The sequence below is a fragment of the Heptranchias perlo genome, chromosome 25 (genome assembly GCF_035084215.1).
Source record: "Heptranchias perlo isolate sHepPer1 chromosome 25, sHepPer1.hap1, whole genome shotgun sequence".
NCBI classification, from domain to species: Eukaryota; Metazoa; Chordata; class Chondrichthyes; order Hexanchiformes; family Hexanchidae; genus Heptranchias; species Heptranchias perlo.
Window position 1 is genome coordinate 35,161,909 of NC_090349.1, and position 121,896 is coordinate 35,283,804.

A 121,896-nucleotide genomic window follows, 5' to 3' on the forward strand; every position below is an offset into this window, starting at 1 on the left:
AGAGGAGGGGAAAGAAAGCTTCTTCCATTTTATCCTTTACCAACTGTGATTCCACTCCTAATTATCTTTTCTAACAGGCTTTCTGGAAGAGTACTTACACCAAAAAAAAACTACCCTGCCCCCACTAAGAGTGACATTCCTGTTTAAAGTACATAAGCCATTCAAAACATCCTCTTAAACACTAAGGCATTGATAACGAGATATAATTAATGATGAGAATTTCTTCTCATTTGCAACATGTTAATGTGTAGTGACAAATTTGCTGTTGATGTGTTTACCAAATAGTTTGATGTTATAACAGGTTCAGTGGATAACACTGGTTTAGTCAACATTTAGTGAACAAGATAGGAGGATATGTTGTAAATATCCCTGCCCAGTTATCAGAACTTGTCAGAATTTGCTGATTAAAACAAAATGGTTCACCAACGCCTCAAATTTAAAATTATCATCCTTGTGCTCAAGTCCCTCCATGGCCTTGCCCCTCCCTATCTGCAACCCTCAGAGAACTCTACATTCCTCCAATTCTGGCCTCTAGTGCATCCCTGACTTCCTTCACCCCACCATTGGTAGCCGTGCCTTCAGCTGTCTAGGCCCCAAGCTCTGGAATTCCCACTCGAAAGCTTCACCTCTCCTCCTCCTTTATGACCCTCCTTAAAACCCACCTCTTTAACCAAACTTTCAGTCACCCTTCCTAATATTTCCTTCTTTGGCTCTGCATTGATCTTTGTTTGATTACGTCCCTCTGAAGCACCTTGGGATGTTTTTTGACCGTAAAAGGTACTATATAAATGCAAGTTGTTGTATTGTTGTTGTTATCAAGTGAGCTACAGAAAGTTCCTTAACTATGCCTGGTGCCTCCTTTGAGAACTTGGCTTGGATTGGGAACCTACTGGGTCTCAAAGCCATGGTCAGTCACTCGCAGCATATCAGTACATCAACCCACTGCATCCCCGTGGGCTTTTGACCTCCATTTCAGCTCTGTTGCACTGCATGTGAAAATTGACAGTAATTGTTCACGGTATCGGCACCAATGAGGTTAATGGCAGAACCAGTGCACTCCCCAAAACTTGCCTGGATTGGCACCCACCCTTCAGAAGATGTCAGCTCCCTGTCACAACAACTGGCTCCTGTCAATAACATCGCCTGCTGTTTAAACACCAACATCAAAGACATTCTTTCTACATTAAAAGTTTCCCATCACCAGTGTTTTCAGTTTCTCCCCACCCTCAAACCATCTGCTCTTTATCCGGCTGCTCAAGGACCCTTTCCCCAAGCGGTTCCTTACGACCTTCCTTTGTAACTAGTTTTAAATGTTTATTTTGCACATAGATATACAACATATTCCAGGATAAAAGATAAATCGTGGCGCTTTAAACTGAAGGGAATGGAGGGGGGCCCCGCTCCCGAGTGACCGATCTGATCAGGGGAACATTTTATTTAGGAAGTAGTATTCGTTCCTACCCGGAGCAATCTTTGAGTTTTCTCCAACAGTCCATTTCCCGCATCTCACACTGTGACACGGGATACCAGGAACAGAAGCAGAGAACCGGATCAGTTTAACCTTCAGGTTGTCAAACAGCAAACTTTGCCAGAATCCTGTGATATCTATTGTTTCCAGCCTTTGAATCTGGACTGACTTCGATTTAAATCGATAATAAAATCAACACCTGCCCCTCCCCCATAATTGATCGCTGTCTTTTTCTTTCTAAAGCCGTTTAATTATCTTGTTGTCTTGAATTACCAGAACTTATTTTATATAAGTAGTTTTTAAAAAATAAATTTTAATTAAAAAAATTACATTTAAAATAAGAAAAAAAATGGAACGTTCTGACATTGAGATGTTTTTCTCTGACAAAAATAAGTGAGCAAAAAATAGAAAACGACACTTCAGCGAAAAGTCTGTTTTTCTAATATAAAAATCTCTGGAGAAATGGTTAATTAATTAAAACGCGTTTGAAATTCTACCTCGGGACTGAAGAGGAAGCAGCTTGCTGCCTATCTTCCTTTAATAAGCTTTGCCTTTTCCCCCCCAACATGTACTTTTGATGATGTGAGATGGATATTGTGTGTGTAGGAAATGACCTTAAGGTCTCCGTGAGGTATTATCAGAGAGGCAGGGCAGCCGGTTAACCCCCGGAGTGCCGGAGTATTGCTGCAATCCATCAGCACGAACTGCAGCGTATCAACCACTGACGGAAAGAACATAAACTGACTGGGTAAAAAGGTTTTCTTTTCACGGAATCATAAACAGTGTGAAGGGGAAAATAAATACAATAATCCACTCGAAAAACACCAAAGGAAGAAATATCCTCTCTTTTACACTATGTTTTGGGAGTCTGTCACATCAGAATAATCCTTATGCTGTATATAGTGAAGGACTGCTTGTAACTTTTCAAGAAAGAATTTATTTGCAATGCTTTTCTGTCCTCAATTCTTCTACCCTTTAATTTTTTTTCAGTTTTCTCTCCTCTCTGGAAGGCTCCACCGGTAATGGAGCTTCCTGGAATCTTACCCATGTAACCGTTCTTCATCTGGGCGCCCAGCCCTGATGTGTATTCACAGTGATCACAGCTGCGCTCAAACCTATCTACGCCCCTTATTTACACACAAACACTTCCCAACAGGCGTCACTGGATAGCGATCAGGACCCCAAACCCTGGCTGACTTTTAAGCCCAAGACACAGAAACCAGTTGTAGCGTCCTAATCTACGTGGGCTAGAAATTCGTTGACCCCCGAGCCCATTTTAGACGCATATAACGGGCGCCTAAGCGTCCAATATGGCGGGCAGCGTGCGCAACACCCGCTGAAAGTATAGGTGTCATGGGCCCACCGGGAAACAGGCGTTAGTCCCTTTTGCAGATGCAAATAGGAGACCTAACGCCTGTTTCAGGACCCCTTCCCAAAATTGGGCTGCCCTGAACGCAGCTGGGGCCAGGTCTACATGCGGCCTAACCAGAGGTCCTAAAAGGGATCGGACCTTTGGGGGCTTGCACCAAAAAGGTAAGTTTTAAAAAAGAAAATACCTTTATGCGAGTGCTCCTCCGGGCTCCACATCAGTCCCAAAAACCGTTACCAGCCCCTACTCAGCCCCCTCCCAATCATTTCCCCCACCCTCCCAGCACCTACCTGTGGGCCACTGCCAGCAACGTAGCGGCCCGACATTTAAATCTGTTTCACCAGCGAGCTGCCTGGGGGGAGCGCAGCGGGCGACCGCAGCTCGCTGATCGGATTTAAATGAGGCTCGAGGCCCAATATCAAGTGTGCCGCGGGCCTACCCCAGCACAGGGATCGCTTCCTATGCTTAAAGAAAGACTTGCATTTATAGGACGCTCCAAAGCATTTTACAGCCAATGAATTTCTTTTCAAGCTTAGTCACCGTTGTAATGTAGGAAATGTGGCAGCCAATTTGTGCACAGCAAGGTCCCAAAAACAGCAATGTGACAATGACCAGATAATCTGTTTTAGTGATGTTTGTTGAGGGATAAATATTGGCCAGGACACCGGGGCAGAACTCCCCTGCTCTTCCTCCAATAGTGTGCTGACACTATCCAAGCGTTATTGTGAGATGAGCCAATATAAATTTAAAACTAGGTAGGCAAATGGGATTGAAAAACCCTAGTGAGCAATGTGAGGATTATGGAACAATTCAGTAGATTGTACTTTCCATTAAATGTAGTTTGCAACATCCACACCCTATGATGACTATTGGAACCGTTAATCTATTCTTGTGCATTGCTGTTATACGGTGTAAATATAATTCTCCGCCTCCCTAAACTGGCCTACCAGGATTATTGCCAGTATTTTCCGAAATAAACTAGTTTTTGATGATCTCATAAACAGTGAGGACCTGCGGGGGAGAATTCCGTATAGATTAACGCCACTTTTTTGGGGTACAAAAATTTCTTCTGAAATCTGATCGCGTGAGTGATCATTCCTAACTAAAAAAATACCACATTTGGAAAATTCCCCCTGTGGATTGAGTTTTTGGAAAGAAACAAATCATCCCCCCCCCCCCCACCCCCGCAAAGATCCCGTCTCCGCCCAGTTTAGCTGAAGGCGTTAAATTATCAGAGGAACTGACCGGTCTCAAGAGCAAATTAGACCGCAAGACAGGATTGTGGCCTTAAAGGGGACTTGTACCCATTGATAGACTTGAAATTATTTGGGTTTTGAATTTGTAACATCTTTTTCAATGCGTCAATCAAATGTTCCTTGAATCCCGTGATATAAAAAGGGAACTAGCTGAAATCCTAAAACAAACGGACCAAGCACTTATCCTGTGATTTTTCACACTTAATCTCTCAGACCCACAGTCTTTCTCACCCCCTGAGAATCACCATTCAGATTCTGTTTTTATTCACTGTCTATATTCCAATCTCTTATTATCACACGTTGTTACCGATTCACCACAAGTAAAACTCTCGGTGCCATGCACTAGTTTTCTATTTGAGAGTGCGAAAATTGAGCAGCTGACTATTTACCAGGCGCTGTCTGGAGATCTGTTTGTGGCTTGCTTTAGGGAGGGAGGGGTCTGTGTTCATTGGGTGCTGTATAGGGGTCTCTATATTTTGGATTTCTGTCTGGGATGTCTCTCTGTGTTCACTGAGTGCTGTCCGAGGGCCTCTGTGTTCATTGGGTGCTGTCCGAGGGTCTCTGTGTTCATTGGGTGCCGTCTGTGGCTCTCTGTGTTCATTGGGTGCTGTTTGGGGGGTCTCTGTGTTCATTGGGTACTGTCTGGGTGGGGGGTCTCCATATTCATTGGGTGCCGTCTGGGGGGGGGTGTCTCTGTGTTCATGGGGTGCCGTCTGGGGGTCCCTGTGTTCATTGGGTGCTGTCTGGGGGAGGGGTGTCTCTGTGTTCGTTGGGTGCTGTTTGGGGGTCTCTGTGTTCATTGGGTGCTGTTTGGGGGGGGGTTTCTGTGTTCATTGGGTGCTGTTTGGGGGGTCTCTGTGTTCATTGGGTGTCGTCTGGGGGGTCCCTGTGTTCATTGGATGCCGTCTGGGAGTCCCTGTGTTCATTGGGTGCTGTTTGTGGCGGGGGGGGGGGTGTCTCTGTGTTCATTGGGTGCTGTTTGGGGGGTCTCTATGTTCATTGGGTGCTGTTTGGGGCGGGGGGGATGTCTCTGTGTTAATTGGGTGCTGTCTGGGGGGGGTCTCTATTTTCATTGGGTGCCGTCTGGGGGTCTCTGTGTTCATTGGGTGCTGTCTGGGGTTCTCTGTGTTCATTGGGTACTGTCTGGTGGGGTCTCTGTGTGCATTGGGTACTGTCTGGGGGTCTCTGTGTTCATTGGGCGCTGTCTGGGGGTCTCTGTGTTCATTGGGTACTGTCTGGTGGGGTCTCTGTATTCATTGGGTACTGTCTGGGGGTCTCTGTGTTCATTGGGCGCTATCTGGGGGTCTCTGTGTTCATTGGGTGCTGTCTGGGGGGTCTCTGTGTTCATTGGGTACTGTCTGGGGGTCTCTGTGTTCATTGGGTACTGTCTGGGGGGTCTCTGTGTTCATTGGGTACTGTCTGGGGGTCTCTGTGTTAATTGGGTACTATCTGGGGGTCTCTGTGTTCATTGGGTGCTGTCTGGGGGTCTCTGTGTTCATTGGGTGCTGTCTGGGGGGTCTCTGTGTTCATTGGGTACTGTCTGGGGGTCTCTGTGTTCATTGGGTACTGTCTGGGGGTCTCTGTGTTCATTGGGTACTGTCTGGGGGTCTCTGTGTTAATTGGGTGCTATCTGGGGGTCTCTGTGTTCATTGGGTGCTGTCTGGGGGTCTCTGTGTTCATTGGGTGCTGTCTGGGGGTCTCTGTTCATTGGGTGCCGTCTGGGGGTCTCTGTGTTTGTGGGGTTGGGCCAGGATAAACAGTGCCCGCGAACTCGCCAGGTCTCAGCACAGTAGACGCAGAGTCAGTGTGACAGATTAAGTTCGTGGAGAGAAAATACTTCCCATTGCAAATCGATTTTCTTAAGGAAATTCGGATTATTCTGAAACTTTCCGTTGTAAGAGTTGTCGCTCCCAGATTCTGGATTCTCGCAAATTCCAGACCGCAGAGCCTGACACAGTTTTTGAAAATATGACAAAGTTCAACTTAATTCGGGTTTAGCGCTACAAAAACACATTTAGCATTCTGATTTGTGAAAGACCCATTTTAATTCGGAATGATTTTACAAATTTCATGAGCGGACAACATTATTAAGGAGAAAATAAGTGCCACGGGAGGGGCGGGGGCTTGTTTGTAAACTAACCATGTGACTGTCTCTTTAAGTTATGTTGGTGAGTGGTGTGTAATTGGATCTGTCCCTTTAAGAGCTGCTGATTGGTGTTGAGATGGGGGCTCCTATGCACGGGGCGGGCCCCTGGGGTATATCAGCTCTAACAGCGATTTCAAACCCGCAGTAACTTCTATACTTTGAGAAGCTGCTCTCAATGGATGTCATTATGATTCAGCTAGAGGAGGAAAACGGCAGCGACCTGATGAACGATTCCTATTACAATGATCCCGATGGGCTGCAGTGTGATTACACCGACTGGGAGCATTCCTCCTCGGTGGTCCCCGTCCTCTACATGCTCGTCTTCGTCTTCGGACTGTCCGGGAATGCAGTGGTCATCTGCACAGTGTGGAGGTCCCGCACCAAGAGGAGATCTGCAGACACTTACATCGGGAACCTGGCTCTGGCTGACCTGGCTTTCGTGGTGACCTTACCTCTCTGGGCTGTCTACGCGGCCCTGGACTATCACTGGCCCTTCGGCTGGTTTCTCTGTAAAGTCAGCAGCTATCTGGTCATGATCAACATGTACGCCAGCGTCTTCTGCCTGACCTGCCTGAGCTTTGACCGCTACCTGGCCATTGTCCACTCTCTGTCTAGCAACAAACTGCGCTCCAGGAGGACCACGCTCCTCTCCTTGGCCTTCATCTGGTTCCTGGCCGGCGTCTTGGCTCTTCCAGCCTTAATTCTGCGCCAGGCGCATGAAAAAGAGAATCTGACCACCTGTGCGATGGACTTCTCCTGGGTGGCGAGTGAGAGCACCGAGCATTTCTGGGTCGCGGGGCTGAGTCTGTTCGCCAGCACCATGGGCTTCCTCCTACCCTTCATCCTGATGTCTACCTTCTACTGTGCCATCGCCAACACGGTCACCAGGCACTTCCAGAACGTCAAGAAGGAAGAGCAGAAGAAAAAACGCCTTCTAAAGATCATCACCACCTTGGTCCTGGTCTTTGCCATCTGCTGGCTACCTTTCCACATTATCAAGACAGCCGATGCCCTGATCTGGCTGGATCTCATCTACGTCCCTTGTTCCTTCGATGAATTCCTCTACTTGGCCCACCCGTACACCACCTGCGTCGCCTACATCAACAGCTGCCTCAACCCGTTCCTCTATGCCTTCTTTGACCAGCGTTTCCGATCCCAGTGCCTGTGTGTGCTGCGCTGTTCCAGGTTAAAGAAAGCCCTCCACGCCCCGATCACATCAATCTCCTCCAGCATGAGCAACCCGACCAAGTCCGAGGCCCCCTCCTCTGCCACCAAGGTCTAGGATCCCTGGGAGAGAGAGAGAGAGAGAGAGAGACTCCATATAACCCCAAGTACTTTCCGCTCGTTCTCGTCTCTGTGAGTCCAACCACCGCCCCCCACCTCCCTCCCCCCGGACAGACAAACTCTTGACTCGGACCAACTCCCTCGGGGCTCTGCCTGTTGCACCGAATGAGGTGAGACTGAAGCCCGGTTCTTTAGCGACCGTTCGGGACTCGGAGCTGAGCTTTGAGCCGGGGCAGGGGGTGCGGTGGGGCAGCTGCCCTTTCAGGGGAGGGCAATGATTCTCCTATTCTCGGGGACCATTCCCCCGCCGGAGGGCTGAACCGGGGGCTCCCGAGCGCCTGGGAGTATTTCTGTCTTTAGGCTCAGTCCTGGAGTTGCTTCTTTTTAAAAAAAACTTTACTGATTTTTATATCTGGGGGGAGGGCGTTCGCTCAGAGACAGAAGCCGGTTTCTTCTGTTCATTTCTCCCAGCGCTGTTCTCTCTGCTCTTTTCTCGGTTTCTTTCTGTTCTTTTTTTTTTCTCGCTCTGCTTTTTTAAAATCTCCCATTCTCCCTCTTCCCCTTCACTCTCTCTCCTCCCCTTCTTTCATGCTTTTTAAATCTCTCGGGTTTCCCGTTCCCTCTCGTCTTCTCCTCCCACTCCCCTCTCCTCTTCCACCCCCCATTCCTCTCCTCTCTTCTCCCTCTCCACCCTTCCCCTCCCTCTCTCCACCCTTCCCCTCTTCTCCCCCCCCCCCATTCCTCTCCTCTCTCCACCCTTCCCCTCCCTCTCCTTTTCTTTCCACCCCCATTCCTCACCTCTTCTCCCTCTCCACCCTTCCCCTCCCTCTCCCCTCTTCTTTCCACCCCCCCATTCCTCTCCTCTCTTCTCCCCTTTCGTCTTCCACCTCCCATTCCTCCCTCTCTCACCCCCCATTCCTCCCCTCTCTTCTCCCTTCCCCTCCCTCTCCCCTCTTCTTCCCATCCCCCCATTCCTCTCCTCTCTTCTCCCATTTCGTCTTCCACCTCCCATTCCTCCCTCTCTCCTCTTCCACCCCCCATTCCTCTCTCTCTTCTCCCTCTCCCCTCTGCTCTTCCCACCCCCCCCATGCCTCTCTTCTCTTCTCCCTTCCCCTCTCCGCTCCCTCTCTGAGTCCGGTCGGACTGAGCTCTCACTGACTGACCTGAAAACAGAGCGGTAGTAACCACGGGTAAGTGGGCGCGATCTATAACTGGATAGATGCTCTTTCACAGCCGAACCCTGCCGCTGTTCCCGCTCGGACCTGAGTGATGTGGGACGGGAGTGCTGGCTCTCGGGCTTTACCCGCAAACTCCCGAGCGGTTCACACCACGACAGTACACCTGGGCGGAGAGTTACTGCACCCACCGGGCAAGATTTAAGGGAATGGTAGTGGGGATCTCATCGTTTTACTGAAGGAGCGAATATTGTAGGTAAATATGTAAATATTTTTGCTTTTGGCGCCGCGTCAGCTTTTGCTGAAACACCCGATAGGAAGCTGAGATTTATTTTATAAATATAACCCGCTGTTTTTACTAGTTTTCCCATTTAAAAAAATCCTTTTATGGTAACAACATAATTGCTGGGAGAAACACTGTAAACCTCAGAATTTATTTCACTCTGTTTATTTTTGACCCCTTTAATGGCAAATCAGGGATTCTAATTTAAAAGGCACCAAGACGATCAGGTTTTAATCTCGTATCTACCATTAACATCATGGAGAATTACTCACCATCGCTCTCTTTTACTGGCGGGCAATTCTCTTCCACAAGCACTTTTTACAGTTCAAGCAACTTTGCAACACGTCCAGTCTTTGATTTTATGTTAATAGTGTCTCCAGTGCCGTTTCCAGCCTGTTGACAAACTGAATGTTTGATTCAAATTACAGTAGTGACGAGCTGGCACCAATTGACATTAAAAATAGATCACCTGTGAATTAAAAAAAAGTTCTAAAATTAATCAGAATGTGCCACTTTTAATATCAAATTCTGAATTTTCTGGATACAGTCCTGCCAATATGGACTCTGGGAAGGGGCATCATGTGGAATGAATGTGTACAATGTTACATTTGCTGCCTGTGGTTCTGAATACAGATGCCAGGTTGCACCGTGCCCACACAGGCAGTAACCGTGATGCAAATCATACCATTTTATAGTGTATTAAACCTAACAAAAGAGAAAACGCTAGCTTTAGCATTTAAATGTTAGGGCATTTCTATACTTCATCTCTTTTTCAATTCCCGCCCCTCCTTTCCTCAGGATGCTGCATCTGGCAGAGAGACAGCTCCACGGCCAACCCTCTAGTACCTCACCCGAGTGACCATTCTTCAAGTGATGGGGTGGAGCACCAGTTTTACACCCCGCCCACTATTACTTCATCGATTTCAATGGAGAGTAAAATCGGATGGGGTGTAAAACCAGCACTGCACTCGATCCAGTCAGTTTGCCGACGGGCGGGTTAGGTTAAAATCGCCCCGAGTGTTAGCAGGTTATTTGAGCACGGAGAATGTAGCCAAGCCTGACCTCGCTCTTACCCGATGTGTACACACTTGCAGTTTTTTGTAGCAGTGTTACTGGCTAGCAATCAGGAGTAGGAGCCATAGATGAATCCCCCCACCCCCCCAATCCCCGTCCTCCATTACCTAACCCAAGGGAATTGGAGCCAATTGCAAAACACCAATTTCAACCTAAACTGAGATCAGATAATTCAGCGCAGACTAGGGATTAAATCTGGAAATCTGTGTGTGGCCTGAGAGAAAGCAAAGAGAAAATGAGGCTCATGAACATTTCTGCATATCAGCAGTCAGATATGCTCACCACTATTACAAAGAGGCAGCTGGAGAGCTTGTGATTCAAACCAACCAAAAAAAAAGGTAAATGGGAGGAGAACCAAGCTGAACAAACACTTTGGAGTTTTGCAGCAATAATTAAAAGGATTAAAAAAACTTTTAACTTTAAGCAATCCCATGGTCTGTCTGTCTCTTAACCATTTTTTAAAAAACTATTTTTAGAAACCTATTGTTTTTAATATTTGTTCAGCTGTTAGGTGACAGATGATAAGATGTGAGTTTTGAATGTTTGGAAGCTGTAAGAGTTAGATGTGAGAATGCTGTAAGGATAAAAAGGAAAAAAAGCAGTAAATGCAAGGAATCTGAAATAAAAACAGAAATGCTGGAAATGCAAGACTGGTAGCAGAAGAAAGAAAGAGATTGGTTAATACTTTGGGTAGGGACATCATCAAAGAAAGGGAAAGCAGACAAGTCCCTTTGTAGGAGTGACTGAAAGAAAGAGTAAGAAAGAACAGATAAAGGTCAGCAGTCAGATATGCTCACCACTATTACAAAGAGGCAGCTAATTAGTTTACAATTTATTCACATGCACCTTACTGAACCCATGAAATTTAAACAGCTTTAAGTGCATGCTAGTACAACTGGCTCCCAACACATATGTTCCTTGCAACCAGTTGTTGTTCTAAGCAAACCTGCCGAGTTTCTCCTGCATCGGGAGCCGGTGGCACCAGCACAGGTCTCACTCAAGATAAAAGCAGCTTTAGCTGTTGCCAATTTGCACCTAAATTCCCTGGACTTAGATAAATGAGCATGTCCTTGGTTGGAGAGAGTGTGTACTCTGTGCTGGGAAAATAGAAACTTTACCTGTGTACGTTTCTCAGTAGCTTGGTTTGGAGACTCTAAGTATTGCAATAGCTTTCTGCACATATCAGACATCCAGCTAACCAAAAAGAAATACACCATTAACTGTCCATTTGTAATAGTCGTTACACTGCTCTCCCCTCTGCTCTTTGTTTTGGTAAGACCTATAAAGGTATTCTCATGCCTTCCCTCGTTCTTGTTTTGACAAAAAGTTAACCGTATCTTTTTGGAGACAGCGTTGGAGCTTCTGTTTATTGCTAATATGTTCTATTATTGCTGAGTGCTGAGGAGAATAACTGAAATAAGAATGGGTTAATTGTGGGTGCACTATAAGGATTATTGAACTGTGTAAGGGTAAACTGCAAGTGCTGTAATTGGATGTGAGTTGGTGCATTAATTTGTGATATGCACCATTTAGACACTGGAGATTGTTAATCATTATTTGCCATACTATCTGATGTGGCTGTACTACCTTGTATTTTGCATTGTATTTGTTTAATTTGAATTGTTTACCAACTACTGTCTGACTGTGGATCAGTTTGACTTCCTATATCATTTATTACAGTATCAGTCTGTATTTTTTATTGTATTATTTTGTAATGCGAACTTACGTCTTCCTGTGAAACTTTCTGTAAAAGTGTCCAATTGGAGAGTAAAGCTTCAAACATGGTCTGGGTTGTGTTTTTTTTATTGTGATTGTAATATAATTAAAACAGGAATGTGGAGGCTCCCTTCACATCAGCCTCTGTCTCCATTTGGTCTCTTTAATCCACATTTATGCACTGTCTGTCTCTTGCGCTCTGCCATTCTCTGTCTGTCTCACATGGTTTCACCTATTCATCCACTTTGTCTATTTTTCTATCACATGCTGTTTTTATGTCTGTGACACATGGCATTTCATATTTTTCTCTACACTGTCTACTGCTCACTTCCATACTTTCACCACTGTCTCAATCACCAGCTGTTTTTCTCTTTTTCTCACTCACTCTCGTCCACTCTTTCTGTATTGTCTCACACAAGCTGCCTTTTGCAGTTTCAAGAAGGAAAGAACTTACATTTATACAGCGTCTTTCACAAAATCAGGACGTCCCAAAGTGCTTTACTGTCAATGAAGTACTTTTGAAGTGTAGTCACTGTTGTAATTTAGTTAACACAGCAGCCAATTTGTGCACAGCAAGGCCCAACAAACAGCAATGTGATAATGACCAGATAATCTGCTTTTTTTAGTGGTGTTGGTTAAGGGATAAATATTGACCAGGATACCAGGGAGAACCTCCTGCTGTTCTTCAAAATTGTCCCGTGGGATCTTTTATGTCCACCTGAGAGGGAAGATGGGGCCTCAGTTTAACGTCTGAAACGAAAGACGGCACCTCCGTCAATGCAACACTCCCTCAGTACTGCACTAGGAGTGTTAGCCTGGATTATGGGATCAAGTCTCTGGAGTAGGGCTTGAACCCACAACCTTCTGAATCAGAGTGGGGGAGTGCTACCACTGAGCCACTGCTGAGACTACAGCCATGTTTTCCTCTCGGTCTCTTGATTTTCACACTTTCTTTTTCACTCATGCACCCGCATTCTGTCTGTTACACACACAGTTCTCCTGTATACCTCCTTTGTTCTCACACACTCTTAGTTTTACTCGCTTGCTACATTTACCAACCTTGGTTCAATAAGGAGTGTAGAAGAGCATGCCGAGAGCAGCACCAGGCGTGCCTGCAACTTAGGTGCCGACCTGGTGAAGCTACAATACAGGACCATATGCATGCTAAACAGCAAAAGTATCATGCTATAGACAAAGCTAAGTGATCTCATGACCAACGGATCAGGTCAGAACTCTGAAACTCTACCACACCCAGTCGTGAATGGCGGTGGATCATTAAGCAACTAACGGGACGAGGAATCTCTATGAACAACCCCATCCTCAAAGGTGGCGAAGCCCAGCTTGTGAGTGCAAAAGACAAGGCTGAAGCATTCGCAATCATCTTTAGGTAGAAGTGCTGAGCGGATGATCCTCCTCGGTCTCCTCCTGAGGTCCCCACCATCACAGATGCCAGTCTTCAGCCAATTCGATTCACTCCATGTGATATCAAGAAACGGCCGAGTCCACTGGATACAGCAACATCCCGGCTGTAGTGCTGAGGACTTGTGCTCCAGAACTAGCTGCGCCCCTTGCTAAGCTGTTCCAGTATAGCTACAACACTGACATCTACCCGACAATGTGGAAAATTGCCCAGGTATGCCCTGTCCACAAAAAGCAGGACAAATCCAACCCGGCCAATTACTACTCCATCAGCCTATTCCCAATTATCGGCAAAGTGATGGAAGGAGTCGTCAACAGTGCTATCCAGCAGCACTTACTCACCGATAATCTGCTCACCACTTCTCAGGGCAACGTGGCTCCAGACTTCATTAAGCCTTGGTCCACACATTGACACAAGAGCTGAATTCCAGAGGTGAGGTGAGAGTGACTGCCCTTGATATTAAGGCAGCATTCGACCAAATTTGTCACCAAGGAGCCCTAGTTAAACTGAAGTCCATGGAGATCAGGGGGAAAACTCTCCAGTAACTGGAGTACCTAGCACAAAGGAAGATGGTAGTGGTTGTTGGAGGCCAATCATCTCAGCCCCAGGATACTGCTGCAGGAGTTCCTCAGGGCAGCGTCCATCTTCAGCTGCTTCATCAACGAATTTCCTTCCAGAAGTGGGGCTCTTCACCGATGATTGCACAACGTTCAGCTCTATTCACAATTCCTCAGAAATGAAGCAGTCTATGTCTGCATGTAGCAAGATCTGGGCATCATCCGGGCTGAAAAGTGGCAAGTTACATTCACGCCACACAAGTGCCAGGCAATGACCACAAGAAAACGTAACCACCTCCTCTTGACATTTAATGGTATAACCATTACTGAGTTCCCCACCATCAACATCCTGGGCCACCACTGATCAGAAGCTCAACTAGAAAAGCCACATAAATGCCGTGGCTACTCGAGCAGGTCAGAGGATGGGTATTCTGTGGTGAGTAGCTCATCTCCTGACTCCCCAAAACCTTTCCACTACCTACAAGACACAAGTCAGGAGTGTGATGGAATACTCTCCACTTGCCTGGATGGGTGCAGCTCTAACGACACTCAAGAAGCTTGACACCATGCAGGATAAAGCAGTCCGCTTGATCAGCACTCCATCTACTAGCTTAAACATGCACTCTCTCTACCACTGGCGTACCGTGGCTACAGTGTATCCTATCTACAGGTCGTACTGCAGCAATTCGCCAAGGCTTCTTTGGCAGCATCTCCCAAGCCCATGACCTCCACCACCTAGAAGAAGGGCAGCAGGTGCATGGGAATACCATCACCTCCAAGTTCCCCTCCAAGTCACACCCCTGACTTGGACATATATCTTCATTGTCGCTGGGTCAAAATCCTTGAACTCCTTACTTAATGATGTGGAGATGCCGGTGATGGACTGGGGTTGACAATTGTAAACAATTTTACAACACCAAGTTATAGTCCAGCAATTTTATTTTAAATTCACAAGCTTTCGGAGGCTTTCTCCTTCCTCAGGTGAACGATGTGGAAATGAAATCCTCGAAATGAAATCGCATTTATAATTCACAGAACAATGCTTGGTGATTACAGACAGTTTTTTTAACTGCCCGTTGCCAAGGCAATCAGTGTGCAGACAGACAGGTGTTACCTGCAAGGTCTCAGAATATACAAATCACCAAAAAAAACAACAAACAAAAAAAAACAGAGATAGAGAGGTAGAAACATAGAAAAGACAGCAACTGACCCGTTATATTAAAAACAGATAACATTTGTTCGCTGGTGGGGTAACGTGTAGCGTGACATGAACCCAAGATCCCGGTTGATTAAAAAAATTATATTACAAAGCTGCCTCTGGAGTGCCACCTCATGAGTATGCCATTGGCTCTGGCTACAAACAAAGGTTGAGTTCTCAACTCACTTATACAGACCAGCTAATGGGTTTTACATTGTTGACTTTCCCCTGACATCAGAGAAGCTCTGCAGCCAAAAATATATCAAGTTCTGATTGCAACTTTGGAACAACTAAACAAGTGCAATCTTGCACAATGTGCCGTTGTGTCAATGGTGCCCTGAATCCATCCCACAATCAGTGGGCAAGCAACCAGGGCAATTGTTCAGTCCCCAGTCCATGGGGGAGCTCCACTAGGCTAAGTTAGGTCATATCAACGGAATAGTTGAAAATGAGGAGGGGCCTACATCATAGCGGATCTCGCGGGGGTGGGGGGGCTCACGAGTCTAATGCTGCCCAAAATGTAAATGTAGACAAATTGAGAACACAGCCTGAAAACATTGTGAGACGAAACGTGCTATCATCTTCTCCCTGCAAACCAAACAGGAGGTGGGGGACTTACCCAATCCTTTCCCACCCAGATCTGACCCACTGCAAGAGGCGGGGTCCTCTTTAAATATGCAGATCGGGTTCCGATGATGTAATCGGGGCCCGACCTGTGATTCTAACCTGAGGACTGAGCGAGGGAGCAGTGCTGGCTTCCCCGCCAGGTCAAACCTGTCGGGATCCAAATTGAAGGCCAGAAGAGGTCATTTGTTAATTAATTTTTTTCTGTTTCCTTGTTACCTGACAAAAATGTATTGATCTCAGTCTTGAAAATTTCAGAATCAACAGACTTTTAGGGGAGTGAGTTCCATATTTACACTACTCTTTCTGTGAAAAAATGCTCCTGATTTCACTCCTAAATGGCCTAGCTCTAATTATAAGATTACGCCTCCTGTTCTGGATTCCCCCACCAGCGGAAATAGTTTCTCTATCAAATCCTTTTATCATTTTAAAGACCTCCATTAGATCACCTCTCACTTTATGCAGGATGGCCATTGCAGCATCGTGAATCAGACATTCAATTATAAGGGCTGAGGGCACTTTTATCAACAGACTGAGATTGGACAGGGAGATATAAGGCACTGGTAACACAATTAATATTAAATCAAAGACTGATTTTGTTGCAAATTTGTTTGAAGAATTAAAAAGTTCCTATAGGAGGAAAATGCCTGGACAGCAAACGGGAAAGAGAAAAGTGGGGGGGGGGGGGAACTAAATTTCTGTTACACTAATGGCAGTTATGGGATTAAAACCTATTGATTTCGATGCCTTTAAAGTTTGAATTGATGCATTTAAGGGAAAGCTGGATAAACACGTGAGGGTGAAAGGAATAGAAGGTTTTGCTGATAGGGTTAGATGAAGAGGGGTGGGAGAAGGCTCGTGTGGAGCATAAACTCCAGCATATCCAGTTGGGCCGAATGGCCTGTTTCTGTGCTGTACATTCTATATAATTCTATGCTTCCCTAATTGGCCATTAAAAGGTCAAAAATAAACATATAAAGTGAAATAAATTCTGAGGTTTTGCTGTGTTTCTCCCTAGCAATTATGCTATTACCACAAAAGGAATTTTCAAAACTGGAAAAGTAGCAAACAGCATCTTATTTAAAAAATTTTTTTTAACAGGAAATAAGATACATGCGGGATTCCAATGCAGCATTTGTTTCTCGTTAAATTTTAAAACTTCTTTCCCTCAGTAGCAGAAGATGTGGGAAAGACTTTTTTAAAATTTAAAATCCCTGTATGACAACATGGGGATTCAAATCCCAGCACTTTGTGTCCACGAGGTTTCAGTCCCTTATCAGCTGTTGCAGCACATGCTGGTTTCCTGGTCCAAGAGAGAAAGAAAAGTGGACGTATTTATGTATAATGCAGATCCCTGGCCATCCTGGCTCTTTTACAACTTCACCTTTAGATATCATTCACATATCACCCAGTTTTTGCTTCCAAGCTGCAGTATTTCACACATCTGTATTTCATTGTGAGACGAAACGTGCTATCATCTTCTCCCTGCAAACCAAACAGGAGGTGGGGGACTTACCCAATCCTTTCCCACCCAGATCTGACCCACTGCAAGAGGCGGGGTCCTATTTAAATATGCAGATCGGGTTCCGATGATGTAATCGGGGCCCGATCTGTGATTCTAACCTGAGGCCTGAGCGAGGGAGCAGTGCTGTATTTCATCTGCCATTATAGTATTAGAACGATGAAATAAGTTTGTAATCATACAATCTTACAGCACAGAAGGAGGTCATTCGGCCCATCGTGCCTGTGCCGGCTCTTTGAAAGAGCTATCCAATTAGTCCCACTCCCCTGCTCTTTCTCCATAGCCCTGCAATTTTTTCCTTTTCAAGTATTTGTCCAATTCCCTTTTTAAAGTTACTATTGAATCTGCTTCCACCACCCTTTCAGGGAGTGCATTCCAGATCTTCTTCACCATTTGCTGTCAACAGCAAATTTTGAGATTGTTTCAGTTCCTAATTCTAGATAATTTATGCACATAGTTATAGGAGCAGCACAAGACCCCTGTGAAATGTCACTCACCAATCCTTCTGTTCTCAAAATTCCTCTTAACTCTACCCTTTGCTTTCTGCCCTTCAACCATCTTTCTATACACATGGCCTCATTTCCCCTCAATTCCATGTACCTTTGCCATAAGTCTCTTATGTGGTACTTCGTGAAATGCTTTATGAAAATCCATATAAATCAAATCCACTGCATTTCTTTTATCTATCCTCTCTGTTCTTCACAAATTCTGTAAGATAGATGGGGCAGATTATTCCAATACTAATTGGATAGCTCTTTCAAAGAGCCGGCACAGGCACGATGGGCCGAATGGCATCGTTCTGTGCTATAAGATTCTATGATTACAAACTTATTCCATTATTCATCCAATGTGTAAAGTGTAACTAAGGCAGGAGCACAGCTAAGTGGAGGAAACCTGCACCATACGACAGGGTCAGGATTAACAGAGTTTTGTGCTTGGAGCTGTTGAAATGATTAACCGCCTTTTTTTGGTACTGGTTACAAGGTCATTGGAATGGACAGCACATTTCACAGAGTGGGTCTGTGGGATATGGTGAGAAGGTGAGTATGTGAGGTTGGTTTTCAGGAAGGGAACTTAATGGACTTTCTCTATTCCTAAAAATCCCTTCTGTATTCTGTGCAAAATGTGAATGATCTGCTGCTGCTGACCAAGTGATTGCAGTTAATAAATAGCTTGTGGTCACCTCTATCAAGTGAGCCATCCGAATCTAGGGAAAGGGTGGTAAGGAAAATTAAAATTAAGCATGTGACGTAAACCACAGTAGAATCCCTATGGATGGAGACAGGCGATATTACAGAGGTGGAAGTAAGCGGTTTTGGTGATGGAGAAGCTCAGCTCGGGGTCAAATAGGACGCCAAGGTTGCGAACCATCTGATTAAGCCTCAGACAGTAGCCAGGAAAGGGGGATGGAATTGATGGCTAGGGAATGGAGTTTGTGACGGGGACCGAAAATAATAGCTTCAGCCTGCCCAATATTTAATTGGAGGACATTTTTACTCATCCAATCCTCAATGTCGGACAGGCTGTGTGACAAATCAGATCAGTGGAGGGGTCAAGAGAAGTGGTGGTGAGGTAGAGCTAAGTACATGTGGAATTTGATGTTATGTTTTCGGTTGATGTCGCTGAGGGGCAGCATGTAGATGAGAAATAGGAGGGAGCAAAACGGGGCACTCCAGAGGTATCAGTGCGGGAGCGGGAAGAGAAGCCATTGCAGGAGATTCTCTGGCTACGACTGGATAGGTAAGAATGGAACTAGGCCAGAGTGGTCCCGCCCAGCTGGACAATGGAGGAGAGGCGTTGGAGGGGGTGGTGTGGTCAACCCTGTCAATGCAGACAGGCCGAGAAGGATGAGGTGGGATAGTTTACCACAGTCACAGTTACATAGGATGTTATTTGTGACTTTCATAAGGACCATTTCAGTGCTGTGGCAGGGGCGGAAACCTGAGGTTCAAACATGGAGAAGCAGGAAAGATGGGTACGGATTTGGGAGGCGACAACATGTTCAAGGACCTAGTAGAGGAAAGGGAGGTTGGAGAATTGAATTTAAGATCTTCTTTGTCGTGTTTGGATGAATATGACACCAGGTGGGGCTCTATTTTTCTTGGGTCAGGGCAGTGATATTTTTCATCAACCCAATGCCAAGGAACAATCTCTACAAGTTCCCTCCACTGGATGAGGAAACCACCAAAAGGGTACAAGTGACTCAGCAACTAAAAATGTGCGTGTGTATTGCTATAAATGCTAGTTTAATTCTCATTGTTTAGAAGCAAATTAGGTCATCTGGGCAAGCACTAGGCATTAAATAAGAGGCAAGCAATCAAAGCAACCCTCCCCACTGATCTCACGCATCCTGGACCTGTGGATGCCAGTTTCTGACACCAGGTGGGGCTCTATCCACTAATTATTGGAGGGAGCTTGGTGGAGAAGTCGAGAAGTCATCTTGAGGGCCACCCTCAAGCACCTTCTAGCTATTGGGTCAGGAGCAGCCATTGGCATAGGGCTGGAAGTGGGTCACCCACCTAGCTATGCTCTTAGCTGTGGGAGACGGAGCTGGGGGAACGGGGTGGGGGTGGAATTAAAGGATAACATAAGCTTAAAAAAACACAAATCACTTGAGAAAACGAGGAAACATTTCAAAGGAAAAATTTTGAACACTTTTTTAGGAATATAGGAACAAAAATATTTTCATAATACGAAGCAGATGACTAGCTGTGCAGCTAGTGTGGGCAGGGAAAGCATTGTAGCTGTGTTTTCAATTAGTTCTAATAACACTGGAGGTCTAGGGAACAGAAAATAAGAAAAGCAGAATGTCTGTGTAATTAGCATCTTCGACTGGTAGTGTTTGCGCTGGGGCTCAAAGGTACTTTTATAAATTATTTAAAATTGTTTGTTTGGGGAAGTGTGTGAGGTGTTTCCAGCAATGTCTTGTATAATCAGTAGCCCTTTTAATAAAATGGGAAAGAACAACATAAATCGTGGCCATTTCCTTTCTAGAGACAGATGGTGGAGAAATTGGCCTCTAAACACTCAATTTAACACAAACAGAGTCTGTATTTAGCTCCATTCATAGTCACACGCCTTCAGCAGCCCCTCCACATTCTACCTCAGGCTCATTGAAGTGAGAATAATCGCAGACAAAAGTTCAGCAAAGTTTGTTTAGAAATCTGCTGACTTCTTCCAAAAAAAAAAGCAGGGGCATCTCGTCCGCATTGACAGACGGCTTCCTTTTCCCCTGGGTCGCTCTTCTGACTTGTTGTTGTTGATTCCTCCCAATAAAAGGGGCCTGTGTGTGTGTTGGGTTTTCTCTGTGCCTCCAGGACTCGGCTCCCGGCCACCTTCCTCCTCGTCCTCAGGAAGAGACTGGAATCCAAACAGAATGGAGCGAGATTTGAAAAAAAAAACAGCCAGTTTCACCGCTCACAGATAAAGACTTTTATTCCGAACCGAGCCAGCTGTCTGGGATTTCCTGAGACCCGCGTATCCTTGGCGACACGTTTTTAGGACTTGTTTCGTTCATTTATTCTGGCTTCAGAAGGGAGTTGCAGACAACGTTGACTTGTTCAGCGAGGTTTTTTTCAAAGAGTTTGAACACGCTCCTGTCAAAAGCTATCACTGAAAGAATAGACATTTTCTTTAGAAGCAAATGGGCTCAGACCTATTAAAGAGATATGAGGATTAGTGTGAATGGTGAGGAAGGGGAGGGGGAGGGGTAACAGTGTCTAAAGTTGTGCTCTGTTTATTTTTAAATTGAGAAATCTAAGTAAGATGCCAAGACACATCACCAAGCTTGAAAATAACCCTAACTACTGTTTGTAAACATACAACACCCACCTCATAAAGGAATGCCTCAGAGTACTTTACAAAGGGAGAAGAGGACTCGGAGTAGGAGATAGGAAAGAAAAGCACAGCCAAAGAGAGGAGGCTTTTAAGGAAAGGGTAGAGAGGTAGCATGACAAGCTGCTTTGGGAGAGTGTTCATATTTGAATTCTCACTGCAAATGAGTTCTAACCAACAAAAGACGCCACTTAATTTGAATTTAACCCAATGATCAACATCATTCCTACATTACAACAGTTACATTACACGTTAAAAAGTACTTTTAATTTGCTGAAAAGCGCTATGGGACATCCCGAGGTCTTGAAAAGCGCTATATAAATGCAAGTCTTTTCTTTTCTTTTTATGTATCTAGGTGTGGCAGTCCTCCCTCCCTCCTGAGATCATCAAGAAATAAAGAAAGCTGCAGCAAAGAAATGTAACTTTCCTCCTAACATCCTTTCTACCCATCTGAAAAACAGGGAATCAACACTGATTACCAGCAATACTTTTCCAGCCAAAGGAAGAGAATGTGCCCCTCGGCCTGTTGCAATGTTGAGTCAAGCTTTGTTGAGCTGGTTCAAACAGACCAGAGCCGCTAACATTTATGGGCCATCTGATCTTGCCCTGCTGGAAAAAGTGAATGTACTCGCTGAAGAATCTGGAACGAACCCAGTTTTGGCCACTTCAAAATTGCCTTGTAATCAAATCTAGGCCCACACAAGGAACTTTCCCAAAGAAAGCCGGTTGCATGATATTCCTGAAATCTTATCTTCTTATAAGTCCCAAGACATCTTTAATGTTGATCAAACTGGCTTTTTTTTTTAACAAGCTGCAGAATGCTAACTTTCATCAATGAAAAACGATCAGGTAGGAAAAAAGCTAGGCATGGATTACCATCGTGGTTTGTGCTAACCTAACTGGGGCAAAAAGAAATCTTGGGAATTCCAACCCCCCTCCCCCAATGATTTTTGTGTTGTTGTTACTCTGCAGTAACCTACAGCATCAATATGGAGGCGTTCCTGGTTCCACTTTAGCCCCAAATTCCTGATCTTTGGCCACCCCGGTGCTGGGGTGGGGGTGGGAGGGGGTGTGGGCAAGTCGGAGAACCTTCTTGTGGGTCTGCTCCTGGGCCTGGCCAAGGTGGCCATCTACTGGTCCAGGATGGATGCGGCGCGAGGGGGGGCGGAGGGCACTCTGGCTGCCTGCCTCTTTTCCACAATCTTGCTCATGCCTGGGTGGCCCTGGAGAGGGAGCGTGCGGTGTCTGCCGAGGTCTTCTGAGACACTGCAAAGACTGGAGTGTTTTGTGGATAACCAGGAATATTATAATTTAATTTTATAAGGAACCCTTTTGTTTTGTTCAAAGTTATTAAAGAAAAAGAATAAGAAAATGTTGATGACTGGGGCTCTTTTTGGAGATTGCAATGCAGAAACGTCACCTTGAGAGTTGACAACTGTACAGCACACGTAAAGTGCCTGTGGTCTAAATACGACAAAACTAATATTCTTATTGCTAAACATTATATCTGATCCAGCAAATGGATGCTGATGTGATTTATGAAACAGTGTAAGAAATAATTGGTACAAAGTATTGCTGTCACACATGTTGCTGGTGTGCCATTTACATTGAATCTTTTGCAGGCAATCCTCATGACCCATTGCTGATGGGAATAGCTGAAAGCTGAATCCATTGCCAACTGCTTTCAGCACTGTAGCTTCATCCCACCAGAAGAGGAAGCAGCTGTATCTGACAAGGTGGAAGATCACACACAGGCACCAGGGGCAGTAAACCTCTTTGAGGGCAAGAAGTTCATTGTTGCGACTGCCAGCAAACTTGAGTTGTGAATCCATTGTCAGTGTGGATAAGGAAGCCCTGATGTTGGATTGCTAAGTGACAGTCAGACTGTCTATGCCGTGCTAACGGGAATGAGAGGAAGGTAGAGGCCCAAAGCAGTGGGTTCCTGCGAGAGGACGGAGGTAGAGAACCAGCCCACACCACCGTCACGGCGTCCAAACATAATGCGATTGCTGAGGAAATGGCCGTTGTGATGGAACCTTTCTCTGCGCCAAATATAATTGACAGTTTTGTGGATGAATGTGCTGTCGGCAGGAAGCAAGCCACAATCACTAAGTATTTCGCAAAATGACTGAACACGGCGTTGGGCAACTTCCACAGTGCTCCCATTTCAATCACGTGTGCTTCAATAGTTGCTTTGATGCCTTACTGGCACAGGCTTGATGGGGCGAATGGCCTCCTTCGGTGCTATATGATTCTATGATTTATGCCAGTTTTTTTTAGTGTTCCTGCAGTGTTTAAGTGCGCTGTTTCATTAAAATTGCTTAATTCGCCTTACTGGATAATTAGATTTTTTTTGAAGCAAAAGAACGACTTTGAGTTAAAAGGATAAACTGTAACATGGATTACACGCAGGGTAAAGCTCCCTCAATTGTATCTCAATCTCAGAGTGCCCTCTACTGCCCAGTGTCAATTTTTCAATTTCCTAGATCAGCCATCCTTAACTCAGTGACAATTTCTGGGCAGTTTTGTGGACCCAGGTCCACAGTAGGTTGAAACTGCTGTAATCTTTCTAAATCAAAAGCAAAATACTGCGGATGCTGGAAATTGGAAATAAAAACAGGTCATCTGAAACATTAACTCTGTTTCTTTCTCCACAGATGCTGCCTCACGTGCTGAGCTTTTCCAGCATTTTCTGTAAACTCTTTCTATGTGGGATGTTAATATTGTAATATTTTGCCTATAGTGCCTACTCACATATAATGTGTTCTTTCCACGTTTCTGTAAAAGTTGCTGCATTCGCTGGCTCAGTATGTAAGAAGGACCATTTGGTGTACTGAGCCATATACCAGAAGGTGCCAAGTTCAGTGCCTGGTCTGTGCTGAGTTTGCCAATCACTGACAAGGCAGCAGCTGGGGAGCTTCACCTGGCCTTGAGGCAAAGGAGGACAAAAAATTAGCCATGGCTAATCAAACGAGTCACTGGGGAGGCTTCAACCACCATTGTGTTATGGTGAGCTGCATCCATCTTCTCAGTCCAGGGATAGCTTTCCTGCTATCAGTGTCTCGTTCCTTAAAAACACTGACTTCATGCAATGAGTGTTATGGAGCTTTATTATTGCACTGGGGAGAAATACTAAAGAGAAAGTGTATTCTCTCTGTCACCCTGATTGCTAAACACACCACATGATAATAGTATTGTGCCATACAGTCCAGAAAGGTCCCACGTTCCATTGTTGGTCAGTACTGATTTAACTAATCTCCGTTGGGTTATACTTGGACAGTGCCCCTGGGCTAGAGAGTAGAAAAATCAGCCAGAGTTCCTGTTGTAGATCACTATCCTTTGCTGGAAAGTGCATCTGTGGATGTTGGGGGAGGACAGGATCAGGTAGATGTGATGTCCACCCTGGTGAATAGCCTGGGCTCATAAATGAAGAATGGCCAAGCTGATGTAGGCCGTGGCAGTTGCATTCCAACACCTTCCAGGGACGAGAGAAGATGAGAAAACTACTTAAAAGAAAGAAGGGATTTGTATTCTACTGAATTGCTCCATAAATCTCAGTCTCATTATAAAGGAGGTACTGGTACATTTGCTGATGTGCCTCACCCTACTTTAGAATTGCTGGTTAGAGGCTGTCTGGAAGGCAAACCTTTTGCGTCGAATTCCCCCTTAAGTTCCATTCCAGTTACATCAACAATGGGGGATTGCTGCCCATAATGCATTACCCCCATTCATGATGTCACACAGAGGGGATTCTGTACAATTAAAAGGTCACCTCTAACCTACAATTTTAATGCATAACGATGGATCAAAAGGAGTGATTGAGAGACACCATCAAATATTTAGGTATCTACCTTTAAAATGTCTATGACTAAAGTGATAACTTGCACTCCTGGACAACAGATAAGAATAGTTTGTCTGATAATGATTCCTCTCTTATCTCCAGCCTGCAATTTCTCTCCTTCTTTCTCTATTTTAGTCATTCCACTATAGCCAATGCTCCTCTTGTTCCTCCTAAGTTGCAATATGGCATCCTCTCCTCTTCCTCCTCCCTGCATCATCACTGTGTTGAAATGAAGACCCTTGCACCATCTCCTACTCATTCCCACAACCTCAAAACTGTGGAACCTCTTGCCTTCCTCGGTCTTTCCTTCCTCCTACAATCTTCAGGCATTTAAACCGATTTCACTTTCGTCCATCCTACTCTTTGCAACTTAGTTGGGCTCAGTGCATCATTATTCTTGTTTAATTTGTTATAGTTAAGCTGACTTTTTAAAATTTTCTTTAGTTAGAGAATGCTCTAGTTAATATCCCTGCATTCAGATCGCCTGGGTTTAGGTAATCAAGTTAATCTATTGAAGAAGCAAGGAAGTTTTCCAACAGGCCGTTTATGAAACATGAGAGTTACCACATTAGCCATTGCACAATGTTCGTGCTGTGTCAGACCCTCCTGCCTTGCAAACTTTTTCCAATACTTTTTATCCTCCAATTTTCTTCCCGCCTCTCCTGAAGGGACTGACTGCTGCTGGGGTTCAGTTCCATGGATTCTTCACCCCGCCATACACACATTCTTTTCCAGCGGGAGTCATTGGACAGTGATCAGGATTAGGAATGCTGACTGATCTTTTTTCCTTCCGAGCACAGGGACATTGCGGTCAGTCGTAGCAGTGTGACAAAAATAAAGTATTTTTTTTATTTGTGAAGCGCTTTGGGAAGTTTTACTACGTTAAAGGCGCTATATAAATGCAAGTTATTGTTGTTAGTGGTGGTGGCTGTCCCTTTAAATCCAGTCACAATACATTTATTTCCCAGTTGTGCAGGGCTGGCAGCTATTTTTGAACCTGGCTGTCATTTATTCAAATCCACAACTAGTGGAGGACTATATATATATATATGCCTGAGTTGAGACAATCTATTTGGAACATGCAAGTCAGGCTAGTTCAACCTCTGCAATGGTGAGAAATATAGGGGGGGGGGGGGGGGAGGAGAAGAGAGTCATTGGGTAGACAAATGTTCATTCAGAAGGATAGTAATTAATGTAGAGATTGTGACCATTTTTCTTTCCAGGAGCTGGAGTGTAATTTCTGCTGTAGATTTATATGTATCTTATTTATTTGCTTGTTCATCTTTTGCTTGATAAATTCTTGATACTTTAAGCCTAAAAGGAAGTCTGATTTTGTGATTTACAATTGTTTATTGAAGACAGGTGTAAATCCTGTGGTGGCACGGGTTAATTCGAGTAGCTAAGATCATTATCAGAAAGGATTGACTGTGTGGTCGTATTATTGAAAGTTCATCCAAATCTCAAGGCTACTGAGCATCTCCAGGACCGCCTCAGCTGGGATTAGCTCAATCAACACAGATTGGAAACTGAACCTCAGCTTTCCTCGTCTGGGGGAAGCCTAGCTTGCCCCTTTTAATTATGTTTATATTTGGTAGTAATAGACTCCTCGGCTCTGGTTAACTCAGGACTGAAAATCTCACACCTGGGACCTGCTCAATGTAGAGGGCCCTTGCTCCTTGTGGTTTTATCAGATGACCCCTAGAGTAAATGAAGAGTTGGTACTCACTTTGTGTTCTATTTGCATCACACACTAACTCCTCGGTTCCACATATGTATGATATTGTGGTGATTTGGTGTCTTTGTAAAGAATCTTGGGCAAATGCATGTTGAAAAGGAAATAAAGACTGGTTTCCAAAATTAATCTGGAATTGGTTTAGCATTCTGCTAAATTCTATGTAAATATTTGTGCATTGCCAAGCTCGCTGGTGATAGACTTCCGACTGATCTGAGAGCGACGACACGCTGTTACTAATTAATATACATTGGGCAATTTCCTGTTTGCGAGATTCTGGGACAGTGACTCTCAACCGTAGCCCGAGTTGGAACTATGCGGGGCCACCTTTTAAAATGCTCATTGATTTCCGGCTAGAAATAGAAAGAAATTGAAGTTTCCTCTAGAGCTGTGTTTTTGGAGGTCAGGTTCCTCCGTGGGCATAGTGTGTGTGGTTCCGGGTGAGTGGCCAGAGGCTGCACAGAGGGAGGGAGGGAGGGAGAGGGGGCAGGTGATGTAGTTCTTGGTGTTGTGGTTATTTCCAGGAATTAAGTTGGGACAGAGGGGATTGGGATTGCAGCGCGCGGTCTCGGTGATTGACAGCTCTCACTCAGTTTCCTGGTGCCGAGGGGAACTGCAATGTTGTTTCCGCCGCTGCCGAACTTGTATCTTTTGGCTTTGACAAATCCGACGCTTTAATGCCGAGCTCTAGAACCTGCGAGGCGAGAGAAATCATTGCAGAGCGTACAAGCCATTCTTTTTTCTCTCTGTGAAGTCAAAACTAAGGATGGAGCTCCCTTACCTGGGGGGGAAAAAAGTGTTTTTTTTGAGGTTGAACTTGCCCACTTTAAAAGAAGAAAGGTTTTTTTTTTATATAAAAGGATTATTATGTAGTAAAACCGTATAGAAAAGTAAATCTGAAAGAGTACTTTAAATTACATTGGGATAAGGAGCACAGAATAGCAAAAAGCAAATTTAGAACTAATGTTCTCTTCACACGAAGGGTATTCAACAGGTGAAATGGACTTCTGCTTAGTATAGCGGAGGCGAAACCCCTGGAATCATTTAATAAAGTGGGAGGGAAACGGCAAGTTTTTCCTGGATGGGCTCGAATGGGCTTCCTCAACCTTATCTGCCTTGTAAAGGATGAGTCTCTTTCGTCACAACAAGGTCACACAAAAGTGAACTAATTGATTTACCTCATCATGTTCCAAGTTTTAAAACTTGGAGAAGTTTTACCAAATGCTTTTTCATGAATTTTTTTTTTAGGAAAAAAGTTATTTCAGTAGAAAATAAATATCATTACCAGATGTTTTTTCTTATTAAATTCTATTCTATGGTTATTCATGTTTGAAAGATTTTTAATACTGTAATTACTGGTGGTGTTCTGATAGCCAATGATACTCAGATATGTAATATAACCACCTCAAATCGCGTGACAGTTGAGCATAACCCACAACAATGTGGCTTTATTCCTCATATGCGCGTCCTCTATTTTCTTGATTGTACACCCATAATAGATTTTATTATAATGTTGCATTGCACTGTGCCATGGCATCCATGTTTACACCATAGAACTCCATTATTTTTAGCCAATATTACTATCCAGACATGAGGATTTGGAGCCAAGAATCAATAATCCCCTTAAAGCCATAAATACAACTGGAGCATTGGAAAGTACTAGCTTCCTCCAGTAGGTGAGTTGATAAATCTTCTGCCCAGTCTGGAGGTGAGCTAGATAGATCAGAAGGTTCCAGGTCCCAGGTTGTGCTGCATTAGCTGATAATGAGAATGGCAATTGGGGACCTGCAATTTTCCTCAATTTCCCTGGGCTAGATATGGGAAAGACCGGCCATGGTTCCACGCCCGATTGTTATTCATGAACCCTGTGTTTGGTCGTTAGATGATGCTTAGTCGTGATACTGCCTCATTGTTGAATTTGATCCTCACTAGTTAGGCTGTTACATGAAGAATGGCCACTTGGGTGAGATCTGAGGGCTGTTGACGTCCAGCAAGGGGTGGTACTTTTGGGACAGCAAGGCAGTATGTTGGACCCACAAAAACTAGAGGGCAGCATTTGACAGCTGTATAACTTCAACAACAACTTAGTCTGTGCTTTTTCTTTTTCCTTATCTTCAGGATGAGTGAGAAAATAGGGCCCCGAGGAATCCATGTTGACCAATCCGAACTACTGTGTAAAGATGGCTGTGGTTACTATGGAAACCCGGCCTGGCAGGGCTACTGCTCAAAGTGCTGGAGGGAATGGAACCGTAGGCGGCAGCAGCAGCAACACGATGAGCAGCTGAATAAAGGGTAGGTTTGTATCTGGGCAATGGGCCCACGCAGAACCAGGTGACAGTGACTAAATGCGTGCAGAGGCAAGATTTTATATGCACACGTAATATGGCCTTGTGTTTATTGGGGCCTAGATTGAGATTAAGCCAAACTCATTTTGCACAGCTAGCAAGCAGAGTGGTCCCTCTCCGTCTCAATTGGAGTTAAACTCAGTCTCAGAAGCATGAGGACCAAACTGTCAGCACAGCTCAGCCTCCTCCCTTCCACTGTGAAAGTGGCTTGGTTGAGTTGGATGAAGTTTGCTGAAATAGCTGGCAGCAGGTGTGAGAGAATGGAACATTTTGACAATAGAATGCTTTTATCTGGTGTATTTTATTTCTTTCTTTCCCTTTTTGTCACAGGACACACAATATTATAAAGAAAAAAAGCCACAACTCTCAACAGAAAAAGGCCCAGCCTATTTGATAGATGACAGCACAGAATGTAGAGAGGTTTAGAGAGGTTGTCTATATAAGGCAACCTCTCTACGTTCTGAAGGGACCTGCGATGTAACTGGTAATTCAGTGGCCGATTGCCTGGTCTATTGTATCCCAAACTGCAGTTGCAAACAGATGATGTCCGCAGTAATCAGATGGACCTTTTAAAGAATTTTGATTAGCAGCTCTGAGATGGAGAGACATCAAGGGTTTTAATGCCTTTTTGTTTAGGATTTCTTCAAAGGAATTTGGAGCTATATCTTTGACAGTATTGCAGTTATTTTTGAAGCCAATAATAATGGGCAGGCCAGTAACTATGGGATACCAACAGCCGAGGATGGGGACTGTTTCATGGGTCAATTTTAGCACCGTTTATTTATTTTTTTGTTTTGAGCAAACCAAAATGTCTAACTATTGTAAATCTACCGGCTACATTTAATACTGGTCATTTATCTTGTTTACTATTCAACAAATCCGGTACTTTATAGCCCAAGCCACAGACTGATAGTATTTATTCTTCCAGCTTTCTGAAGTTTAGAAAACCATATGGTAGGACGTAATGTATTAGATATTGGGCGAGTGTACGGCCCAATCTGGGTGTAGGGAGCGCAGACTCACCTATGGGAGTGGTCTGTCACTGAACCTGAGGGAAATATTTACTAAAATATAACGGTGGGTTACATGAGACTGGTGATCAGCTGATTGGCTGTTGAGACTTTAGCACATATCTCAAAAACATGTCCAGTGCATTGTGTATTTTCTTTTGAATTTTTTTTTTTGCAAATATTCTTTTGAGGTTGCCAGTTATTTTTACCACCCTGTAAAGAGGAAGCTTAGGCTGAATGCTGAGGCTGCTCCTTGATGTGACTTTTATGTATCTTTTGAAGATACTATATTAGTTCCTCAAATATGTGACGCAATCTAATGTGATTCAATGACGCAGCTGTGGGGAACCCCATTGCGTGGTTTCACCAGTTTATTAGGCATTGTGTGGACAACAGGTTTTCGGGCTATTTTTTGTGCTTTCGACCACTTGGATGTCTCTCTGGAATTCCCACCGTAAACCCCTCTGCCTCGCTATCTCCCTCTCCTTTAAGACCCTTCTTAATCCAAATCTATGACCAAGCTTTTGGTCGCCCCCTCCTAGTCTCTCCTCTGTGAAGTGTCTTGGGATTTATTCTATGTTAAAAGTGCTTATCACATTTTTGTGTTTTTTTTAATCATTTTTCCCACAGAAAGAAATTGGAAATGAGTTACATTTAAGTAGTGTGTTTTATATTGAAGTGGGTTCACAGGTTTATAATTCTCCATACAGCCTTCAGCTCTAGCTGCTGTAACAGAGGGATTTATATCTTCATGAGCCATGTATTGAAGATGTGTTTACACAATGACCGGGAACGACAGCTAATCTGACATCTTGTCTCAGGTTTCCTTCAAACATCTGCACCTATTATCGTTGGGATGACCCATTCATTTGAGACCAGCACGGGGTGTCTGTTGAAATCCACTCTTGTTGGGAGTGGGGGAAGGAGGAGGTAGCTGGTTTTATTAACAGGCCCACCTGTGAATCATTGATTGGGGAAAGGAGTCGGAGGGACAGCCCACCTACCTCCTGTGGTTAGATGTTACCAAAAAAAACAATCAGAAGCAAAATATTTTGGATGCTGGAAATCTGAAATAAAAACAGAGAATGCTGGAAATACTCTAAGTCAGGCAGCATCTGCGGAGAAAGAAACAGAGTTAACTCTTTCAGATCAAAGCTCCTTCGTCAGTTCTGACAACTACCTCCCTCGACCCCTCCACTGTCTATCATTTGTCACATTGCTTGTCCGATATCCTGTACTGGATGAGCAAAAATTTCCTCCAACTAAATATTGGGAAGACCGAAGCCATTGCCTTTGGTCCCTGCAGCAAACTCCGTTCCCGAGCCACCGACTCCATCCCTCTCCCTGGCCACTGTCTGAGGCTGAACCAGACCGTTTGCAGCCTTGGTGTCCTATTTGATCCTGATATGAGTCTCTGACCACATATCTGCTCCATCACCAAGATCGTCTACTTCCACCTCCATAACATCGCCTGTCTCCACCCCAGCCTCAGCTACTGAAAAACCTCATCTATGCCTTTTGTTACCTCCAGACTGGACTATTCCAATGGTCTCCTGGCTGGCCTCCCATCTTCCACTCTCCATAAACCTGAACTCATCCAAAAGTCTGCGGCCTGTATCCTAACTTGCAACAAGTCCCGTTCTCCCATCACCTCTGTGCTCGCTGACCTACGTTGGCTCCCGGTCTGAGAGCGCCTCGATTTTTAAAATTCTCATCCTTGTTTTCAAATCCCTCCATGGCCTCCCTATCGCTGTAACCTCCTCCAGACCTACAACCTTCCGAGATCTCTGCACTCCTCCAATTCTTGCCTCTTGCGCGTTCCCGATTTTAATCGCTCAACCATTGGCAGCCGTGCCTTCAGCTGCCTAGGCCCTAAGCTCTGGAATTCCCTCCATAAACCTCTCCGCCTCTCTACCAATGTTCCCTCTAATTTTTTTCGGCCATGTGCAGAACAAATTTGGGTTTGTGCACCAATACAAAGGGTGTGTGTGCTACCATAAAAAAAAAATCACAACTCTGAATAGAAGATCTTTTTAGAAAACATTATTCAGGGTAAATAACAAACAGAACAAATGTACAAAATAATGGATAATTGTAACAAGGCGAGCTGTCAAGGATTTTTAATTAAACGAAACTGGTTATAGAAATCTCAGACGTAAACACTGTCACCAGAGGAATGGGGACATCCTGATTGAAACCCAGAGTCTGTAGATGACAGGCCTGATGATGAAGAGGATGGCTGTCTCTGGTTCGGATGTTTTTCTCTTCTGTCTCTCCCTGTCTCTGTGTTTATATATTTTGTCCAAGTTTACTTCTCTACCCCTCATCCTGTGACTGTGCCCCTAGTTCTAGACTCTCCAGCCATGGGAAACGACTTCTCAGCATCTACCCTGTCAAACCCGCTCATAATTTTATATGTTTCAATGAGATCACTTCTCATTCTTCTAAACTCTGGAGAGTATAGGCCCATTCTACTCAACCTTGCCTCATAGGACATCCCAGGAATTAATCTAGTGAACCTTCGCTGTACTGCCTCTAAGGCAAGTAAATCCTTCCTTAGATAAGGAGATCAAAACTGTACACAGTACTCCAGGTGAGGTCTCAAGTCCTGTACAATTGTAGTAAGACTTCCTTACTCTTGTACTCTAACTCCCTTGCAATAAAGGCTAACATTCCATTTGCTTTCATAATTGCTTGCTGTACCTGCATGCTAATGTTTTGTGCTTCTTGTATGAGGACACCCAAGTCTTTCTGAACATCAACATTTAATAGTTTCTCACCATTTTAAAAAAAAATTCTGTTTTTTTTCTATTCTTCCTACCAAAGTGATTAACCTCACATTTCCCCACATTTTAATTTTATTAACTAATTCATTTATCTAGTTTAGGTTATTGATTTAAGCTCTGTTAAACCCCTGCCCTGACTTAGAGGAAAAAAAAGTGACACTCTCCTACCTGCTGACCTGTGACGTTACTTTCAATTTCTGCCTGTGTGAGTTGATGCTCTCGGGCCTTCTGCTGACTGTTCTTTTTATCCTCTCTCTCCACTCTCGGGCCTTCCACTGACCGTGCTTTTTATCCTCCCGCTCTCGGGCCTTCTGCTGACCGTGCTTTTTATCCTGCGATGAGGACACAGTGTCTGCAAAGGGATATTGACAGGTTAAGCGAATGGGCAAAAATCACGAGAAAGTACTAGGTAAACTAATGGGTCTAAAGGCTGACAAGTCCCCTGGACCTGATGGCTTGCATCCGAGGGTCTTAAAGGAAGTGGCTACAGAGATAGCGGATGCATTGGCTGTAATCTTCCAGAATTCACTAGATTCTGGAAAGGTCCCGACGGATTGGAAAACCGCAAATGTAACACCCCTATTCAAGAAGGGAGTGAGACAGAAAGCAGGTAACTAAAGACCAATTAGCCTAACATCTGTCATTGGGAAAATGCTAGAATCCATTATTAAGGAAGTAGTAGCATGACATTTGGAGACCTAACACAATCAAGGAGAGTCAACATGGTTTTATGAAGGGGAAGTTGTGTCTGACATTTATTAGACTTCTTTGAGGAAGTAACGGGCAGGGTAGATAAAGGGGAACCAATGGATGCAGTATATTTGGATTTCCAAAAGGCATTCAATAAGGTGCCACATAAAAGGATTACTGCACAAGATAAGAGCTCATGGTATTGGGGGTAATATACTGGCATGGATAGAGGATTGGCTAACTAACAGAAAACAGAGTCGGGGTAAAAGGGTCATTTTCAAAATGGCAATCTGTAACTAATGGGGTGTCGCAGGGCTCAGTGCTGGGGCCTCAATTATTTACAATATATATCAATGACTTGGATGAAGGAACAGAGTGTCTTGTGGCCAAATTTGCTGATGATACAAAGATAGTTGAAAAAGCAAGTTGCGATGAGGACACAGTGTCTGCAAAGGGATATTGACAGGTTAAGCGAATGGGCAAAAATTTGGCAGATGGAATATAATGTGGGAAAATGTGAAGTCATCCACTTTGGGGGGGAAAAAATAAAAAAGCAAAATATTATTTGAATGGAGAAATACTACAAAATGCTGTGGTACAGAGGGATCTGGGTGTCCTCGTACATGAAACACAAAAAGTCAACATACAGGTGCAGCAGGTAATCCGGAAGGCAAACGGAATATTGGCCTTTATTTCTAGGGGATGGAGTATAAAAGCAGGGAAGTCATGCTACAACTGTACAGGGTGCTGGTGAGACCACACCTGGAGTACTGCGTACAGTTCTGGTGCCCTAATTTAAGGAAGGACATACTTGCATTGGAGACAGTTCAGAGAAGGTTCATTAGGTTGATTCCGGGTATGGAAGGGTTGTCTTATGAGGAAAGATTGAACAGGTTGGGTCTATACTCATTGGAGTTTAGAAGAATGAGAGGGGATCTTATTGAAACATACAAGATTCTGAGGGGACTCGATAGGGTAGATGCTGAGAGGATGTCACCCCTCATGGGGGAATCTAAAACTAGGGGGCATAGTCTCAGAATAAGGGGTCGCCCATTTAAGACGGAAATGAGGAATTTCTTCTCCCAGAGGGTCGTGAATCTTTGGAATTCTTTACCCCAAAAAGCTGTGGAGGCCGAGTCATTGAATACATTCAAGGCTGAGTTAGACAAATTTTTGATCAGCAAGGGAGTCAAAGGATATGGGGAAAAGGCAGGAAAGTGGAGTTGAGATTAAAAAAAACAGATCCGCCATGATCTCATTGAATGGCGGAGCAGGCTCGAGGGGCCGAATGGCCTACTCCTGCTGCTATCTCTTATGGTCTTATCCTCTCGCTCCTCTCCACTCTCGGGCCTTCTGCTGACCGTGCTTTTTATCCTGGCTGTGTGCGGATGGAGTGCCGAAGTGCTCGGAACTCAATGGACTGCTGTGCGGTCGTGTGCGTGCGTAGCTTATAGGGAACGGTGCTCTCTACCTCTCCTCCTTTCAAGATGCTCCTTAAATCTTACCTCTTTGACCTCACTTGTCCTAATACCTCCTTATGTGGCTTGGTGTGAAATTTTGTTTGAATACGCTCCTGTGAAGCGCCTTGGGATGTTTTACTATGTTAAAGGTGCTATATAAATGCAAGTGAAATAAGTGAGTTTTGACTATATCTGTCACTCAATGTTCACTGCTGTCTGTAAAGTAAAGGGCATGTGTGACAGACACACTATTCAGTTCAGATCACGAGGACCTATTTCTATGCCCTGGTTACACTGTCACTCGATTAGATATTGGGCACTGCTGAACACAAGACATAGGGACTACTTACGGGATTGATTCCGACGGGTGTACCAAAGAGAATATCTAAAGCAGATCCTAAATTTGTAGCAGTTTTATTTAAATGTAAATAATTGTTGTACGGTACTGGTTCTGTGGACACCATGTTGTAACAGGCTGCATCAGATTTAGTGACTCATCCTTTTTTTCACAACTCCTTTTAATTTCTGCAGGTAACTTGTCATTATCTGATTGCACTGCATTTAACAGACCTGAGCACTGGTCTCCAACGTGACAAGAGTTTACTACTTATACCAGGCCAGTTTCTCACCGTTTGCACAATTCCTGTGCAACTCCTTGTTTTCTGTGAGGATTTTAGTTTTACTGATTTGCCTGGGTGAGCAAAATTTGGTTTAAAAAATTTAAAATCCCTTCCTGTCCCATCAACATGTGGTTCTCTGGTAGGTTACACGTTGATCGCAGCCTTGATGTCTCCCCTTCCCCCACCCCACAATGTGGGCAACACTTTTACGAGGCTTTTAAAACCTCATTGCCTCCTTGCCCTGACTGTCCCATTATGACTGGCTTTTTTTGGTGGTCTCAACCCAATGTGGCCTATTACAAAGATATCTGCCTACACCATCATCTATTCATGACATAGCTGAATTGATCAGTGCCTACTAACTGGATGGGTAGGACCCTCTGCATCTGTGCTTAACTCCATGATGAATGAGTAACAACAGATGCCTGGTTAGATCTCCCAATGGGCTAAAGAGTTCTTGTGCTTCTTAAGGGTAGTTAGTCACTTTTATAGGAATTGGGCTATTGGTGTTTGAGGAGGGGGTTAAGAACTCTGCACTCTTTGTAACTCAGTTGAATAGAAAAGAAGTAGCTGACGTTCCTGCGAACAGGTTACAGTGCCGATGCTGTGATTTGGGTGGTAAGCTGCACTGCAAATGTCAAGAGTAATAATTACATGGCCAGGCACTGTGCCAATCCCATGGTAACAGCAGTACAACCATGTGATAAATCATCACCGTGGACAGATTAAAAATAGTAGAATCACAAGAAAAGAACCACAGACCCTGTTGGTTTCAAGTTTGCTGTTATTTTTAAAGAGGAAGATAATTCCATTGGTAAGTCCCCTCTCTGATGGATACTTATTCACGTAGTTCCTTCCTGTACCAGTGTGTGCTTTCCCTGAGGTCCTACACTCCCCTTACTGTGCTCAGTGTCAGGAGAGTATCTGGATGTCTGCAGTTTGGGACATTTGGATCAAGTGCAGACCGGTGAGGTTTTGCTCTGAACTTTCCGCACTATCATTTAGGGATTCGAAGTTAGCTGGATCCTGCTGCTGAAATGTCTTTAAGCTGCATTTACTGTGATTGTTTTCTGCCTGTTTTATTATAAAATTGATGAGGTATGTAGGCTAGGCAGGTAAGTAACGGAATAGCAAGAAGTGTGATACAGTACAACTTTCTTTCTAAACTTTCAGCAAAGCCACGAGATCAACGGGTTTACTGTGAGCTGGATTTACACTGAGCTCGACTAGTGGGGCAGGGCGCTGTCCCCATTTGCGTTGCGGTACAGTGGGCTGCTCTCAGCGAGAATCTTGCATTCAATGTGTGAAATTTCTGGGTTGTAATCGAAAACTTCATTATGCGACTAATGCTCTTTTAAAATTATATGCTTTGATTCGGTCGGTGTTTCCTTCACCCAGTGCCTCAGCATCTCAATCTGAGGGATTCTGGTTTCTGTCAGACTGGACTAGATCATGTTTTGTTCTGAGTTCATCTCTTTCCAACTTTTGTAATTTGCAGTTTCATCCAAAAAAAAAGACCTTTTTTTTTTGCTTTGCTTTCAGGGTGAAGAGTGAAGGGCCCACAAGCTCACTATTTGCAGGGGCCACGAGCATGCTGATCACCTTTTCAAAGTTTCAGGAGAAGAAGAGCAGTGAGAAGGGCCGAAGAGTGAGCACAGTGAGGAAACTGTTTAGCTCGAAAATGGCACCGAGACAAGGTATGGACCAGTAACAATAACTTGTATTTATAAAGCACCTTTAACATAGTAAAACGTCCCAAGGCACTTCACAGGAGCGATTTATCAAACAAAATTTGACACTGAGCCGCATGAGATATTAGGTCAGGTGACCCAAAAGCTTGATCAGAGGTAAGTTTTAAGGAGGAGAGAGAGGCGGAGAAGTTTAGGGAGGGAATTCCCGAGCTTAGGGCAAGAAAGTTGTGGAGATTGCCAGGAATTTTTTTATATGCATTACCCGTTACCATCTTCCTCCAATACGGGTCCTTTTCAGCACGCTGTTTCCTTCAGTAAGGAGAATCTGTGAAAGGGGACTCCTAAGATGTGTCTAACTCTGCAAACTTCACCAGTTCTACTCTGCAGTGTGCCTCTCTGTGAGGTATTCTGGTGTCATGCTGCCAGACCTGTTCAACAACTAAAGAAATGCTTCACGTGTCTGGCAAGCTTATGTGCCTCAAACAGCCCTAGGATCTGAGCCATGACCCCTGAAGCAATTCTGCTCACAGCCATAAGGGCGGTGTCTGAAAGCCATTGAATTAATTGTTTTTTTTAAAACTTACTTACACCCCCCACCGGGCCAATTTTCTTTCCTCCTCTCCTGAAGGTGTCAGTTTGGGCTCACTCTCGTCTGAGTCAGCAGGTTGTGTATTCAAGAGACTCGAGCACGTGATCCAGGCTGAGGTTTCAGTGCCAGACTTTAGTCTTTCAGTTGAGACGTTAAACAGACTCCCTCAAGTGGATGTAAGATCACATGGCACTATTTGAAGAGCAAGGGAGTGCTTCTGGTGTTCTGGCCAACATTTCTCCTTCAACCAACACCACTAAAACAGACTATCTGGTCCTTCATCACTCTGCTGTTTGTGGGACTGTGCTGAGTGCAAATTGGCTCCCGTGCATTTACAATACTGACTTCATTGGCAGTGAAGTGTTTTGGAACATCCTGAGGAAGTGAGACGCTATAGAAATGCAATTTCCTTCCCTTCTTCCATAGCTCCAGTAACTCACCCAAGGGCATTCTTTATTAGTTCCAAAAGGCTATTTAACTGTAGCGAGCATCACAGTGAACCTTGTTCTGGCCTCACTTATGTTCCCCTCCCTTTTTTTTATAAAGAGTGTTACTGGTGATCAGGGGCAGGATACCTGGCTGCTTTTTGGACCCCACCTCTGTAGCCCAGATGTACTAGAGCCATCTGTTGTGACTCAACTAACTGCACAGACTGAGGAATTCATTAAATTCCATTTAAAACTTTGCTGTTCTCAGATTAGCCAGTGAATTGCTGGCTTGGTTGCCTAGGCTACCAATTCAGTTGCCCTGGGCTTGTTTTTTGCAGCAAATAAAGGGTTGAAGTGAAGGTTGTACACAGTGTTTTGAAACTGTTTGTTTTACTGCCAATGTTTGACTCTGGAGAGGGCAGTCTGCCAAACCGATGCAGAATGGTGTAATCCTAACTAGTTGTGTTCTATTTTTTTGGTCTCCAAAGAAAATATATTTTAAAAAAATGTTTGATTTCTTAAAAAAAAAACTTTAAAAGTGCTCTTTCACTGCCTCCTGTCTCTCCTCCAAGAAATCCCTGCTCACTGTGCCTGCTGCTTATTTTAGAGCTCCAGGAACTACCAACCATGAGCCCACAGGTGCCATCTGGGGACTTTACTGACTTTCTGAAATCGCTGGGGAAACCGTCCGTTCAGATCATCCAGAAACGCTGCGCCCGATTAATCGAGCACCTGCAGGCGAGACAGGTAATGGATGTACTCTGACAATCACGGTCTCTGGCTCATTCAGTCTCTCTGATGACCAATATGCCTGGTTCTGTTTCTCTCTGCTCATTTCAATTTTCCCTTCGCCTTTCCCCTTGGGGTTGGGGGGGGGGGGCACTCCGCCTCTTTGGTCTGCACAGCAGAGGAGGCCCATTCTGTGGCTGAGGGGAAACTGTTGAGGTGCAGGCCCTGGGGATCAGGTGCATTTCTCTCTTTTAAACAGTGCGTTTAAATCAACCCACTAAGTAAATATGCTGTGGTACTGTGTTTGGGGGAGGGGAATTCATGCCTATAGTTGTCTGTGGTTAGCTTCACCCCCTCCTTTTACAGTCTGTGACTGGCTCTTGCGCTGGATACAGCAGCCCTCTAGTTCCTTGTTCCCGAGTGCCTGCTCTCTGCTTTCTGTCTGAACTGTTTATGTATTTTCAGGAAAGCTCTGGACTATATACTGGCTCCACAAACGGCTCTTGTGTTAACGCAGCCTCCTGTGGCTGACGAGCCTGGGGTGAGAGGGGGGTGAGGAGAACCTGTGCGGTTTGAGTTGGGGGTGAAGTGGCTGGTGTTTGAGGGCAGTGAAATTTTGGTTTGAGCTGTGTGGTGGGGGTTCAGAGTGAGGTTCTGGGATGGGGGTTACTATGGGCAGCGAGACCCTCGATTTCTAGTGTCACAGCTGGTGTGTTTCTGTCTTGCAGGATCTGGCTGTGCAGGCACAGTCCAACCTAGTGCAGGACTTTTACCAGAACATGGCCACGTGCTCTAATGGTAAGTGGAGTGAAAAAACAATCTGGGGAATAGAAGCCAAGCATTGTCCTGTTTCTTTTATTTCAGGGGTTGCCCAGAGAGGAGGAGAGCAGATGATGATGATTTAAAACAGACGAAAGGAAATTCCTTTGAACAAAAATGGGATTTGCCCTTTTCTCTCTGAAATTAATGACCCACTAATAAAATCACAGGCAATCTCCTGCTCTCTGTACAAAGAGGAATGCCACTCCCACAGCTCCTGAACAAATACTTTCATCCCGTCCTTGTTTACTCAGTTCTCACATCCACAGCATTCCCCATGAGAGCTGTGCATTTCTCTGTTTCAGATGGGTGCACTGCCAGAGGCCAAAGGCATCTCCTAGCAGAGTCTCCACTGGTATTAAAGGTCTGATCATTGGCCTCCAAACCAGTGAGCTCGGGAGGGAGAAAAATCAGCTGTGCTTCCCATTCCTGTTGGAATTACATTTGCGGACGTAAGATCAGGCTGATCCGTGTCCCTCCCCCTAATTGAATAGTCGGATGATACACGTGGGTGATGTTCCAGAGGGAGCCGGTGTCCGTGGAACATTTCCAAAACTGGCGTTGTCTACTCGGCCGCCCATTACGCACCCTGCCCGCCCGATATTTACTTTCCATTGAGTTCAGTGGAAACCGGGTAGCGTGTACAACCCACGACCGATCCGATACTGCCCGTTTTACACCCCCGCTGAAGTTGAAAGTTCTGCCTAATGTCATTTGAGCCGGGTGACCCTACTCCTGAATACAACACTATCTAAATATGGGGGGGGGGGTACTATACCCGAGGGTGGGGGGAGTTCATGTCTGTGGCTGTCAATGGGGTGAGTTTGAGCGCAGCTGTATTGCAGTGGTGAGTTGCTGAGCTGATGCTGGGAAGGGAGGCTTCTCACCAGCTCATTGCGATGCATCTGCCAGCTGTCGGGTTTTGAGTAGCTGGGGACAGAGGGCTGCCCGCCGTCCCAATGTCAGGAACCAGGAAATCATGCAGGGACTGCTGGAGAGAGGCAGAAAATACACAACTTGAAAATAGGAAATGGGGAAAACCATTCAAACAGTGACTTCCTTTTAAAATGGGAGATTTTGCTTCTGCTAATCATAAGAATTACGGTCCAGAAGGAGGCCATTTGGCCCATCGCATCTGTGCCAGTGCTAGCTCTAAACTGGAGCTATCTGCTCTAATGAACTTTAGAGGTTATTGTTGCCTAGCTTCCACCAGCAACTGGGAATCTGAGAGGCGACTGCCACTGATCACTCTCCTCTTGGTGCAGGTTTCTCGTCTGAGTACAGGGACAGGATGATGGATAATATTGAGAAATTCATCATGACCCGACTGTATAAGACTGTGTTCTGCCCAGATAGCTCGGATGATGAGCACAAGGATTTAGTGATGCAGCAGCGAATACGGTGAGTTTCAGTTTTAAAAATCTTGGATTAAGAACCAGCAGAACGACTCCCGGGATCCGGAGGCCTGGCGGATTCCGCAGACGTTCGGTGAGTTCCGTGGGATTGTACAACAAAAGTGAGCACTCCACGAGTAGCTGATCAGACTAGTTTTATCTTCTGGACACCTGAAAGTCTGCTCCCTCGTCACAGGGATGGACTAGATGTCTTGAGCAGGGCCTCATTGTGTTGCAGCCTGTCGCAACACTAAGATGTGTTGCCGCGGAGTGGTGGGATGAGATCGTAGTTGCCCACAAGTGTTAAGCTGATGCACTTGGCTGTGCTGTTGTGGAGAGGTGTTGGATCTAAGGTTTTCCCATATGTACACCCATATGCAGATGTTGGCTGCTGCCTGGAGCTGAGCCTCCTGCTTTTGGCCTCCCCTGGTCCAGCTGTGCTGTCTCTTCCTCCTCCAGCTTCTAACTCTCTGCCACCTTCACCTCCCCCTTATTCTATTTCGACCGTCTTGCTCATCTCATTCCCTGCGAGTTAACCCCTTAACTTTCTCATCTCTTTTGGCTCCCTCCCAAGCGCCACTGATGGGTCATCAACCACTGGCTTGCTCCGTATTGCTGTGCAAAACATTAATTCCCTTGTAAACAAGGCCTTCACCATCCACAGCCTCAAGGCGTGTGAATCAGTTAACATCCTGGCAATGATAGAAACCTGGTTTACAGGCAGTGATTCCTTCCCTCTCTTCCCCACTGCGGGCATCTCTGCCAGGCCACACATCTCGTGCCTTGCCCACCCAGCTGCAGTTGTGACCTGGCTCTTATCACCAAGCCCCACTTGTCCTAAGCTGTCCCTCCTATTCCTCTGGCACCATTTCCTCATTTGAGCATTTCTGACCTTTCGTAAAATCCTTTTCATCTATTGCCTTCCAAGTCCTGCGGTGATTTCTTTGCCAAGATCGCCTCCCGTTGCCTGTGCGCTGAGTGATTACTCATCCATGGTGAATTCAACCTCCACCTTCATTCCCCTGATTTCTGACCTTTGACATTGCCCTTCACATCAACTCCCACATCTGTGGCTACTCTCTTGACCTCACCACCTTTGCAGTCTTCATCGCTGCTATTGACATCTCCAACCACTTCCTTTATCTCCCTCATCATCCATGTCTCCCTGCTAACCTTCAGCATCACTACTTTTACTCTTCACCCCAGGAAAACATTGCCCCCCCCTCCCCGGCTGTCCACCTGTCCTGACATTGCTGTTAATCCCCCTACCCCTCCAACCTCAATTCTCCCGCTCCACCTTCTGTAATGAAGCTTTCAGCTGCCTCCGCATTAATCTTTGGAACTCCCGCCCCAAACTCCCCTACCTCTCCACCTTCTCAAACCAAGCTTCTGTGTTGAAGATTTTAGGCAACTTTCCCAACCCGTTCTCCAGGCTCTGCATCTGCTCCTTTACTCCTCTGACATGTTTCTACATTTAAAGGCAATTATATTAGTTGAGTGTGAAGCTTGGTGGGTTATGCTGGCATTGCATTGGCTGCTTTAATGGGTGTCCCATGAGTCACTCCTTGAGGTTAAGCTACAGTTATTGCACTGTGATTGAACGATGACCTCAGGTACAGGTCACAGTGTAGAAATGGAATAAATGCCATTAGTGCAATTAGTTATGGTCTATTAAGTCGAAAACCAATTGGATGTGACACAGGCCACAGCCCGTTTCCAGTGAGTCTCTGGCACCATTTTACATGGAGTTGTTGAACTGCTGTTCTTTTTCTGTGCTCACAGCGCCCTCCACTGGGTGACGCCTGAAATGCTCCGGGTCCCCCTTGATGAGGACAGGTCGGAGGTCACGGAACACCTTGTATCTTCTATCACAGGTTTGTGTGCTGTGCACTTTCACACGACCACGTTATCTACATTACGACAGTGACTGTACCTCAAAAGTAATTCAATGACTGTGTGAAGTGCTTTGGGATGTCCTGAATACATCCGCTTCCTCCCGTGGGGTTCCATGGAACATTCCTCTCCTCCCGTGGTGGTTTTTCGGTATAAGTTGGGTGCAATATTCGAACTTTATCAAAAGGATTGCGTGAAATGCTGAATTATAATGTTCTGCACTATTTCTGGTGCTGTGGATGAAGACATTTTGGGCATGTGTGACTGATGAGCCCCAACGACATCACTGAAGGATTAAATCTGTTGCATTGCTCCAAAGCCATTATGCATCATACTGACTGTGCTGTGTCTTCAACTGCCAATTAATTAACTCGTATCCCTTAATAAATGTATCAATTCCCAGGCGAGCGTTTCTGAGGAATCGCTTTGTCGGCTCAGTGGGAGAGTGGGGGTCGGGGTGGTGAAGGAGTCTGGTTATGTGAATTGGAGGGGGGGAATGTGTAAACAATTCAAAGATACAGGCCCTGGAAAGGTAGGAAGAGCAGTGCCGTTTGTGAAATTGCATAACCAATACCTGATAACTAGGAGCAGGCGACAGATTGGAATCTAATCAGGGATTCAGTTGGTTGCCATACAGAACAATGGGCACCCAGAAGTGAGTTACGGGCTAGGACCAATTATATTCAGAAAAAGTGGCTTAAGATCTTTTTTTCTTCCTAAACTTGTTATTAGCTATCATTGAGATGGACTCCAAGCGGGCTCCACAGGATAAGCTCGCCTGTATCTCCAGGTGCAGCCGGCACATTTTCTCCGCGATTCAGATCTCCAGTGAAGAGCCAGCAGCGGCAGACGACTTTCTGTCCAGTTTGATTCGTGTAGTGCTGAAGGTGAACCCTCCACGGCTGCATTCGAACATCCAGTACATCATCCGCTTCTGCCACCCTAAGCGACTGATGACTGGCGAGGCGGGTTACTACTTTACCAATCTGGTAAGTAACCAGTACTGGGGTAGTACTGACCAACCTCTCTGTAGGGAGGGAGAGAGGAGAGTCGGACAACAGTATGACAGCATTGATGGTTTGTGACATTCCATGTGGTAGGATGTGGGATTATGCCTATGATTTTGCACATCGTTCTATATTGACCTTTCCTTCTGTTTTACTATTTTCCCCCTCTCCTCTCCAGAAGGCTTTTGCTCCTTTACTGGAGTGGAACGCTGCAGGTCTGATGCTTTCTGCACCCAATACCCATGCAGGTACGCTTTCCAGCAGGGAAACATTGCCAGTTTTTTTTTTTCCTTTCATTTTAGAATCATACAGCACAGAAGGAGGCTATTTGGCCCATCGTGTCATTGTACCATCGTTTCTGTCCCCAACTGAGATGAACTATTTTAGACCAGGGATTGACTTTTCTGCAACTTTTTTTATTCTCCCTTCTGCAGCTGAGAGTGGCTCATGCATCTGAGCCCATAATAAGACACTAGCATCGCCTCACTGTGCAATGCATTTCACCAGTATCTGTGGGATCAAAGTCTTTACGGTCTGTTTAGCGACTGTGACCACTGATTCATTTTTAATGCATCTATTGTTTTAGGCGTTCTATAAAAATAAAGACTTGCATTTATACAATGCCTTTCATGACCCTGGGACGTCCCAAAGTGCTTTACAACCAATGAAGTACTTTTGATGTGTAGTCACTGTTAGTAGGAAATACTTTACAAATAATTAGCAATGGGAGCACAATCGGAGAGCTGTTTGTGACTGGGATATGATGTCACTGAGACTTGGGTCTGAATCCGCTCCCCACCTTCTGTCTAATTGTTGCATCTGGCAATCACAGGTTTTCTGGGGAAAATCCTATTCTTCTCTGACTATCAGTACTAGGGAGGACAATATCTGCCAGTAGGGGTCACCATGCAACGGACCACACAAACCCATGGTTGTACCTGTTGAGCTGAATGCTGTTCTCGTTTAGTTCTGTGTCTCTGTTTTTTCTCTCTCAACTGGTTCTGGCTATTGTGTTAAGTCTCACACTTGATGTGCAGTTCTATTGACCACTTGAGGCTGAAATTGGGTACCGCTGATGTATAATCCCAGCATTTTACCATTTAATGGTTTCCCTGCAGGTGCTGCTATTGTTTGACTGGGCCTATAATCGTAACATATAGTAGCCCTAGAGCAAGACCTATAACTGCTTCTCTGGTTCACTTGTACATTATACAGTCATCTGCTGCAGGGAATGAGGAGTCAGGGGGTCTTCAATTTAAAATCCTCATTGAGTGAGGAGAGAGATTGGGAGAAATGTATTTACGCTGATTCATTAGAACATGGAAAGTTTTGCTATGGAGAGTAGTCGAGCCAGAGACCATTGCATCTTTTTAAGGGAAGAGTAGATAAATATTTGAAGCAGATACAGGGCTATTGGAAGTGAGCAAGATTGTGGGATTAGTTTTGGATTTCTCTCCGCAGAGCCATTTGGCCCATCTTTCCATTATATAAAACCCTATGAAATGGTATACATCTAGCACATGGAATAAGGGGGTCAATTTGTTGAGGTCTTGGGGCTGAACTAAACTGCCCCAACTCATTTTGTTTTCTCCTCCTGTGACCCCCCCCTCCCCCTCTTGGTTTGTCACACTTTAGCTAGATCAGAAAACCATTAGTAACTAAATATTGGGAGAATGGACAAAGATAGAAAAAAGGGGTCAAGGGAAATCGCTGTTTGGGGTCTTGTTAGATGGAAATATAATCTCTGGTTAACATTGAATTCTATCTGTGTTCCAGTGCTGCGCTGTCACCTTTATCGAGAAGTTGAATGGCCCCTCTCTCAATCTGTCTCACGAGGAGTTTGACCAGTACATGCAAGGTCGCAAGGTGCTGACCAGAAAGATTCCGAGCTCCCTCCTCCACAGTGCAAGTCCTGCGATCCGGCAGATGCACCGGAATCTGCAGCTCCTCTCTGAACTGCGGGAGAGGCAGGACCGTATTATTAGTGAGGCGAAGACGTTGGAAAAGGAGCTTCGGGAATGGACGCATTCTGTTAAGGAGGAGGTCGAGGAGACCATCAGAAAATTTCCGTTCTGTAACACTTTGAATGCGGAATGATGTATTTGGGACCACCAGGAGAGGTCTGTGTGACTGAATATGACTATTCATTGAGAATCAAACTTTGCACAGGAACTGTCACTGAACTGCACAAAAAGGAGAGTTCTGATTGACTCATATAAATATTAAATGCACAATAAAAATAGGCAAAACCTTTCATTACATTTGACCTCCTGATCTGTGGTTTAGTCATTGCCTGGCACTTATCTGGCACGAATGTTACTTGCCACTTATGAGCCCAAGCCTGGATGTTGTCCAGGTCTTGCTGCATGTGGGCTTGGACTGCTTCATTATTTGAGGGGTTGCGAATGGAACTGAACACTGTGCACTCATCAGCGAACATCCCCATTTCTGACCTTATGATGGAGGGAAGGTCATTGATGAAGCAGCTGAAGATGGTTGGGCCAAGGACACTGCCCTGAGGAACTCCCCCAGCAATGCCCTGGGGCTGAGATGATTGGCCTCCAACAACCACTACCATCTTCCTTTGTGCTCGGTATGACTCCAGCCACTGGAGAGTTTTCCCCCTGATTCCCATTGACTTCAATTTTACTTGGGCTCCTTGGTGCCACAATCGATCAAATGCTGCCTTGATGTCAAGGGCAGTCACTCTCAGCTCACCTCTGGAATTCAGCTCTTTTGTCCATGTTTGGACCAAGGCTGTAATGAGGTCTGGAGCCGAGTGGTCCTGGCGGAACCCAAACTGAGCATCGGTGAGCAGGTTATTGGTGAGTAAGTGCCGCTTGATAGCACTGTCGACGACATCTTCCATCACTTTGCTGATTGAGAGTAGACTGATGGGGCGGTAATTGGCCGGATTGGATTTGTCCTGCTTTTTGTAGACAGGACATACCTGGGCAATTTTCCACATTGTCTGGTAGATGCCAGTGTTGTAGCTGTACTGGAACAGCTTGGCTAGAGGCGCAGCTAGTTCTGGAGCACAAGTCTTCAGTACTACAGCTGGGATGTTGTCGGGGCCCACAGCCTCTGCTGTATCCAGTGCACTCAGCCGTTTCTTGATATCACGTGGAGTGAATCAAATTGGCTGAAGACTGGCTTCTGTGATGGTGGGGATATCGGGAGGAGGCTGAGATGGATCATCCACTCGGCACTTCTGACTGAAGATGGTTGCAAACGCTTCAGACTTATCTTTTGCACTCGTGCTGGACTCCACCATCATTGAGGATGGGGATGTTTGCAGAGCCTCCTCCTCCCGTTAATTGTTTAATTGTCCACCACCATTCACGACTGGATGTGGCCAGACTGCAGAGCTTTGATCTGATCCCTTGGTTGTGGAATCGCTTAGCTCTGTCTATAGCATGTTGCTTCCGCTCTTTAGCATGCATGTAGTCCTGAGTTGCAGCTTCACTGGGTTGGCACCTCACTTTTAGGTACGTCTGGTGCTGCTGCTGGCATGCTCTTCTACACTCCTCATTGAACCAGGGTTGATCCCCTGGCTTGTTGGTAATGGTAGAGTGAGGAATATGCCGGGCTATGAGGTTAGATTGTGCTGGAATACAATTCTGCTGCTGCTGATGGCCCACAGTTCCTCATGGATGCCCAGTTTTGAGCTGCGAGATCTGTTCTGAATCTATCCCATTTAGCACGGTGGTAGTGCCACACAACACGTTGGATGGGGTCCTCAGTGCGAAGACGGGACTTCATCTCCACGAGGACTGTGTGGTGGTCACTCCTACCAATACTGTCATGGACAGATGCATTTGCGACAGGTAGATTGGTGAGGACGAGGTCAAGTAAGTTTTTCCCTCGTGTTGGTTCGCTCACCACCTGCCACAGGCCCAGTCTGGCAGCTATTTCCTTCAGGACTCGGCCAGCTCGGTCAGTCGTGGTGCTACGGAGCCAGATGGACATTGAAGTCCCCCACCCAGAGTGCATTTTGTGCCCTTGCTACCCTCAGTGCTTCCTCCAAGTGGTGCTCGACATGGAGGAGGACTGATTCATCAGCTGAGGAAGGATGGTAGGTGGTAATCAGCAGGAGGTTTGCTTGCCCATGTTTGACCTGATGCCATGAGATTTCATGGGGGCCAGAGTCAATGTTGAGGACTCCTAGGGCCACTCCCTCCTGACTATCACTGTACTGCCACCTCTGGTGGGTCTGTCCTGCTGGTGGGACAGGACATTCCCAGGGATGCTGATGGAAGAGTCTGGGACATTGGCTGAAAGGTATGATTCTGTGAGTATGTCAGGCTGTTGCTTGACTAGTCTGTGAGACAGCTCTCCCAATTTTGGCACAAGTCCCCAGATGTTGGTGAGGAGGACTTTGCAGGGTCGACTGGGCTTGGTTTGCCGTTGTCGTGTCCAGTGCCTAGTGGTCTGAGGCCGGGTGGTCTGTCTGGTTTTATTCTTATGACTTTTCGTAGCAAGATTTCTTCCCTAAAAGGCATTAGTGAACCAGATGGATTTTTATGACAAAATGGTCATTTCATGGCCACCATTACTCATACTAGTATTTTAATTCCAGATTTTTATTTAATTAATTGAATTTAAATTCACCAGCTGCAGTGGTAGGATTTGAACTCATGACTCTGGATTACTAGTCCAGTAACATAACCACTATACTACCGTACCATGAGTATCCTCACTCCTTTGTTGCTTAAAGAGGGTCTTTGGCCTGTTCCCAGACTGTATAACCTGCCACCAGGAGTTGCCAGTGCCCACTTTTCTTTCCAACATTAACCCTTCCCCTTTCAGAGGTGCTGTGTGCTTCCCTTGGTGTCTGCCCACGCAGGAGTGGAGGTTGAATTTTCATTGTTCCCAGCCACTATGTCCCTGGCTGTGAGGACAAATTGGAAAGCAGCATTGGTCTGTGGCTGGAAAGTGAATAAAAGGGGCTAGTTGCTTTCCTCTTTGTGTAGTGTACCATAAGCCTATTGTGAATTTGTAAAAAGCTCTGGAGATGCAGAAGCTGATGAGGGTAATAAGTAACTGTGTAGCATTGGCTATGTTCATAATCACGTTTTGCTATTGGAAGGGATTTGAGGCAGAGATTGCATCTTTTAAAGGAAAAGTCACAAACGTTTGAATCAGATTATGATACACGTCTGTGGGGAGAGAACAGGGTAGTGGGGTTAGCTTTGGGTTGCTTCAGCAGAAATTGTGTGACTGGCCTCCTTCGCTGTGAACCTAAATGTTGCACTGACCTCTGTTCTGCATTAGCAGGTTACCAAATCCTCTAGCTTGTTTTGGTTGATTTAATGTAACCTTTAACTTTCCAGCCTGAGCAAACCCCATTCATTCTGTACAAGGGTAACCAGGGAATGGGATTCAGTGATTTCAAGGAGCAGAATGGGAACAGAAGAAACCTGTTTGTCGTATTACACAGGCAACATATTGTCTTTAAACTCTTGCATTTATATAGTGCCTTCCATGATCTCATTAAGTACTTTTTGAAGTATAGTCACTGTTGTAATGTAGGAAACTTGGCAGCTAATTTGTGCACAGCAAGTTCCACAAATAGCAATGTAATAATGACCAGATCATCTGTTTTATTAATGTTGGTTGAGGGATAAATATTGGCCAGGACACTGGGGATAACTCCCCTGCTCTTTGGAATATTGCCGTGGGACTTTTACATCCACCTTAAACAGTGGCCACATCTGCCTGTTAACGTTTCAGCCACCAACAGTGCAGCACTCCCTCAATACTGCACTGGAGTGTCAGCCTAGATTATGTGCTCAAGTCTTGAACAAGAGTAAGTCTGTGTAATCAGTGAGGCATGGCTGACATTAAGTAGCAATGCTGGTAAAGGCAGGCCTGTTTATGTGTACTAAAGAAAAATGACAAATTTTGAAGTATTGAAGTTGACCTCAATAATTTTATGTTGTATTTCTCCTGCACTTGATGTTTTTCAACTAAACCAAGAGGTGGATGGATGAGGGTCCCAAAGATTGTCACCAAGATATCCCTTGTTTGGAGGAAAAACAGCAAACATGTTGGAGGATAGAGGCGGGGGCAGGGGTGTCCAAAATATAAACAAGGTGCCAGGGAATTTAATATTTTTACCTTGTATTAGCATTGTACCCACCCACCACAGTACAAGGAGGGTTAGAGATGCAGGATGAAGTCTCCCTACTCAGGAAGACTTCATCCCCAACCTCAGGGCCTAGTTCAGAGTAGCTGTTGGTACTGAAAATTGCCAAAACTCAGTCATCTTTTGGATAGAGTGTCTACTTGCCTGAAGTGGATTCAATCATGATTTGAGTTTTCCAATTAGCCAGGTTAACCCCACCCTGTAAATCTAAAAAAGGCAAGATCAATGAAACCTGGTTTTAATGAGCAGGCGATGAACATTCATTTTGAAATATTCTGTAGATTTACTCCTGTTATATCTTTGCAATGTGAAAGAAACTATTTTTAAATATCAAGATTTTTTGATTAGTTTAAAGATTATATTGCAAACTACATAATTAAGGTACTGCATCAACACTGGTTTTTAATTGCATAAAGGGCTTAATCTACTTATGCAGTATTATTCATATTTCCATACAAGGGTGACTCCCTCAGATATATCTTTTTCTCCTTAGCTGTGCTGGTAACAAAGAACAGGTGAAATGATTCCTGGCCTCTGCTCTGGCAGTGAGAAGTGAGAGCAAAGTCCTGGAATGATTCTTTCCTCACTTTTTTCTGTTTTATAACCAATCTCAACTGCACACAACTTTACAGGTGTGAACCTACACCTTTTAACAATTCATAGTGCATTGTGATGGGATTTTAATCATCATAAATCAAAACCCCAATTATGCATTAATAACACATTTAGTCAGGATTAATAATGTACAAACTTGCTGGATCAAAGCTGGAAACAGTAGAGAAGGGGTAGCAGAAGATAAAACCACACAAAGAGGACAGTTCTAGCTTTAATATGCACTGTGCTGAATTAAATGGCTCAGTTGGTTACTGTCAGCTCTGAGGTAGAAAGTTGTGGGTTCAAGACCCACATCCGACCATGGGCATGTAATCAAGGCCAACACTTCAGCCCGGATGATGCAGACTATTGGCGGTGCTGTGTTTTGGATGAAAAATCAAAGTGCAACACTGTCTGTGTTGTAGTGGTCCTTCAAGGAGCCTGACCACAGTCCTCCCTCACTGGTTTGCAAACTCTTTCTACATGCAAAAAGGCTGCCAAATTTGCCTAAATAACAGTCACTGCACTTCAAATGAAGTATTTTGAGATGCAATGATACAGTATGTAAGAGGAAGTCTGTGTCTCAGTGGGGACACAGGGCTGGTATGTTACAAAAGCCATATCAGCCAGGGCTCCTGCTCCATTGACCCCTGTTGCAAAGTACTTATGTCATTTGAGGGCAGGATCAGATGTGCCTGTGATGCCCCTTGCAGTTGAATAGGCTATCAATTAAGGCTCACAAGAAGAATGTGCTGGAGTGTTGGCAGTACCCATGGAACTATGCCCTGATATGTCTATACCTTCAGAGGAGGAAACAATTGAGGGGAGGTGTGTAAGAAGGCTAACACTGAGGCAACTTTGGGCAGGTGTTCATACTCTAGAAAGTTTCTAGGAGAAATAAACACTGGCAAGATACACACACACAAGGCTGATACTGGGAAAAATGGTACAGTTGTATTTTTAATAAATATAATACAAAATTCCAGGCCCATTGAACAAGGTGTAAAACTTTAAAGCTAAAACCTCAAAATGAAGTAACTTTTTCTAAAACACTGCTAACATTATTTTAGTCCACTTTGCAGCAGTGTACCAGAGACACTTTCCAATCCACTTTGTGGCAGGCATGGTCACGTCCATGTCAGTCCACTTTTGTTATTAGTTCCTCAATGTACGCATCGAGCTCGTCGTCTGTGTTAATTTCAATATCCTGTTAAAGCAAACATAATGAATAATAATTACAATTATTCAGTGCCATATCACATTGAAAGTGCTTCACAGAACGAGTAACTCTGAAATGCACTGACTTTTTTGTAAATGTTTTCTCCTCTCCTGCAGTAACTGACTGCTGCTAGAGTATACTTTCACCGGCTCCTGCAGCACCCTAGTGTCTTACTCTTCATGCATAACCCTGGATGGCGAGCACTGGCAGCCTTGGACAACAGGATCAACACAGCCAAGTCCAATCCTGTTCTTACCTGGTGATCACGCAGGTGCACTTTCCATGACAGGTCACTGGATAGCACTCAGGGATGGGAACACAGGCTGACTTTCTCCTCCCCTATTCAGGGCATCGAGGCCAATTGTGGCACCTCAGCTTAGATCACTGACCTGGGATTGGCAACCTTCTGTTCTATATGGTTCAATTGGTACATGTCTTTACCAGTTGAACTAAAGGGAACAAACTCCAAACCATTATCAACACTGAGCACGGTGAGTGCACAACAAATTCCAAATGGACCCAGTAGCACATTTCAGGAATTCAACGTATCTGGGTTCCAACTTTACTCAGGTCAAATTTTTCACCTAAATTTGTAATGCAAATGACATTTCAAATTGTTTGTTTTCATAAAACTTTTGCCCCAGTCACAGAATGCAAACATGTTCCACTACACTTAGCTCCTGGCCAGAGCTGTGATGCAAGGGATTCACTACTGCCATCGCCCCAAATGAGGGAAGAATCACACCTGAACATTTCCTGGCACCTCCTATTTATTGACTACAGGGGAATTGGAGGCGAAGTATTTTTGATGTATTCAGTGCAAGATTAGCAAGCTTTTGGTATTGTAATGATTTTGCACTGTGTCTGTATGACTAGTATCAAAGCTTTCAGCTTTCTTTCTTGCTTTCTTTCTGGCATAGACACAATGGGCCAATTGGCTTCCTTCTGTGCTATAATTTCTTTGATAAATTTCTGTACTCAATGTAAGTGATGCAAGCACTAGGAATTGCTCCCTCCTCTTCCTCATGCTGCCCCTCGGTGACATGGAGTCAGCTTCCACGTGCACTCTGACAACGCACAGCTCTAACTCTCAACCAATCTGCTGCTGAAACCCTAACAGCCTTTAACACCTACAGACTCAACTATTTACTGTCTACTGATGCTCAGTTTGGGTTCCGCCAAGACCACTCGGCTCCAGACCTCATTACAGCCTTGGTCCAAACATGGACAAAAGAACTGAATTCCAGAGGTGAGGTGAGAGTAACTGCCTTTGACATCAAAGCAGCATCTGACTGAGTGTGGCACCAAGGAGCCCTAGTAAAATTGAAGTCATTGGGTATCAGGGGGAAAACTCTCCAGTGGCGGGAGTCATACCTAACACAAAGGAAGATGGTAGTGGTCGTTGGAGGCCAATCATCTCAGCCCCAGGACATTGCTGCAGGAGTTCCTCAGGGCAATGTCCTAGGCCCAACCATCTTCAGCTGCTTCATCATAAGGTCAGAAATGGGGATGTTCGCTGATGATTGCACAGTGTTCAGTTCCATTCGCAACCCCTCAGATAATGAAGCAGTCTGTGCCCGCATGCAGCAAGACCTGGACAACATCCTGGCTTGGGCTGATAAGTGGCAAGTAACATTTGCGCTAGACAAGGACCATCTCCAACAAGAGAGGGTCTAACCACCTCCCCTTGACATTCAACGGCATTACCATTGCCGAATCCCCCACCATCAACATCCTGGCGGTCACCATTGACCAGATACTTAACTGGACCAGCCATATAAATACTGTGGCTACGAGAGCAGGTCAGAGGCTGGGTATTCTGTGGCGAGTGACTCACCTCCTGACTCCCCAAAGCCTTTCCACCATCTACAAGGCACAAGTCAGGAGTGTGATGGAATACTCTCCACTTGCCTGGATGAGTGCAGCTCCAACAACACAAGAAACTCGACACCATTCAGGACAAAGCAGCCCATTTGATTGGCACCCCATCCACCACCCTTCACCATCAGCGCACTGTGGCTGCAGTGTGTACCATCCAAAGGATGCAATGCAGCAACTCGCCAACGCTTCTTCGACAGCACCTCCCAAACCCGCGACCTCTACCACCTAGAAGGACAACAGCAGCAGGCACATGGGAACAACACCACCTGCACGTTATCCTCCAAGTCACACACCAACCTGACTTGGAAATATATCGCCGTTCCTTCATCGTCGCTGAGTCAAAATCCTGGAACTCCCTTCCTAACAGTACTGTGGGAGAACCTTCACCACACGGACTGCAGCGGTTCAAGGCGGCGGCTCACCACCACCTTCTCATGGGCAATTAGGGATGGGCAATAAATGCTGGTCTAGCCAGCGAAGCCCACATCCCATGAACGAATAAAAAAAAACTTAGAGAGGGTGCAGAAGAGATTTACTAGAATGATTCCAGGGATGAGGGGCTTTAGTTACGTGGATAGACTGGAGAAGCTGGGTTTGTTCTCCTTGGAACAGAGACGGTTGCGAGGAGATTTGATAGAGGTATTCAAAATCATGACAGAGTAGATAGAGAAATTGTTCCCATTGGCGGAAGGGTCAAAGGCCAGAGGACATAGATTTAAGGTGACTGGCAAAAGAACCAAAGATGACATGAGGAAAAACTTTTTTACACAGCGAGGGTTAGGATCTCGGATGCACTGCCAGGGGGGTTGGTGGAGGCAGATTCAATCATGGCCTTCAAAAGGGAACTGGATAAATACTTGAAAGGAAAACATTTGCAGGGCTACGGGGATAGGGCAGGGGAGTGGGACTAGCTGGATTGCTCTTGCATAGAGCCAGTGTGGACTCGGTGGGCCAAATGGCCTCCTTCTGTGCTGTAACCTTTCTATAATTCTATTCCATCGCTCTCCTGGCCGGCCTCCCAACCTCCATAAACTTCACCCAAAACTCTGCTGCCCATATCATAACCCACACCAAGTCCCACTCACCCATCGCCACCGTTCTTGCTGACTTACATTGGCGGCCGGTCCCCAATGCCTCAAATTTAAAATTCTCATCCTGGTGCTTAAATCCCTTCATGGCCTCGCCCTTCCTAACTCTGTAACCTCCTCCAGCCCTACAACCTCTCCCCCCACCCCTCGAGAACTTTGTTCTTCCGACTCAGACCTCTTCATCCTGTTAGCAGCAGTGCCTTAAGCCACCTAGGCCCTACGGTCTAGAATCCCCTCCCTAAACATCACTGCATCTTAACTTCGCTTTCCTCCTTGAAGACCATCCTTAAAACCTACCTTTTTGATCAAGCTTTCAGTTACCTCTTGTAATATTTCTTTCAGCTCAATGCCCTTCTTTGTCTGATTACGCTTCCGTGGGAAGTTATATAAATGCAAGTTGTTGCTGTTGAATGGAACCTTCTCCAACAAGTGTTCCCAAGTAATTTAAAGCAGGAATTAGATTCACAGTAAAGTTATCTACACTCTATTCCAACTAACATACCTGAGCAGATAGTATTCAGTAGATAAAGAGACCCTGAATCTTAGTCTAGTCTGGATCAAAAACCACTTCCCAGGGGCAGCGCAGCTTTAACTGAGTTTCCTTTGCTCAATCAGCTCTGATGACAGGCAGTCTATCCATAACCCTGAACATTCACTCATTCAGCAAGCACCCTGCAGTGTTACCTCTTGAACTTTCCGCAACAGCTCTACTATGTTATTCCGCAGTTTACAGAGTTTTTCCTGTGCATCAGTCAGCTCTGCGTCATTCTGTTGCAATTTTTTCTCAGTTGCTCGGACACGCTCTTCAGCCCGGGTCTGGTAGGCAGTGCAGAGGTTCTTCAGGCCCTCCTCGTACTGTTCAAAATAATCTTTCTGTTTTTGCATAAGAAGAAAACAATTTCAGAATAGCAACCACAGGAAAGCCAGTTTAATGGATTTGGGATTTTAATCATCCAATTTGGATGGGTAAAATTCCAGGGCTCAGTAGTACCACTCTAGCCTCCAAGTCAGAAGGTTGCAGGTGTAAGTCCCACTACAGAGGCTTGAGCACAAAATCTAGGCTGACTCTCCAGTGCAGTTCTGAGGGAGTGCTGCATTATAGGAGGCGCCATCTTTCGGATGCGACATTAAACTGTGGCCCTGTCTGCCCTCTCGGGTAGATGCAAAAGATCCCATGGCGCTATTTCGAAGAGGAGCAGGGGCGTTCTCCCTGGTGTTTTGGCCAATATTTATTCCTCAACCAACACCACTAAAATAGACAGTGATTACCACTATCTGTGATATCTGCTTATCACATTGCTGTTTGGGGGACCTTTCTGAGCACAATTTGGCTTCAAAAGTACTTTATTGGCTGTAAAGTTCTTTTGGACATCCTGAGGTTGTAAAAGGTACTATATAAATGCACAACTTCCTTTACCTTGGACGGTAGGTAAGCAATGTACAGATTTCTTCACTGAAAGATTACGAGATTCCAAGCAGGCACAGTAAGTCATCTTTCCCTGTCACACAAGTGAGCATGATTCCCTGGCCTACAGCAGGCAATCAACATCCGGTCTAATCTCAACGGTGTTCTTATAGCCAGCATTAGATACTCAAGTCCCCTTTCCTCTTCAAATTCTGGGTACCGGAGAGAAACACCCAACTCTGCTCAATCGCTCCCCCAGCACACTACCGTAGAACTACAACTTGCCACGTGGAAAGTAATGGCCATTTACTATTGCTTTGCCACTCCATTGTGCATCACACGTGCTAATGTTCCCCTTCAAGGACAGCCTTACATCTGTGGATTTATATACAAGACAGAGGATCCGAAGCACAGCAGCAATCTCGACACTGTGAAACAAGTGCTGGGATACAAGGTAGGAAATTTAAACCTGCAATTCTCCATTTACTGATTTTCAATCTCAATGTTGCCATGATGGGGAGGTAACAACTCAAGAAAATAGGCTACCCAAAAGATTGGTGGGGGGGGGGGGGGGCGGAAAAAGAGGGTATGTGCATTTATATAATCTATATAGCACCATCGCAAATCCAATGAAGTGCTTCATAACCAACTAATTAATGTGCAGCCATTATGATGTAAGCAAATGCAGCAGGCAATTTACAACAGGATCCCACAGACAGCAAATGAGATGAATGACCATTTAATTTGTTTTCCTTTGGTGGTGTTGGATGTACACATTACTTTCTTCAAACTGTGCCATGGGATCTTTTCCATGCACCTGAACCACAACAGGGCCATGGTTTACTGTCTCAACCAAAAGACGGCATGTTCGACAATACTCCAGTACTGCGCTAAAGTATGAGCCTAGTTCATGTACCCAAATCCTAGAGTGGGATTTGAACCCACAACCTTCTGACTCAGGCAAGAGTGCTACCAACGTAGATAACTTGTGCAAATCCTACTCCAGCTGGTTTGTACAGCAACACTCCAGGAGGCATGAAAGCAAGTCTTTAGCATCTGCCAACCCCCGCCCCCATCTCCGCATAAAAAAATCATGGAACATTTGCAATGCAATCGGCTGGAAAAAAAAGGGGAGATATTAAGCTAATTTTTTGCACTTTTGTGCCAAAACTTACCAGAGGGAATGAAGCCAGCTCTTCTGGAGTCATTGAACTCAGCTCCTCCTTTGTTATCCGGTAATTTGGCGGCAGAAAATACCGCAAAGCATTTCTAAGCAGAAGGGAAAGAGAAAAATAATTTAAACTAACCGTATTCACTCTTAAAATACTGTAAATAAAATGAGAGCAGAGTGGCACAACACAAGAAAATAAATGCAAAGCAATAGCAAATTCCAGGCTAGATGGCTGTGTGTATTAGATACCGGTCCATGAACTGGACGCAAGTAGCCACATACAAATTTAACAGAAATAACTATAGGAGTTTTCCCAGTGATTCGGTGGATAAATGCACTGTGTAGTGTACTAATGACTCATAAGACCAAAGTGGTCCTAGGTTCAATCCCTGGGACGTGAAGAGTTTGCCAATCTCTGGGACGTGAAGAGTTTGCCAATCTCATCTGTCGCAGCAGTGAGACACACTACCAGTGTGCACAGGCAAGCAAGGTGGGGGGGATAAAATTAAAAAACTTAGCCAGGGTTCCAACTCTTGCTCACTATCCAGTGACCCATGCTGGAAAATGCACCGGCGAGGACCAAATTATGATCGGCCTCAGATGGGATGCTCCCATGGTACAGCAAGCTGCTGTTACTCAATATCTAGGATGGGACATCAAGAATGGCCACTTGATCTAACTCAGCTACTGCCTTAAGAGGAGTGGACATTGAAAAGCAAACTGTGGAGAAATGCCCCTTAAAAGAGGTACAGTCTTTGTTTCTGGGAGGAAAAACTGGACAACTACAACACATCATTTTCATCATGAAGATGTCATGTGTAAATATAAGCATGTTCCTTGCTGTTGTGTTTACACATTTTCCTTGACCTTCAACATGGAAGGTAGACAAGTCAGATGAGCCATCCACTCTCTCACCTGAAGCTGACCACAAGTGCTTCCACAGTCTCTTTGCTGGTTGTCGGTTGTGTCGTGTCTGGCTCCATCCTGGTACTGTCCGAAGTTGATCCCGTTTCCACAGATATGTCCTCCTCCCCGCCCAGTGTGTCAGGCGTCTGGTATTCTGGAGATGGCGGTTTCATCAGCCTCACATCCACACTTCCCTTCTCCACCCTGCAAGAATAAGGCATGTCAAACTGAAACAATTAAAACAACTCTCAACCACGTGAAGTATTCACAAAAGTGACAGCTGGATACAGTCACTATCTGTCCCTCTTGGCTGGTTTCACAGCAGTTGGCCAGTTTTCCAAAGACCAGCGAGGTGGTTCTGGTTCATCTGTACCATCAATTTATGATTAGGTTTCTGGCCCAAAGTGGAATGTTAGTTTTCTTCACAAGCACACATTATCAGATTAGAAGGGATAAATGGAATCAACCAGGGAGAGAATCACTCAGAGATGACAGAAACACACAGAGACAGGCAGAAAAAGTAGTGAAGGAGAGAGACGGATTGAAGGAAGAGAATTTGATGTGGTTCAAGAACTACCAGAAACAACAGATTGAGAGCTGGATGTGTTTAATCATGATTCTGCTGACTCTAAATTGATTTAATCATACTCTGCCCACTCACTAAATAATTTAAAAAAAATTAAGTTTACAAAAAATAATTAAAAAGGCTAATGGAGCTTTCATCTCAAGGGGTCTGGAATTCAAAAGGATGGAAATTATGCTACAGTTGTATAGAACTCCGGTTAGACTGTAGCTGGAGTACAGCATTCAGTTCTCGGCACCGCACCTCAGGAAGGATATATTGGCCTTGGAGGGGGTGCAGTGCAGATTCACCAGAATGATACCGGGGCTAAAAGGGTTAAATTAGGACAGGCTAAATAGACTTGGCTTGCATTCCCCGGAGTATAGAAGATTAAGGGGTGATATAATTGAGGTAATTAAGATGTTTAAATAATATGATAGGGTACCTCTGGTGGGGGAGTCCAGAACAAGGGGATAGAACCTTAAAATTAGAGCTAGGCCGTTCAGGGGTGATGTCAGGAAGCACTCCTTCACAGGAAGGATAGCGGAAATCCCGAACTCTCCCCCCCCCCCCCCCCCCCCCAAAAAAAAAAAGCTGTTGAGGCTAGGTCAACTGAAAATTTCAAAACTGAGATTAATAGATTTTTGTTAGGTGCAGGTATTAAGCAATATAGAACCAAGGCAGGTTAGCAGAGTTAAGATACAGATCAGACATGATCTAAGTGAATGGCGGTACAGGCTTGAATGGGCTGAATGGCCAACTCCTGTTCATTTGTTCACTACCTCTGTACACTGCTGAAAAAACTTAGATATCTATGTCCATTGCACACCTTGCAATCTGTAAGTCTTAGCATTTGCCTACCTAAATCTAAGTTCTCTAGTCCTAAGTGAGATATATCTTCACAAGAAGCGGCTGTACATTCCTTATTATGCAAACAAAGAGGTTATATTCCTCAGTAGTTTTGTTTGGAGACTCAAGAATGGTGAAAGGTTTCCACGAGTGTCAGATATTTAATTGACCAGGATAAAAATGGCAACTGGATAGTCTCAACTTCACTCCTTGTGGGTGTAGTCTTGCAGCACAAAATTTCCTTGTACTGTTAGTACATTCATAAGGAAGTTGGTTCTGGCACACAATTTTGTCACATTGTTGTGGCAACATAGGAAGGGGCTTTGTTCTGCTTCAGACCTATTCTTCACTTACCAAAGATGAAATAATGATCCAGTCCCAACACTCATCTTGATCAGTACACATCATCATTAATACAATGCTTTCTTTAAAAACAAACAGTAATACACAAAGGACATTAGACACCATTAGAGAGGGAAACACAGATCACAGTTGTAGTGAGAAGCTACTGTAATTAAAGGATAGATTAGTTTCAACACTGATCTTTTCATGTTCCAAATATTACACAGTGTTCAAAGCATAGCATTTGCAAAAATAATTCAGACATGACAAAGCAGCTAACAAAAGAGACTGAACAGTCAAGAGGGCTACAGATCAGATTTTTTTTTAAACTGAGAAACTTAGGTGCCATTTCAAGATTTTGCAACAAACACCACCAAGGCTTAAAGAAAGAAGACAGAGTAAATCAGAAAGGCATGGTTACATGGCACTGAGCTCGAGTTTTAAAAGCCACTGGACTGCAGGAGGAAAGGAAAACCGAGAGAAGGTGAGGAGTTCTACCATTTTGAAGTCCTGGGACAGAATGAGTTGAAGACAGTGTATTGAATCTTCACTTCAAAATAGTGAGGATGAAAAGATGAGGAAGACCAGGTAGAGTAGCACTACGGTAGATTATAAATAGGACAAGTGATTTGTTACTTAAAAACTAGCATTTCCATTGTTTATGGGTCTTAATGCAAAACTGTGGTTCTTGGAGAGTAAATAACAATGTGTAGAAATTTGTGGGATGTCACGCTGTGTCAAATCACTTGCCCTACTTATAAATCACGTTTATTTCAAGTTACCGAAGGACTGCAACATTAAGACAGCATCTGTGCATGTCTTGTCTTGTGGTTGTAGAGCACGGAGGCAGGAGTAAGAAAAGAAACAAAGCCATACTCTCACCATCTGTCTCTTGGAGTGGTTGCAGTCGGAACATAATCAAACTTGACCTTCCACCGCACTAACTGTTTGCTTGCTGCAACAGCAGTGACTCGTCCTGTGTGCCATTCCTTATTCACCTTCACTTCTACAAGGAGCCCTCGGTCTGCACAGGAACGACAAAAAGTTTCAAAAACAACAGTGTGGGTTACCCAATACTTTGAAGGAAAGATAAAAATAAAAATGTACACAAAATTTTTAAAAATTGAAGCTCCCCAGTGTGACACCCTATTCCCTGCATGGCCATACTGTTAACCTGCTTCCTATGGAACTTTACTGCACAAGTCAGAAGGGTGGCCACCTCTTTCCACCAGTGCAGCATTCTTGGACATTTCAACAGAACAAGCAATGCACTCGATCGGAAACTGGAAAAGCAGATACTCACCTTTCAGATTACTGGCCTCCTCCTCCACCTCTCCTCCACTGTCTGAAATCTATAACAAAACAGAGTTAGATACTTCTCACTGGGGGAACGTAAACCATCAGCTCCATACTTAAAAAAAAAACATTGATAATTGTTTACAACCACAACCAGCTAACAGGTACGCTGTTGCATTCATATAGATCCTACAACAACAAAGGTTTTGGAGTGGGGGGGGGGGGGTAACATGCAAACATTAAAGGGACATCATTTATAGGAAGCATTGACAAACAATTCCTGCCATCTTGCAGTGATCCAAAAGAACAGGAGCAAAAGATTTTTTCCTGAATCATTTATGGAGTTGCTGGGCACTGTATGTTAAATGGAGGGACTGTTTGCACAAAACTGTCTTGGCCCATTTCTCCCCTTCATACCTGATAAAGAGGTTAGTTTCCTTAAATTGTAAAAATTATGAATCTACCTAAGATAATAATTCAGATCTGAGAACAGTCTCCATTACCCGTTATTACATTCTCTCTTTAGGCTCACCTGAGTATTTGCCATTTAGGCAAGGTACTGGACAGTGACCAGCACCATGGTAACGTACCCCAGCAGAAGTCAGCACCTTCAGGAAGGTATGTAAAAAATGGCAAAAAGACTAGTGATACTGCCAGATTGGGAGCAAATCACCTTTTCATCTTCTAAGTGACTGAGCAACGAGTGGCACAGAGAGACCCGTGGAGAGGACAGGGGGAGTGGACAAACAAGGAGACTGGATCTACTGTAGTGCTACATATAAAACAGCTGTTTATAGGTGTGTCGTGATACCTCCACGACATCGGTCATATCCTTTTTCAGGCGCTTTGACTCGGAAACCTTTGCAGATATCTTCATCTTCCTTTCTTCCTGTTCTTCCTCCTCCTCCTCCTCTTCTTCCTCCTCCTCTTCCTCTTCCTCACTGCTTTCTATTACTGTATTCCTTTTTCTTGACCCTGCAGACTGCAGGAAGGAAAAGCAGATTATAATTTTAAAAAAACAGAATACTGAAATTATCACAGGAGCGACAGCACAGGAGGCGGCTATTCAGCCCATTGTGCCTGTGCTGGCTCTTTGAAAGAGCTTTCCAATTAGACCCATTCCTTTGCTCTTTCCCCATAGTCCTGTAAATTTTTTCCCTTCAAGTATTTATTGAATTCGCTTTTGAAAATTGCTATTGAATATGCTTCCACCACCCTTTCAGGCAGTGCATTCCAGACCATTACAACTTGCTGCGTAAAAAAATGTTTCCTCATGTCGCCTCTGGCTCTTTTGCCCATCACCGACCCTTCTGCCACTGGAAACAGTTTCTCCTTATTTACTCTATCAAAACTGTTCGTGATTTTCAACACCTCTATCAAATTTCCCCTTACCCTTCTCTGTTCCAAGGAGAAGAACCGCAGCTTCTCCAGTCTATCCACATATCTGAAGTCCCTCATCCTGGTACCATTCTAGTAAATCTCTTCTGCACCCTCTAAGGCCTTGACATCTCTCCTAAAGTGTGGTGCCTAGAATTGAACACAATATTCCAGCTGAGGCCTAACTAGTGTTTTATAAAAGTTTAGCATAACCTCCTTGCTTTTGTACTCTATGCCTTTATTAATAAAGCCCAGAATCTCATACGCTTTTTTAACAGCCTTCTCAACTTGTCTTGCCACCTTCCAAGATTTATGTATGTGCACCCCCAGGTCTCTTTGCTCCTGCACCCCCTTTAAAATTGTACCATTTAGTTTATATTGCCTCTCCTCATTCTTCCTACCAAAATGCATCACTTCACACTTCTCTGCATTAAATTTCATCTGCCATGTGCCTGCCCATTTCACTAGGCTGTTACTATCCTCCACATTGTTTACTACATTTCCGACTTTTGTGCCGTCTACAAACTTTGAAATTACACCCTGTATAATACCCTGACCAAGTCCAGGTCATTAACATATATCAAAAAGGGCAGTGGTCCCAATACTGACCCCTGGGGAACACCACTGCATACTTCCGTCCATTCTGAAAAACGACTGTTCACCACTATACTCTGCTTTCTGTTTGTATCCACGCTACCACTGTCCCTTTAATCCCACGGGCTTTAATTTTGCTAATAAGTCTATTATGTGGTACTTTATCAAATGCCTTTTGAAAGTCTATATACATCAACTGCACTACCTTCATCAACTCTCTCCGTTACTTCATCAAAGAACTCATCAAGTTAGTCAAAAGATAATTTTCCTTTAGCAAATCCGTGCTGACTTTCATTTATTAGCCCATACTTTTCCAAGTGCCAATTAATTTTGTCCCGGATTATTGTGTCTAAATATTTCCCTGCCACCGAGAATTAGGAAGTACTGAGAAAAAAAACCCCGACAATGTCCAGTGATTCAGGACAGAACAGAGCTTTTTTTCCCGGCAAAACTTTTTTTTTTGTGGTTCAGGAGTATGTGAAGTTATAAGACTGCTAAACTACCATGGCTGGTTTCTTCCTTCCCCTTCTGGAAGTCTCATCATCCGACACGCTGTAAACCTGGATGAAAGGGGCAAACAATCGCCCCCAAGCCTTTGCTCCTGTGAAAGCACCTGCTAAGAGGAACGCAGAGGCTAAATTACCTCCTGTGCCTGCTCTCGAGGCCGCATCCTCTCTTGTTTGAGAAAACGCCTGGCCTCTGATTGGTACCTCCCCAGCAGCATAATTTACCATAAAACTCACCAGATCCAGAAACAGCACTACGTACTACCCACTCCAAACAAAGGTCTTGGTTTAATGCTCCTGTGTAAGTTTTGAGGGCCTCCTTCACATCCCAAAGCATTAAAAGTTTTAAAAACAATAGAATGCTGATTTTCTCCTTGCCCTGGAGCTGGAAATTTACAACACCCGGCAATCTGCAAGCTTCCATCACCAAGCAATAATTAAACTCATTGACATGAGAACTTAAGGCCACTTCCTCACAGAAAGTCTCCCTGAAGTAGCTAGAAAGGAAGAAGCTACATTAGCAGCTAAACATTACAACAGACTCCAGACTGAAAATATATTGTTGAATCAAGACCCATCTGCAATACAAGACAAGCAGAACACTGGGCAGAACAAAAAAAAGTCTATAACATAAAAACTGCCCATGATATAGCACAAAAGAGGGGCCGGAGAATGGCTGGTGTAGTAATTGGAAAATTTTTATTGGTGCAACTGAAGGTGCTATTCTGAGGCTCAGTTTAAGACATCTTGTTGGATAAGTTAAGGAGGACATTTACTGTGCATTCAACTTACGCTATACCTGATTTGGGAGTCAAAGTCATAACAGCCCATTTCCCAGCATGCATATTAGTCACGTTGGTGATAACAATAAATTGGCACTGAAGGTACTTCCCCTTTAAAGATCCATTAATTTTAAATACCTGTGCTGCCCTACTCAGTGTCTCCTTCCTGTGTCCCAAGGTCTTTGCTCCTTTCACCTGTTGAGTCTTCATGCTTGCAGAGACAGGAGGAGCATTCCTCAATGAGGTAGATGGCTGAGCTCCAATCCTGGACGAGACAACATTTTGTTTTGCAGAGACCGTCAGCCGTTGCTGGGATCTTCCTGTATTGGTTACCGCTTTCTTATTAGTAAAGCTGGTGGGAATGGTCACGACTTTGCTTACAGATCTTGCTGCAGATCCCTTTCGCGGTAAACCTTGGGTTTTTGCTGGAGGCGGGTGGCTTGGAGCATTTTTAATTATATCAGCTAGAGGAGGCGATCGTGGTCGCTGGTTACTTGCAGATGACTGACCCTACAGAGAAATTAAAGTATTACAGTACTAAATCACAAATTCAAAGCTCAACAGCAGGTCTTGTGACTTCAAAAAAAGTCTTCCGATTATTTTAATTAAACTTTATCCATCGTCTGACAGTTTTCCTCCCCTCAGGCCTCTGAGTCACACACCATACACAAGGCAAGATGAGCAGAAAGGTTTCCACATCTCTCTCAATTTCTATTTTGGCACTGGCCAACGAGTGAAAGCTGGGTATGTTTGCTGATTTCTTTCTCTTCCCCCCCCCACCCCTCCACCCCCAAGTCTTCGCCCTGCAGAGAATCTACCAGGTTCTGTTTTCCACCATCTCCCCAGTGGCACAGACAAAAACTAAAATCTTCCCTGCATAGGTGTTGACACTGGATCATAAATTTCAGGTTATGAACTAATTCCCGAACGATGGGATGAAGGCCTTCTCTCAGGCAGCTGCAAAGACCCTACTGAAATGTGTTTGCGCAGTCTCAATCCAGTTCCTAATGGAAGAGTCCACACCACGAATCTTGTAGTCCACTACAGACAGCTAACTGGCAATCTCCCTTAGAAAGGACACATGATGGCTAGGATCGGAAGTCCACACAGAAGTTTAGGAGGTCTGCGTTGAAGAATTTCTGAATATTCTAGACTAGTTTCCATTATCTTAACTGCTATTATTAGGCTACTGGGCCCATAATCATCATTGTACCCTTACTTTACTAATCTGGTAAAGTATCTTGATTAACCTTTTATACCAAATGTCCTTTACACTAACATATCACAAAAACTAATTTTATAACAGTTACATGGCATGATGTCTTTAAACAAGCCTGCTATCAACAGCTGCAATAAGAACAAATTCTTGCTGTTGGCACCATAGAGCTACAGAGGCACTGTCCTCAGCAGCACCACAAACAGGAACTTTTAGAAACAAAAAGTACAGTAACCTAGTGGTTTCCTACCTGACAATGTAGAACATTACCCAGGTATTCCCTATCCACAAAATACAGGATAAATCTAACCCAGCCAATTACTGCCCTAACAGCCTCCTTCCAATCATCAGTAAAGTGATGGAAGGAGTCAACAGTAATGCCATTAAGCAACACCCAATTGGCCAATGACTTGCTCACAGATGCTCAGTTCCGATTCCACCACAATCACTCAGCTTCAGACCTCATCACAGCCTTGATCCAGACATGGACACAGGAGCTGAATGCCGGGAAAGTCTGCCCTCAACATTCAACCAATATTGCACCAAGGAGCCATGGTGAAACTGAAGTCAATGGGGGTCAAAGGAAAAACCTTCCAGTGACTGGAGTCCTATCAGACACAAGGAGTGATAGTAGTGGTTGTCGAAGACCACTGCAAGAGTTCTCAGGGAATCATCCTTGGTCCAATCATTTTCAGCCATTTCATCAATGACCATCCCTCCATCATAAGGCAGGGAATGGGGCTGCTCACTGATGATTCGACAGCATGCAGCTCCATTCACAACGTCTCCCATAATGAAGTATCCCATGCCAGCCTACTGCAGGACCTGGGTAACACCCAGATTTAAGTGGCAGGTAATAACCATTTCAAACAAGAAAATTCCCAACTACCTCTCCCTGACCTTCAGTGGCACCACCATCACCAACACCTTGGGGGTCATTAGTGACCGGAAGCTTAACTGAACCAGCTATATTAACCGTGGCTACAAGACCATTGCAGAAGGTGGGTACTTTGCAACAAGTGGCTCACTTCACAACTCCTCAAAGCTTAACCACCATCTACGATGGTTCAAGTCAGGAGTGTGATGGAACAGTCACCACTTGCCTGGATGGGTGCAGGCGCAGCAACATTCAAGAAGCTTGACACCATCCAAGACAGAACAGTTTGCTTGATTAGTGCTCCAGTCACTTGGCTCAATATTCACCCATTCCAAGACCAGCGTACTGTGGTATGTACAATCTCCAAGCTGCACTGCAGCAACTCACCAAGGTTATTTAGACAGTATCCCCTCCCCTACAACCTCCATCACTGAGCAGGTTAAGATCAGCATTAGTGTGGAAACACTATCACCTCCAAGTCATCAATGACCTTCCCTCCATCATAAGGTCAGAAATGGGGATGTTCGCTGATGACTGCACAGTGTTCAGTTCCATTCGCAACCCCTCAGATAATGAAGCAGTCCGAGCCTGCATGCAGCAAGACCTGGACAACATCCAGGCTTGGGCTGATAAGTGGCAAGTAACATTCGCGCCAGATAAGTGCCAGGCGATGACCATCTCCAACAAGAGAGAGTCTAACCACCTCCCCTTGACATTCAACGGCATTACCATCGCCGAATCCCCCACCATCAACATCCTGGGGGTCACCATTGACCAGAAACTTAACTGGACCAGCCATATAAATACTGTGGCTACGAGAGCAGGTCAGAGGCTGGGTATTCTGCGGCGAGTGACTCACCTCCTGACTCCCCAAAGCCTTTCCACCATCTACAAGGCACAAGTCAGGAGTGTGATGGAATACTCTCCACTTGCCTGGATGAGTGCAGCTCCAACAACACTCAAGAAGCTCGACACCATCCAAGATAAAGCAGCCCGCTTGATTGGCACCCCATCCACCACCCTAAACATTCACTCCCTTCACCACCGGCGCACTGTGGCTGCAGTGTGCACCATCCACAGGATGCACTGCAGCAACTCGCCAAGGCTTCTTCGACAGCACCTCCCAAACCCGCGATCTCTACCACCTAGAAGGACAAGGGCAGCAGGCGCATGGGAACAACACCACCTGCACGTTCCCCTCCAAGTCACACACCATCCCGACTTGGAAATATATCGCCGTTCCTTCATTGTCGCTGGGTCAAAATCCTGGAACTCCCTTCCTAACAGCATTGTGGGAGAACCGTCACCACACGGACTGCAGCGGTTCAAGAAGGCGGCTCACCACCACCTTCTCGAGGGCAATTAGGGATGGGCAATAAATGCCGGCCTTGCCAGCGACGCCCACATCCCGTGAACGAATAAAAAAAAAGTCACACATCCCGATTTGGATACATGATCATCGCTGAGTCATTATCCTGGAATTCCCTATCTAACACCGTTGTGGGAGAATCACCACTAGGTTTGCAACGGTTCAAGGAGAAGGCCCAACACCATCTTCTGACAGCAACTATGGATGGGCAATAAATGCGGCCATGGCAGTGTCTCCCACATCCCAAGAATAAATTTTTTAAAAACTTGCTATATTTTTGCTATCAGCAGGACAATTACGACCTCCCCTGATCACTCACTGGCTTGTCCTCGGTCATTTAGAGGCAGCAGAAAAAGCAAATGGCAGAGGCTATCATTCCCAAACTCAATGACTGTCATCAGCCTCTCACCACCCATCCCCCAACACTGTGCCTGAAAAATAAGTCACAGCTAGATCCAAGGAGGAAACAGCAAAGGTCAGTAGCCTGAATACACAGGCTCCTAAAATTAATCCTCATGGTGTAAAAATTACTTTCTGAACAAGTGTATAACAGAGTGGCAATTTCACACCTAATTCACATACTTCAAAACAATCTCACACCGTGACAATTTACAATTAAACTTAACAATGTATAACCCTGACCCTTCCATTCTCTGGATTCCACAGCATTTGATGTCTGACACTTGCACTACTCACCTCCAACGAAGGCCTGCGGCTGACCTCCAGTGGTAGTTTCTTTAAATCTGCCTGGGAACGGATGGGCATGTTTTTCTGGAAACAAGTAAAATTAGAAATAGAATCCTCTTCCAAAATAAAAGGGCAAAAAACTTTTTTAAACCTACACACCAAAGCAAAAAAGAAACGAAACGTGGAAATATTTTAATTTTCCATAAATGTTTGTTGTAAATAAAGTAGAAATATTTTAACACCATAGACACATCACATTCATACACAAGATAATTGAGAAAAAAAGAAGCATTTTTGTCGAAGATTTAGCGTGGTATTTACTTCTTTTAGTTCTTCATCGTACATAAGGGGTTAAAAACCAGCTTCACTCAAAAACAAGCTCTAGATTATTTTGATACAAATATTACAGATCCCCTTTTGTCTCAAGCAGGTGTCCAAGCGATGGAGCAAACCATTCAATTCAAATAGAAACATCTCATGGGATTTATTCAAATATATGTTTGATTGGCAGTTAAAAAAGATCAACAGTTATTTAAATGTGTTTGGTCACTTTTTAAGAAAAGGTATTAATCAGTCTTATTCAAATTGTTGTGTGTGTGTGTGTGTGTGTGTGTGTGTGTGTGTCAGAGAGAGAATTGAAGGCTCATCTGAAGCCACCAGAGAGGTCGTGACAGGTTGGATAGCTTCTGTGGACAGTGAGTAAAGGATCACATAAGAGTACATTTTAGTTTAGCATCTCAACCACAAATATTAGTTTCTACTTACTTAAGGAGATGGTTAAGCTTAACAACTACTGTAAAATCTGCATTGTGGCACTCTTCCTATTCATTTGTTTAATAATTTTAATACTTAAAGTCCAAGTCACAGTCGAGTGTAGTGTTATTCTGCCACTTTCTGAAGTCAAGGTTGATCATGTGAGAAAACATGATTAAACGAGTAAGCTGAAATAAAGTGAAGAGGATTGCCTGTTTGAGCATGCTACTAACTCGCCTAGGTATCTGGGCAAGTAAAAGCATACTCTAAAACATAGTGAGCAAAGGCTCACCTACGGAAGTGGTGGAGATGCTGAATCCAAAAAATGAACTACATATAAAAAAATTAAAAACCCAAAACCACAATCATTTTATGGCATCTAATATTTTAAATGCCCTAGGTTCCTATAACTTATGTTGAGATACTGGGAAAAAATTCAGCAATGTGGCTCAAAGTACAAGACAAAAAAAAGTTACAATTATATTAGAGCTTGGAGGTAGAATGGGGTGTGAATAGCCCACTAGTAATCCAGAGGTCTGGACTAATAATCCGGAGTCATGAATTCAAGTCCCGCCATGGCAGCGGGGGAATTTAAATTCAATTAATTAAATAAAATCTGGAATAAAAAAAATTGTATCAATAATGGTGGCTATAAAACTACCAGATTGTCGTAAAAACCCATCTGGTTCACTAATGTCCTTTAGGGAAGGAAACTTATTGTCCTTACCAGGTCTGGCCTATATGTGACTCCAGACCCACAGCAACGTGGTTGATTCTTAATCGCCCTCTGAAATGGCCTATCAAGCCACTCAGTTGTACAATCTCACTATAAAAAGTCATCATAAGAATAAAACCGGATGGACCATCCGGCATCAGACCACTAGGCACTGGACATGACAAAGGCAAACCAAGCCCAGTTAACTCTGTAAAGTCCTCCTCACTAACATCTGGGGACTTGTGCCAAAATTGGGAGAGCTGTCCCACAGACCAGTCAAGCAACATCCTGACATAGCCATACTCACAGAATCATACCTTTCAGCCAACGTCCCAGACTCTTCCATCACCATCCCTGGGTATGTCCTGTCCCACCAGAGGTGGCGGTACAGTGATATACAGTCAGGAGGGAGTGGCCCTGGGAGTCCTCAACATTCGGACCCCATGAAATCTCATGGCATCAGGTCAAACATGGTCAAAGAAACTCCTGCTGATTACCATCTACTGCCCTCCCTCAGCTGATGAATTAGTCCTCCTCCATGTTGAACACCACTTGGAGGAAGCACAGAGGGTAGCGAGGGCACAGAATTACTCTGGGTGGGGGACTTCAATGTCCATCACCAAGAGTGGCTCAGCAGCATCACTACTGACTGAGCTGGCCGAGCCCTGAAGGGCATTAGTGCCAGACTGGGCCTGCGGCAAGTAGTGAACCAACACGAGGGAAAAACATATTTGACCTCGTCCTCACCAATCTACCTGTCGCCGATGCATCTGTCCATGACAGTATCGCAAGAGTGACCACAAGCACAGTCCTTGTGAAGACGAAGTCCCGTCTTCGCACCGAGGACACCATTCGACGCGTTGTGTGGCACTACCACGGTGCTTAATGGGATAGATTCAGAACAGATCTAGCAGCTCAAAACTGGGCATCCATGAGGCACTGTGGGATATCAGCAACAGCAGATTTGTATTCCAGCACAATCTGTAACATCATGGCTTGGCATGTTCCTCACTCTACCATTACCAACAAGCCAGGGGATTAACCCTGGTTCAATGAGGAGTGTAGAAGAGCATGGCAGGGGCAGCATCAGGCGTACCTAAAAATGAGGTGCCAACCTGGTGAAGCTACAACACAGGAATACATACATGCTAAACAGCGGAAGCAATATGCTATCGACAGAGCTAAGCGATTCCACAACCAACGGATCAGATCAAAGCTCTGCAGTCCCGCCACATCCAGTCGTGAATGGTGGTGGACAATTAAACAACTAATGGGAGGAGGAGGCTCTGTAAACATCCCCATCCTCAATGATGGCAGAGTCCAGCACGTGAGTGCAAAAGGCTGAAGCTTTTGCAACCATCTTCAGCCAGAAGTGCCGAGTAGATGATCCATCTCTGTCTCCTCCCGATATCCCGACCATCACAGAAGCCAGTCTTCAGCCAATTCGATTCATTGCACGTGATATCAAGAAACAGCTGAGTGTACTGGATACAACATAGGCTATGGGCCCCGACAACATCCCAGCTGTAGTGCTGAAGACTTGTGCTCCAGAACTAGCCGCGCCTCTAACCGAACTGTCCCAGTACAGCTACAACACTGGCATCTACCCGACAATGTGGAAAATTGCCCAGGTATGTCCTGTCCACAAAAAGCAGGACAAATCCAATCCGGCCAATTACCGCCCAATGAGTCTACTCTCAATTTCAGCAAAGTGATGGAAGGTGTCGTCAACATTGCTATCAAGCAGTACTTACCAATAACCTGCTCATGATGCTCAGTTTGGGTTCCGCCAGGACCGTTCCAGACCTCATTGCAGCCTTGGTCCAAACATGGACAAAAGAGCTGAATTCCAGAGGTGAGCTGAGAGTGACTGCCATTGACATCAAGGCAGCATTTGACAGTGTGGCACCAAGGAGCCCTAGTAAAATTGAAGTCAATGGGAATCAGGGGGAAAACGCTCCAGTAGCTGGAGTCGTACCTAGCACAAAGGAAGATGGTAATGGTTGTTGGAGGCCAATCATCTCAGCCCCAGGACATTGCTGCAGGAGTTCCTCAGGACAGTGTCTTAGGCCCAACCACCTTCAGCTGCTTCATCAATGATCTTCCCTCCATCATAAGGTCAGAAATGGGGATGTTCGCTGATGATTGCACAGTGTTCAGTTCCATTCGCAAGCCCTCAGATAATGAAGCAGTCCGTGCCTGCATGCAGCAAGACCTGGTCAACATCCAGGCTTGTGCTAAGAAGTGGCAAGTACCATTCACGCCAGACAAGTGTCAGGCAATGACCATCTCCAGCAAGAGAGAGTCTAACCACCTCCCCATGACATTCAATGGCATTACCATCGCCAAATCTCCCACCATCAACATCCTGGGGGTCACAATTGACCAGAAACTTAACTGGACCAGCCACATAAATACTGTGGCTACAAGAGCAGGTCAGAGGCTGGGTATTCTGCGGCGAGTGACTCACCTCCTGACTCCCCAAAGCCTTTCCACCATCTACAAGGCACAAGTCAGGAGTGTGATGGAATACTCTCCACTTGCCTGGATGAGTGCAGCTCCATGAACACTCAAGAAGCTCGACACCATCCAGGACAAAGCAGCCCGCTTGATTGGCACCCCATCCACCACCCTAAACATTCACTTCCTTCACCACCGGTGCACCGTGGCTACAGTGTGTACCATCCACAGGATGCAATGCAGCACCTCGCCAAGGCTTCATCGACAGCACCTCCCAAACCCGTGACCTCTACCACCTAGAAGGACAAGTGCAGCAGGCACATGGGAACAACACCACCTGCACATTTCCCTCCAAGTCACACACCATCCTGACTTGGAAATATATCGCCGTTCCTTCACTGTCGCTGGGTCAAAATCCTGGAACTCCCTACCTAACAGCACTGTGGGAGAACCTTCACCACACGGACTGCAGTGGTTCAAGAAGGCGGCTCACCACCTCAAGGGCTATTATGGATAGGCAATAAATGCTGGCCTGGCCAGCGATGCCCACACCCCATGAACGAATAAAAAAAAGTCGTACCAAAGGACTTCATTAAAAAAAACTCACACCAAAATGCAACTGATGAATAACTAGCAACATTTTCAGATTTATGATACTTTCTAAGAAAAATTTTTTTTTGTATTCATCAAGGTGAGGCATGTTAGCACTGTCGAATAAAACACCCTCCACTTCTGGCATCAAGTGTTAGCATCAAGCACCCCCTGGGGAAAGCAGGTATATTATAGCTAGATGAAGATTAAAGCTCTCTCCACTCCGTCCCAGCAACATGCTTCTGCCTGAACCTCAGAAGAACATCCCCTACTGTACCAGTGAGGCACTTTATTCCATTCCCCATACCAACCATCCGTATGTCTAGCTGAGTGACATTGCTAATTAGTGCCAAATCAGGGTCCATTTCATGCTTTTGGTCCACTACCTACACTGATTTCACATAGGACCTTTACAGTCAGCAGACAAAAGAGACTTTCACACAATCAGTTTCTGTCCTAGATGCCTGCTGGAAAGTACAACTGAGTGGACATCAAATGAGAATGGTTGAGTTGCAATGTATCCCCAGATAGTTGAATAGCCTGGCAACACTCACTGTATATGCTCACACATAGACAGCCATTTGGGTGAGGTACCTTAGTGTCATTTAGCCAAAGCACAAGTTACCACCAGCGGGCAGAAAAGGGGATTAAAAAGCAGTTGAGGGAACATGCTAAAATAAGGCAACGTGTTCAAGTATCATTGAGTTTCAGGGCTCCAGCTCACAAGCTTAAACACTTGAGCTAGCTGACAATCAAAATGAAAATAAAAAAAGACATTACCCTATTGAGACTGAATTCACTTTTATACCCCACCCCTTACCTTCAACGCTTCCAGCTTCTTCTGCTGCGCCCGTATTTTCTCCTCGTGTGATTTCATGTCTTTTCGCAGTGTACCTATTGGTACATTCTGCTTCTGTTCTGGAGCATCACACCTGAAGAAAGACAAAGCAAGTATATGTTGACGGACTGGAGCTACACATAAATATACTTCCCTACAGTAAACACTTTCCTTGTGCACCCACAATGCCATTTCAAACAAATTTTGGCCGTGAAGTTTTTGATCCAGTAAACAGTCACTTCTTCTCCATTGCAACATTTCTAAGTCACATGCCCCTCAACAACAGGTGCACAATGCTGCAAAGAGATCAATTACCTTTACTGTAGTCTTCCTTGCTCTTTGAATGTAGTTTTATCTTCCACAGACCTTAGGTCAGCTGTGTCATCCATCCAGGTTAGATGTAAAAGAGAGATTCCCAACACTACCCTAACAATGTCAGGCATAGCAGGGTCAGACATAATGCACACTTTTACCTCAGTTGTGTGTTTTGCATATATAATACGTACCGATTCTGTATGTGGTCAGGACTGATGGAACACGTCCAACTGTCTGGATATTCCTTACCGACATCATCCACTCTGTAGGGAAGCGTCCGCCATTTTAAACATTGATCTAGAAAGTAGATACAAAAAAAAGTTAGCTTGCAGAAGTGTTGCATTTTGGAAAGAAAAGTTTAATGTCAGTATTTCCCTACTGATCACTTTATTTCAGCTTACTAGTTTTACCAATGTGAAAATCTTTCTACCCCACCCCCACCCCATTTCTTTTTAATTGCCCTAGTTTTCCCCCTAACTAATCTGAAGGCACCAACTCTTTCCGGGGTGCTAGCAGTTGTATCTCATCCAAGTCACTATTCTTCATTTAAGAGCTTAGACACTGAACATCAGCAACTCTGCAGCACAGAGATATTTTCTTCTTCAGGTTGCCATCAGAGCATGAAGGTAAGGGACTGTTCTCTGTCCAGACAAGAAATAGGACTCTTTTTAAAAAGTATGTTTTGACAAGCTTATTTTTAAAATTGCTAAGTAAAAAATAGCTAAGCAAAAATTCTCTCCCTGCCAGACTTTCCTTCTTTAAGGATTTAAGTCGGCTATGTAGTTGAGGAAGCAGCAGTATTGCATTTCCCAACTTCTAATGGTAAAGGAGTGGCAACGCCCATGTGCACAAACATCCACACCATCAGAGACACACAACGTCTCTCCCACTTTCTTTCTCAACACACCTTAGCAGCTGAAATCAGTAACAGTGGCAAATACTTTGTTGGTTACCTAGGAGGATCCTGAATCTTCTGCGCTAACTCCTGATATTGCAGGCAAACAACCCAACTGCCCTACTCCAGACCTGGCAATGGATTAGGGCAGTCAGGAGATTGGCCTACAACACTGAAGGTGGGACAACTAGTAGAGGTGATCAGGGATCCTCAATAGATCAGGAAACTTGTAATGTCACAGTGGTGCTTTGTGACCAACTGTGACTGGCCAATTCGTGGAGTCAGTAATGTGGCTTGTGTAAGGAGCCTATTGTATTCATGTAGACTCATTTAAGTAAGTCAGGGACACCAGGGATGCAAATGAAATAGGTGCTTTGAGGTGGAAAGTTAGACATGAATTATTCTTTAATGTGAAAAAAGATAAGGCCAAAACTAGGAATATGCCAGATTAACACATGCAGAAAGACAGTTTTCTCGGTAAAGAAATAGGAAAGGTATGAGGACACAATAAAGTTACATAGAGTACGAAGAATTTTACAGCACAGAAATAGGCCATTCAGCCCAACAGGTCTATGCCAGTGTTTATGCTCCACACGAGCCTCCTTCCACCTTACTTCATCTCAACCTATCAACATATCCTTCCAATCCTTTCTCCCTCATCTAGCTTCCCCTTAAATACATCTATGCTAATTGCCTCTACCACTCCATATGGTAGTGAGTTTCACATTCTCAAACTTCATAAAGAAATTTCTCCTGAATTCCCAATTAGATTTATTAGTTCCTATCTTATATTTATGGCCCCTAGTTTTGGTCTCCCCCAAAGTGGAAACATTTTCTCTACATCTACCCTATCGAACCCCTTCATAATTTTAAAGACCTCTGTCAGGTCACCTCTCAATTGTCTCTCTTTTATAAAAAGAGAACAGAGCCGCAGCCTGTTCAGTCTTTCCTGATAGTTGTATCTTCTCAGTTGTGGTAATTCTTTTTTGCACTTTCTCCAATACTTCTACATCCTTTTTTGTAATATGGAGACTGTGGTTTAACCAAGGTTCTATATAAGTTTAACATAACTTCTCTGCTTTTGAATTCAATTCCTTTAGAAATGAACCCCAGTGCTTTGTTTGCACTTTTCATGGGTTTATTAACCTGTATTGCTACTTTTAATGATTTATGAATCTGTATCTAGTCCCCTTTGCGTCTCCACCCCAATTAGACTCCATTTTCCCCCCTCCCAAGTAGGTGGCCTCTTTATTCCTCCTACCAAAATGCGCCACCTCACTCTTACCTATATTGAAATTCATTTGCCATTTACACACCCATTCTGAAAGTTTAATGACTTCTTGTATTTTGCCAGTCTTGCTCAATATTACCCTCCAAAGTTATTCTAATGGGCGGCTTCAATCAAACATGATTGGGAATACACAAGTGGTTAAGAGACAACGTGGCCCTGCACATTTTGACCTGGTATTCAGAGTGACCCAGAGAACATACAGGAAGTGGAAGTTGTAGCACCCTTGGAGGAAAGCAACCACAAACGATCAAGTTCAACACGATCTGTGATTCAGAAACACCAAGGACCGGGAGCTAAGTGTAAAGGGCTAACTTCAAAGCAATAAGGGAAACAGGTTAAGTAAATTGTTTTGGGGTAGAGGATCATCTTTAAAGAATAATGCTGATCATGCAGGATAGATAAATACCGAGAATCAAAAGCATAGACTAAACAAGATGATCCTAAATGATTAACAAGTTAAATCAGAAACGAGATAAGGTAGAAGAACAAACTCAACAAATCCTACAGGAAGGGGAAGGGATTCACTGGGACAAATATAGGAATATTCAGAAAGGGTGGTCAGAGGGGTAGAAGAGATTTGGCAAAAAAGCAATGCCACAGATGTAAAAAAAAACAAATTCTTTGAGTCCTTCAAGCAAGAGGGCAGAGAATAGAGGTGAGAACCAAAAAAGGTGCAAATGGTGCTGAAACAAAGGATAAGCACAAGACAGTTAAATACTGTGGCTACAAGAGCAGGTCAGAGGCTGGGTATTCTGCAGCGACTGACTCACCTCCTGACACCCCAAAGCCTTTCCACCATTTACAAGTCAGGATTGTGATGGAATACTCTCCACTTGCCTGGATGAGTGCAGTTCCAACAACACTCAAGACGCTTGACACCATCCAGGACAAAACAGCCGGCTTGATTGGCAACCCACCCCACGTTCTCAAGGGCAATTAGGGATGGGCAATAAATGCTGGCCTTCCCAGCAACACCCACATCTCATGAACGGAAAAAAAATACTCTGAATAATTACTTCATAGAATAGAATCAAAGATAGTTACAGCACAGGAGGCTGCCATTCGGCCCATCGTGTCCATGCCAGCCGAAAAAGAGCTGTCCAGCTTAATCCCACTTTCCAGCACTTGGTCCATAGCCCTGTAGATTACAGCACTTCAAGTGCACATCCAAGTAATTTTAAATGAGTTGAGGGTTTCAATGTCTACCACCCTTTCAGGCAATGAGTTCCAGACCTCCACCACCCCCGGGTGGAAACATTTCTCCTCAGTTCCCCTCTAATCCTTCTACCAATTGCTTTAAATCTATGCCCCCAGGTCACTGACCCGTGTGCTCAGGGAATAGGTTCTCCCTATCCACACTATCTAGTCCAGTCATAATTTTATATACCTCAATTAAATCTCCCCTCAGCCGCCTTTGTTCCAAAGAAAACAACTCCAGCCTATCCAATCTTTTCTCATAGCTAAAATTCTCCAGCCCTGGCAACATCCTCGTAAATCTCCTCTGTACCCTCTCTAGTGCAATCACGTCTTTCCTGTAATGTGGTGACCAGAACAGTATACAGTACTCAAGCTGTGGCCCAACCAATGTTTTATACAGTTTTAAAAATATTTGTTCATGGGATGTGGGCGTCGCTGGCAAGGCCAGCATTTATTGCCCATCCCTAATTGCCCTTGAGAAGGTGGTGGTGAGCCGCCTTCTTGAACCGCTGCAGTCCGTGCGGTGAAGGTTCTCCCACAGTGCTGTTAGGAAGGGAGTTCCAGGATTTTGACCCAGTGATGAAGGAACGGCGATATATTTCCAAGTCGGGATGGTGTGTGACTTGGAGGGGAACATGCAGGTGGTGTTGTTTCCATGTGCCTGCTGCTCATGTCCTTCTAGATGGTAGAGGTCGCGGGTTTGGGAGGTGCTGTCGAAGAAGCCTTGGCAAGTTGCTGCAGTGCATCCTGTGGATGGTACACACTGCAGCCACGGTGCGCCGGTGGTGGAGGGAGTGAATGTTTAGGGTGGTGGATGGGGTGCCAATCAAGCACGCTGCTTTGTCCTGGATGGTGTTGAGCTGCACTCATCCAGGCAAGTGGAGAGTATTCCATCACATTCCTGACTTGTGCCTTGTAGATGGTGGAAAGGCTTTGGGGAGTCAGGAGGTGAGTCACTCGCCGCAGAATACCCAGCTTCTGGCTTGCTCTTGTAGCCGCAGTATTTATATGGCTGGTCCAGTTAAGTTTCTGGTCAATGGTGACCCCCAGGATGTTGAAGGTGGGGGATTCGGCGATGGCAATGCCGTTGAACGTCAAGGGGAGGTGGTTAGACTCTTGTTGGACATGGTCATTGCCTGACACTTGTCTGGCACGAATGTTACTTGCCACTTATGAGCCCAAGCCTGGATGTTGTCCAGGTCTTGCTGCATGTGGGCTTGGACTGCTTCATTATTTGAGGGGTTGCGAATGGAACTGAACACTGTGCAATCATCAGCGAACATCCCATTTCTGACCTTATGATGGAGGGAAGATCATTGATGAAGCAGCTGAAGATGATTAGGCCAAGGACACTGCCCTGAGGAACTCCTGCAGCAATGTCCTGGGGCTGAGATGATTGGCCTCCAACAACCACTACCATCTTCCTTTGTGCTAGGTATGACTCCAGCCACTGGAGAGTTTTCCCCCTGATTCCCATTGACTTCACTTTTACTAGGGCTCCTTGGTGCCACATTCAGTCAAATGCTGCCTTGATGTCAAGGGCAGTTACTCTCACCTCACCTCTGGAATTCAGCTCTTTTGTCCATGTTTGGACCAAGGCTGTAATGAGGTCTGGAGCCGAGTTGTCCTGGCGGAACCCAAACTGAGCATCAGTGAGCATTAGTTCTAGCATAACCTCCCTGCTCCTATATTCTATGCCTCAGCTAATAAAGGAATGTATCCCGTATGCCTTTTTAAACCACCTTATCTACCTGTCCTGCTACCTTCAGGGATCTGTGGGCATGCACTGCAAGGTGCCTTTGTTCCTCTACATCTTTCAGTACACTCCCATTTATTGTGTGCTCCCCTGCCTGGTTTGCCCTCCCCAAATGCATTACCTCACACTTCTCTGGATTGAATTCCATTTGCCACTTTTCTGCCCACCTGACCAGTCCATTGATATCTTCCTGCAGTCTACAGCTTTTCTCCTCACTACCAACCACACGACCAATTTTTGTATCATCTGCAAACTTCTTGATCAAGTCCTCCACATTCAAGTCCAAATCATTAACATATACCACAAAAAGCAAGGGACCTAGTACTGAGCCTTGCGGGACCCCACTGGAAACAGCCTTCCTCCATGTATTCAAAAGGGAAGACAAGAGCAACATTCCCACTGTAAGCAGAGATAACCTAAGCAGAATTAATTACCTCTACGTAATTCTGACAGTGTTAAACAGGCTGAAAGGGTTCAAAATAAATAAAGCTTCACGGATAGGTCGGATTTAACCAGAGTAATGAGACAAGGGAGGAGATTTGTGAGGCAACGACAGTTACTGTTCGGTGACTCCTTCACATTAGAGATACAGCAGTCCATGTTTTCAAAAACAGCAACAAAGTAGATCCAGGCAACTACAGATCCATTAGGCTCACGTCAGTATCATGTAAAAAATGGAATCAATTATTAAGAGTAAACTTGAGGATTATCTGAACAGTAGTAACCTAGTAAACCGTAGTCAACATGATTCATAAGGGAGAGATTGTGCTTGACGGATCTCCTTGACTTTTTTTTTGAGGAAGTCACATCTCAAGTGGACTGTGGAGAGTCCTAGAATGTAGGGTATCAAAACTTCCAAGAGGTACTTGATAAAGTTCCACATGAAAGGCCATTAGTTAGGCTCAAAGCTATGGGGATTCAGGATAACTCTTTGGAATGGATAAGAAATTGGCTAATAATTAGGAAAGAATGCATGCTTCTCAGAGAAACTGGAGTGCTGAGTTGTGCTGCAGGGATCAGCATTAGGACCAATACGGTTTTTTATTTACATCAATGACTTGGATTCAAAAATGCAATGCAAATTGCCCAAATTTGCAGACGATATCAAACTAGCAGGTGCTGTGGAATTGGAAGAGGCAGTTCAGAAGTTATGAAATGAGTTGCACTAAATATATAAATGAACAGAGCAATCTGTTATTAAAAATCTTACATCTGTTCGAACTTCCTCTCAAGTAAATCTGGAAAATTACTTCAAACTAAATTGCAAAAGTACAGCAAGAACATACAAGTTCAAACAATAAGAGATAAATTTAGGGCTGATAATGTTTTCTTTCGTACAGAGTGATCAACAAATGGAATGGACTTCCAGGTGGAGTAGTAGAGGCAAAAATCCTGGAATCATTTTAGAAACAACTGGATGCTGCAATGAGAGATTGCAGAGTCTTTCTGGATGAACAAAGATGAGCTAAATGGCCATCTTGTGATTTGAGTCATCGAGCAGTTTTGCTAGTTAGATTGAAGACATGTTGGATAGCAACATTTAAATGATCACAACTAAATACTAATTAGCATCATCTGTGACGCTTTCATTACTTTTACTGTTAATTTAAAAGTTGAGAACAGATCGCTAATTATTTAATACATCAGTTTCAATACAATTTATCTATGGAACTGTGGGCAATATTGTGACCTGGTGATGTATGATGAGCATCACCAATTTCCTTTGAACGATTCTGTTTCTTGGTTCAAACCCAAGCCTCTCAATTATGAACCATTTTGTCCTTGTGTTAACCTTCTGGTATATACATATATATATATATTTTTATGAAGTGTAAAGCTTCCTGATGGTTTAATGAGTAAATGCACTGTGTGGCATGGAACTGAGCCACTCAATCAGGAAATTCTGAGTTTCAATTCTTGGTCTGTGCTCAGCTATCTGATCTAGTCAAGAGCATGAAGTCTCAGTGTCCCTGTACATTTTTGGGGACGGGCAAGGGGTACAAAGGGAAAAAAAAGTCAGCAAGCTCTTCATTGCTAAGTTATCCTACCGGAAGCTCACACGCACACTGGGCAAGGACATGGTTAAACAGCCTGCCAATACTCACCATCTAAGCTCACACATGGAAGAAAGGCCACTTAGGTGGCTTGGAATCACACACCAGCAACCATCTTCAACAAGGAAAGAAAATTGTGGGGGAGGGCGAAGAGAGGGTAAAAAATGTAGATGAAAATGTATGTGCAAGTTTGCCATGTATAAAATCAAATGAGGCATGTGAGCAACAATTTCAGCATCTAATGTTTAAATTAATTTGTGGGTGAGCAGTAGGAGGGTACTGTGATTTTCTGACTTATCTCTAACCTAATTGATACTTGTTTGTGGAACTTACCAACTTTATGCACAGAAAGCATTGTGGGTAAGACGTACCGCACTGAATTGTGGTTGGGATCTCCATAGCACGCCGCCTCTTGTATAACGTCTCATTAGAAGGTGGTTGATTCCAGTTGGCTGACAGATAGCCAAATTCATCCCAGAATTTCACTATCCCCTTCTGTGCTGTAAGCAGAGAATTTTTTTTGTGTTAACTTTGTAAGGAGGTCATAATGTAAAAACACAGCTACAGTACATTTAATCTGATCAACTTAAAATTAGTGTGAAAAGCAGATTCTGACTGGACAGCTGTGACTAATGCAACAAGAATAGGTTCTAAGTGTTGCTGGGAGGTAATAAATATGTTTCCTCAGTGCAGAGGAGCCTCCTAGAACCAGGTTCAGAAATGTAAGGAATCTTACAACACCAGGTTATAGTCCAACTGTTTTATTTGAAAAATAAAACAGTTGGACTATAACCTGGTATTGTAAGATTCCTTACATTTTTCAACCCCAGTCCATCACCGGCATCTCCACATCACAGGTTCAGAATGGCAATGGTGGAAGTCAATAAGTGGATAATCTGACCACCTTCATGTTCAGAAAATAAAAAGATTAAAATCAGATCAGAGGAAATGGGATAAAAAATGCTGAAAACACAACAGGTCAGGCAGCATCTGTGGAGAGACGAACATAGGGTTAATGTTTCAAGTCAGATTAATCCAAGAAAGGACACGTGGCACAGAACAGGATGTAGGTGCCAAGCTGGCACAAGATAAATAAGCTATCAAGACTACTTAATGCCCTAAAACTGGTTGAACTGGTACAGTCAGACCTGTGCTCCAAAGCTAAAGTGCATCATTGCTATGACTGCTAGAGCAAATGGCTCATCGAGATCTCAGAAACTGTGGAGTTTAATGTACTAGGATATCTCGTTCTGATCTTGTAGGCCAAGAAAGTAATGGAGCATGAAGGGGATAGTTTGAATAAAATGGAAAAATTTGTTTGATTATCCTTAATGTGGTGTGGGCCAATGAAACAAGCTGCCATGAAGCACTCAAGGGAACTTCCCCCTCCCCCATAGAAAAACAACACACAAAAAGCTTAAGATCCCCAGTGAAATGAGCTTCAAACACACCTGGATCCCATTCAATGGTGGCCCACTACATCACAATGCAATTCAAGCTTCCCCCCACCAACTCGAGCCTGCCACACCCATATCCTACTTCACAGCTAACAATCAAAATACGATCCCTAGAGTAGAAGTAAATCTATAGAGAAGAGAAGCAATTATATTTTAAATTGTACTGTTGCTCTCCCTGGTGAGAGGACACTACACCAAGCCTGCTCATCATACAATGAAAAACAAATTAAGATGAGCACCATTGTTAATACTTTAAAAGAAAATTATGCAAGAAGGAGGATCAACTTTCACATCCAATCATTTCATTTTCTTTTGTTTTAAAGAACAAGTACTAATTGATTAAGAATCGAGGAAGCTGCCTGAAAGGAGTGTGTGGGTTGTAGATAACCCAAGGATTCTTTGGTAACTGTATCAATTCAAACAACTCCCTTACAACTCCTTAAGTACAACTCCCACAGGTTTCAACAGCACTCTGAATTTAAACAAAAAATGTTCAAGGAAAAATTGCATGCACATCAAAGCTGAAGTGATCAAATAGATTCTGCTTAATCCAGCTCAGGCTAATCTCAAATCCTTACCAATGCCGATATCTTTCCAGTACTGCACCAGATGCTCGCCCATGGCCCTCAGTAGGTGCCGATACTCCTTGGCATCTGCAAAGTCCTGTTTGTTGTGGGTGGGCTCCAGAACCAGGTATGGGACATCTACCACACCCACCACTCCACCGCAGGCACTGAGGGAAACAAAAAAAAAAGATTTTTTTAAAAATTAGAAATATAACTTTCCTCTTTCTTTGACAGTCTCTTATCCATGCCTTCATTATCCCTAGACTCAACTTAACAATCCCTTTGCTGGCCTCCTTATCTCCACCTGCTATAAACTCCAAATCGTCGAAACATACATCCTGTATCCTGTTCCACATTAAGCTCCGCTCGCCTGTCTTAACTGACTCCCTGTCCCACAATGAAATCGAATTTAAAATCCTATTGCTGATCTACACCTTCCTTTACAACTTCACCCTACCTCTGCACCTTTCTGCAGCCTTTCATTCCCTCCTGTACCCTCCAGTCCTCTGGCTCTAGACTATGCATCACCCCACCTCCAGTGGCAGAGCCTTCAGCCCTATTCTCTGGAATTCCCTCCCAAACCCCTCCAGGTCTGTACCACTGTCCCTATCCTTCAGACCATTCTCAAAATACATCTTTGACACATCATATCATAGTAGGTACAGCACAGGAGACCATTCAACCCATCGTGCCTGTGCCGGCTCTTTGAAAGAGCTATCCAATTAGTCCCATTCCCCTGCTCTTTCCCCATAGCCCTGTAAATGTTTTCCCGTCAAGTATTTATCCAATTCCCTTTTGAAAGTTATTACTGAATCTGCCTCCACCACCCTTTCAGGCAGTGCGTTCCAGATCATTACAACTCGCTGCGCAAAAAAATTTTCCTCATGTCGCCTCTGGCTCTTTTGCTCATCACTTTAAACCTGTGTCCTCTGGTTACTGACCCTTCTACCACTGGAAACAGTTTCTCCTTATTTACTCTATCAAAACCCTTCATGATTTTGAAATACCTCTATCAAATCCCCCTTAACCATCTCAGTTCCAAGGAGAACAATCCTAGCTTCTCCAATCTCTCCACATAACCAAAGTCCCTCATCATTGGTACCATTCCAGTAAATCTCTTCTGCACCCTCTCTAAGGCCTTGATATCCTTCCTAAAGTGTGGTACCCAGAATTGAACACAATATTCCAACTGAGGCCTAATCAGTGTTTTATACAGGTTTAGCATACTGTCCTTATACCTTTGCCTTTTTAGCGTGGTTAACAAAATCCTATCAGTGGGTCTTTGTTGAATAGTATTTCACACACATTAGGTGGTTTGGTGACATGGCAACTGGTCATATGGGCATACTGTAGCACAGAATAGGAGGAAGTTGGGTTGTGGCCATAATTCCTCACATGGAGTTCCTACCTTAACCAACAGTGAGGGAAGATGCAGAGTGGGTATGGGGCATTTTGTCAAAAAAAATCTTGTTACCAACATTCTAGCAATTTGTTACAGCGGCGTTGACAGCAGGTCACTAAGGGAAGTGTTCATATAAGCCTGTAACAAGAGATTTAAGCCAGCCTGGAGGCAGTTTGCAGGGTACTCACACTCCTCCTTCCAGCTGTGGTCCTACTTTCTCATACATCTTTATGAGACGACTGCAGTTATAAATGAACATTCCATCCAGATCACGATGTTCAATGTTCACACCGAAAATAAAGCACATCTCCTTTGGCTCCTTCAAAGCTCTGCAAAAGTTAGAAAGTAACATAAAATAGGCTGGATTACAAATGATCCTCATCGGGCAGCCTGGCACGAGATGAGGAAAAACATTTTTTGCCAGGTGAGTCCTTCAATCTCCTGGTTTTTAAAGCACAAGCTTGGCATCACCTGACCACTGCTTTAATTTACCTCATCTCCCTAACCCTACCACTTTCCACTTTGGTGATGTACTGTACAGTGGGTCTTGGTCCTTCACCTAGGTTTCTCAAATGATTAGTTACAAGTAGCAAGAAAAGTAACAGTGAGGAGAGATGACGGAGGGAGAAATAGTCACTCTGCTTTTAGCAAGACCAGATCAGCAAGATGGTGAATGGCATGTCAGCCTGGAAATTACCCAATGCGCAATGGCAATGGTTCCAGATAAAAATTCTGATGTACCAATAATAAATCCACTCTCTTACTCTCTCCTTGACGACAATGCATTCACAAATTTGGCCATCCCCCTCTAAGCATTTTTACTGCACTCACTTTCACACCATACTATTTTAAATTCAGTTTACAACAAAGTGGAAAAACTCCCACAAATGGCACAGCTGATTAAGTTAGTGAGTAACTGGAGCATATAGATCAGGAAAATCCCAGGTTCAAATATTGGCTTAAGCTGAGTTAACTGATCTCGATGGCAGAAGGAGAACTACATTAGCCACAGTGCCCTGGGTTGTGAGGGTGGGGAGGAGGGTTGGTGAAGAGAAAAATAGGGGAGAATAAATAAGAGCCAGGGCTCCCACTCCTGATCACCTGCTGGGAATTCTCATGTGTGGATATCAGATGGGGACAGGATTAGGTCATGATGTGATGCCTCCCATGGTCAAACAGTTTGCCAGTGCTCAGTATCTAGGCTTGCACAGGAAGAATGGCCAATTGTGCAAAGAATTTGAGGATGGCCAACAGCCATGGAATTATACTCCAGTAAGAGGACAGAAAGTTGTCAGAAAAAAGTGCGCTTGCACCTGTGCATCGCAGACATACATACACATTGTACACATTTTCCCCCTTTGGACAGATGTGCACAACTTCTTTCTAGCATAATATTCCATGGCTGCTGGTCACACTTGATTCATCGACCAAGTGGCCATTCTTCACGTCTTGACACATCTAGACTCAACTTCTCCAACCTAACCTAGATGGTTGGTGTTTTTAACAGCTAATTTGCCCTCTTCTTCTGCGCCCCCCCCCACCCCCCACAAAGGGTCTCCAGCAATGCAGTGAGGAGAGGGTTGATGATATTTACTTGTCATTTTTTTAAAAAACAGAATCAGCGGTGTAGTGGTCTGGCACTCTAACTACTGTGTTGCTGGATAGTCTCCAATGTCTTCTCACCACTCTACTCCATCTCCTACAGGTCTGATCCCTGCTGCAGGACATTTCTTTGTAATTGAGGGCATCAGATCACTTAAAACACAAATAGAATTCCTTTACTGTTAGATTATTTTAGATCATGTGATTGTAGATTGGTTTGGATTTTAAAAACCGTTTTTAAAAAAAATCTCTAAATTCTTACCTTTTACAAGATTTTATCAAGACAAAACTTACGGCATATGGGAGGCTGAAACCCGAATGTTCGCTAAATAATTCTGTCCCACATCATCTACTACTGAAGGAAAAGAGCTTTCAAATTTGAAGGAAAAATGAAAATCAGGATTGGAACCCTGTATTGTATCCCTATTTTATGTAAGATTATTTAACAAATAAAATTAAATAGGCACTGTTTACTGTTTCCCAGTTTTTAAAGGTTCCTGCTGCATAAATAACAACTGCCGGGGATCTTGAAACTTACTTCATTTACAAAAAAAAAATCTTGAATGCAAGTCAGCAATTTAGCTTTACTATTCAGGAAGAATGGAGAGGCCAATATAGTGCCCATTTTAAAAAGGGAGACAGAGCTAATCTGTTAGGGGGAGGATAGCAAACTGAATTCAAAATTAGTTAAGAGAGAGAAAACAGAAGAGTTAAGGACAGTTTTTCAGAGGATTGAAGTGAATAGTGGTGTCTCTTAGGGTTCAGTTCTGGGATCATCTGTTCACTGTGTATATCAATGATTTGGATACAGGCCTAGAGGAAGTGGTGTCGAAATGATACCAAAATAGGTGGTATAGTTAATTCTTTAGAAGACTAAAGGAAGTTGCAGAGGGATAGAGGAGGAATGGACTAAAACATGGCAAATTGAATTCAGTATTAAGTGTGAGGTGATACATTTTGATAAAAAGAAATAGCAGTAATTTTACTCTGAATGGAAATAGGCTCAATGCTGTGGAAGAGCAGAGGGAGTTGAGGGTACAGGTTCACAGGACATTAAAGACAGCACTTCAGGTTGTAAAAAAATGATAATGGAATTCTGTTTTATCATGAGGTATAGAATATAAAAGCCAAGAGGTAATGTTGAGACTATATAAAACGTTAATTATACCTCAATATTATGTACAATATTGGGCTCCACACCATAGGAAGGATATTGAGGCTTGGGAGAGTATACAATGTAGATTCACTATGATGCTACCTGATACGAAATACATTTGTATTTCGTATCAGGTAGTATGAAGAAAGATTTAAAATATTGGATCTTCTTTTCGTTAGAACAATGCAGATTATGGGGTGATATAACAGAAGTGTTTAAAATTGTGAAAAGATGGGTCAGGGTAGATAGAAGCAGACTGTTTCTAAAACGTGTGGGGATCTACAACAAGAAATCATAGCTACAAGATTAAATCAAAAATATTTAGAACAGAGAGCAAGAGAAGCTTCTTTACTCAGAGAATTGTGAGGCTGTGAAATTTACTTTCAGGGTTAGCGATTGAGGCAGAAACTATGTCTACATTTAAGATTAGGTTGGGTACGTGGATGGCGGAAAAGGGGAATTAAGGGATACGAGAACTGGGTGGGTAAATGCGATTCGGATGATTTGCTTGCGTGGAGGGTAAACTTCAACATGGACTGGTTAGGCCAAATGGCCTGTTTCCATGTTGTAACATTGATGCATGTCTTCAAATTGTGCCATGGGAGCTTTTATACCCATTGTAACAGGCAGCCTGGGTTTTGGACTAACAGCTCATCCAAAGATGGCACCTCTGACAGTGCAGCATTCCAATATACTGCAAAGAAGTACATAATATGTTCAAGTCCACAGTGTAGTTTGAAGTACAATCTAACTCCAGGCAAAAGTGCTACTAACTGAGCCAAGCTAATACTTGTTTTGATAACAGTAATTAATTTCAAATCAAAATACCCAGTTGGACCAGAGCATTGAATTAGGTACTGATAAATTAGGCAGAAAAGGAGGAATCACGTTTCTTTACTTAAAACATACAACAATCTCGTCACAATACTTACCTGAGCTTCGCCTCATGTGTTCGTTTCTTCACATCAGCTTCTCTGCTTAGGTTGAACGCAGCATCCTGCACCTGTCGGAGATGAACCTGTGAAATCAAATCATTCTGGGATTAGTAAATTACAATTTTAGGTTTGTAGGAAGGAAAAAAAAAGTAGTTCCTGTCACCTCTGTAGTCTGTCCTGCAAAGGAAAATATCCAAGGGACCACTTGCATGAATCTTGTTACTGGATTTAACTATCTCACACTACTATCAAACCCTTCAAATTGACAGATGTTAAAGATCAGAGATTTACAAACTAGAGCTTCTACTCTCTCTATTTACAATTAGATAATTTCAAGAATAAAAATCCTAAATACTAAAAGTATAGTGCAGGATATAAACATACATGAAATGATAAAGTCTATATTGGTCAATTACACTTCATAAGAATGTTTTGGATTGAATATTAGTCTCCGGTAAATCTCGCATTAATCTTTACTCCCGAGTGGCAAATTCAGCCTTTTCATCTAGCAAATCTTTGGTACGAGTTTGTCTTAGAAGATCCCTTAAACAGAGTCATTCTGAGCACTTCATGGTGAGTAACCAGATTTCAGAAGAACTCTTGTCCTGTTCAAAACTCCTGCTTTTAATGTCTTAGAAGTCAAAACCAAAACTTGCGAACTCTTTGAAGTAGAGGTCTCAAGACTTAATACTTCATGCATGAACACATTTAACACTTAAGAAAACAGATGACCAAGTATAATTTTGCACAACCTCTTGGTCATACAAAGCTATATACAGGAACATTGTAAGTTCCTTCAATTCAAAGCAACAATGCTGATAATTGAATCAAGGAAACAAATCACTGATGTTTAAAGGCATGAAACCAACAATTCAAGGTATGCTGCACTGTGGATATCTGGGAAAAGCTGGATACTTTACCACAACCTATGAGATACACATACAAATCTAAGTGTGCTTACTGCATATTCAGACACATGATTGCAGATGGTTAATAACATGAAGAATTTGTTGTAATTATTCAATATACACACCAAATGGACTCACCCTTGATTCCCTGCTCAAGTCACCTCCCAACTTCAATACAAGGGCCCGTGCTTTGCTTTCTGCCTCCCGTGACTTCTCCTCAGCTGGAAACAACAGAAAGACATGAGACATTGTACCACCCATGAACTTCACTCAGCCAGACAGTGCCAGCATTAAGGAATTTTTACAAAAAGCAAAAACACACAAATACCAGATTGGGGAAAAACCTGAATGCGTTAGACTTCATCTTTGAAATTTGGATCTTATCCTCCCCTTTTCACTCTGTAGAGCCACTCTGCCATGCATTACACCTGACAGGGAGGTGGGCTAAGTGACTTTGCAGCCGCTGCCAACGGTGCTCTGAAATCTGCTACTTGGACACAAACCAGTCAAAGGAGGTTCTCTTTTGCTCTGGCCCAATGCTGCTGAGATCAGAATACTCAACAAAGAAAATACAGGCATGAACCCACATCACTTTACCTTGTCGTGCAGTGCTGTCCTAAATATTAACACAAGGATGGTCTACATTTTCAGTGAAGTAATCTAGTGCTCCCTTAATGGCTTAATACACCACATGGTGTGGCAATGCACCATACAGACCAAAACGTCTCTGGTTTAATCCCAGGTCTGTGCGGATTTCAAAACTTTTGTCCAGATTTACAAACCCCTCTACAGCCTAGCCTCACCCTACCACTGCAAACTCCTTCAGCCTTGCGGGTAAATGTGATTAGGACTACTTGCTTGCATGGAGAGTAAACGCCAACATGGACCGATTGGGTCAAATGGCCTGTTTCCATGTTGTAACTTCTATGTAATGAGGTATCAGAGTGAAGCCCCAGCATGTGGCTTTGGTGTTGTGACTCTGGCCTTCTGTGTATCTTGCTCTCTTTTCACTATCCAGGGGACAGCCTCGAGTTGTCTTGGTGCTGCCTGGAATAACCTTAAACCCCTCTCTCTTGCTAATTCTGCCAAATCTTGTAAGAGCCTCCTTAAAACCCATCTATTTGACCAAATTTTTGGTTATTGCTTCCAACTCTTCTATTGCAGTTCACCATCCATTTCAACCCTCTGAAGCATCTAGGAACATTTAATATGTTACCTTCACCATAGAAAAACAAACTGTTGTTTATTTAGTTAATTTCAGCGAGGGCAAAAATGTTCTAAAATTCTGAAATGCATTCGATCTCATGAAAATAACAATGGTTAAAGGCCAAACATTATATATATATGTTCAACATATGAAATTTATAGGCAGATGGTCCATCAAGCCTGCCCCACACCATGACGGCTGGAGCATCATGACTAAACACCTCTTCCTTTCTTCCCCCCCACCTCACAGCCACAAACTCCTGGGAGAGGCAATAAAAGAGAAAAAGCCCAGGGCTAATAAGTAAAAAAAATACACTGGAAAATTCTTCTCTGACTCCCTCAGGCGATTGAAACCAGTCCAGGAGATTACATGGACCAAGTGTTATCTATAAAGACACTTACCTTTTAAAACAACAACAGTAAAATGCAGTAACAATGCAGTAAAATGTCCCAAGGCGGTTCACAGGAGCATTATAAAACAAAATTTGGCACCGAGCCACAGAAGGAGATATTAGGCCAGGTGACCAAAAGCTTGGTCAAAGCGGTAGGTTTTAAGTAGAGTCTTAAAGCACGAGAAGGGTGGAGAGGCTGAGAGGTTTAGGGAGGGAATACCAGAGCAACTCCCTTCTCTATCTATCCAAGTTCTTAATGGACTCTTCCATTGATCCCATAAGTTGAATTTCTGTCCTGTTCCACATTGTCTACTCAAACCAGGATTTCATTTGGTGTAACAGCGAGCATGGAATAATGTTTCCATGTTGTAACTTCAATGTGATGTGAGGCATCACAGTCAGTGAGGGAGGGCAGATTTACATAGCTTTGATAATGAAATTCAAAGCACGAAGCACAGACTCAATTTTCAAGTGGTTCTTTACCCCCTTGTCCTCACATACTCTCTTCCCTCCTTTCCTTATGGTGCTAACTCTTGCAAGTAAACAGCTCCATGGGTGACAAATGCTTTCCTAATATTGTGTTCATGATTCATGTGTAAGCCTGGACAGTGAGTGTCGGCAGGCTATTCATAGTCTCCTGTCCTCAAAGTTCACGTGTCCCCTTCCAGCAGGAGTCTGGATAGTTGGGACCCTGCCTGAAATGCCCCCCCCCATTTAACTCAGCGCCAAGGCTCCATGCTACACTACTGTATTACTTGAAAGCAGCATCAAGGGAGATTGGCTAGCGTTCTGTAAAGAATTTTAAAGATGGTCAAGGGAAAGTCCTACATTACTGCCCCAGTTTTCTTTCCAAAAGGGTTAAAAGTCAGTCCTTATGTATTAAAAAGGGTTGTATAGGAACCCACTAGCTCAGTGGTTACACTGACCACGTGGCGCAATACTGAGTTGTTCAGGTCAGAAGGGTCCTCAGTTTGATCCTTGTTGGGTTATACATTTGGCATCAGCATCCCCAGGTAAGAAAGGAACAAAAAAAAACTAAATATGCGCCAAAGTTCCCCATACCACATCACAGTCCAGCAATCCCAGTTAGAAATGTGCTCAGGACTGAAATCATCTGCAATTTCACTCTCTCCACAGTCAAATATCCCACTGATAACAGTTTATGTTCTGATGAAAAATGGCCAGTGAAGTATTAGTACTCTTGACACCGTACCTCAGCAGAGGTCACTGGTTGGTGACTAGAAGCAGGAACCCTCCCTGCCACCCAGGCCAATCATAATATCTCAGTGTCTTTCCCCTCATCCCCAAATGAGATCACTTATCTCAGCACAAACCAGAACCTAACTTCAGACATTGTTGGTTCATATAGTTCAATTCCACACCAGTGGGTGCATTTACCCAACAAATCATCTAGAAAGCATCATTTATAACAAAATTTTAAATCCCTCAAAAATGATGCAATGGAAAAATGTTAACGATTCCTCTCCCTGTTGCAACATACCTATTTTCATCAGGTGCTCAGCTTTTTTCACCTCCTGTTCTGCACGGGTCTTAAACCGATTTGATGTATACTTGTACATTCTGTGAAAGGGGGAGGAGTTACTCAGAGCGTAGACAAAAACACATTAACTTGAAATGGTCTATGCAAAAAGCATGTGGTAAATCAAATTCACATATGAAAATTAAGTTTAACTAGTGTAACCATTAACATGTTATTCAAAATATTGAAACTATTTGCTAATAGGATTCTGGCTCCAGTGTAGCATAGGCCCTCAAATGCAAAGCAAGTTCCATTTGTAGGGCAAGCAAATACTGCCTATGCTCATACGGTAATAGGAACATATAGGAACACGAGTAGGCCATTCAGCCCCTCGAGCCTGTTCAGTCATTCAATTAGATCATGGCTGAACCGTACCTCAACTCCATTTAATCCCCGCTGCACCATATCCATATGAGTCAGAAGGTTGAGTTTAAGTTCCACTCCAGAGACTTGAGCACAAAATCTAGGCTGACACTCCAGTGCAGTACTGAGGGAGTGCTGCACTGTCGGAGGTGCCATCTTTCGGATGTGACTTTAAACTGAGGTCCCATTGGCCCTCAGTTGGACATAGAAGGTCCCATGGCACTATTTCAAAGAAGAGCAAGGGAATTCGCCCCGGTGTCTTGGCCAATATTTATTCTTCAATCAACATCATTAAAAACAGATTATCTGGTCATTATCACATTGCTATATGTGGGACCTTGCTATGCACAAATTGGCTTCATAACTACTTCACTGGCTGTAAAGCACTTTGGCATGGCCTGAGGTACTGAAAGGCACTATATAAATGCAATTCTTTCTTTCTTTCTGACAGTAAAGGTCCATGCCAATACCTGGGTTTATACAAGCAGCAGGACAGTCGTTTCGTCCGGACCTTGTGACCCTGGATGAAAATTCTCATCCTTGGGTCGATGTACAGTACAGCTGTATATGCCCTGAAGGAGCGTCGCTCTGGTTTTCTGTAAAATAGATACTTCCATTAGAGCAAAAAAGTCTAATTCTCTAGCAATCACACAGTAATCTTTAGTGACCAGATGTCTCCTCACTTGAAACCTGACCTTAGATAGGTGTCTAGGTGATACAGTTTCCAACAGAAGCTTACCCACTAGGGAAAATCCTGGGGTGAACTCTTGCACGTGTAGAGTTAAATTATCAGACAGCAGGGATTACCCCCATGGTAATTTTCTAGCATTCGCGGAGCTGAAAGGGCCTGCGGCGCAGGGCGGGGGAAAGAGAGAGAAGGGGCAAAGATCAACCCAGGGCTCCTCCCCACACACACTTCCCAGCGACTATGAACAGAGCAGCTCGAGCAAACACTGGGAAGGACATCATGTTTATTGGCAAGATGTTTGCAAACAAATTGTTTTATTGAAAAGTTACAGTTTTGAACTTTTTGTCCCCACCATTTCCTCAAGCTAAGCAAAAAGGGGTAGGGGAAAAGAGAGAATTCCTTTGCAATTCTGTAACTGGTTGATGGTAGTTTGGGAATCATGTCTTCAGATTTTCTGTCACCATCTCTTTTACCCTGTGATTTTTAAATGTGAATGTATAAAATGCCTGAAAGGTCAATGTGAAATTGTATAACTATTGTGACAACTACAAACTATAAAACTCAATTTCAGTTGGGCCAATGTTTTTTGGTAAATAATTTTAACTTCTATTTCCACATAGAGACAGCATAAAAGTTCAACGTAAATACAATGGTTCAAGAATACCACTACAGAATCCAGACAATTCTTCTTGGAAATGTAAAATAAACCCACATAATGATCCTTCAGCACCAGTGGGAAAGATGAAGTAACCAGTGCTACCATTAGTGAGACTTCATCCAATGGATTACACTCAACAATATTGTGATAACATGCCCTTATCTCATCCCTTGGGTTTTATACTCCATACCACTTCAGTTAATTGCAAACTTCATTTCATAGCGAGTTCCATCACTTCTCAAGTTCCTTCATCGCTTCTAAAGTTGCTTCATGTTGTCAATAAGGCACTGACTTTTGGTTCATTGCAAGCTGGTCTGCTCGTTAAAGTGGTTTCTCTTCCCCATTCCAAAAAGTCCCCCCAGTGCCTCACACTAATTACTTACACTCCTTCAAGTTGTGGTCCCGCCATCAGAATGTCTGTAGGATCAGAGGTAGCATCCAGTTCTGGTTCCCCATTATCCATCAGTTTAAGGTTATAAACTATTACCAAAGTCCCTGCAAAGGATTAAAAAAGTTCTGATCAGAATGCAGTACGGGATTAAATAAACATATATTTCAGTGTAATCCTTCACCATAACAACCCATGCTATATCACAAATTTAGAACGGATTCTTTAAGGCTTCCTCAGCAATTCAAGAACTATTTATGATAGAATCACAGAATATTACACTACAGAAACAGGCTATTCAACCCATCAGGTCTGCAACAGTATTTTTCTCCACAAGCGATCTGTTCTAATGGTACTTTCTTGCTTGCTGTCCATACTCTAACATTCCTCTTTTTCAAGTAACTAAGGTGTTATACAAGTTCAACATACTTCCTTGCTTTTGTATTTAATGCCTTTAGCTACAAAACCAAGGCTGTGTGCTTTATGTCACCTACTTGTGCTGCCACCTTTAACAACCTGTGTATCTGCACACCAAGTCTCTCTAGTCTATTTGAAATCTGTATTTTTTCCTCATTCTTATTTCCAAAATGTATTTCTTCACATTTTTCTTTTAACGTTGAACAGCATCTTCCACCTAATTGCCCATCTTGCTCCCCTACCGATATCCTCCTGCAGTCTTTCACGTTCTGCTGAAATTTGCCATATCCCCCAATTTAGTGTCATCAACAAATTTCCTCAATTCCCAAGTCCAGATTGTTTATATACTTAGTGACCACAGCACAGGCTCTGTAAAATACTAATCACATCCTTCCTGTCCAAAAAAATTCCTTAAGACCCTATATATTTTTTTCTGCCCTGAAACCCTATCCACGTGTCCACATTCCCCTGAATTCCATGCGCTTTTATCTTTACTGTATGCCTATATGGTACTTTATCAAATGCTTTTGAAAATTCATATAAATTATATCCACTACAGTTCCTTTATCTATCATCTATTATTTGTTCAAATAATTCAAAAGGTTTGTCAAGCATGACCATGCTGACTGGCCCTGGTTAACTTGTTTCTCTGAGTGCTTTCATTTCATAATATACACTCTAGTAGTTTATAACTGAATTAAGACTAAACTGCTTATCACAGCTTCCTTTCATTCCATTCCAGAGAATTTTGGAAAACTTGAGTCAGAGCCTCCGCTATTCTTCCCTAAGCTTCCCTCGCAATCTTTGGATGTAAACCATCAGGTCCCTGTAATTTGTCCATCTTATGTTTGAGTAACTTGTTTAGTACCATTTCTCTTTTGTGGGGTGAAACTAACCCTTTTGAACAAGCTTTTGCTAAAGAAAAACATATCTTAACATAGCTCAATCCAAGTCCTTTCTGTGAAAAAAAAATGGCCAAAGAATCCCAAACTGTGACGGAGAAAGAAACTTGCAAAACCATCAAAAAAAAGTTGGTGAAACTCCAGCCTCAGTTATTAGCCAAATTCTAAAAAGCCTACCTCAGTTCTCCAAAAATAATAGATGCAAGTGCATCATGAGGCAAGTGTCTAACAATATTGTGTAGTTTCGTTCCAAGTTACCCAAACACAAACTCTTGTCAATTTGTACAGAACTAACATGCTGAATTAACACTTATCCATCCTCATGCACAATGAAATTTTTACTGTTACCCCAGATTGGTAATAAAGTTAATTTTCAGGGAGCCTTTCCAAAATGCCCACTTTTTTTTCAAAGAGAGCCCAAGTCTGGTAGATCTAGAGAACCTTCACTAATCTGTAATCTCCTCCAGCCTGACAACACCCCCCCCCAACCAGACTCTACATTCTTTGAATCCAGATTCCTGTGCACCTGCTCCCCTTTTCCCACCACTGGAGACCACACCTTCAGCTGCCTAGAATCCATTCTCTGGATTCCATCCCTATACCCCTTTGTCTCCCCAACTCCCTCCTCTTAGACACTCCTTAAAACCCAATTCTTTGACCAAGCTTTTGGTCACCCTTCCAAATCTGTCCTTCTTTGGCTCAGCGTCAGCTTTTTTCTCCCCCCACTGAATGATCTTGGGACTTTTTTCTACATTAAAGACATTCTATAAATTCAAACTGTTGTTGTAGCATAGTTTCATGGCTGCCAGTTGTCCTCAGTTAACTCACCCAAGTGGTCAGACTTTACGTGTCAGCCTTGTCAGTGAGTATTGGCAGGATATTCAATTGCAGAGGGTATCATAACTAAGTCCTATACTGCCCTCATAAAACGTCCACTTTCCAGCAGTGGTCACCGAAGAGCAGTCAGGAGCAGGAACCCTCGATGAGTTTCTCCTCCATATCCCAGGAGCATTGAGATCAACTATAGCATCCCTAATGGAACTATGGCTGAGAACAGTAAATATAGCATACACTGGAGATCAAATCTGTGACTTCCTGGTCTATATGGCATCATACTATGCTGCAGTGTACTTATCAACTATGCCATCATGGGGGCTCCATGGATCTTTATTTTTAAATAAAGGGGGTAAGAGAAGAATTAAAACTCATTGAACACAGAAATGTACAAGACAATAAAAGACCAGTGGTCCATTGATTAAACCACACTACACTCCATCTCAAAGCCCTCAATCACTCCTTTGTCAAATTGTTATGGCATTCTAAATAACCAAAGAAAGTTTTCCAACTTGGACCACACCCAATAACAAAGGTTTTCCAGAAACTCTTGGTAACTTCGAGTCCAAATTCTAGCCCACACACCTATTATTACCCATGTCCATTATCAATTTCAAATTCCTCATCCTCAAATTCTTCTGCACCTTTACTTGGATCGGTCCCCATGATCTCCCACAGCTCTACATCCTCCGGTCAATTGTGAATCTCCTCCATTTCACTGCCACTAGTGGCAGAGTCTTTAAACTAAAATTCTGTTCCTAGACCTCTTTGGTCACTTCCTCTAACTTCGCCTCTACTTCCTGCTTGGTGTTCATCACTCCTTCTGTAAAGCACCTGGGACATTTTATTATGTAATAGTAGCTATACAAGTGTAAATGCTTTTTTGTTGTAATTTCTTCCAACTAAAATAAAAAAGGTCCTTACCATTACTTTCTTTGATTTTATCAAACTGCTCCATGACCTCTGACTCGGATTTGAACGGCGAGTACTTGTAGATAAGTTCTGTTTCGATGGCAAACTTCTCAGGGTTGTCGGTAATGGGCTCCCTGGTTCTGGAATTCCATGTTGGAAGTGGAACTATCACCTTTATCCCCAAAAAACCACATGCACCATTAAAATGAAGCACATATAGAAAACGTGTTCAGGACAATACCCCCACCACCCACCCCCCCAACTTGTGGGCATGAGCTATTAAACATTAGATATGGAGGCTCCCCTGTTAACTTAGTTGATGAAGGCAGTGTGACATTGACCAGAAGCTCCCAGGATCGATTCCTGGTCTATGCAGAGTTATTTGATCTCAGCTTGGCTGGCAAAAACTGCCCTCAGCTCCCTGGGTTTGAGACAGGAAAAACAGACATGGTTCCCGCTCCTGATCACTCGCCACTGACCACAGCTGGTGAATGTACAGATGTGGAAATCAGGTGAGGGCAGGAGTGGGCTCAATGAATAGCCTACTGGCACTCACCATCTGGTCTTACCCCTGAAAAATTACCATTTGGGTCAGGTAATAGAGGAGACAAAGACAACAGGAAAATAAACATGTAGAATAGTTTAGTTTTAAAACAGATCTAACCTCATCAATCCCTTCCTCTTCGTGAAATGTTCGTGAAAGGAAAACACAGGTCATCGTTTCCTCTTTCTTTGTGAACAGAATAAAGTCTTTGCCAATTCGCATTGAACCACTGAGTGAAGAGGAAGAAGATATTTAAATTTTACCACAGTCTTATGAGCTTTATTCAACATGGCCTCTCTGACAAGCCCAACAACTTCAACAGGAGTTATCAACTATTCTCCTCAGAGCCACTGCTAAAGAATTTTTCTTAAAATCAGTAATTGTTGCAATTGCTGTCCACCTATGCACCTTGTGGACAGGTTACACAATGACTGGTGTGGTCTACATCCAAGCTTGCGGCAGAGATCCTTCTAAACAATGGGTTTCCTATCTGGTCATTTTCCACTGAATCTCAGCTACAGTCTTGTTACATAAAAACCAAAACATACAACAATATTCTTATTTCCCCAGTACTTCAACTGGAGTTACTACTCAAATTTAGTTATTACAAAACAGTTCTTCCATCACGGATATAGTCACATGTCCCGAACGATGTCCAACATCACGTCCACTCCTAGCACAAATGTAAAACCCACAAAATAAATGTCCTTGTAATTACTCCCAGTCATTGATTATTCAGTATATAGAAAAACATTGAAAGGCATATTTCTTTTACACAATAATCTTCGCTACCTCTATAACATTGCCAGTCCCTGGCCCACCACAGCCCCATCACTGCTAAATCCTTTACTCATGCTTTCATCACCTCTAGACTCTATTACTCCAATGTCCTCCTCCCTGACCTCTCATTCATCACACACCATAAACTCCAATTGGAGCAAAACACAGCCATCTATACCTTTTTTCTCCATTAGTTCTAGGCACGTGGGCAACACTGCAAGGCCATATTTATTGTCCATCCCTAGTTGCCCTGAGGTGGTGGTGATGGGCCTCCTCGATCTTCTGCAGGCCTAGTGTTGGTGGTGCTCCTATAATGGAGTTAGGTAGAGAATTCCAGCAACAATGAAGGAATGACTATATATTTTCGTCAGAATGGGTTGTTAATTGGAGGTGATAATGTTTCTACAACATTGCTACTCTTGTCCTTCACAGCGGTAGAGGTTGCAATGGAGCAAGATGCTGTATAATTAACCATACTAAGTCCCGCTTGCCCATCACTCCCATCCTCACAATCTACAGCCCTCCATGGCCTCACATCACCTTTTCACTGCGACATCCTCCAGACTTAGATCTCCTCACACACCCTTCTGTACTCTAACTCTGGCCTTTTGCGCAACCACTGGTGGTAGAGTCCTCAACTACTTTGGCCCTCCCTGCTTAATTCCTTCCACCTTTCTTCTTCTCTCGCTTCCCACCTTAAAACAATTTCTCTTTTTGACCAAGCTTTCAATCACTCCTTCCAATTTCTAACTCCATGGAATAGCATCTATTCCCTTATCTCAATTTTTTTCTCTCTCCCCCCACCTCACCAAAAAAAAAGTTTGGGATGTTGTCTACAGTAAAGATATACATAAACACAATGGCAGCCGTTTACCTCCTCCTGTCTGTCTGTACAGAGGTGGCTTTGTTGAAGTTTGGCAAGTTCCAGGTGCATGACTACAGAAATTTTCCAAGCCTACAGGATCAACTGCTTCAAATATATCAGCAGGAATCAGCAAGGTCTATGGGAAATTTTGTTTTAAAAAATTTAACTTTCCCACTGTTTCAATAGACCTCAAATTTTGGAAAGGTGAAGGAGAAGAATACAAAAACCCTATAATAGTACTTCTATAGCAATCAGCAGTATCCATCATGTCATGAGAATAATCCAGTGATTGTTTTGTTAAGAGAGAGAAGTACATTAAAAAAAACACTAAACAATATGAAATGACTGAAAATGGAAAAACATACGACTTGAGCCCATTTCCATACTGCCCAATTTGAGTGGATTCTGGAGTCCTTTTGGCAGATTTCCCAAACTGGATCACGCTGGCAGCCTCATCTGTTGGGAAGAAAGTTGAACCAACTTAGAAAAGCCCCCTGTAAAAAAAATACTGTGTGACGGGCACGCCACGAATTCTAGCATCGCAAGACATGGCTAGGCCTACATCAAGAACGCTGCAAATCCCCTTGTGCTTGCTAAACTGGTGGAACTTGAAATTAGTTTTAGGTGAGCTACACTACAACAAATGGTCAGAATTTGGTAGCGGCTAGAGCAGGTAACAAACCATGCTGTCTTCATTCACCATTTATCCAATACCATCAGATTTAAAGCACACATGGGCAGAACTGCAGCACTGTATTTTACAATTAATGTGTGCCCTTTTCATGCAGAACCGTACACAACTCCAATCCACTGTACCAAGGAGTAGCATGCCTGCATATACAATTCCCCACAAAGTCTGCCAGCATCTGCCATGCCATTATGAGATCAACTGAGCACTGTCAAGCCCCTTCATTGATAGGGAGATCAATCAGGAACTGTTGTCGCTTATTGGCAGAGATTGCCTGGTGTGAGGTCATTTGTCCATGCTTTCAGCCTCCATTTTGGAGATTTTGAATAAGAGGAGCAGGGAGGAAATAAAATCCTGCCCTGCTGTAGCTTGAAAGCCCAGCAGATAAAAGCTAGATGCAGCAGGGAACATTCACAAAATCAAAGGTCATAAAAAAAAAAGCCAGAATACTACTCATTTACCATTCTCCTGCTCACCACACTCACTGGTACAATTCAGGTTCTCCCCAGCCCCCAGCTCGTCTCTCATTCATGGCTAGACTACAATTTCCATAAGCAGTTTCTGATGAACCAAAACCTGCATTTTTACCCTCCACTGGGTAGTTTAGCAAACTTCAGGTCCAAAAATTAAGTCTGAATTGCGATAAGCTTTTTACATGTTCTCCCATCCCCTCGGGTGGAGGAAAAATGCCATATTGCTGAACCACTGTATATAGGTTAATACTATTGTCCAACTTTACTTACAGATGTGGGGTGCCCAGATGTTCTCCCCTTACACAAGAGGCTGGGCAAAAAAACTGGAGTCCATGAATGAGGCTGTAATTTCAAGCACAACTCGAGTGACATTGCCCCACCACCTCAAAGTGAATTAACCAAAACAGCAATGGTGACAATGATGCCAAAATCGTAAATCACAAGTTGTAACGGATTCCAATTGCTTAGCAACCACAGAACCACCTTCATCCAACAATTAATTCACAATTCTGAAGCACTACCGAAATTACACCTTTGCTTGTCAAACCTATTGCCCAGCCATCAAGCCTTTTGTTGGTTGTTTTCTTGTCGACTGAGTGCCTGTCTTCCATTTTGTAACTTAGTAAAGAAAGAGCATTCTCCAGTTATCTAGCTATTTAAGAAAAATAGCTGCGGAAATTCTTGTGCTCGTCATTTCACAGAGATCCCAGAACTCTCCTATTCCTCTTTGAAGCAGCCACTAAACTGTGGCCAACATTAGCCTGAAATGATTTTTGGATTTTCCCTCCACCTTCTCCAAGGGATAAGATTGCAATAAACTCTTCAATGTGCTGACTTTGCCCTATAACTGAAACCTGCTCAACTTTTCCAGTTTTTCTGTGCAGTTAACACTACAAATGAGAAACAAGACACTTACACAATTGAGGGTTCAATCCAATTAGAGTACGACATTTGGGGGCAATGCCATGCAAGCACTTTTTGAGCAATATCACTGATTACTTGTAGACTGTGCAAGTAGGGATAGTGGGTACACCCAACATACTATACAGACTGCACAGAGCAGTCAAGGTGATGGGGTAGGGAGATATTTATTGAGATCAAGTGTCTACAGTAGTGTCCCACAAAACAAATTGAAGTCTGTGACGCTCCAAAATCGCAACGAGAATTATCAATTCACTCTATTACCTACATAACAACAGTAAAGACACTTTAAAAGTAATTCATTGGCTATATAATTACAAGTTTGTTCTTTTTTGCGTGAAAAAATAGCAGGCAATCCAAACTCATTAAATTTAATTTATTCTCCCAGAACCCTTTGAATAAGGCAATCCAGCAACACAGGTCAAAGTTTCACCAAATGCTCCTAATTACATTAACCTCACTGTAGTTAATCCAACAGTAATAAGAACAATTTGTAGCCTTGGGTTGTGCAAGAAATGACCCACCCCTGTCCAGAGTTGAGTGGCTGCAATTTTGAAAACTCCCGTAACATGGCATTGAATCAAATACACAAGGAAGGTCCCATATTCAATCCGAAGTCAAAGCAGAGTAACCAATTCTTGGGCTTGTTGGGGACAGGGAAGCTATGAAAAATGTCACACTTGATTATTAGCCAGTGGGATTTTTTATTTCTGATTTTGGACTGTACAGCAGGTTGAGTGTTGTAGTAGTAGCCAGAAACAACAGTAGCAAAAGAAATCTCAAGCTGCTATGACATCATGTTGCCATGGTGTCCATTAACTGGTTTTAACTTGATGGGTTTACAAAATATTCCTAGAATGTATGAACCAGACTAACTATCATTGTCTATTTCCTCAATTGACAGCCACAACACCATTCTCCTTACCTAAGGAAGGATATACTTGCCTTAGAGGGGGTGCAGCCAAGGTTTATTAGATTGATTCCTGGGCTGAGAGGGTTGTCCTATGAGGTGAGATTGTGTAGAATGGGCCTATATTTCTGGAGTTTAGAAGAACAAGAGGTGATCTTATTGAAACGTATAAAATTCACAGAGAGCTTGACAGGATAGATGCTGTTTCCCCTGGCTGGTGAGTCTAGAAGTAGGGGGCATAGTATCAGGATAAGAGGTTGACCATTTAGATGAGGAAAAATTTCTTCACTCGGAGTTGTGAATTTTTGGAATTCTCTACCCCAGAGGGCGTATATGCTCAGTCGTTGAGTATATTCAAGACAGATTGATAGATTTTTGGACTCTAAGGGAATCAAGGGGTATGGGGATCAGGTGGGAAAGTGAGTTGAGGTAGAAGATCAACCATGATCTTATTAAATGGCAGAGCAGGCTCGAGGGGCCGAATGGCCTATTCCTACTCCTATTTCTTAGGATCTTATCTTATGTTCTTATAAAATTAAAATCACTACTGGTTGCTGCTCTTGAACAGCCAGCACTGCCTTGCATGTCCTCTTTCCATGGCAAAAGCTCTTCACCTCCCTTCACCCTGACAGCACCATGGAGATCCAGAACATGTCCCTGAGCAGAATTGTGAACTCTCTGGTACAATGCGTTTTGGCAACAACTGCCCCTCTAATCAATTATTTATCTCCAGTTACATTGGAGAAAGTAAATTCACTATTCCATGCTATACCTCTGTTTGAATTGTATCTCTTAGCTGTGCCTATCCTGAAGTATCACACCAGGATCATGTTTACTTACTACAATCCATCCCGTCTCCATCGTCCAGAAAACATAACATAAACGTTCCCCGCAAATCCACATTGCACACTGCAAAACAAGCAATGAATTTTAGCAAGAACCACAAGAGACATAAAATATACATAAATACTTGGTCATTTTACTTTATTGAGTGTAAACACGAAACATTCTCACGTCAGATACAGCACAGATTAGGGCCTGAGTAAAGCTCCCTTTACACAGCCAATGAGCTCATCTCAAAAGAACACCAGTGTGACATTTGTATTTCCGATACCAGCCATCATCATTGAACAAGGTTGCCAATTTAGTGAGACTAATGCCAAGCTATGGGCAGCTTATACTGTAGATTCTCAACTGCCAGGAACCAATGGAGACTGTCCCTGTCCCAATTTAAGATCCTTATCATTGGTACAAAGGAACTTTCATCTGAAAAGTGTGAGGTGGACTCAGAGATCCTAGAGGTGAAAGGACACTGCAACCTACTGCACCATCCAGTTCCCATCTATTTATATAAAACTAAAAATCTTGCATATGGCGAGCACTTCTTGTACATATCACCAGTACTTCATGTGGCTTGATTTTTGCGTAATGTCGACTCTCATCTTCCTTACCTCCCCCACATTTGCTGATGGAAATGTTGAGAATTACTTTACAAAGCTTTTTTCCATTAATTTCTTCACCAGTTATTTAATTCATTTGAGCTCCATACTGTATTCATTTACAGTTTATTTTCTTTATCTCCCCACTACCTGAATGTATTCCCCACAAGCTTTGCTGATTTACAATTTAACATCTTTGTCTCCCCACTGCCCAAGAAGCCCATGCAACACATTTTGCTACTACCATTGCAGAGTTTCCATTTGTTTCCCAGTTCATTTAATTAATTTAGGGTTAGGCACCATGCTGTCTGCATGTAGATCAAAAGCACAAAAACACACAAAAAAAGATTTTTTTCCCCCTTCCTGCGACTTATTGGGATGGCCGTCATGTTTAAGTAAAAGGCTTTTTCATGGTCTTGCTGTTCCATTTTCTAATTAGCTAGGATTACTGCAGTTTCCACTAAGCATCCCAAATTAATTTGTAGAATTTTACATGTTACCATTTTCTGCATATCATGTTAAAAATTGAAGTGTGTAATAATATTTTCCAGCTTGAAATGTAATTTGCATATTAACAGTTAAGTTTCAAACCTGTCAGCCCAAGTTTGGGATTAAAAAATGCAAGCAGCTATTCAGACCAGCAGGTCTCAGGTCCCACCACTGGTCTGTGCTGCTCCCAGCTGGGGGCAATATAATTGGCCTCAGCAGCCCTGGACTAGGAAGGTGGAAAAAAAGGGAGAAAAAATATCAGGGACATCGATTACTGATCACTTTCCAATAATTCCTGCCGGAATGTACATGCGACAGAGGGTAGGTGAGGACAAGATGCCCTTCCTGGTCAAACAGCTTGCAATGTACATTGTCTATGTTCACATGAAGAACAGCTATATTAAAAAAACTCTCACCCCTTCCCCGCTCCCCCCATAAGATTGTGCTCAAATGAATTATGCCATTAGACTTCAAGCGACAATAAGGTTTGAACAATGTTGTTCTTGAATGGCATAAACTCGCACTTCTATTTATACACTTTTATTGCAGCTCAACGTGTACAGACACAAGATTGGATGAATATCATACCACTGAACAATCAAGTGCAGAAAAAAAACAAGACCTAGGTAATGACAAGACATGAAACTAGTGCGTACATGGTGTGCTTTTGAAAGCCATCATCCATCTGCTTCTCAAGGCAGAACCCACATGAAATTTCCTGCCTGACTGCATGGGCAGCAGTCCTGCTCCCACACCTCTGCCAATAGTCACCCACCTGTTCTCAGGTGTTGGAGAGCAGCCCAGGGCGAGTAGTTAGCCAATTTTTCTTGCCTCTCAGGAAACACCCAATCTCTATCCACCTCACCTCCCCAGAATGTCACAAATCTAAACTTGTCACTTGGGGGACATACTGGGTGCAGACTTGCATCTCGACATTCGGTGGTAAAAGCATCATCCCTTAGTTTATCAGGATTTATTTTATGCACCTGATAAATTTAAATAGATAAAAAGGAAGTGATTACACCTTAACTCACCCGTGTAAATGTCCACTCTTGTAGCAGCTGCATCCCTTCAAAATTTAACAGAGAAAAAAAACACATGGTTGAAATCAGTGAGATGGAAAATTTAGTTTGAGGGCACAGAGGGCCAAACCTTTCAGGACCCTCTACAATCACACTTTTTCAGTACTGAGCCTCTGGCTGTAGAGGATACCAATAAATTATAGAAAAAAAGAGCTTCCTCTAATGGCAGAAGAAGGAACTACACTATGCAATATATCATATAGAGATCTCACTCCTTTTTATAGGTCTTAATTCTTTCTCCCTCCTGCCCCTTTTCCAAATTGGTATCTGACTAGAGCTATGAATAGATGTTGAGGCAATGGCCAACTCACCAATTTCTTTAAAGGCATGAACAGAAAATAAAACTATGAATACTAGAAATCTGAAAGTACAAAAAATGGTGGAAATATACAGAAGGTCCATCAACATCTTAAGATAAGGTAACGTCTTCATCCAAAACATCAACCTGTCTTTTCTCTTTTTGGATGTCGACTGTCCTGTGTATTTCCATCATTTTCTATTTTTAATTTTGTCATTAACTATTCACATTAAATTTGAGTATTGGAATGGAGAAAAATTAATTGCAGAAGCCATTAAGCATCCAATCTCATTTCATTTCCAACATTTCAGTGCTGAAATAAGTCTTCAACTTCAATTAAAAGGCAAATCTGAACTTGGAGTCAAGATAATAGCAGGCCTCAAACAGGATTAAGAGAAGACTGATTTGCATTGACATTATGTTTAATACCAACACAAAAGAGTATGGAATCATAAAAATTTATGGCACAGAAAGAGGCCACTCGGCCCATCGTGACTGTGCCAGCCGAAAAAGAGCTATCCAGCCTAATCCCACTTTCCAGCTCTTAGTCCGTAGCCTTGTAGGTTACAGCACTTCAAGTGCACATCCAAGTACTTTTTAAATGCGATGAGGGTTTATGCCACCCTTTCAGGCAATGAGTTCCAGACGTCCACCACTCTCTGGGTGAAAAAATTTCTCCTCAACTTCCCTCTAATCCTTCTGCCAATTACTTTAAATCTATGCCCCCTGGTTATTGACCTCTCTGCTAAGGGAAATAGGTCCTTCCTATCCACACTATCTAGGCCCCTCATAATTTATTTGAGCTCAATTAAATCTCCTTTCAGCCCCTTCGTTCCAAAGAAAACAGCCCCTGCCTATCTAATTTTTCCCCACAGCTAAAATTCTCCTGTCCTGGCAACATCCTCGTAAATGTCCTCTGTACCCTCTCTCGTGCAATTACATCTTTCCTGTAATGTGGAGACCAGAACTGTAAGCAATACTCTAGCTGTGGCCTAACTAATGTTTTATACAGTTCTAGCATAACCTTCCTACTCATATACTCTATGCCTCGGCTAATAAAAGTATCCCGTTTGCCTTCTTAATCAACTTATCTACCTGTCCTGCTACCTTCAGGGATCTGTGGACATGCACTCCAAGGTCCCTCTGTTCCTCTACACTTCTCAGTATCCTACCATTTACTGTATATTCCCTTGCCTTGTTTGCCCTCCCCAAATGCATTACCTCACATGTCTCTGGATTGAATTCCGTTCGTCACTTTTCTGCCCACCTGACCAGTCCATTGATATCTTCCTACCATTTACAGCTTTCTTCCTCACTATCCACCACATGGCCAATTTTTGTATGATCTGCAAACTTCTTAAATCACGCCCCCTACATTTAAGTCTAAATCATTGATATACACCACAAAAAGCAAGGGACCTACTACTGAGCCCCGCTGGAAACAGCCTTCAAGTCACAAAAACACCCGTCGAGCATTACCCTTTGCTTCCTGCCACGGAGTCAATTTTGGATCCAACTTGCCACTTTCCCTTGGACCCCACAGGCTTTTACTTTTCTGACCAGTCTGCCACGTGGGACCTTGTCAAAAGCTTTGCTAAAATCGACCCTCCTTGTTACCTCCTCAAAAAATTCAATCAAGTTGTTCAGACACGACCTTTCCGTAACAAATCCATGCTGACTGTCCTTGATTAAGCCGTGCCTTTCTAAATGATGGTTAATACTGTCCCTCAGAATCTTTTCCAATAATTTGCCCACCACCTAGGTTAGGCTGACTGGCCTGTAATTACTTGGTCTATCCTTTTCTCCCTTTTTGAACAGTACAACGTTAACAGTCATCCAGTATCATGCCTGTAGCCAGAGGGGATTGGAAAGTGATGGTCAGAGCAGTCACTATTTCCTCCCTTGCTCTCCTCTTAGCAGCCTGGGATACATTTCATCCAGGTCTGACGATTTATCTAGTTTCAAAGATGCTAAACTCCTTAATATTTCCCCTCTCACTAAGTTTATCTGATGCAATATTTCACATTCTTTCTCCTTAACTGCAACGTCTGCATCCTCCCCCTCTTTTGCGAAGACAGACGCAAAGTATTCATTAAGAACCATACCCACATCTTCCACTCCCACAAACAGGTTACTTTTTTGGTCTCTAATAGATTCTACTCTTTCCCTAGTTATCCTCTTGCTCTTTATTTATATAAATGTTCCATATTTAAAAAACATCTTTGGGTTTTCCTTGATGTTACTTGCCAATATTTTTTCACACTCTCTCTGCTTTCCTAATTTCCTTTTTAATTTCACCCCTGCACTTTCTATACTCCTCTAGGCTTTCTGCAGTATTGAGCTTTCTGTATCTGACATAAGCTTCCTTTTCTTGCCTTATCCTACCCTGTATGCTCCTTGATATCCAGGGGGCTCTAGATTTGGGAGTCCCACCCTTTTTCATTGTGGGAACATATTTGCTCTGAACGCTCAATACCTCCTCCTTAAATGCCTCCCACTGCTCTACCTTCAAGTAGCTGTTTCCAGTCCACTTTTGCTAAATCACATCTCAGCTTTCCTCAGTTGAGAACTTTTATTCCTGGTCTATCTTTGTCTTTTTCCATAACTACACTAAATCTAACTGAATTACGATCACTACCGTCAAAATGCTCTCCCACTGATATCCCTTCCACCTGCCCAGCTTCATTCATTTTAGTCTTGACCAAATTTTACTCATGAGGTGAGGGATGCTGGTATCAGAAATTAAACATTTTCCACTCTTTGCACTAAGTGGTAACATCAGGTACTCCCAGATTAGAAATAGCACAGGTACGATGCAAAGTAAAACCTTTGTTTATGCACCAGTCTTCCTTGTGGCCTCTACGAAATTGCTAGCTAAGTATGAAACTACAGGAAGTTATTAGCTGTGGCCTCGCACCAACTAGAGAAGCAGAGTAGCAACATATTTTCATCCCAAGTCTGTCGCAATTCATCAAAGGTCTCAACTGTAGGAATGTGCCCTCACCTGCTGCAATCCTGGCAGAGCTTGAAAACTTTGCAAATCCAATTTCCAAGTATAACAATTTTACATAACATATTATGTTCAATTTCTATTCCCTCAACACATTGCACGCATGATCCGCAAACAGTCTATCAAGTTTTTGTTTTCTTCTCTTCTCTGAAGTTACTGACTCATGCTGGGATAAGCATCTACTAGTGCCAGTTATCCTCATCCAATTCATGCGTCAGCCTGGACAAGGGGTGTCACCAGGCTATTTTCAAATGTGCAGGGTATCACATCGATGCCGGATATTGCCCTCACACAACATCCACTCTAGAGCACTTGCCAGCAGGAGGAGAAATTTTGGCTGATTTCCACATTGCAATCCAAGCACACTGGAGCCGATTTTAGCGCTCCGACTGCCACTCCAGTTAAGATCAGACCAGGAATCAGACCTTGGACCTTACTGATCCATTCAGACCAAGTCCACTCTTATCAACTGAACCAGAGAATCCTTGTTTACATTTTATTTAGATTTCTATAAATCAAGGGACCTCAGATTTAATTGTTCAGCATGGTTTTACTATATACTGATATTGCTGGCTGCACACATTACAGGGGAATATCAAGCTGAGGGAGAGCAGGGAGATCCAACGAGACACACGTGGTGTGAAACGGTGTTTGAAAAACATTTCTGATGGAAGGAAAAATTGCAGACTGTTTATTTTAAACAATTCAATAGATTATTCATAAACAAAATACTCTGCCAATTATTCAGAGCCATGAGCTGGATTAAAAAAAATCAGTTTGGAAGCATTACATTTTTCAACCACAGCGAAAAACAGCAAAATAAAAATTGCTTTTCTTCTACATGACCCATTCCAGGATGGATGATGTACATATAAAAGAAAAATTGCAATGGCAAAATCTGAAATAACAGAAAATTCTGAAAATACATAACAAGTGAGAGAGAGGGGAGGGGAGGGAAGCAGAGAGGGGAACTGAAACTAAGGTTTCTTCATAAGAGTTCCCATAAAAGAAGTTGACCTAGCTTTCTCTTCCAGGTGCTGAGTGACCTGTTTTGCATTTTCAGTTTTATGAAAGCCTTTGGTTGTAGAGGCAGGGTTGTGAATGTTTTCCAGTATCACTGGAGAACACAGCCTGGCCACACCGACATCATCCAGCCGAGAATGCATTATGTGAAAAATCAGTAGAAACCTGCCCGGTAGCTTTAGCCTTAAATAATGGAATGCATGGCAGCAGTCAGAGCTCTGGCAAGTTGTACTACTGTAAACAATTTTACAACACCAAGTTATAGTCCAGCAATTTTATTTTAAATTCACAAGCTTTCGGAGGCTTCCTCCTTCCTCAGGTAAATGTGGACCTGAGGAAGGAGGAAGCCTCCGAAAGCTTGTGAATTTAAAATAAAATTGCTGGACTATAACTTGGTGTTGTAAAATTGTTTACAATTGTCAACCCCAGTCCATCACCGGCATCTCCACATCAAGTTGTACTACAAAATGGCAGGACACAAATTTGTGCATGCAAATTTCTTAAACGGCATGTCCCATCTCAACAGTGGAAGATGCCAAGCTCCTTTTCCACACAAAAAAGACTCCAGGCTACTCTTGCACATTTCCCAGCAACCAACTACAGAGCACATTAACAAAGGGTTAGCAGCAGGTTTCCAATCAATCTTATTTGCCAGGGAAGGTATAGGATATAGATGATTACCTAAAGGAAAAGAAGCAAATTACCAAAAGCAGAACATATTCATTTCAAATCTACACTTTTGCCAACTCAAATTTTGGCACACCGTTGGCCATAATGAAAGCAAAAAGAATCTGAAAACCATTCTAAAGTCAAGAACTTGGAGATTCTCGGTAAAAAAGCACCGGATCATGTTGCCATTTGTGGAACTAGATGCATTCTGGGCAGTGACTGAAGCAGCAATTCAAACTCCTCAATGCGCTTCAATAAATTGTTCAAGTTGTGTATAATAGCATTTATACAGCGTCCTACCACATTGAAATGTTCCAAAGTGCGTCACAAAATCAATTGCTTTGAACTGCAGTGACTGTTATGCAGACAAACACAGCAACCATTCTGTGCTATCAAAGTTCCACGAACAGCTATCAGATGAATAACCAGGACAGTAGAACTCCCTGCTCATCTTGAAAGTGCCATAATAACTTAATATCCATTTGACCACCAGAACAGGCAGACATTAAATTGTTTCATGCGAAAGATGGCATCTCCAACAACAATGGCACTTCCCAAGCATTGCACTGGAGTGTCGGTTTGGTATTAATGCTGTGTACCAAGAGAGGAAGGGAGGATCTATGTGCACCTTTCACATAAATCAAAGAATTCAATGTTAACAAGCACACGAGAGGGGGAAAAAAAAGAATAAAGAGCATTCATAGACATTTCTCAGTTAGATAAGCACAAAATGAAATATAGAATCAAATCAGCCTTAATGGTGTAGGATTCATGGGATAAGCGTGGAAATGACAGAAGAGGAATGCAGCTATAAAGCCCTGCTAACAGTTCCACTCACTGCAGCCATTTCAACAATGTTTCTAGAGGAAGTTTCAACAGAGTGATTTAAAAATTATAAAGGCTGTAGGTTTCAACAAAATTGTGCTCCTACCTGGCATTGTCCACTAGCTCTGCCAATGCTCCAAAAAGAAATTCATGAGTGGTTCTGAAATTTAAAAAAAATGGAAATTTAAAAAAATGTACTCTTGTTCAAGTCTTGCCATCAAAATTTCAGTAAAGCATAGTTTTGTGCAAGAAAAATTTCACAGTCACACTGAGTATTATTTTGTATTAGCACTTCAGTAAAGTAGAATGGTGAACAGGTTAAGCTTTCACAATATATCCAATTGAACTGTGAACCCAGCAATACGATTACAGATTTTGTTTTTCCAAATTTGGGTTGTGTCTGGAGAGAGCATTACAAATTATGTTATTAGAAAATTTATATAGCACCTTATCACATCTCTTACTGTCTCAGAGTCCTTATTACTTTGAAAATGCAGTGATCATTACTGTTATATGGCAAACACGGTAACACGCAGCAGGATCCCACAAACCAGGACAGGGTGCAGTATTAGTAATTACAGGACTGTCACTAGCGTTGGTAGTCACTTGAGATCATGAATTAAATTAATAAGCTTTTTATATGATTTTAAGTATAATTTTTCCTAAATTATTGGCACTAGTATACTAAATAAGTGTCATTTAATTTATAGCCTTAATTATTTTTGTAACATTTTTTCCAGCACCTCTAAACCCTCAGGAGCATTTCACTGCAAATGAATGCTGGAGAATCTTGGCTATTACCACAATGGAACAAAGCAACAGTCATCAGCTGCAAAAAACTACCAGGCACCGAAGTAGGTGTGAATAGGCCAAAGTTTGATCTGTGGCTACAAATCCCTGCTTTAACTCACTATTAATTTTTAAAAAAACACCTAGAGGACAACCTCAGATCACAGCACAGCACTTTCCAGTCATGTAATGTCCAGGAGAATCAGCAGCAAGCCTAAATCAGGTCTGTCCCTGCATCAGAACAATTAAGTTGAAGAACCTCTGTAGTAGCTGTCAAGCATCATTGGTCCACCAATATTAGAGAAACTAAATACATATATGTATACATGCATACATACATATACAGTGACAGAGACACACACATGCACATGTTTGTTGGAAGGGGTTTGTAAAAATCCTACAAAGAAATTCTGTGCATATGGCAGTGCAATCAGCGCAGTGCATCAGACCAGTATCATTGCAACAGTCACTGATTCTGGGCACCGCACCTTCGGAAGGACATATTGGCTTTGGAGGGAGTGCAGCGTAGATTTACTAGAATGATATCCGGACTTCAAGGGTTAAGTTACGAGGAGAGATTACACAAATTGGGGTTGTATTCTCTGGAGTTTCGAAGGTTAAGGGGTGATCTGATCGAAGTTTAGAAGATATTAAGGGCAACGGATAGGGTGGATAGAGAGAAACTATTTCCGCTGGTTGGGAATTCTAGGAGTAGGGGGCACAGTCTAAAAATTAGAGCCAGACCTTTCAGGAGCGAGATTAGAAAACATTTCTACACACAAAGGGTGGTAGAAGTTTGGAACTCTCTTCCACAAATGGCATTTGATACTAGCTCAATTGCTAAATTTAAATCTGAGATAGATAGCTTTTTGGCAAAGGTATTAAGGGATATGGGCCAAAGGCAGGTATATGGAGTTAGATCACAGATCAGCCATGATCTTATCAAATGGCGGAGCAGGCACAAGGGGCTGAATGGCCTACTCCTGTTCCTATGTTCCTATGATTTGTTACATAGGACCAACCTGGGCATTGGGGGGGGGGGGGGGGGGGGGGAGGAAAAAAAGAAAATCTGATCAGGTTGTAGCCATGCAAGAGTGAAAACTGAAAAGGAGTAACTTCTTCAGACACTTAGAACTATTAACTTATATAGCAGACTGCCATCATGCACAGGGAATATGAGCTTACAGCATTCAAAAGTAAATTGAAAGAGGACCTTAAGTGACAGGATTCTAGCATATATTTCTAATAAGATATATCTACAGAGGAAACAGCAGTATCCCTTTCATATGCCTTTATTTTTCCTACAGAAGTAGAATATATTCCTTCTCCCCATACCCGAAAAAAAAAATCCAGGTTTACAAACCAGATACAAATGTTGTCAGTAGGTCATTTAGTGTATCAATACCAATGTGCTTTAGGTGAAATTTTTTTAAAAAACTTTTGTCAGTGGGGTTTAATGCTATGCCATAATTCTTGTGAAATACTCTTAATTCTTCAAATTGCTCAAACCATTGGTAACAGACCTGTAACCAACAGCACATCGTACTAATATTACACAGGTCTCTTCAAGTACAACCCAAATGTAGACGACTAGAATTTATAATCACACTGCCGTGTGTGTTTTACTATGTCCACAATTTAAGTGGGCATAGTACAAACATTTTAAACATACACCATTACAGTTTCCTTAATCCCAGTGACATCACAGCTCCCACCACCATGATAGCTGTAATATTTTACTGTCTGAAACCTTCACGATATTTTTCTTTTGCAAGATGCCAAATGCAGTCCTACACATTTGTTTCCCCACTTTACAAATTGAAAACCTTGTAGCAGCACTGAAGATGTGTAAATGTTCACAAACCCCTGGGATTGCTTCTCAAAGCCAGTCAGTAGTTTCCCCATTAAATTGTTCTGCTCCAGTGAAATCAGATTCCCACATCACCAAATGTCCCATGTTCTGCACAGCCTAGGCACTTTCTCCATCAAAGGCAAAGATTAGTGCATAAATAAAACACTGGATCCATCTTGAGGGAATATTCAAACCTGGAGAGCCTACTGCATCTCAACACAAACGCACATTTTTCCCCTCAATAATGAACTCACATCACAAAATATTAAAGCAGCCAGCAAAAATAATAGCAATTGAAACAGTAAGGTGATTTAGTCAGGAGGCAATATCGTTGAAATGTAAAGACCGTCACAGAAATAAAGACGGGGCCCGCAATGTCTTCATAAAAATACTGCAGTAGTGCAGGAGGATCCCAGCTTTGATCCTGGATGTGTCCTCAGTATCCTTGAGCTTGGGCAGGGTGGTGAGAAGGAAAAAAAGGATGCTCACTCCTGATCACTATGCAATGACCTCGGCTGGAAAGTGCTAGTGTGCGCACATCAGGTATGGACGTGATCAGGCTCAGATTTGATGCCCCATAGCTATTTAGTCTGACATTACTCACAGTCTGTGTGCCTACATTAAGAATGAGCACCTGGTTGAGATCCAAAAGGCCCATTGGTGCCAGGGAGGCCATACACCAGCATGACTGGCTGTCAGGAAAGACAGAACGGAAAGAGGAAACATTTTGCAACATTCTTGGCCACTTAGGAACCACCTGCTCCAAAGCTCAGAAATGCTAGCAATAATCAGAGTAGACTGGTCTTAGATGGCATTCCCACGAAACCCTTCTATCCCCCGACCCAACAATGCAAAAGACAGCCAATGCAAGACATTCTCAATCCGCAGGCAACTCCCATTGCATTATAAAGTGATAGCACTGGAACTAAGGTTAGGGGAGAAACTGAAATCAGCTCTATGAGACAATGAAAATTATTTAAAAGTATAAACAAGACAAAACACATGTGGAAGCAATATTTCATATATTTGAAAGCTCCGAAAGCTTGTGGGATTAAAAATAAAATTGTTGGACTATAACTTGGTGTTGTAAAATTGTTTACAATCATATATTTGAAGTAGCTTAATAACCATAAAATTAAACACCCAGTGCGACTGCCCACTAGCTAGCAATAGCGGGAGCCTTACTTGTTGGGAAAATGATCCCTTCACCTTACAGAACTACTAATAACAGCAGCCCCTTTGGTGGCAGTGTTATAATGGATTTAAAGTGATTGTCAGTGCCGTTGCAGGTGCACTGAGGTGGTTTGTCTTGGAGCCTAAGGAAGCAGCAGTATTCCAAATGGAAAAAACTCTTTCTATGGCCACAGGCTGGCTGAGTACTTAGCCACCCATACAAGTCCGTTTTCCCCATTGCTAGTCTGTAAAGATCTTCCCCAGCCATCGAGGAAGGGTATACAACCAATAATGGCAATATTCATGACTTTTCAAACAACTGCGTGTACAATTGCTTGTCTGTTCACAGCCAGTGCTATCGATTCAGTTCCACAATTCAATGCGCAGATTCCATAAACTGGGAGCCCCAGCATTTTAAAGAGGATCCTCTTCATAAAACAAAAACCATGCTGACAGCAGAAATATCAACACAACCAGGATATTGCAAAGCAATTATAAAAAGTGATTCTCAGGCAGGTACAATAATAGAATTTTCCATATGGAAATAAAATTATATGGTTAAAGACAATAAAGTCATAACATAATTGTGATTGTTGCAAACCCAAGTTCACAGGTTACAAAGGTCTGCATTAAGACATTATTTATATTGTGGTTTATAAGGTGGGTTCAACTTGATACTGTAAACAAGTCATTTTAAAAAAGTGCTTATAACAGTTAATTAGAACATATTTCAAAAGGATAGAACTAATGTGGCTACTGGTTACCAATTCAAAAATGGTATCCCGATTAGGACATTGGAACCGAAGGTATCCAAGATTGGACTCATTTGTGAAAGAAGGTGCAGAGCAGAAACCATGATGTTTCCGAACATGGTGGAGGAAGGAAAAACAGGGCATGTGATCCTAGCCCCTCTAACACACCTTTTAACAGCCAGTTCAAGAGTGGCATTGTCAAGAGGTAGGAATAGATTATTGTGAGAGCACCATCACAAAGACTGTAGAAGGACCACCGCCACCTTCTCAGGGAAACAAGGGATGGGTAATGTATGCAACCTTGCCGGCATAGCCCACATCCCGAGAACATGCATATATTAAAAAGAAATCTGCAGAACTCTTCAAATTCAGTTGCCAGAGAAAGACACTTTACTTTCAGACAAAGTGCTCTAACAAAGAGTCTACTACACCTGAAATATTATCCTGTCTTTTCGCTTTACAAATTCTTTCAGACTTGTGTACTTCCAGTACCATCTGTTTTTATTTCAGCTTTTCTCTTTACATTTACTTTCAGACAAGCCTGGAGCTAAACTAGACACCAATTGTGTGCTTGAATTATACTTAGACAGCCTGTCTCACTCTTTATGCATTCGAAATTAATGAAAGCAGCAGATAACCTGCACATAATGCAATGGACCTATTTTGCTCCACAGACAGACAAAGTAAGTATATCACTTCAGTATGATCCAGGTGCATTTTATCTGTAAAGTTGCAGCTCAGCTACATTTCTTTCTATGGTTTTGCCTTCTCCAGACAACTATTTGATTTTGTACCTGGTCTCAACGGAAAGGTTACAAAACCCAAGGGGATCCTTGGAGGATTCCAGAGGTGATGGTGCAGGATAGGAAGAGAAGCAATAGCATATGGTTGTTCTGGTTACAATCAGATAGGTAAAGGTGGAACCAAGCAAGGGCAGTCCCAAGGAGCTGGACAGTGGAGGAGAGATGTTGGAGGATGGTGTGATGGCCTAGTGTTATGGTAGCGGACTAGAAATCCCGAGATCATGAGTTAAAATCTCACTAGGGAAAGTTGTGAAACTAAATTCAGTTAACCTGGTAATTTGTGAGCGAGCACCAGAAAAAAGCTGCAGATTATTGTAACAAATCAACTGGTTAATTTATGTCTTTGAGAGAAGGAAAGCTGCCATCCCTACCCAGTCTGGCCTAAATGCGACTGCAGTCCCTCAATATATGGTTAACTTAGCGCAGTGGTCCCCAGTAACTTCTCAGGGCAACTAGGAATGGGCAATAACTGCAGCCTTGCCAGTATCACCTACACTCCGAAGACAAGAAGGGATAACGCATCACGGTCACAGAGAATGTTGTATGTCACTTTGGTTAGGGTCATTTTGGTGCTGTGGGAGCGGTGGAAATCTCATTGGAAGGATTCAATCAGTGGTGTAAAAGAGATGGGCACATGCTTGGGAGGTGACAACTATAACACTCAGTGGTTCATCCTGAAAATGGGAGTGACTCTTGTTGTGAACATCTTACCATTTAACTTCAGAAAATGTACACTAAAATGTAAGTGCCAATATTCTGGAAAGCAACGATTGCTGTAAACCTAGTGTTTCAGAACAAAACGGACTACTCATTCATTCTTAAACAGCACAGCCTTTAATACTGTGCAAAAAAATGTAACAGATGCCTCCTTTGCCCAAATGCCTACATGTTCTGAACAAGAAACGGGTATCTTTCTTGTTCAGAACATGTAGGTATTTGGTACCAAGCCTTCCAACAGACTATATTCAACTTACACCATCAATGACTCTTGAAATCTATTAATTTCAAGTTCCACACTGCTCGATCTCCACCTCAAAATGATTCCTACATATTCTGTGCAACCTCTCGAGAGGATTCCCTTCTCTTCACCTTCAATCCATTTAGCTTTGGCCTCAACAAGATGCCACTGCATTTGGTTATGTCTCACACAGCTCCAAGTCACAAGACTATCACATCCAGTCTCATTTCTTGAGGGTCCATTAGATTCAGCTCTTCTATCCAGCTTAACATTCAACAGAATTTACTCGTGAGTCCACTACACATTCACAATGGCAGAGTACAGAACCACATGTTTACAGAGCAAATGGTTGGCAAAAGTTTCAACTCTGCAGTAAAAACTAATGGGCTGCCAACAAAACAGAACTTAAAAAGATACTTACTGTTCCTTATTACACATATGCATATGTTAGAAACAAACTGTTGACAAAAAGTTCAAAGTAGAAGCTTCTTCAACATGGGATCAGAGTCCAATGAATGAATCTTGGCACCGAGATACTCTTCCTAGTTTAATGAATCAGTTACTCTCCTACAATAAATGGTCCACTATCGGTGTGTACTGGTATCCATTAGAAAACTAGTGTTAACCTCAAGTCTTGCAACGATCCACTTGAATTACATCTATTCATTACCTCCATCAAGCTCAACTTTTCTCTCCATAGCTCCAATCAATGGTGCTCCACTAGTGTCAACTCTAGATACACTTGTCCCTGCAAATGTATACTTTATTACCTGCACTTGATCAGATATCTTCACAACGTAAACAGTTTGATGAGAAACTGTTCTTCCCAAGCAGAGGGAAGCGATATAGGGTAAATGATCAAGAATGATGCAACATAAGCTTATAACTTACGCACTCAACAATCACCTCCTCTCCTGGATGGTCTATTCTCTTAGGACAATTACTGGGGCCTCCTGTGTAGAAAATTTCAGCTTCGGTTGTCTGGCACCAATTTTTAATTAGCCTTGTAAGCAAGCAATGAAAGGAATAATCTTAATCCAGAGGGCCTTCAGTATCTCTCATATTAATAAAGAGTTCCATACAAATGCCACCTTTAGCTTTCGCCAGCAATGTTTCAAAATTTCAATGTCTTTTCTGAACCCAATACATGTTTGGACCTCAACACACATCCCCCTCCATTTTAAGACAAACACTAAATTTCTGGCAACCACTTATTACATCTGTAAATAGCAGCAGAGACTGCACACTAAGTGCGATAATGGCAGCTGCTGTTGAGATCTAACTAATCCATGATCTGTGGAACTAGTTCCTTGAAATCTAAGACAGTTTTCTCACATGAAAGCTGTCTCAAACAAAATACATATTTGCCTGTTGTATCAGTTAATACTCACTTATGGGGAAAAATCATGATGTTGGCTGGGGGCTGTATGCACTGTACAGCACAGTACCAAACTACAAATCAAGAAAATCCCATGTTCACTTTCTAGTCTGTGCTTAGTTAGCCCCAGTGCCCACAGGAGCTAGGGCCCCCACTCCTGATTGCTATACAAGGAACTTTTGGAAAGTTCACTTGACATCCGGAAAAGACAGGACCAGACTTGCCATGATGCCCTCCGCAGAATGACATTTTGGTTAGATACTACAGAGCTCCTGGTGCCTATAGTCGCATCCCTTCACAAATCATTGTTTTAAGAGTGGGGGGGGGAGGGGGAGAAAGTTGAAAGAATTGACATTGTTGCACTTGTCTTGCGGCTATATCACCCATGCTTATTCAAAATATGCAATCTCTAAACAAATCCAAGTCTTCTGATCTCATCACAGCACCAATTATGGATATGCTCCTTGGGATTTTTTTTTACTAGGCGCTATATAAATGCAAGTTGTTGATTATACTAACCAATTAAGCTGAATGCCAAATATTTCATTTAAATAAGGTATTCTGCTCCATCTGGAGTTTTCCACATGGTTTACCTTACAGATGAACCACAAACAATTTTGTGACTTGATACAAAGTTACAATTTCATCTGCTGGAAAAAAATGTTTATATCGCCAAGAAAGAAAGTTGGCCTCCAGTGTCCCTATTTCAAAATATATATGAGAACACAAGCCAATTCTTTTGGCTGAAGAATTGACATGTACACCTGCCATTTCTGCACCATTTTCACATAAAATAAGGACCAAAAAAAACATAAATTAGGTACATAAAAGAACAGAGTGGACAAAATAAATTAAACTAAGCAACTAAACAGTTGACAACAAGCATGAACATCACCAGCACAAAATAAACACCAGCGAATTAGACAGTCTTCACACCACTCGTGTGGAGAGAGCTCACAAGCAATTTTGAAGTTTTGATTTCTTATGTCTATCATTTTGTCAAAAAGCCAGCTTAACAAAATGCAGATTCAAACTGATTATTCAACATGAGAGACTGAGGTCTTCAACTATAAATTTATAGTCATCTCTCAATTGCAAATTATGCTAATCTACATAAAGCTTTAGCAATCTTTAGGTTAGTCAGAAGAGCTTCTAGGTTAACAAGTCGTTGTCCCACCTTGCAGACAGCATCCTGCCTTGACAGAAATTGGTCTTTCTTTTGGTGGGCTCCAATAGATCCACACTTATGTTATATATGTATATATCTCCAGTCTCTACAGATTAAAATATGTATATTAGTCTACTTCTGATAATTCAAAATTCTTTTACCCTAAAAAAAAATTTGAATTGAACATCTTAGAATTGAGTGGAATATATACAAAAAAATAGAAATGTATAAAGTGCGAAAATATATTTAATGTATTTTTTAAGAAAACTGTGTTTTTTTTAATATATATATATTTTAAGTTGCACTTTCAAAAAAAAAATCCATGTATTGCTTTAACCTTAGCCCTGATACAGAGGCGTTTCTCTCTCGCCCTATCCGGATACTCACGAGTTGGTGTGCAGGTATTCGAAGGTCAGTTGTGCTCGGTTTAGGCAATTGTAATTGGTACCAGCCATGGCGCCTTCCCTTCTCTCCTAACGCAGCACCCGGGCTTCCGAACGCCTCCGCCGCGCTCAAGCTCAGGCTCTCCCTCAGGCTGCGAAACTCGGGCCTCTCTCGCTCTATCTTCGTGTATAAATATCCCAGCCACATTTATCGTTCATTTATTAACTAACGTGTTGGGGTTAAATCTAACCCGCCGCCTTTCTCTTTTCCTCACCCCTCGGCCCGGCTTCGGTGCCTCAGTCGACCGACCGGTTGCCGTGCCGTGCCCTACCCTGCCCGGTTACCTCACAGCTTTTCCCTCTAGCTCCCACGACCGCATCACCACGACACTCTTTCAAAAGTAACTGCAGCCACCGGCCGGACTGCGCAGGCGCGGCGCCTTTCCGCCGCTCCTCCCGAAAACTCGCGCGTGCGCCTCAGCAGCTCCCTCTACCAGAGTGCCAAGTCTCACTCCGTTTGGAGAGAAATTCGCTCATTTTGTTTTTTTTTATAAAAAAAAAAGAGACAGAGAACTTGAACGTATTTTAAAATGAACCACAGGCA

At 43.4% G+C, this 121,896-nt stretch overlaps 3 protein-coding genes across 11 annotated transcripts; 2 read left to right on the forward strand and 1 right to left on the reverse strand.

Moving 5' to 3' along the window:
- The first annotated feature begins 6,301 nt into the window (after window positions 1-6,301).
- Window positions 6,302-7,530, forward strand: aplnra (apelin receptor a). Its single transcript, XM_068005990.1, has one exon. The coding sequence runs from the start codon at window positions 6,415-6,417 to the stop codon at window positions 7,519-7,521; it is 1,107 nt and encodes a 368-aa protein (XP_067862091.1). The 5' UTR covers window positions 6,302-6,414; the 3' UTR covers window positions 7,522-7,530.
- Window positions 7,531-7,615: 85 nt separating this feature from the next.
- On the forward strand, window positions 7,616-46,226 carry LOC137342210 (rab5 GDP/GTP exchange factor-like). 9 transcript variants are annotated; one of them, XM_068005986.1, is made up of 10 exons: window positions 27,031-27,143; window positions 28,088-28,175; window positions 28,618-28,791; window positions 36,953-37,107; window positions 38,726-38,865; window positions 39,576-39,645; window positions 40,932-41,067; window positions 42,843-42,934; window positions 43,686-43,942; window positions 45,737-46,226. In XM_068005986.1, exons 3-10 carry the CDS (start codon window positions 28,619-28,621, stop codon window positions 46,055-46,057), a joined length of 1,344 nt encoding a protein of 447 aa, XP_067862087.1. In that variant the 5' UTR covers window positions 27,031-27,143; window positions 28,088-28,175; window position 28,618; the 3' UTR covers window positions 46,058-46,226. The 9 variants fall into 9 exon arrangements, with proteins under 9 accessions (XP_067862082.1, XP_067862089.1, XP_067862081.1 ...); XM_068005981.1 differs by lacking the exons at window positions 27,031-27,143; window positions 28,088-28,175 and adding an exon at window positions 7,616-7,693; XM_068005988.1 differs by lacking the exons at window positions 27,031-27,143; window positions 28,088-28,175 and adding an exon at window positions 23,914-23,935.
- A 5,418-nt stretch (window positions 46,227-51,644) lies between these two features.
- morc2 (MORC family CW-type zinc finger 2) lies at window positions 51,645-121,681 on the reverse strand. The gene is made up of 26 exons (XM_068005991.1): window positions 121,297-121,681; window positions 112,143-112,196; window positions 106,164-106,198; window positions 104,042-104,110; window positions 100,575-100,665; window positions 98,685-98,793; window positions 98,033-98,192; window positions 94,951-95,062; window positions 93,692-93,817; window positions 92,820-92,899; window positions 89,859-89,941; window positions 88,810-88,895; window positions 85,308-85,448; window positions 83,730-83,884; window positions 82,066-82,194; window positions 74,693-74,798; window positions 74,169-74,280; window positions 68,839-68,913; window positions 64,819-65,190; window positions 62,233-62,403; window positions 61,429-61,477; window positions 61,008-61,149; window positions 58,382-58,576; window positions 57,471-57,564; window positions 55,575-55,763; window positions 51,645-51,909 (listed from the first exon to the last, which is right to left on the reverse strand). Exons 1-26 carry the CDS (start codon window positions 121,362-121,364, stop codon window positions 51,841-51,843), a joined length of 3,072 nt encoding a protein of 1,023 aa, XP_067862092.1. The 5' UTR covers window positions 121,365-121,681; the 3' UTR covers window positions 51,645-51,840.
- Window positions 121,682-121,896: the final 215 nt, after the last annotated feature.

Coding starts and splice junctions, on each gene's coding strand:
- aplnra (XM_068005990.1), top strand. CDS start 6,415: ATGGATGTCATTATGATTCAGCTAGAGGAGGAAAACGGCAGCGACCTG.
- LOC137342210 (XM_068005980.1), top strand. CDS start 25,817: ATGCCTGAGTTGAGACAATCTATTTGGAACATGCAAGTCAGGCTAGTT. Junction 39,646..40,931: donor CATGGCCACGTGCTCTAATG/GTAAGTGGAGTG, acceptor CTCTTGGTGCAG/GTTTCTCGTCTGAGTACAGG. Junction 43,943..45,736: donor GTTACTACTTTACCAATCTG/GTAAGTAACCAG, acceptor TCTGTGTTCCAG/TGCTGCGCTGTCACCTTTAT.
- morc2 (XM_068005991.1), bottom strand. CDS start 121,364: ATGGCTGGTACCAATTACAATTGCCTAAACCGAGCACAACTGACCTTC. Junction 100,666..104,041: donor TGGAGACGGGATGGATTGTA/GTAAGTAAACAT, acceptor TCTTCCCAACAG/ATGAGGCTGCCAGCGTGATC. Junction 55,764..57,470: donor AGCTGGCTTCATTCCCTCTG/GTAAGTTTTGGC, acceptor ATGCAAAAACAG/AAAGATTATTTTGAACAGTA.